The sequence below is a fragment of the Chenopodium album genome, chromosome 11 (assembly GCF_948465745.1).
Source record: "Chenopodium album chromosome 11, dcCheAlbu1.1, whole genome shotgun sequence".
In the NCBI taxonomy this organism is placed as follows: domain Eukaryota; kingdom Viridiplantae; phylum Streptophyta; class Magnoliopsida; order Caryophyllales; family Amaranthaceae; genus Chenopodium; species Chenopodium album.
This window is the reverse complement of record NC_137844.1, coordinates 16,214,504-16,348,399: the sequence shown is the minus strand read 5'-3', so window position 1 is coordinate 16,348,399 and position 133,896 is coordinate 16,214,504. Positions and strand designations below refer to the sequence as shown.

Here is a 133,896-nt window from a genome sequence, read left to right as displayed (position 1 = left end):
ACTATTTGTTTATTAGAAATTTTACAAAACGAATCACTAGAAGTAAAAACAACATTAAATAAAAAGGTAAAATATATAACATTGATATACCATAAGACTAATCTCAATGTCTAAATTACAATACAGTTAATATGATATAGACGGTTCAGTAAAAAAAATGATATGGAAGGATTAATAATACATAATATTTAGTATTCGTAATATGAAAACATACTCTTTACTTAAATAAAAAGTACTCACTATTCATGTTGATAACCAAAAAAAAAAAAATTATATCCTAAATATTACTTTGTATTTTATAATTTCACATAGCATTTATTATTCTTTATCACTATGTTTTTTAATTTTATTTAAATTATTATTGTTGGACATTCTCTATATATAAGGCCAAAACTTCTCCCATAGTTTTTTTATTTTATTTGGTGAAGCCGAGGAGCAAGCAAAAACTTCTCCCATAGTAACAAACTTCTTTCAATAAAAAAAAGTAACAAAATCATTTGGTGGGAAATTTTTTTATGAGGGGGTTGACATGTATACCTAGGGAATAACTATAGGGATCATTTTAGTACATAAGTATAGATTTTTCCAGTAATGATCCGCCTTGCTTTCACCAGGGCTAATTGGCAGTTAGATTTGCTGGTGATGGTCGATCTAGCTAGAATAGAGTTAATGGCAGTTATTTTTGCCTTGATTTTTCTAGAGATGGGCATGCTTGCTAATTTTTCCAGGGAAGAGGGGACTGGACCCCGAATTTTTCTACTTAGCTCCGCTAGGGAGGATGTTTGACCTTGAACTCGAATTCTATGGATGGGTGTTAGTTTGCCCCTAATTTTGGTGAACGCTTCAATTATAATGGAGTTTCTAGCTTTTCACCAAGGATAGAACAATCTGAGCTTGATTTTGGCCTAAAAAAGGCTATTAGACCTTAGCCTTGCATTGGGGTTGAGGCCTAAGGTATTAGAAAAGCTAGACCTTATGGCTTGATGTTCAAACTTAATTGTGTGCGTATGTATGTGTGTGCGTGCGCGCTTTGATACATGAACGATTATGATTTGACATGGACAATGCTTTAACTTTAGCACGGCTCGATTGACTCTATTGACTAATTGGGACAACTTTGAAAAGACTCTGATAAGTTTTTATTTCGATTAATTTGATGTGGAAATAGAAAAAAATCAAATCTTGAAATAAATAGTGCTAACTAACTTGAAACTATTTTTCAAATTGGTGTCCATACAGGATTGAATATTGCAAAAATAAAATAAATTTTAGCTTTGATTTAAGTGTAAAACACACACACACACACACACACACACACACACACACACACATATATATATATATAGAAAAACAAAATTAATAATTGATGTTTTTTCTACTAATTAATGCTAGTATTTTTTAATTTTACCACTAAAAAAATATCAAAAAATAGTTTTTTACCAAAACTTTTAAAAGTTTTACTTTAATTACTACCAAAAAAATTTCTAAAACTTGTTTTTTACCACCTATCGTCAAGAAAACCGTTAAAACTAACGGTTTAAAAAAATTTCATTGATTTTCTTGCGCCAAACATGTTCTTCATAGGTTTATGGGGGCATATTGGTCCAATGGAACCATTTTGAGTCAGAATTGACAAAAAATGATTGGAAATGCCTCGTTTTGCGTGTTTCACGCAAATCGAGGTATTTTAAAACACGCAAAACGAGGCATTTTGATCATTTTTTGTCAATTCTAACCTCAAATTGGTCCCAAAGAACCAAAATGTTCCCGAAAACCCCTAAAGACCATGTGTGTTGGCACGGAAATTGAAGAATTTAAAAAATTCCGTTAGATTTTTTACGACGGGTGGTAAAAAACAATTTTTAATTTTTTTTAGTGGTAAAATAGAACTTTTAAAAGTTTTGGTGGCAAAAAAAAATTGTTTGAATTTTTTTTTTTTTGTTTATTGTGGTAAAAGTTAAAAAATCCTTCATGTTAACTAGCAACACCATAAGGGCATCCCATTGATCCAACAAAAGTTCATGAATTTGGATATTTTGAAAAAGTGGTATTTAGTACTCCCTTCATCTCCAAATGATTTTCCCATTTGTGATAAAACATGGGAATTAAGAAATGAAAGGAAAAAAGTAGTACAAATACATGGAAAGCTAAATTGATTATAAATTAGATAGATAAAAACATGGAAAAACTAAATTGATAATAAAGTTGAGAAAAAAAAAAACTTTCTTACTTTTTCCAAAGGCCAATAAGATTAAAATATAAAGGGAAGAATCCATATGTTTTATTGACAACCAATAAAATTAGAGAATACAAATTACCCATAAATGGTAAAAATAAGAAATGGGATGTTCATTTTTGGGTGCTCAAAATAAAAAAAAAATGGAAAAATAATTTGTGGACAGAAGTATTATTCATTACATAATTATCAGAAAAATAGGAGCAGTGTTAACATTAGTCTCTTTGTTAATTCAATAGTTGCAAAATGTGTTTGAAGAGCATAATCACTTATGTGAAAACAATAACTTTATAAATGGTATGCTATGATACTTATTATCATTCATTAATAGTTTATTGAACACAATACATGAACTACAAAGAAAATTAATGTATCATTATTTCCTAAACATAGATGATCCCTAAAAAACGATGCGATTGAAATTTTGAGCGACGTACTATTCTTAATTAAATCTAGAATTGATCAAGAAAAAAAATTTGTACAAGCCAGCTTGTATTATGGTATCCCTTATAGCGTTGGAGTTAAGATCGTCAATGATGCGCCAAATAAATATAATACACAACTGTAACGTAAAAAAAATTTAAAAATAAAAAAGATAACCATTTGTATTAAGATAGGAAGAGAAGTTTTTAAAAAAATGAAAAAAATAAAAAATTTGATAAATTTAATGGAATTTGAAGCACCCACCCAATTGCAAAACCAAGATCAATATTTCTTGGGTTTGCAAATTAACAACTATATTATTCAAGGTAATGTAGCACATGTACAATGTCTTAGTTTAATATAATATTAGACAAATTAATTCATAATAACATTTGAAAATGATGAATGATGTGACAATAGAAACATACATAATAGGGAGTGAGTGCAAATGCAATTCCTTGTAAAATGCTAAGAAGAGAACTAAAAAAATAAGAATTCTATACCCACAAACATAGTAATACCTGCAAAAAAATCATATAATTTATTATTATTATTATTATTATTATTATTATTATTATTATTATTATTATTATTGTACTCCAATAATTTATTATGTAAACATATTACATATTAAAATTGACAATTAGCATAAAAGTTGATTTTTTCTTAAAATGCATATGATTTATAATTATTTTAATTTGTATATTTTTTTTACAAAGATTACCAACTTGATAAAATGAATATATGAAAAGAAAATAACACATTTAAGAATTTTAATTTGTATACAAAGCAATTGAATTTTATTCTCTTCAATCATTCTTTTTTGTTCTACTTGCTTGTATTTCACAAATTCATTATTATTCTAATAAGCATACCGATAATCAATACGATAAACAATTATGACGCTATATAGTAATAGTAATAGTAATAGTAATAGTAATAGTAATAGTAATAGTAATAGTAATAGTAATAGTAATAATAATAATACTAATAATAATAATAATAATAATAATAATAATAATAATAATAATAATAATAATAATAATAATAATAATAATAATAATAATATCAGCATTGTGAAAATCGTAGCAGGGAGATCACACCCTCTTGGCTTTGGGCGGTTCTTATTTCAGGGTTGGGTCAGATGATGAACACAAAGACTTACCAATGTGTCTTGTGCTATCTATTGGATATTCCATTATTCATTGTCTCGATGCCGTGCTCTACTTGTTTAAGGGTTTTTACTAGGGATATTTTCGGTGATCACGCGGTGTCGTGTGCTGGAATTGTGGGTATTAAACATCGGTATAATGTTGTTTGAGATACCCTTGTTAATGTTTGCTATAGGTTTGGGGATTTCAGTTAGAAAAGAGGTTGGCATTGGGTTATCTGGAGGGAACGACAGGGACCTCCTACCTACATATTTGTGACTTTATTCCTAGGATCGTGGTCGTGAGGTTTGTATTGATTTGACAGAGATTTCTCCTTTAAAACAGTCTGGGCTATCTGACTTTGTTCATGGACGGGTTGTGGCTAATGTGGCTTATTAGAAGCGGGTAGAATATGAATCTATTTGTCGAGCAATTAGATATGGATTCCTTCCCTTCTCTTTTTCTTCACTTGGGGAACTAGACAAGGAGGTTGTTGCGTTGCTGAAGCGAGTTCAGAAGTTCTCGACGATTCAGGATATTGGGGCACAAGTTGCTGCTCATATTTTCACTAGAATAGGATTTACTATAGCTAGAGTAGCGGGGGACCAAAGTGTATCGCAGCTTCCCACTAATTTATTGTAGGTTACATGACTTTTCCTGTTGGGTAGGTTAGGCTTCCATGTCATTATTCCGACGACATCTCTGGTGCAAAGGGTCAAGCAAAGTTTAGGCAGTTTCAGGGGAATTCAGGGGCAGTTCTAGGTGAAATTCAAACAAGTTCCACGTCGATATTCAGGCAGGTTCCACGTACATATCCCAACCATTTTCTAGGCGCTAATAGGTCCGGCGAGCGCTTCCATTTTTCGGCAATTTCAGTTGCATTTAAGGGCATATTTTCAGGTGTAATTTAAGGCGATCATCTTGGTTTTTTTTTTGTGCAGTTTCAGGGCGTGTTTTGGTGCAATTTCAGGGAGTGTTTTGGTGGTTTTCCGACGAAAGTTTTCTAGGGAAGATTGGCTTCGTTTTCAGGTTTTTTATAGGTGTTCTGTGGTCGTGTTTGGGGCTGTTTTAGGCGAGTTTCGGGTTGTTTTCAGCGCATGTTTCAAGTAGTATTCTGTTTGATTTTTAGGAAATTTTTTGTTTGGGTTTTCAAGTTGTTTTCTTGTTGATTTTCTACTGGCAGTTTGTTTAATTACTCGAGGATCGGAGCGTTGTTTCAAGCAGCAGTGAGGTAAAGTATCTGGTCATGTTTGTGTTCGTTTTCAGCCGCATTCTTCTGGTGTTTTTGGCGACGTTGTTTGTCAATTTTAGACGTATATTAGGGGTGTTTTTTAGGCGTATATTTCTGCCATTTATCAAGGATTTTGGGTGTATTTTTGGTGCAAGTTTGGGTGTATGTTTAGTCCGGTTGGGTGTTGTTTTAAGGGTGTAGTAGTGCTTTTCTGGTGTGTTAGCCTTTGGGCGATTTGCTATAGGGGTGAGCATGGGACGGGTACCCGTACCGTTAGTACTAATGGTTCGGGTACCCGATAACCAATATCACTAAAAATGATATCCATAAACCGAACCGATAAGTTCGGGTACCCGGACTTTGTGTACCCGGATTTTCGGATCGGGTATCGGGTACCCAATAAGGTATCCAATAGTGATAATTAAATTTAATAAATTAGTTATTATGCTATTTTTTAACACTAATTAACAACAATACCACATGATCTTGACCAAATTATTAATAATATTACTAATCATTGCTATTATATAGTGATTATGAAGTAAAGTAAGAGTTTAAATATTGAAAAATAGATTTAAGTAAGAAAACAAAAAACAAAAAATTGTTTATCGGATCGGAACGAGTAACCGTTAATTTTAAAATGATACCCAAAAACCATACCCGATAACAAATTATCGAAACGGATACCCGAACCGTTATGGTTATCGGATCGGATACCCTAATTTTCGAAACGGTAACGGAACGGGTTTTCGGTTTTTCGGGTAGTTTTGCTCAGCCCTAGTTTGCTGGTTGTTGTGCCTTGGTTTTATTGGTGTTTCATGCGGCTAGATTTTGCTATAGTTTGGTGGTGTTTGTGTGTAGCTATGTCGACAGCCAATGTAAAGTTTCATTATCCCTTTGTGGGTCTTAGTGGTTTTCAAGATGGAAGTGGTAACGGCCTTACTAAAAGTTCTCTTATTAAGCATCTTTGTGATCGTCATTGTTGTATTGGTGCGCAGGAAATCGCACGACATTCTCTTACTTCTAATTTGGCAGTTTCTACTGAGACTGAAGTTACTTTTTCACGTATGGGGATTTGGTTATGTGGCCTTTGATACTGTAGGGAATATTTCAAGCATCCCACACTTGAGCCCCACTTTGATCATACACTTAAGCATGGTGGCGTCCAAAGGGAAGGAAGCTAGAGTAAAAGAGTCGCCAACAAGTTTTAGGAACTTGTAAACCGTTCACAGGGTGAAGGTTACACCCTTTAACGATCCAGGAGATCGTTAACTCCAATAGGTCTGGAACCATGACTGGAAGTTCGGGGATGAAGGTACAAATCCAACCTAAAAGAGATTGAACTTGCCCTACAAATAGGCCCCTACTTTATTCTTCTCGTATTCATGTGCGTTTTCTGACTAACATACAATCAATAGATTAACCCTAAACCTGTTTAATCTATGTTGGTTGAATATTAATGCACAAGCAAACCTATTATTGGCGATCACTTGAATTATAATTATGTTAGCCTAAACAAAATTATTAATTATCTTATTAAGCGTGATTACAAGTACAAATTCCCTTTAAACCTGCAAGAGAGGGCGTGATCAAGCAATAACAATAAATATCAAGCAACATAATAATCACAATCATCAATCATAATAATCTCAATCTCAAAGCATAATAATATTAGCAAGATCCTAGGCATGATACTAACAAGATTAATAACAAACCCTAGCATGTCACTAAACATTAAAAATCAAATCTTTATTCCTAGCAAGATACTAACATAATATTAGGAAAGAATAGGAAGCATCATGGAAACATGCATGATATTAGAAATATTAGTTAACCCTAAACATGATACTAGGAATTAACAAAATAATCTAAGCATGATTTCTATATCAAAATAATAACAATTAAAGCAATTACTTACTTCGATGTCTCATACCTCTTTCTAATAACAAAATACACGCGTTAGTAACTTCAAGGAAAATATTAAACTATACAATAAAATAATTGAAATAGGAATTTGGGACCAAACCCTCATAAATTATCAACCTTTCACGTCTAGGGCGAAAGCAACTTCGAACTTGGCTAGGTGTGTCTAGAACTTGTGTATGAGGAATTTGTGAGAGGGGAGGTTTAGAAAAAGGGAGAAAGAAGGAAAGCTTCTAGCTTTTAGAGGGAAAGAATTAGATGATTTTTTATTGTGAATAATTGATGATTCTTGATTGTTGATGAATGAAAACGGAGGAGATACGACCCCTATTTATAGGAAAAATAGCAAGGAATCAAATCAAGTCCTATTCGGAATAAAACTAGCATATGTCGCCAGGCGACAGACATCAGCGCCAGACAACAAGCTTAGCGCCAGGCGAGAGATGTCAGCGCCAGGCGACAAACTTTGTCATTTGGCGCTAATTAAAAATTAAAACGCGCTTTGTACGCGAAAACATCTTCTTAATACGATTAAGCAGCTAATTCCGCGTTAAGCAGATTAAAATCATATTTGTGCCAAATCACATATTTTATTCAAAATAAAACTCTTTAAAATATAATTATCAATCCTAATCTCATTAGAATTAAAAAATAACCTTCTAGATATTCTAGAAGATTAAAATCAATCCTAACAACCTTAGAAATAATAATTAATAGGCCCTCCTCTAGATCATTGGACCGCATATAAAAATCATTTCGAGCCCAATTTAATTTAATCCATAACTTCCTCATTATTCATCGGAATTGGGCTTATAATATATCATTGGAAAGCTCTTTTCAAGCCCAATCCAACTACACTATTATTGGACCCTTACCATGGACCAAACAAAATTGGACCAACTATTTTTCATAAATAGAGTGAGAGAAGAAATATTTTCAAAAACAGAAAGAGAGATATTTTAATAAAAACAACCACATCACTAGACTTTTCACACTTTCACCACGTTCGATAATCAAATGACGTGAATGGTATTCATCACTAGGTTTGGTTTTGGGGAGACACATTAGGGTGTCTACAGATACAAAATGCATACGCATCATACTAAGTGCTGTCATAGTCCGAGTGAGAAGGTGTCACCCCCGGATAAAAGAGATGTGCTTTATGGTTTCTCCAAGTTGCAAGCTCTCTGTTCTCCAACTCGAATTGGACACATGAGTGGTTTGGTGCAAGATTAACAATGTGGCTTTGATGCGACTTCTTAATTGTTTGTTCTCTAAGGGGTTTCGTACTGGTGAAGTCTATCCCTCCCAAGTGTTGTTTAGGGTTTTCTCGGGTTTTAAAAGGTTCTCTTGATAAGGTGATCTCTAATCTTGATGACATTTCTAGTTGGGTCTCTTTGTTGGTGTTACCTCTTTGCACCCTTAAAACCTTTCGTCCGCGGAGCAGCTCCGAGTCTATGTCTTTGGCAAAACGTCGGCTTCAAGAAGAGAGTATTTCCTGTGCTATTTGTTCTTGGAGTGCACCAAGTGGTAATTTGCAACTTGTGAGGGATATTATGGAATAGGATTCTCCTACTTTCTTTATGGTTGATGATGAGGACCTTGATTTGGAGGAGCGTAATATCAAGCAGTGTCATAGGAAGATTTGTGATGGCCATTACACTACCGCAGTCCGGGTGCTTTCTTCTTCAAGAGTTGCTCCTTATAATGAGGCCACTCTCGCGGATTTACAGACTAAAAACCCTACTTCTCTAACTCCTTCCTTGCCTAATAAACTTGTTGATCACCTTTATCTCGTTACTACTTCTGATGTTGTTTTGGATAGGATTAAGAGTTTTCCACGTGGCACATCATGTGGTAGGGACAATTTATGTGCTCAGCACCTTATGGCTTTCTTAAGTGGTGCTGCTATAGTTGTATCAGATGAGTTAGTTAACTCTATTTCCGGGGTGGTTAATCTCTTTCTAGCTGGAAGATGTCCTATGCAACTAGGAGAGTATAATGCTAGTGCTCCTCTTACACCACTTACCAAGCCTGGTGGTGGTATTCATCCTATTGTTGTGGGTATTGTTTGGCAGTGCCTTGTTTTGAAGGTGAGTGTTGTTATGGTTGGCCAGTCTTTAGGAAGTTACTTTGATGGTCTTCAATTCGGTATTAGGGTTTCTTCCGGTGGCGAGGCAATTCTTCATGCCGTGAATCAGTTGATTGAGGACCGTGGTTCTGATGTTGGTATTTCTATGTTGTTAGTGGATTTTCAAAATGCCTTCAATCTAGTTGATCGGTCAGTCATGTTACGTAAGGTTCGTCGCCGTTGTTCGGGCATTTCACGATGGGGTTGAATTCTACAATTCTAACCCAGCCAGATTGTATTATGGGGACCAAACCTTATGGTCATCTCCAGGGGGTGTAACAGGGTGATCCCCTTGGTCCTCTGCTTTTTTCTTTGGTTTTACAACCCCTGGTGTGTAAAAACAGAGACACTTTTGATGAATGTCTTCAGGCTTGGTATTTGGATGACGACACTGTTATTGGTGAGACGTTGGTGGTGGGGAAGGTTCTACAGCTGATTATGGAGGAAGGGCCTCGTTCTGGATTACATCTAACGTGGAAAAAACTGAAGTTTTCTGGCCTACAAAAGACTCTCAAAGCTGGCTTGTGGGTGTCTTTCTACTTAATATTGCTCAACATTTGCGTGGTGTTAAGTTGTTTGGTGGTCCCGCTAGTTCCGATTCTAGTTTTAGTGGTAAGCTGGTGATGCAAAGGGTGACCAAGACCATTTTGCTTATAGAAAAGGTTGTTATGCTGGATGATCCTCAGTGTGAGCTATTGTTACCTAGGGCATGTACCGGAGTTTCTAAACTCTAGTTTTCATTGCGTACTAGCTTGTCCTCCTAGTACTTTTGAGGCGGCTTAACACACATTCGACAGGGCTCTTCGATCTTCCTTGGAGCGTATTGTTACCGCTTCGGGGCCTGGGTTTGGCGATTGGCATTGGCGGCTTGCCACCTTACGATTTGCATTTGGAGGGCTTGGTGTTTATTCCGCAGGTGATGTTCGTCATTATGCTTTTCTTGCTTCTCGTTTACAGTCTGCTAGGTTGCAGACACAGCTTCTACGGCATGCTGGTATTGTTGGTCTTGGACGAGCCTTTGAGGATGCGTTGAGTTTGCTTAATGTAATGGTGGAGTTTGACATCTTGAGTAATCTTAGTGAGGTCGCTGCCGCTAAACTCATGAAGAAATTGGCAGATATATATTTCATAAAGGTTACCGCTTCTGTAGAATCCACTTATTCTTTAACTCCTCGACAATCAGCATTGTGGAAATCACAGCAGGGAGATCACACCTCTGCTTGGCTTCGAGAGGTCCCTATTTCAGGGTTAGTTAAAATGGTGAACGCCAAGACTTACCGATGTGTGTTATGCTACCGGTTGGGTGTTCCATTGTTTTCTATCATGACGTTAAGCTTTGCTTGTTTAAGGGTTTTTTCTGGAGATATTTTCGTTGATCACGCGGTGTCATGTTGATGGGCATTAGAAGGGTCGCACATTCCACACTCAATCAAACACATTTATTAGCAAACACCCTACAAACCAAGCATAATGATAAGTAAGAGTTCGGTCCACAAGGAACAGGATATGGTTGCTAAAGATCTTAACACTTAAGCTAATTCGAAGTCTATGGTCAACTGGGGTTCGTCAAGTAGATAAACAAACTATGATTCTAAATCGATGGGTTAAAGACACTAGGGAATGGGATCCACTCAACCAAGGCAATTAGGCAAACGAGGAGTAAAATAGACAAGGTATAGCAAGGACAATATGTAAAATCGACCTCATGCAATTAGAAAACAACTCACACTACTAAACTTAGATTCCTAATCAAATTGCAATAAGTAATGACATACTCAAATTCCCATGTCAAACTAAGCATATCATGATATCAAGCTCCTAAGTCAACGGTAGCTAATCCTATCATGAAGAACTAACAAGCAATCTCATATAATCAATTTAATTGCAATACAAACATCAATGCTTCTCCCACATTTTCATAGTTAACCCAAAAGGTTGAGCTTCACCCAACCCCTAGCAAGAAGACTACTCACAACTCATGTTTATCAACATGCAAACAAGTATTAGGGTTCTAACTTCTTCAATAATTGGGGAAAAGTGATTAACAATTGAAATAACTATCATCCAATAACAAATTATCAAAAACTAAGAAGATTTAAATATCATGCAAGCACAAAAAAAATCAGAAATTGAATGGAGGAAAGTAGAAGGAAATTACTAATTGAAGCTTGGAAATGTTGAATACAAAGTGCCAATTCTTGAGGATGAATCTTGAAACCAACTATTACAATGATTAATTTGGTGAAAACTAAGCTAAATTAATGTTTCAAAGTAAGAGGAGTTTCTAAAAACTAGGCTATTTATGTCTCTCCTACAAATGAACTAAAGGGGAAGTATTTATACTCCCCGAAACACATAGGGAAATTCGTCAAAAGAAAACGGATTCCCAGCGAATGAGCGCCCGCTCCACTTGAACTAACGGCTAGGAGCGCCCGCTCCAGATTGTTGTACGCCCTCTCCAGCTGTCTTCAGAATACAAGCAGTTTTGAAAGTTTGGGGAGGAGCGCCCGCACCTCACAGGTGCACGCCCGCTCCTCACAGGGTGCACTTGGCAGTAAGTTTGCAGGAAATTTGGAGCGCCCGCTCCTGACAGGTGCACGCCCGCTCCTCACAGGGTGCACTTGGCAGTAAGTTTGCAGGAAGTTTGGAGTGCCCGCTCTTGAGAGGTGCACGCCCGCTCTAGCAGGAGCGGGCTCTCCTTTCTCTAATTTTCTTGCCTTAGACAAAATCCATGCATCGAATGCTTGCCAAACTGAATCAATAAACCTGCAAAACATGGACAAACACAAACTAAGGAGGGGCAAGGCCGAGATAAAACATTTTCACTCAAAACGGGTTTGAAAGAGGGGAAATGAATGCAAAATCGGGTTTAAATTAACACAATAAGTGGTCAAATAAACCACTTATCAAATCCCCCCAAGCTAGCCAAATGGTTATCCTCAAGCAATTTACATTGCCCAAAAACAAACCCAAAGATCAATTTGCTCAAAGAAAAGCACATGCATAAATACAAGAATTCGTAAGCAATAAGACTCGAGCATGAGGTATATGCCTAAGATCAACCACGGTCATGACTAGCCAAGGCCTAGCTAACCTTTCCGAAAATACTCAACTCAAGCCTATGCAACACATCTTACCGCGTCCCTATCAAAAAGTTCAAATCCCCCCTAATGGTAGTGTCTCATAACTCCTCGAAGGAGCCGGAAAAACATAGATAAAGCGGGTTTCGAAACACTAGACATCTCAATGAACAAGTACCCTCTCCATAAGCTTGTGAATCAACTCCCTCCTCCGACAAAGGCTTCCACTACTCTCCTAATCATTACAAAACTCAAGGATTTCGACATAAAGTTCAGCCATAAATAGAACTAGAAGTGCATTGCAATTTGAGCCAAACTGAGATGTATATCTTTGAGAGAGAACTTTAAGAGGTTCCTAACCTTGACCCAAGTTACAACCATGAATGAACCTCTTTTTTTTTTCTTTCACTTCCTTTCTTTTCTTTTATTTTCTTTTTTTTTTCCTTCCTTTTTTTTTCTTTTTTTTTTATTTTTACAAAACTTGGGCATTTACATCACTAACTACTAATTACAATGAATTAAAATTTAAACTATGGAGATGGTAATAATAGAAATAAGGAAAAATAATATGCCTTGACTTTTTGTGAATAAACAATACATGACGCCTTTTATCAACACTTAGAGTAGTTTAGGCCACGGTCTTGGGAGTTGAGACTCAAGTTCTCGATCTAGGTACTAAATCAAAGAGGATCCTTGCCATTCATGTAAAATGTAGTAGGCTTGAAAAATATTAAAACCTCACTTTTTGGAACAATGTGGGATCAAATACTACCTTTCGGGGATCAAATTCCTTTTAGATAGGCGACATCATCTTACCACAAACCTAGACTTTAAGTCTCATACATTCGGGAAAGTTATTCTCACACTAACCTAAACTAGCCAATTCTATGTTCAACCAAGGGCATCTAAACCATGCTCGAAATTTTATTACAAAAAGAAAACAAGCATCCACCGCATACAATCCAATATCATCGTTGCAAACTGATCAAAGGCAAACAAACTATATTTTTTTTTGAACTAATTAAAGAATTTGGATATTAGGGTTTTGGATGTTAGGGAATTTGGATGTTAGAGGAGTTAGAGGATAAGAAAAAGAAATTTAAATATTAGGGAAAACCATCATCATTAATCCACACAAATCATCATCAATGATCATTATCAAGAAAAACCGAGAGCAATACCAATAAACCCATGATACCAACCCTCATACAAACCAACCAAAGCATAAACATATCAAAGCCATAGATAAGATGCTCCAATAGCACGCATATAAGGAGAAGTGAGACAAAAAATCAACATGCAATTGTTCTAACCTAGGCATGCGATAAAATCGAGAAAAGAGCACAACCAACCTAAAATAGGCATGCAATCTAGAACATAATGACACATGAATCCTACCACAATTCCCAAGGGCTAAGCTAAGACTTTCATGCCAAACATTCCACATACAAACTCAAACTTCTCCTTATATAGCACAAGATCATCACATGAAAGCACAAATCCTACCAAAACCGAAACTACCCTATATACAAAGATTCCAAAACTTCCCCCAAGCTAGACATTTGAATACCGTTCCCACGATAGATGGACACAATGAGAAACCTCTCCCCCTAAGCTAGAACTCGACACCGGCCTCGGTGTTATAAATGATGGGAAAGAAGAGAAGGGAACGGTAAAACAAATGTCTAAAGGATACTCCCGATCATCCTCCCTAGGCGGCGATGGCATGTAGTTATAGTTGAGGTCTACATTGTCGGAAAAGGAGGGTTGATCCACATATGGAGGAAGATCATAGTTGGGGCTACTACGATAGTGCCCGTAGTCCGGTGCACTACTAGTACCCCAACCACCATCATACCCGGGTGGAAACCCGAAGTATCCCCTCAAGGGGTGGTTATCGATCTCCTCGGGAGACATATTACCACATGTCTCGGGCACGTGGTAATAAGAAGGGTTTCCTCTAAAATCACAACCTCCGGGTTGTGTATAATCGTAGGGAGGGAAGGATTGTAGCTTCGAAATGGAGCTACGGGGTCCTTGCCAATAGGAGTAGGTGGGTTGGTTGTTGTTCCAACCCGGAACCGGCCCCTCTTGCACGGGGCGGTGAGGATAGTTGACATAGGGGAGCAAATCTCCCCTCTCAACTTGGTTTTGGTAGGACATTTGGGACACAAAACTTTGATATTCATTCTCTTGAAGAATTCTTTGGTTAGTTAGGTTGAGATGGTGAAAGGCCGACTTAAGGTTGAAGGAGGAAGAAGAGGAGGAGGATTGGCCGCCCATAAAACTAGGAATGGTAGATATGCTATGGCGGCGGGGTTGAGATGGTTGATCAAGGTCGGGAACATTCCCGGGGAGTGGCTCATTCGGCACTTGCCAAGTGGTTTCCACGGTGTTCATTACCGCCGCATTAGGGAGAATGCAACAGCGTTTCCCCTTGACCAACCAAGAGTAGGTGGTTACATTTCCCCGGATTTCCACAATCATATTCATTGTGGAAAAACCAGAAAGGTCAAGAGCATTTGAGCCTTCCACCAGGGTTAATTGGTTGACCCAACCGGTGAAACCCAATGCCTTGGCGATGATAGTGATCATCCCACCACACTTAATCTCACCCGTCAACTCCGTACTCATCTTGATATCGTAGCACCGCTTAATGAACATGTACCCCATATTCACGTTCCCCTCAAGATCCCCCTCAAATCGGGAAGCTATAAAGAGGCATTTAATCTCCTCTTTAGATAGCTTTTCGAGGTCTTGCTTTGTGAAGCAAGCGTACCCCATAATTCTCATGAATATACGGAGTACGGGGTGGATGATGTGGCTAGCGTGGCTAGACCGGGACGTGAATGCGGGGTACCCCGCGATAGTATTCCACCAATTACACTCTTCGTAACTGGTGAGGCTGTAACTATCGGGTTTGGTTATTTGGTTGTTCACGGGCCACCCGAATATCTGATTGAGGTGAGTTAAGCTTATGTTTTGAGGTCGATTGAACATGTTAAATTTAATCTCGCACTCAATAGGCTCTCCCTCACCATTAGTTTTTCTCACGGTTAGGGTGGATAGGAATTCGAGAGTGAGCGATTCAAATGTTTCCTCCCTCTTTCGAAGGAAGTCTAACCATCCGAAATTTGCAGCCACTGGACGAATTCCGTCGTCTATTCTTAGAAATTGGCACGACTCTTGGTCATAGAATCGGGTTGGAAGCATTTTTCGTGCGGATAGCTTTTTGTGGTAACCTTTGGATTTTTCGGGTATTTTTATTAAAGGGGGGGATTTGATTGATATATTGTTTGGTTTGGGGTTTCAGTTGGGCTTTCGAAATGACGATTTTCATTTATTTGGATGCCGGAAGTAGTCTTCCTCTTCTTCCCTCCCGCATCTCCAAATAAACGAAGAACCATTTTGGAATTTAAGATTGGATAGGAAAGGTAACTTAAAACACCACAAACACACTCACGACACAACACAAACAATCTCCGAAACTTCAAACCCCCGATAAAATCCAAGTACCTGCTTACAATTCAATAATATTCCAACACCAAACAACCAACAATTCCAACACAATAATTCAAACACAACAAATTCACAATTCCAACAGAATTTAACCAATTTTCATGCACAAGTTCATCAAACTTAAGCAAGAAACAAATCACAATTCTCTTACTCCATAACTAATCACAAAATTCTACAATTTAATTATCAATGGCAAGTAAATTTGTTTAATTCACCTAATCATGCAATTAATCACACAACAATCATGAAATAAACAAATTAGAAAAGATAAGGTTTAAGAGGGAAAGTGAAGTGGGGAAGAAGATTTTACCAATTAGAGTATGAAAATACTCTAAAATCCTCCAATTTACCCAAATTTCCTCCTCCTCTAGCAATCTTTACCCCTTTTCCTTGCTTGTTCTTCAATTTGATTTCGTGGGTCTTCAAAATTTTCGCCCAAATTTGTGAAAAATTATGATTTTTGGAGAGAGAATTTGATGGAGAATAAGAATTTGTGAATTTTGAGTGAAAAAAGTTGGGATTTGATGATGAAATTGAAGAGAGAAGTTGGAGAAAATGAGGGTTTTAGAGTGAGAAGTAGGTGGGGAATGAGGAGAGAGAATAAGAAGGTATGAATGATTGGTAAAAAATGGGTGAAGGAGATTGAAAGGAAGGGTAAGATTCTCTCCCTTTTTTTTACCCGGACAGGTCGGAGCGGGCATGCAGTAAGGAGGAGCGCCCGCTCCAGACCTGGGCAAAACGTTCTGTTTTTTTTTATTTCCTGTGAGGAGTGGGCATGCAAATTCAAGGAGCGCCCGCTCCAGATGGAGGAGCGGGCGTGCAGGCTGAGGAGCGCCCGTTCCTAGTCGTGGGAGAACCTACTGTTTTTTTCCTTCAAAAATTCACCCTGTGAGGAGCGGGCATGCAAGTATTGGAGCGCCCGCTCCATATGGAGGAGCGGGCGTGCAAGCTGAGGAGCACCCGCTCCTAACCGTCTGCCAACCTTCTGACTTTGGTTTTAATTAGATCCCCTGTGAGGAGCAGGCGTGCAATGTTCGCGCCCGCTCCTCGCTGCTTATGGCTAGATTAATTTCCTTCTTTGCTTCCTTTTTGCTTCTTTTTCCTACATCAAAATCGTAAGGACATAATTCAACCAAATGTTAGCCAAAATCAGATATTACCAACACTCTTCTTTCTTTTCTCACTCACTCATTGTCTTATTTCTTATTTTCTTCCTCTTGTCAAATTCTTTTTTTTCCTTTTTTTTTACTCGGGTTGCCTCCCGAAAGCGCTTCTTTAACGTCAATAGCTTGACGACCTCCACACTCATGAGGTAAGATTACATTGAATTGATTCTACTACACCGACATGAGCACCCTCGTAGTAAAGCTTGAGGCGATGCCCATTCACCTTAAAGGATCTCTTTCCGTCCAAATCCCAAACTTCAACGGCTCCATGAGGAAATACTTCTTTGACAACAAAAGGACCACTCCACCTTGATAAAAGTTTCCCGAGAAACAATTTTATCCTAGAGTTGTAGAGGAGTACCTTATCGCCTTTAAGAAATTCTTTCTTTTCAATATTGTGGTCGTGGCAATCCTTAGTGCGATTCTTGTAGTTGCTAGCACACTCATAGGCCTCCAATCTTAGCTCTTCAAGTTCATGTAAATCAAGCCATCTTTTCTCTCCCGCGCTAGCCAAGTCGAAGTTAATCTTCTTAATTGCCCATTGAGTTCGGTGTTCAAGCTCCACCGGTAGATGACAAGATTTTCCATACACTAGCCGATATGGAGTTGTGCCTATTGGGGTTTTGTATGCCGTTCTATATGCCCATAGAGCGTCATCAAGCTTTTCCGACCAATCCTTCCTATTCCTTGCAACCGTCTTCTTAAGTATTAATTTAATTTGACGGTTGCACACTTCCGCTTGCCCACTAGTTTGTGGATGATAGGTAAGGACGAATCTTTGGTGAACCCCGTGCTTTCTTAGCATCTTTTGAAAAGCACTATGAACGAAATGTGAACCGTTGTCACTTACCACTGCTCTAGGAATTCCGAATCTTGGAAATATGACTTTCTTGAACATCTTCATGACTACCTTGTGGTCATTAGTTGGGGAGGCAATGGCTTCAACCCATTTTGATACATAATCGACCGCCACAAGGATGTATTGATTTCCATAAGAAGTAGGGAATGGCCCCATGAAATCAATACCCCGTACATCAAATAACTCTAGCTCAAAAATCGGTTGTTGAGGCATCTCATTATGCTTGGATATGTTGCCGGTTCGTTGACACCGGTCACAAGTCTTCACAAACCCCCAAGCATCTTTGAAAATGTGAGGCCACCACAAACCGCTATGCAAGACCTTCAACGCTGTTTTGTTGGCTCCCATATGCCCTCCACATGGATCGGAATGGCACATCTTGAGCATACTTTGCACTTGTTCATCCGGAACACACCTATGGAGTAAACCATCTACTCCTCTTTTGTAGAGAATAGGGTCATCCCATACATAGTATCTTGCTTCCCTCTTTAGCTTCTTTCTTTGGTTCTTGGAGAAATCGAGAGGGAATTCTCCACAAGCTAAATAGTTCACCAAGTCGGCGAACCAAGGAAGCTCCTTTTCATTCAAGATATAGAGCACATCATCTCTCAATTCATCACATATGGGGATTTCATCATCACTGGCTTTCACATTCTCTAATCGGGAAAGATGGTCCGCAACCACATTCTCGGCCCCTTTCTTGTCACGGATTTCAATATGAAATTGTTGGAGAAATAGGACCCATCAAAGAAGACGAGGTTTGGACTCTTTCTTTGCCACAAGGTACCTAATAGCCGCATGATCGGTGTAAACAATAGTTTTGGAACCAATGAGGTAGTTCCAAAACTTCTCAAAAGCATGTACCACGGCAAGAAACTCTTTCTCCGTTGTGGTGTAGTTCCGTTGAGCTTCATTCAAGGTCTTGGATATGTAGTAAATGACGTGAAGCTTCTTCTCAATTCTTTGTCCTAACACCCCTCCAATTGCAACATCACTAGCATCGCACATAAGTTCAAACGGCAAATCCCATCTTGGCCCTTGCACGATTGGAGTAGAGATCAAGGCCTCCTTTAATTTGTTGAAAGCTTGAAGACGCTTTTCATCAAAATTAAAGATGGCATCCTTTTGAAGAAGAGCATTTAGGGGTCTAGCAATTTGTGAGAAATTCTTGATAATTCTCCTATAGAACCCGACATGCCCCAAAAAGGATCTTACTCCTCTCACATTAATTGGAGGTGGCAATTTTTCAATCACTTCAACTTTGGCCTTGTCAACCTCAATCCCCTTGCTTGATATCTTGTGACCAAGGACGATTCCCTCTTCAACCATGAAGTGGCATTTTTCCCAATTTAGGACCAAGTTGACCTTCTCACATCTTGCTAAGCATTTGCCCAAATTGGACAAACAATCTTCAAATGAAAGGCCCCCTGCCGAGAAATCATCCATGAACACTTCCATTTCGGCCTCAAGCATGTCTCCAAAGATACTCATCATGCACCTTTGAAAGGTTGCCGGGGCATTGCAAAGTCCAAACGGCATCCTCCTATATGCAAAAGTACCATATGGACAAGTAAAAGTTGTCTTCTCTTAATCATCCGGGTTTATGGGGATTTGAAAGAAACCCGAATAACCATCAAGAAAGCAATAATACTTGTGCTTGGTTAGTCTTTCAAGCATTTGGTCTATAAAAGGAAGAGGAAAATGATCCTTATTAGTGGATGCAATTAGACGTCTATAGTTTATGCACATCCTCCAACCGGTCACCGTTCTAGTTGAAATGAGATCACCATTCTCATTTTCAACTACGGTCATTCCCCCCTTTTTAGGGACCACATGAACAGGGGAAACCCATCTAACTCGAAATGGGGAAGATGATGCCAGCATCAAGGAGTTTGGTGATTTCTTTCTTCACCACCTCCCCAATTTGAGGATTGAGTTTCCTTTGCCTCTCAATGGAAGGCTTAGCACTCTCCTTAAGTGTTATGTGGTGCATACATAAAGCGGGACTAATACCTTTGAGTTTATCAATGGTATAGCCTAAAGCACCTTGGTGATTTCTTAAAATACCACATAACATTTGAGTTTGGCACTCGTTCAAAGAAGAATTCACAATTACTGGAAAAGTTGAATTAGGACCCAAAAACTCATACCTTAGGTGTGATGGTAGAGGTTTCAACTCTACCATTGGAACACCCTTACCTTCTCTTGAGGTAGCTATTTCCAAAGCATCATCACTTGTGATTCCCATGCATACTTGTTCAATGCTTCCTTCCGTACTTCCTTCAAGCATTCTTTCATACAATGTCATCTCCTTGCCTTGCTCACCTATCTTTTCCTTATTCAAAAGGACATTCTCAAGGGCATCATTAGTAGTGAGAAAGTGCTCATGCATAGAAGTCACAATAGAATCAATAGTATCAATCATCATACAATTGTAAAGACTAGAGCTTGGATATTCCATGCTCTCATTCAAATCAAATTCTATCACCTCATCTCCTACTTTTAGTGAAATCTTAGTACTTTTAACATCTATTAAAGCGCCCGAAGTAGCAAGAAAAGGTCTTCCTAAAATTATTGGAATGTTTACATCTTCATCCATCTCTAACACAACAAAATCCATCGGGATAACAAACTTTCCCACCCTTAGAGGAACATCCTCTACCTTACCTTTTGGAAATTTGATGGAACGATCGGCCAATTGTAAGGTAATGTTGGTGGGTAGAAGTTCCCCTATCTCAAGTCTTTGATATACCGAATATGGCATAAGGCTAACACTAGCCCCAAGATCACATAAAGCATTATCAATTTGCATATTATATATAGCACAAGGGATAGAAAAGTTACCGGGGTCTTTTAATTTCGGTGGCATTTTATTCATGATGATTGCACTACAATTCTCGGTGAGATTCACCGTTTCCACCAATTCACACTTTCTCCTTCCACTCAAAATATCTTTTAAAAACTTAGCATAGTTAGGCAGTTGCTTGATAGCATCGGTAAAAGGAATTGAAAGGTGAATTTGTTTCAATGTTTCAAGAAACTTTCCAAATTGCACATCTAATTTGTTTCTAACAAATTTGTGAGGATATGGTAGCTTTTGCAATTGTTTTGTTTCTCTCTCTTTTTCTCTTTTCTCTTCACTCTCTTTTTCAAAATCTTTTTCTTTCTCACATTCTTTCTTTTTTTCATTCTCATGGTTTTGCTCTCTCTCTTGTTCAAAATCACTCTCAAGGGGAGGCTCACTCATGTTCATTCTCTCATTTCTTCTTTTGGGAACACTCTCTTTCAACACTTTACCACTCCTAGTTGATATAACATTTACGGGTCTCTTAGGATCTAGTCCTTGGGGTGGAAGTTTAGAAGTGCTAGTCCCTTCCTTCAAAGCATTGGCCAATTGAGAAATTTGTGTTTCAAGCATTTTATTATGGATCATGACTTCACTAAATTTCTTATCACTAGAGGCCATGAAAGTGTTGAACATTTTGGTTTGACTTTCCATCATTTCCTCCAAGCTAGACCTACTAGGTGGTGCTTGTGCATAGTAGTTATCTTGGGGAGCTCTATTACCTCTAACATTCGAATTGGAAGCAGTTTGATTAGAAGAACCTCTATTATTATTGTTGTTCCAATTGTTCCGGTTATTAGAGTTTCCCCCTTGGTGATATTGCCCTTGATTCCCATGGTTTCCTTGGTTATTATGGTTATGGTTACCATAACCACCTTGTTGGTTGTAGTTACCTTGGGGATTTTGGTCCCTTTGGTTCCTATTTCCCCATTGATTTTGGTTATGGTAATCATAATCATTTCCTCTTTGGTTATAGGAACTTCCCCCTTGTTCTCTTCGATTAGGTGGTAAGTATCTTTGATTGTCATTCCTAGGTCTATTATCATAAGACAAGGCATTGACTTGTTCATTTTCATTATCATTACCATCTTCATATTGGGGTTGAGGTTGGGAATCATAATTACAAGAAGAGGTATCACGGTCATATGACCCACAATTTTCACAAAACAGACACCCATGTGGCATGTTATTAGAAGTAGAAGGAGAAGAGTTATAATTAATACCTCTCCCCTTAGATTGGGAGGGATGCTCTTGTGTTGAACTAGAGGTCTCTAGTTTTGCCTTGATGGACGTCATCTCCTTGCTAAGGTTGGCGATTTGGGACATCAAGTTGTTGCTGGCGTTGAGGTGATCAACGGAGTAAACCGCATTTCCTCCCTTGTTTAGAGATTCTCTCTCTCCTTCTTGCCAATCCATGTGGTGCCTCACCATATCCTCAATTATCTCTATGACTTGCTCCTCCGTCTTGTTCATAATCGGGCCACCCGTTCCCTCATCTAGGCTAGTCTTTCCCTGTGGGCTCAAGCCTCCATAGAAAATTTAAAGCACTTGGTATGTCAGAATGCCATGATGGGGACACTCCCTTTGATATTCTTTATACCTCTCCCAAGCCTCATAAATGGTTTCACTAGCCCGTTGACGAAAACCTTGGATCAAAGCCCTTGCCTCGGCCGTCTTCTTTTGAGAGTAGAATCTTCCTAAGAAAGCCGTGGTGACCTCGTCTCAAGTTCTCAAGGAGTTCGGCCTTACTTCTTTCTCAAGCCATTCAAGAGCCCTTCCTATCAAGGATAAAGGAAATAGCTTTAGTCTCACAAACTCTTGAGTTACCCCATTTACCTTGATCGTATTGCAATATATTTCAAATTCATTCAAATGTGCAAGAGGGCTCTCATGTTGTGCTCCACTAAATTGCCTCCTTTCTATCAAATTTATCATTGCGGGGCGTATTTCGAAATCATTGGCTTGAGTAACGGGCGGAGAAATGCCACTTGAAGTTCTATAAGCTCCCGGAGTTCCCAACTCCTTCAAAGGTCTTTGGACCGGTTGTTCCCGTCAGCTATTTGCTCTTGTCTTTCCTCGAAATTGACCTCCCTAGTTGGGAAGTAGTTAATGGCCTAAAACCGGCTCTCCTTCTTTTATAGGTTTGCTCAATCTCGGGATCGTAAAGCACCAAAATCCTGTTATGGTTTATGCGCATACACTCTCAACAATTGCAATTAGTAACAAGGCTACAAGTGTAGCCGAAAAGAAAAACACTCTTTTTGAATTTTTGTTGTTTTATGGTGAACTAGACTCAAGTAATCAATTAGCAATCAACAACACCGTTCCCCGGCAACGGCGCCATTTTGATGGGCGTTAGAACGGTCGCACATTCCACACTCAATCAAACACATTTATTAGCAAACACCCTACAAATCAAGCATAATGATAAGTAAGAGTTCGGTCCACAAGGAACGGGATATGGTTGCTAAAGATCTTAACACTTAAGCTAATTCGAAGTCTATGGTCAATTGGGGTTCGTCAAGTAGACAAACAAACTATGATTCTAAATCGATGGGTTAAAGACACTAGGGAATGGGATCCACTCAACCAAGGCAATTAGGCAAACGAGGAGTAAAATAGACAAGGTATAGCAAGGACAATATGTAAAATCGACCTCATGCAATTAGAAATCAACTCGCACTACTAAACTTAGATTCCTCATTAGTCTAGCAATAGATGATACATAATCAAATTGCAATAAGTAATGACATACTCAATTTACATTCCCATGTCAAACTAAGCATATCATGCTATCAAGCTCCTAAGTCAAGGGTAGCTAATCCTATCATGAAGAACCAACAAGCAATCTCATATAATCAATTTAATTGCAATAAAAACATCAATGTTTCTCCCACATTTGCATAGTTAACCCAAAAGGTTGAGCTTCACCCAACCCCTAGCAAGAAGACTACTCACAACTCATGTTTATCAACATGCAAACAAGTATTAGGGTTCTAAGTAAATATCTGTGTTTTCTTCTTCTGCAGGTGGGCCTCGGGCCGGACGGAGATTGGCCCTCGAGTGCAAAGGCAGAAGGGAGCTTGACTGCAAGACCCACCCGTCGAGCAGGGACGAAAGTCGGCCCTTCTTCAATAATTGGGGAAAAGTGATTAACAATTGAAATAACTATCATCCAATAACAAATTATCAAAAACTAAGAAGATTTAAATATCATGCAAGCACAAATAAAATCAGAAATTGAATGGAGGAAAGTAGAAGGAAATTACTAATTGAAGCTTGGAAATGTTGAATACAAAGTGCCAATTCTTGAGGATGAATCTTGAAACCAACTATTACAATGATTAATTTGGTGAAAACTAAGCTAAATTAATGTTTTAAACTAAGAGGAGTTTCTGAAAACTAGGCTATTTTTGTCTCTCCTACAAATGAACTAAAGGGGAAGTATTTATACTCCCCGAAACACATAGGGAAATCCGTCAAAAGAAAACGGATTTCCAGCGAAGGAGCGCCCGCTCCACTTGAGGAGTGCCCGCTCCACGGATAGGAGCGCCCGCTCCAGATTGCTGCACGCCCTCTCCAGCTGTCTTCAGAATACAAGCAGTTTTGAAAGTTTGGGGAGGAGCGCCCGCACCTCACAGGTGCACGCCCGCTCCTCACAGGGTGCACTTGGCAGTAAGTTTGCAGGAAATTTGGAGCGCCCGCTCCTGACAGGTGCACGCCCGCTCATCACAGGGTGCACTTGGCAATAAGTTTGCAGGAAGTTTGGAGCGCCCGCTCTTGAGAGGTGCACGTCCGCTCTAGCAGGAGCGGGCTCTCCTTTCTCTAATTTTCTTGCCTTAGACAAAATCCATGCATCGAATGCTTGCCAAACTGAATCAATAAACCTGCAAAACATGGACAAACACAAACCAAGGAAGGGCAAGGCCGAGATAAAACATTTTCATTCAAAACGGGTTTGAAAGAGGGGAAATGAATGTAAAACCGGGTTTAAATTAACACAATAAGTGGTCAAATAAACCACTTATCACATGTGCTGGTATGGTGGGTATTAAACATCGACACAATGTTGTTCGGGATACTCTTGTTGATGTTTGTTATCGATGTGGGATTTCAGCTAGAAAGGAGGTTTCCATTGGGTTGTCTGGAGGGAACGACGAGGCCCTCAGACCTATAGATGTCTTACTTTTTTCCTAGGATCGTGCCCTTGATGTCTGTGTTGACTTGACAGGGTATTCTCATTGACACAATCTGGGATATCTAACTTCGTTCCTAGACGAGTTGTGGCTGATGTGGCTCATCAGAATCGAGTTAAGTACGAATCTAGTTGTCGGGCAATTGGATATGGCTTCCTCCCTTTCTCTTTCTCTTCACTTGGGGAATTAGAAAAAGGGGCGGTTTCATTGCTGAAGCGGATCCAGATGTTCTCGAAGACATAAGACATTGGGGCACGTGCTGCTGCTCATATCTTCACTAGGATAAGATTTGCTATAACTCGAGGAGTGGGGGCCCGGATTGTATCTTGGCTTCAACTAATTTTTTGTAGGTTGTATGACATTATCTGTTTTTGAGATATAATAATAATGACAATAAAATAAAAATAATAATAACAATAATAATAATAATAATAATAATAATAATAAAAATAAATAATAATAATAATAACAATAATAATAATAATGACAATAAAAATAATAATAATAACAATAATAATAATATAATAAATATAATAATAATAATAATAACAAATATAATAGTAACAAATATAACATCCACTTTCTCCTTATCTCCGCGTCAGGTTGCCTTATGGAAGTCCTAGCAGAGGGATCACACTTCGGCCTGGTTGCGAGCCGTCCCAATATCGGGGTTGGTTCAGACTATGAATGGTAAGGATTACCGTTCTGTTCTTTGCTATAGATTGGGCGTTCCATTGTTCTCCGTTTCGGCACCGTGTTCTTCTTACTCAAGGGTTTTTGAGGGGGATATTTTTGGGGATCATGCAATGTCCTGTGCTGGGATGGTAGGTATTAAACATCGGCATAATGTTGTTCATGATACCCTTGTTGATATTTGTTTTCGCTCTGGGAATTCTGCGAGAAAGGAGGTTAACGACTTGACATTGGGTTAACTGAAGGAAACGACGTGGCTCTTCGACCAGCAGATGTGTTGCTTTATTCTTGGGACAGAGGCCTTAATGTATGTGTAGACTTGATGGGGTATTCTTCATTGACATAATCTGGGTTGTCCAACTTCGTTCCTAGTCGTGTTGTGTCGGTTGCGGCTTAGCGAAAGCGGGATAATTATGGCACGCGTTGCAGGGTGATTGGCTATGGGTTTCTTCCTTTCTCCTTTTCTTCATTGGGGGAATTAGATAAGGATGATGTTGCATTGCTGTAGGGAATATTTCAAGCATCCCACACTTGAGCCCCACTGTGATCATACACTTAAGCATGGTGGCGTCCAAAGGGAAGGAAGTTAGAGCAAAAGAGTCGCCAACAAGTTTTAGGAGCTTGTAAACCGTTCACGAGGGTGAAGGTTACACCCCTTCACGATCCAAGAGATCGATAACTCCATAGTGGTCCTGAACCATGACTGGATATTCGGGGATGATGGTGCAAATCCAACCTAAAAGAGATTGAACCTGCCCTAAATAGGCCTCTACTTTGTTCTCCTCATATTCATGTGCGCTTTCCGATCAACATACAATCAATATATTAACCCTAAACCTGTTTAACCTATGTTGGTTGATATTAATGCACAAATAAAACAATTAATAATTTTATTAGCATAAATAAAATTATTAATTATCTTATTAAACGTGATTTCAGGTACAAATTCTGTTTAAACCTGCAAGAGAGGGTGTGATCAAGCAATAACAATAATATCAAGCAACATAATAATAACAATCATCATCAAAATAACCTTATAGAACTCAATATTATTTTTATCAATCCTAACTCTATTAGAACTCAAAATAACCTTATAGATTATTCTAGAAACCTAGAATTAATTTTAATAATTTTATGAATAATAATTAATGCGCCCTCCACTAGATCATTGGGCCATAAAACTATTTCAGACCCAATTTAGTATTTTGGTCATAACTTCCTCATTATTCATCGGATTTGGGCTTATAACATATCATTGGAAAGCTCTTTGCAAGCCCGATCCAACTACACCGTCATTAGACCCTTGTTATGGACCAAGCTAAATTGGACTAGCTATTTTCATAAATAGGGTAGATTTTCGAAAACAGAAGGAAATATTTTTATTCAAACGACCACATCACAAGACTTTCCACACTTTCACTTTGTTCGATAATCAAGTGACGTGAAAAGTATTCATCACTGGGTTTGGTTTTTGGGGAGACATATTTGGGTGTCTACAGAAGCCCCCACTTTGACTGAGTTTGGAGAAACGCAAGTTTCGAAAACGAAAGTCAAAGTAGCGATAGGAACGGAGAATGATTCAAAACGTTCTACGATCCCAAATCATTCTTGTAACGTCGATACCTCCAAACTAGTGTTAGTTAAACGGATAAAAGAGTTAAGAAACGTGTATCTTGCATCGTCGAGTACACGTCTCTAAGGTAACTGATTTTGTTGCTGCATTTTGCTGTGACGACCTCCACAGTGCCTCGTGAACGCCATCGTCGAAGACCGCTGCCTGTAGCCATCCTTGATTGTTTGTGACAATCCTCCACATCCTAGGGAACATCGTCGAAGGTGACTGCTTTTAGTCATCTTTAGTTTTTGACAATTTTCCACATCCTAGGGAACATCGTCGAAGACCACTGCTTGTAGTTGTCTTCTGGGTTGTGGCAATACCTTGCCACGGCAGTACCTCGCCGCTGTAGACAATGTCCTCCTATCTTTGGGTCATCGTCGGAGATTGCTGCTTGTAGCTACCTCCAATTTCTTGTCTGTGCCTTGACTTGATCATTTAATTGACAACTTTCTCATCCTAGTGAAAGTCGTCGAAGACTTCGTTGCCTTGTGATCCTCCATCTGTTGATGCTTCGCTTGAATGCTTATTGTGTTGATGTGTTGTCGTAATTGATCGCTGCGATTGCTTGTTGTGCCAGTACCTCGGCGCATTTTATAAATGGGCCGGTGCCTTGGCGCTTGTGCTTGCTTGTGAACCATTACCTTGGTGCTTGTGATGAGCCAGTACTTAGGTGCTTAAGCTAAGTGAGACGATCGTTGCCAGGTTGATCACTTACTGCAATTGTAATCGAGCCGACTACTAATCATGTCGACTTGCTTATAGGGGGTAATTGGCGTACCAAGGAACCCAAAATACTGAATTAGGTTCGCATAAATCATTATGGAGGCCACAGGCTTGTGTCACTGAGCCAGCGCCCGCTGAAACATGATGTCGCCGCGCATCGACGCTGTTGCGATGCGACAAGAATCACGTTGTGCGTTATTTATGTCATTTTGCGCTAGAGTCGGGTTTTTCGAATAAAACCCCTTCTACTTCCTCATTTCGCTGCTGTTGTTCTTCATTCGAAATTTCGCAACACTTCGAATCACTCATTCTTGCTCATTTGTTAACCAAATTCGCTCAAAATTTTTGCACATTAAAGCTCTTCATCTCTAATTTCGCGATCCATGTACATTTTACTCAAACTCACCTCGATTTTTTTGTTGAATTTCGCGTGTTTTGTTCGCAGGTTTTCGAAAATTCGAACCCAATTATGCTTATTTCGCTTTATTCATTGAATCTTATGCCACGAATTTGATTTTTTATGCTTTTACATTGTCTTGGGAGTCTTTTGAGACTTGTTTGACTCGATTTGGCGAAAAAATGAACATTTTGCCATTGTTGAACCCTTTGAGTTCGTGAGAACAATATGGCTTGTTCTTGATGTTTTTGCTAGCTATTCATGCTTAACTTGACACGATATTCGTTTTAGTATTGCAAGAAATTGTTTGATTTCTTGAAAATGCTATTTCTGCTCGAATCAAAATTATGCTCTGTTTTAGTACTACGTACTTTGTTTTTGTTCAAACATAGCATCATGCGGCTATGCGAACCCTAGATACTATAGAACCTTTGATTTACTGTTTCTTTGCATAATTTAGCATACCTCAACGTCGTGGCTCTGGCTCTCGTTCTCGAGAGGCTCACCAGGAGGAAGACCCTATTGACGCAGGCGAGGGAGCTTCCACTAGTCTAGGGGAGTTCCTCGAGTGAGATGAGCGTACTCTTTATTTTGCGCCCGAGTTTCACATCTCGGAGCGGGTGCGGCTCGGGATGACCGGTGATCGGGTTCGTTGCCATGGCTTTGGCAACGAGGCAATTGGTCAGTTGTACGACCTTTACTTTCGCGACAACAATGAGTTGCGTGAGTTATGGGAGTCTTGTGGTCTGACTCCTCTGCTCCAAGCTACTCGGGCCATGTACTCTTTTGTGTCGAGCCGTTCTCTGGTTCGAGCTTTGGTGAAGTTCTTTTAGGACACCACCAACACCTTTCACTTTCCTTGGGGTGAGATGACTATCACTCCTCTCGACTTTTCTCTCATCACTGGACTGGAGTTCCGGCCAGCTGCGGTCCCATTTGGCAACGACATTACAATTTTCTCTCCGGAAGTAGAGGAGTTAATCGGCCCCATTGCTGTTCAAGCTCGCAGCGAGGATCGGCCGACGCAGATTAGCGCCCGGTGTATTCGTCGGACCATGCTGGCGGAGGCCTTTCAAGATGGTGCGACTACCCTGGAGCAGCAAGTGCGCATCTTCGCTCTGATTCTTTTGTCGTGGACCTTCTCCCCTAACAGGGGTAGTCGAGTGCTACTCTACTATCTGCGTGCTCTTCGCGACCTTCGTATGGTCGGATCATATGATTGGGCCAGCTTGGCCTATGCTGACTTCCTGCTTGGATTGCGACTCTTTTGTCGCCATCGCAGGTACGATGAGGAAGTCACACTTTCCAGCTTCTGGAGACTCGTAGAGGTATACTCTATTTCTTTTGACCGAAGCTTGTCTTAGGTTTTGTGGTAGCACCCGCTGACGCTTCCCTGTTCATAGGTTTGGTTCTACGAGTATTTTCCATCTTTTTCACCAGCAAGGCCATCGCCTCGAGGGCTCTCCATTGCTGCCAGTTGGGGAGGCCGTTATAGTGACCAGACTACTACTGCTCGTGTTCGAGAGCTGATTCTCTCGGTATGTCTTCTTAACATTCTTGCTCGTATTATCCTTTTGGTAGGATTTGTTCTCATGGATGTTCGTTTTGTAAGAGCCTGATGTTCAGTTTCGGCCGTAGGATGATTTTGTTTTTCCTACACTAGCCGTCCAGTACACTGCCCAGCGTCGGTATTTTCAGGGAACATATGACGCCGTGGTATACCTAGGTGAGAGAGTTGTGATTCAGCACTCTTCAAAGTCACTTATTGTTCCTTCTCTCCCTCCACGACATATGTTCGATCAGATGAGGCTGAGGGCTCGGGCGACTAGGACACCAGCGGGTACGGATTGGCGGAGTCATACCCATCCGAACCAGAGTTATGGGGATAAGATTTTGTCACGTTTGGCCCCACCACCTTGCTTGCCAGAGAGGGCAGAAGTATCTTTTGTATTCTCTTATTTATTCCTTTGGTAGCCCCCTAGCAAATTCTAACCACTTTTATTTTGGCAGGATTCGACTAGAGAGTTCGTGCCTCCACCGATATCCATCGTCTACCAGGGCACTTTTAGTCTTGTTCAGGAGATGATCCCCCTGGCTCTTGAGCCATGGCGCTTCATAGAGGAGTCGATACCTCGTCACCAGAATTCGGTAAGTCACTTTACTTATCATTTTATTTTCATACATACTTTGTTTACCTCTGAATTTATGACTTTAACAGTTTTCTCGTGAGGTGTTGACGAAGATGGCGAGAGGCATGGACGTCTTCCGTTACCAGCTCGTGAGGTTGAGCCACCGAGCTATGTATCGTCGCGGTGATGACGGCGTGGAGGTATTTCTCTTAAACTCCTCTTATGTTTGTTTATATTTATATTTCTGTACTTGACTCAGTTTGCTTTTTCTATTTCAGCCTATTCCTCTGACGTGCACTAGTATGAGACCCGAGGCTAGGAAGGAGAGATCGGAGTCTGACTCGAGGTGTCGTCGTACTTCAGTTGGGAGTCCGGGCGGTCGAGCAGAGTCAAACCGTACTGCCAGACCAGAGGGTTTTGGCTCTTCGTCTGAGGGTGCATCAGGGAGGCCGACCGGCCAAGGAGGCATGACATCAGCTCCTTTAGCGGGTGGTGGGACGTACAAGGTTGGCTCGTCGTCGCAGCAGCCGGAGCAGTCTCAGCATTTGGGAGCGCAACAACAGGGTGAGCCTGGATGGGCTGGCCCCACTTTCTCGATCCCGGCTACTACCGATCAGGTTGTAGGCGAGGGTTATACTCCACGGACTGCACAGTTTTTTGATACTTTCGGAGTTCCTCTTCATCTGCGTCCTCCTCTGTCATAGATGTACCTGTACTTTCATTTATTTTGACTTTGTAGGACCTTACTCATTTGACTCGTCACTTGTGTTAGACACTTTGTATATATATCTGTGATTACTATGTCTATTCATTTTTTATTTTTTATTTTGTGTGAGCGTGTGAAAATTATGTCTAATTTTTGCGCAAAAAACTTTCCGTCATTTTTATTATCAATGGAGGGTATCCAACTTTCTCCCCTAAAAAGAAAAATGAAAAATGAAAGTCGAATTTGCCTAAAGTGGGTCATTCCTTGGTGGAAATTTGAGAAGATGGTTGGTGTCAACAGTCAACCTTTTTACCATCTTCCTAGCTTCTCAAAGTTGACTTTTTACTACCACTCTAGGGTAAGAAGACAATATGGTCTTGCTCAAACTGTTCCGTCTGGTGATCTTCGTCGTCCCTATGAATTTCCCGTTTTACGGGTTATAGAGAGATTTGATGACAATTGGTGTGCTAGACCTTTATGGGAAGTTGTTACCCAAAAGGTCCCACCTTCTTTGTCTAGGGATGTGAAACAATGGCTACTTGTTAGATCTCAAAAGGACAAGAACAAGGCTCGGAAGCTGAGTAAGACCAATGTGAAAGATCGCCTAAGGGATAAGAAAATTCCTCCTAAGGAGCGTTTGGGTGAAAGAGTTGAATTTAAGACTCATGTTATGCCTAAGAAGAAAGTTCTACCAAAGGTAAAGAGAAAAGAAAAGCTGACTCTACAGAAAAGAAAGTATGGGTTGAAAAGAAGCACGGTGTAATGGCTATTGGAGAGACCATCAACACCAAAATCAAATGTAGATCTTCTAAAGGATGCCTACTAGCAAAGGTGATGGATGATGAAGAAGAGGTAGACAAGAACTGGAAAAGGATTTGAAAAGAGAAGACAGATTAGAGCATTGCTTTACTTTCAACTTATTAGACAGTTTTAATTTTAAGTCAGCTTTATTTAAAATTCCATCAATAATGTAATTTTTACTTTATTTTATGAATGCAATTTTCAGCTTTTTAAATTAGACTAACTTTTACATTAAAGCAATGAAAACGCCTTGAATCTTTTCCGAAAATTATTCAAGTACGAAAGTCGAAAATTTTCGAAAAAACACCGAAATTTGCCTAGATTGATGGGAAACTTCTAGCGTTGCGAATTTGACTTTGTCGCCGTACGAAGTGCTTGTCGCGATGCGCTGCTTTCTCTCGCTGTGCGACAGATGCGGCGTGTTGCGCTGGAATCGATTCTTGATCGCCAGCTGTTCTATTGTTGGGGAATTGATTCTTGTGAAGATTAAAGTGGTCGCATCCTGTGAAGGGTTGCCTATGTATCCTTTCCTAAGGAATCAGGCCAAACGTAGATCTCTTGAGTATTCTACTTAAGTAATTATGAGTAGTACTTCTTAAGTTGGTCAAGATTTGTCTTACTTGAGAATTCATTGCCATCCATATCAGTTAGCTTTAGCGGCACCTCCTGATAGGATAGTTTTGACAATGTAGGGGCCGGACCAATTAGGCCTAAATTTTCCTCTTGGGTCTAGAACGTTTTTCCTTAATGATTTTAACACCAAGTCTCCTACTTTGATGTTTCTTGTCTTGACTTTCTTGTTAAAGTGTATAGCCATACGAGTTTGGTAGCATTGAGTATGATCTAGAGCTTCTAGTCGTTTTCATCAAGTAGAATTAGCTCCTCATATCTCGCCCTAGTCCATTCGACTTCATCGAGTTTACTTTCCAGCGCAATGAGTAGGGAAGGTATTTACAGCTCTATAGGCTGTATGGCATCCATTCCATAGACTAAGGAGAATGGCGTATTTCCTGTTGATGAGTGAATTGATGTACGATAACCCCAAAGAGAAAAATGGAGTTTGTCAGGCCAATCCTTGTAATTTTCTGTCATTTTCTCGATGATGGTCTTAAATTCTTATTGGATGCCTCTACTGTACCATTTTCTTGAGGCCTATATGGGGAAGAGTGATGATGTTGAATGTCATACTTTTGTAGCAATTCTTCACATTCTGCTTGAAAGTGAGTTCCATTATCACTTATCATTTCATATGGAACTCCATATCTACATAGGATGTTCTTTTTGATAAAGAGTGTTACATGTTTTGCAGTGAGTTTTGTATATGAGGCTGCTTCGACCCACTTCGTGAAGTAATCGATTGCTACTAGGATGTATTGATGACCTCCTATCCCAGGAGGAGTAATCTTTCCAATGATATCTATTTCCCATGTTGAGAATGGCCATGGTGATGTGTAGGTGTAAAGGAGTGACGGAGGAACATGATGCAAGTTAGCGTATATTTGGCATTTAGGGCATCTTTTTATGTAGTGATAACAGTCCCTATTCATGGTAGTCCAATAATATCCTTAGCGCATTAGCTTTTGGACTAGTATTTTGCCATTTACATGAGTTCCACATACTCCTTCATGAACTATTCTTATTGCCTTTTGGGCTTCCTTTTTGCCTACACACAAAAGAGCTCAACCTTTAAGTACCCTTTTGTGTAGCTCACTGTCTATGAGTACATATTGAGAAGCCAAAAATTTTAAGGCTCGTTTTGCTCTTCTGTCAGCGTGGAGTGGATATTCTCCTTTAGTGACATAGTTGAGGATGTCTGTATACCAAGGTTCTTCTTCTTCTTCTTCTTCTTCTTCTTCTTCTTCTTCTTCTTCTTCTTCTTCTTCTTCTCCTTGGACTATTTCATTGTCTTTTATAGCTTGAATGTAAGCAGGTTTATGCCTCTTTTCTATTGTCAAAGGCATTTGCTCGATTTCCGTGGGAATTCTAACCATTGAGGCTAGTCTTGCTAAGGCATCGGCAAATTGATTTTCCTCTCTTGGTAGATATGTGTATTCTACCTTTTCAAATTGATTAGTGAGAGTTTCCAGATATGTTTGGTAAGGGGCCAAGATTTCGCTCCTTACTTTCCACCTCTTGGAAATTTGGTTGATCATTAAAGAAGAATCTCCGAATATTTGAAGTTTCTTTACTCCCAATGCCAAACCTGTTTCGAGGCTGACCACGCATGCTTCATATTCTGCATCGTTGTTGGTAACATCAAAATCTAACTTTATGGAGATTGGGACATGTTCCTCTTTTGGTGACACTAATAATACCCCTACACCACAACCCTTTTGGTTTGATGCTCCATCGAAGTATAAGGTCCAAGTATCATCTTCTGTAAGCATTAAGTCTTCGTTTGGAAACTTATTTTCATGTATAGGTGTCGAATCTTCTATTGGGAAATCCGCTAAGAAATCCGAGATCATTGATCCTTTGATAGCCTTTTGAGGCATAGACCTTACATCAAATTGGGCTAAGTTAACTATCCATCTTGATATTCGCCCAATAAGTGTAGATTTCTCAAAGAGATATTTTAGTGGATCCATCCGAGATACCACATAGATTGTATGAACGAGCATGTAGTGTCTTAACTTGGTTGTGGCCCACACTAATGCGAGGCACAACTTCTCAAGTGGTGTGAAGCGTATTTCATACTCGAGCATCTTTTTGCTTAAGTAGTAGATGGCGTTTTCTTTTCCTTCTACTTCTTGTGCGAGCATTACCCCCATTGTCTCTTTGCTGACTGCTAAATACAACCTAAGAGAGATTCTCGGGAGCGCTGGTGCTAATACGGGAGGATTAGCGAGGTAGGCTTTGATCTTCTCAAAGGCTTTTTGACACTCATCGTTCCATATTATTGGCACATTCTTTTTTAGTTTTTTGAATATCGGTTCACATATCGTGGTTAACTTGTGTTAGTTTAGATGAACTACTACAAGAGGGGGGGTGAATAGTAGTAGGTTCCAATCGCGGAACTTAAGCGGAAATTAAAAACAAAACGCAAAAGGAACTTAAAGCACACATCAATTTTACGAGGAAACCATCCAGTGCCTAGCTGGAAGTAAAACCTCGGCCCTATAGGGACTTATAAACAAATTCCACTATAATAGGCAACTCTCCTAGTACAACCTATTACACAGACCTTTGCTTCACAAGTTCCTCCACGGACACTTGCTAATTGATAAGAACCTATCCTATCAGACCTAAGACACACTCAGGCACCTTTTTCGACCCAAGACACACTCAGGTTCCTTTCTCGACCTAAGACACACTCAGGTTCCTTTTTCTCACTGTGCACCCCAAGACACACTCGAAGTGACTCACTACTACTCGAATTTTAGAGAATTCAAACTCTTACACTCAAACGTGAATTTAAGAGAATTCACAATCTCACCCCAAAACCCAAAACACTCAAACCCTTTTTCCCATTACAAGATCTCATTGAATAACTCTAAATACATATATATGAATAAAGAGATAAAACTAATATGTTGGACACTCGAGATCTGTCTGGAACTCACTGGACGAACTGTAACCAAAACCTGATAGGAACTTTGACCAGGAGGACTGACTTAGCTTCGTGGTGAAGGATAAAACCATTAAGCACGACCACTCCACTTCATCAGCCTCAACTTTGAATGAATACATATGAGCATATTTATAGTACACTCGAATTATTCATTTCACCTTGAAAAAGATAGGTTTTATGAAAAGATAAGTTTAAAAGATATTTTCTAAAAATAAGTTTTCCCAAAATATATCTTTTTGTTAAGAATAAAATCTGTCATTAATAATAAAGATACAATTAACATAAAATCAGATTTTATTCAAAACTTATCTTTTTGTTTAAAAATACTTTTTAAACTAACTTATCTTTTTCCAAAAGGGATTTATTAGAAAATAAATATCTTTATTCAGTAAAACCAAATCCCTAAAAGATATGCACGTATTAGATAAATATCTATCATTAAAACTGACTTTTAAAGACGTGCATACTTAAGTTCCTATTAGGTTCGGAACTTCTGACAGTCTCTGAGTTCCTGACAAGTCTTGAGTTCACCTTGGTTCTATTTAAACTTGTTCCAGACCGACTTTTATGTCCAACATACTTACATGAATCCTAGAGCAATATACTTCTATTTCTCCGTCTTCATGTTGCTTCTCTGAGATTCTTGTTCTGGAATTCTGTAGTCTTGATGTATTTTGGATCTCGGGATTTTCCCCAGCATTACACCGGAACCAGGTCATTACACCCGTTTTGAAGTTCCTGTTAGGAAACATCGGGAAGTTCCTTTACTAGAACTCTTCTTCTGTATTTACTTGTCCTCATGGATCTTCTAAAGTTCCTTTGTCTCAGTTCCTACTTCAGCTCCCAACGCTTACTGAACCTGCAAACATCACAACACTAGAAAATCCTTATTAGATGGAAGTTTGCTCAATCATAACTATCATCATCAAAACCTCATAAGGTTCAACAAGTTGCCCCCTTTTTTATGATGACAAACTGAGCAAAATTCTGAGGATAACAAAGTAAAACAGAAGGTTAGTTTTTTCATTTATAAAAACAATAAAGAAAACTAAACTAAATTAAAAGACTCCTACACATACATGACCTATATATGCATAGGATACTTACCTCGTGAAGCTAACATATGCAAACACTTATTTACATAGTACCTTCATGGTTCCTTAGCCATCATCATACTTATCAACCATAACACTCATCATTGGCCTTGTTCCCTTATTGCTTATCCTATATTGCTTAAGTTTCTGATATATACCTGCCGTTACTCAGGTTCCTTATACCCTGTTCCAAGCATGACTTGTTCTTTCTATGCACAACTAGACAAACATGTTAGATAGATAATCATCATTAGTTTATAATCATCAAAACCTAATTACTCAACAACTTGGATATGAACCTACTTATATATTGCAACCGGCCAATGAATCCTCGAATCTATTTCTCGGTCTTGGGCGACGGCATTGACATGATTGTTTTAATCTTGGTTGGGTCTATCTCTATTCCTCTAGAGCTAATGACATATCCCAGGAGTTTTCCTGAGGTGACTCCAAAGGCACACTTAGATGGATTTAACCTCATGTTGTATTTCCTCAGCCTTTCGAATAACTTTCTTAAGGCTACTAGATTTCCCGGATGATCTTTGATTTTACAATCATATCATCCACGTAGACTTCAACTTCTTTGTGCATCATGTCATGTAGTAAGGCAGTCGTTGTTCTTTGGTAAGTGGCACCCGCGTTTTTCAACCCGAGTGGCATTACCGTGTAACAGTAAGTGCCCCATGGCGTTATGAATGTAGTCTTTTCCATATCTTCCCCGGCCATGAGAATCTGGTTGTACCCTGCGTATCCATCCATAAATGAGAGAAGCGCGTGATTCACAATGTTATCTACCAAAATGTCGATGTGTGGTAAAGGGAAGTCGTCCTTTGGACTTGCCTTATTTAGATCTCTATAATCGACACACATTCTTACCCTTCCATCTTTCTTTGGAACTGGCACCATGTTTGCAACCCATTTGGGGTATTTAGATTAATTAAACCGATTCTTTCTTCTTTAGTAAGAGTTAGTCCGATTTTAACTTTTCTTTTAATGTTTGAATCTTTTGAGATATCCACTATTTCAGTTTTTTCTATTACTGGTGTTTTATTCTCAAGTGTTTCCATTGCTTTAATTATTTCTTTGTCACTTTCATTGTTACTTAAGCAATACTCGTCATCTTGGGTTAAGGAATGACACGAGGAGCATGCGAAAGAAGACATGTTATTGAATTTAGAAACCATTACATCAAATAAAGAAATGTCTGTTGGGACTTGACTACTAACTATCCTAGGAGTAGATGCTAAAGTAGAAGAAATAGGGAGAGGTACTATAGCTAAAGACTTTAAAGACTCGATAGGGGAAGACTCAGATTCAGACTCCGACTCAGATGACTCTTCGAACATGGGTCCTTGTCCTGTTGTTATGGAGATCTTCCGTCCACTTGGTGTAGTCACCTTCACAATCTTTCGCCATCCTTGGACTAATCCCTTTGCCGGAGTGATAATCTTCGAGGGGTCAAAGCTCTCACTTTGTAGTGCTGTTTGAATGAGCGCGGAGTTATATTTAACATATTTTGGCTCATTCTTCTCGTGCCCGAAAAGGAGTCCCATGACATTAAAGTCAAAGCATGGAGGTGCTTTCTCCTTAAAGATAGGAGTTGGGATGTCATCTATGAAGTTGCAATCCAAGAAGATTTCGAACCCAGGTTGTCTTATTCCATCTTTGACAAAGGGCTCGGGAAATTCATAACATGGATAACCTTCACCCTCTCTTATGAATTGCCTATTTAGGGTGAGAGAATATTGATCCATTAGGATTACTTTCTTTTGGGTACGAGCGTTTCTCCGCACGTTAGCCTTTTCCCGAGCTTGCTTATAGTCTTTCGGAGTTAGTTCAAAACCAAGTCCAAAAGTATCTACTTTAGGAAGGCCAGGCGATCTTATTTGCATTGCGACTCTTTCTTCTTTCCTAGGGTCATTCCAGGAAAGTGTCCCTGTTTTTAGAGCATACCATTAACTATCATATTTGAATAGAAGTCGTAGCAAAGAGGGGTCCTTTCATCTTCCTTGATTAAGGAGACCTCTTCTGCGTTAAAGCCCCATAAGTCTTCATCGTTATCATCATGTTCCACATTTATGATAGGGTTATTGATTGTCTTGATTCTCAATGGGGAAGCATCGATTGTAACAGGAATTCCTCCAACTATGGCCTTCACTTGTTGATGAAAGGATGAAGGGACGACCTTAAGGTCGTGAAGCCAAGGGCGCCCTAACAACAAGTAAAAAGAAGCTTTAATATCTACTAGTTGGAAAGTAGTAGCATGTTCTATTACTTTTGCGGTAGCATTCATAGTAATAGTCCCAAGAGCTTGGCAACGAGTGTTTTCATAAGCTCTTATTCCTTGTGTGGATGGAGACAAGTCTTCATCCCTTATTCCTAGCATCCTCGTAGTTCGTAATGGGCAAACATTGATTGCTGACCCATTGTCTACAAGAGTCATTGGGACATTCATTCTCTTGCAGATTACTGTGAGGTTTAAGGCCTTATTGTGTTTATCGCCTTTTGAAGGTAGGTCCTTGTCAGAAAAGGTGATTAGATTAATAGGACTCAGAAGATCGCTTGTAAGAAAATTAGCTAATCCCTCAGGAATGGTTTCGGAATCTATTCCTACTTTAGACAAAACATCCATTACTGCCATTCTATGCTCACAAGATGTAGCTAGTAGTTTCCATACGTTCATTTCGACCTTAGGCTTTTTAAGTTGTTTGACAATATCGCTGTCTTCTATGATTGGTATGGGAACTTTTTGGGTAGTAGGAATGGGTTGTGTAGTGATGGGAGGTTGTACTCTCCCTGATCTTATGAGAACATCTATGGGTGAATCTTCTTCATCCCAAATGTCATCTACTGGTTATATTGTAGAAAGTGGGGTTTCTTCCACATCTTTGAGGTAGATATCCTCATCATCACTTTCCCAAACTCTGTTGATGCAAACATCCTTTTCTGGTGGAATTTGGACCAACTTTTTATTGTCAATCAGCCCCTGGATTAAATCCTTGATTTGAAACAGTGTTCTATGGTATGACCTCTTGATTGATGGTATAGACAATAGAACCTATATGTCCTTTTCAATGATTCAAATGGTCTTGGTTCGAGAGGTTTGATCTTCCCACTCTCGAAGAGCATTTTGAATATGTTTGCGTAAGAGGTCCCAATTGGAGTGTAAGGCTTGTCATTCCTTTTGGGTGTTTCTACTACTTGGAGAGAAAATGGCTTTCTCTTAGTAGTCTCTGTAGGTGTTGCCTCTTTAATGTGACGTTTATGTTGAACCATTTTTGCGTGATCGAGGGCCTCGCGACGTATGTCTATTGCTTCCCTTACTGTTTGTATAAGGACCCATACTTCTTCTTTTGTGGCAGGTTGTTGACCTGTAGGAAAATCACTCATGGTATCGAAGAAGGTTTCCTCCTCTTCCTCGATAGCATGGGCTTCTTTGACTGGTATAATGAGGGATGTGGGTCAACATTACTTTCCTCATCAGAAATAGCCAAAGCATCTGAAAGTGGGGCGCGATTGATGCTTGGTTTCTTGCTTTCAAGAGGTAATGGAAGTTTTTTGCTATCAATCAGATTTTAATTGGCTTCCTTTATATTCTAGCAGTTTTCAGTAAGATGGCCCCTGCCTTGATGGTACTTACAATGTGCATTGAGGTTCTAGCTAGCCGTCCTCCTTTCGACTGGTGGATCTCCAAATGGTCCAATGGGATTTATAAGACTTTTTGCATGAAGGCGATCAAATGCGGTGTCATAACTCATGCCAATAGGAGAAAACTTCTTCTTAAATGGCTTCTTTTGTCCTTGATTATTCATGGTGAGGACTTCATTCAGATTAAAGTTACTAACGTTGTTTGAGTGGGTGGTTTTGGAAGAAGAAGGATTGTCGTTCTTCTTTCCTTTCCAGCCACTGTTAGAGTTGTTAGCAGTTTTTTGCTTCGCAAGGTCGTCCTCAATGTTAATTCCTATGTCACAGATGGCCTTGAAAGTGTTCAAATTGCTTTGATATTTGAGATGCTTAGAGTACTTTTCTTGGAGATTCTTAATGAACATCCTTACAGATTCCTTCTCTCTAGGCACCTCAACCATCTTAGCAGCAGTTTCCCTCCATTTATTAAAGAAGGAAGTAAAACCCTCATTCTCCTTTTGCTTTAACATTTCAAGTTCTCTATGGTCGGTTTCAACTTGAATGTTACATTTGTATCTATCAATGAAAGCATTTACTATTCCATCCCAAGTAGAGATCTTTTCTTTGTCAAGGGAAAAGAACCATTGTTGGCAAACGGTTTCAAGAGATAGAGATAACAAAGAGTGAAAGACTATCCTATCAATCCCCTTAATATTCATTATGGTTTCAAAAGCTCTTACGTGGAAATAAGGATTGTCAGTAGTCTTAAACCTAGGGATGTCATTGGCATTGAACTTCTGTGGAAGAAGCTCCTTGTCAACTAAGACACCTTGTGAGCTAATGCCCTGGAACTTGTAGTCGTTGGAGAGCTTGTTCAAGCTTTCCTCCATTTGCTGCATTTGTTGCTGTTTCGCAGGGTCATTAACTTGAAGAGCCATAGCCTTCATCATTTCAGTTACATTGGCCAAGTTTTGCCTAAATTCATTGACTTCTTCTTGAGTTGCCATTATCCTCTTAGCTTTTCTCTTTTGACGAATCGGTTTATCAAAAAGTAAGACTTGAACAAAAGCGTTATCCTTGATTAGCCGCCCTTCACTTCTTGACCAAGCGCTGTAAATTAAACCATTTATTTTAATGACTTGACTCAAATTGACTTTGACATTATTGGTTTTAAAAGGCGAATGGCAAAAATAGGGTGTATATTTTTGGGAATTAAGTATAGGGTTTAAATGGGAATCAAGTATAGGGTTTAAACAAGTATGGTTTAATTGGAGGATTAATATCCGACTTACCCCCCTAAAAAATATGACGGAAAACACGCGCACACAAGACTCTCTAGATATGGTCAAGGTGAAACGTACATGTAAAGTGTGTGCTTTAATAGTGAGTGAAGGTGACATGTTTTGACACTTGTGTAAGACTATAGGACTATGTGTTTAGACTCGATTAAGGACTAAATATAGCTTCTGACGTTTAATAAACTGATTAATTAGACTCAACGTGAGGAGTCGAGCAAAAAAACTGGACCGTCGCTTAAGCAACAAGACTGTCATCAAACGCCAGGACCAGCGCGATGCGACACTGCTGTCGCATAACGCTGGACACTAGCGTGTCGCGCTACAGGCCAAACTCATGCGCCATTACTGAAGAAGTAGTCTGGGTCTGTTTCCAGTGTTTTATTCTAAAAGGACAAGCCTATAGTCGTACTAAGTCAAGTTTGATCAATTTATTTAGACTTTAATTACTCGTATTAATTTATTAATTAATTAAGAAAAGTCCTTTAGCCATTAATTAGTTTATTTAAACTCATTCACAAGTCAAACAAACGGTTAGTGTAAACACACATAGGCTATGCACAAGCAAAGAATGCACAAGTAGTCAAGTAAGCACAATATGATGCAATGAGTTTGCAACCTAACCATGGCTCTAGTTCTCTAAAGTTCAAGGATAAGGGTTGGTTAAAGAGGGTCCATGGTTATTAGTCCGGATGCACCGCGTGGAAGCCTTACCTTTGGAAGGGTTGGCGCGTGTGGATGGGACCCCGCGAGTTAAACTCACTTCCACGGTTTGGTGAATTCACAAACACGGATGTACCCTTCGTTGCCATGAGCGTTCGATTAGGTAGATAGAGCGTGAATTCCCAGAGGGTTATGGCCATATGTAGAACACATATGGGTTCAGAAAAGTGAGAAAAACTCAATTAGGAAGTAGAATCGAGCGAACAGTACTAGAATCGGTCGAAACAAAGAAGGTAGATTTCTGGCTCGGTATTGGAAGAATATGGCGCGAGACAACAGGACTTGTCGCCAGAAGATAACACTGTCTCCAAACGACATTGTTGTCGCACGGCGACAGAGCCATCGCATGGTGCTAGCACTGCTTTCTCGGCGCCGGTTCCTACATGCCTCAGCAGCTTTCTGTTCTTTGAATTTTCCGATTTTTCGTAGCGTTTTTTCGATCCTAGTTGTGAAAGATATTTCTCAAATTTCCTACGTGTAAAAATCCTATGTTTTTGACGCATTACGGATGGTCTATCCAATGCAGACCTTTTTTATACTTATGCCAATAATGTCAATCAAAATTACGCACATGAATATTTAGAACTTTTCGAGTCTCATCCACTCATTCTAAATCATTGCCAAAAATAAATTTTAGGAATTAAAATAGAAATCCTCCCCAGTGGAGTAGCCAAAAAACTGTAGGGAATATTTCAAGCATCCCACACTTGATCCCCACTGTGATCATACACTTAAGTGTGGTGGCGTCCAAAGGGAAGGAAGCTAGAGTAAAAGAGTCGCCAACAAGTTTTAGGAACTTGCAAACCGTTCGCATGGTGAAGGTTACACCCCTTCAGGATCCATGAAATCGCTAACTCCATAGTGGTCTGGAACCATGACTGGATATGGGGATGAAGGTATAAATCCAACCTAAAATAGATTGAACCTGCCCTAAAAATAGGCCTATACTTTATTCTTTTCACATTCATGTGCGCTTTCTGACTAACATTCAATCAATAGATTAACCCTAAACCTTTTTATCTATGTTGGTTGAATATTAATTTACAAACAAAACTATTAATGGCGATCACTTGAATTATAATCACATTAGCCTAAACAAGATTATTAATTATCTTGTTAAGCGTGATTACAAATACAAATTCCCTTTAAACCTGCAAGAGAGGGCGTGATCAAGCAATAACAATAAATATCAAGCAACATAATATATTGATACAACAAATCATCATCATCATAATATTCAATCTCATCAAAGCATAATAATATTATTAGCAAGATCCTGGGCATGATACTAACAAGATTAATAACAAATCCTAACATGTCACTAAACAATAAAGATCAAAGCTTTAGCCCTAACATGATACTAGCATGATATAAGAAATAGTAAGCAACCTAAACATGATACTAGAAAGCAATAAAAGCATCCTAACATTATACTAGGAATTAATATAATTTAAACATGCTTCCTAAAGAAATACAGCAATAAAACAACTTACTTTGTTGCCGCGTACCTCTTTCTAATAACAAAATACACGCGTTAGTAACTTCAAGGAAAATATTAAATCAAACAATTAATTAATTGAAATAGGGATTTGGGACCAAACTCTCATAAATTATCAACCTTTCACGTCGAGGGCGAAGGCAACTTTGAGCTTGGATAGGTGTGTCTAGAACTCGTGAATGCGGTATATTGTATTGTGTAAAAAGGGAAGGCTTAGAAAGAGGGAGAAAGAAAAACTATTAGCTTGAGAGAGAGAAGAGAATAAAATTGATGATGATTATTGAATGATTGTTGATACGACCTATTTATAGAGAAAATAGTCCGGAAACAATAGAAAAAAGCTAGAATTTGACTCGGAATAAAACTGGCTCCTATCGCGAACGACAGGACCCAGCGCGAAACGACAGAGATCACGCATAGCGACAGAGTCTGTCGTCGTGCGAAAGGTTTGTCGTTTGGCGTTGGTTTAAAAGATAAAACGTCTTTTGTACGGAATCCTTTTCCTAATATAGTTAAGCAATTAAACTCCGTGTTTATCAATTTTAAAATCAGATTTTATCATAATAAAACACTTGTTTTATTTCAAATCAAATTCATTATTCTCAAAAGATAATTATCAATCCTAACTCTATTAGAACTCAAAATAACCTTATAGATTATTCTAGAAGACTAGAATTAATTTTAATAATTTTAGGAATAATAATTAATGCGCCCTCCACTAGATCATTGGGCCATAAAACTATTTCAGACCCAATTTAGTATTTTGGCCATAACTTCCTCATTATTCATCGGAATTGGGCTTATAACATATCATTAGAAAGCTCTTTGCGAGCCCGATCCAACTACACTATTATTGGACCCTTTTTATGGACCAAGCTAAATTGGACTAGCTATTTTCATAAATAGGGTAGATTTTCGAAAACAGAAGGAAAGATTTTTATTAAAACGACAACATCACAAGACTTTCCACACTTTCACTTCGTTCAATAATCAAGTGACGTGAAAAGTATTCATCACTGGGTTCGGTTTTTGGGGAGACATATTTGGGTGTCTATACCTATGCTAGAGAAAAATTGTTGTTTAATTGATGTGATTGATATAATGAATGATATTTGTGAAGAAAGCTTACCACAGGTTCTTGCAAGGGATCCCTTGGAGGAAGTTTTTTGTGGTGAATAAACTACAGGTGACGCAAGTATTTAGAGCAGAGAGGTGGAGATCATAGAAAAAGCTCTCGCTATTGAAGAACTTGATCCTATAAAGAGCAAGAAGGTAGTAAAATTAGTTCATGAATCAAAACCTGCTGAGGTTAAGAAACCTGAACTAAAACCTCTCCCTTCTTATTTAAAATATGTTTTTTTTTATGAGCATGAATTGTACCCTGTGATCATTATTACTGCACTTGATGACCCACAAACTTCCCAACTTCTAGAGGTTCTTCGAACCCACAAAAGGGCAACAGGGTACAGTATTAATGATCTCAAGGGTATTAGCCCTGATTTTTGTATGCACAGGATACACTTAGAGGACAACTATAAGCCATGCATTCAACCCCAGAGCAGGTTGAACCCCAATATGCAAGAAGTAGTCAAGAAAGAGATTATGAAATTACTTGATGTAGGTATTATCTATCCTATTTCTAACTCAAAGTGGGTAAGTCCTGTTTAGGTGGTTCCTAAAAAGGGTGGTATGACTGTTATAAAAAAATGATAAAAATGAATTGATTCCCACTAGAGCTGTTACAGGATGGCGTATGTGCATTGATTATCGTAGATTAAATATCGCCACTAAGAAAGATCACTTCCCTTTCACCTTTATTGATCAAATGCTTGAGAGGTTAGCTAATCATAAGTTCTTTTGTTATTTGGATGGGTATTCGGGATTTTTTCAAATTCCAATTAACCCTGAAGATTAGGAAAAGACTACATTTACATGCCCTTATGGTACTTTTTCTTATCGTAGAATGCCTTTTGGTTTGTGTAATGCACCTGCTACCTTTCAACGTTGCATGATGAGTATCTTTTCTGATTTCATAGAAGTTTATGGATGATTTTAGTGCGTATGGTTCTATCATAGAAGTTTTTATGGATGATTTTAGTGTGTATGGTTCTTCATTTGATGTATGTCTAGTTAATCTCACTAAAATTTTGAAAAGATGTGAAGAATGCAATTTAGTTTTAAATCGGGAAAAGTGTCACTTTATGGTGACTGAGGGAGTAGTTCTTGGTCATATTGTATCTGATAAGGGTATACAAGTAGATAAAGCTAAAGTTTTTGTGATTGAGCAATTGCCTCCACCAGTTAATGTAAAGGGGGTTAGAAGCTTCTTAGGTCATGCGGGGTTTTATCGTCGTTTTATCAAAGATTTTTCTAAAATTGCTAAACCACTAACTCAACTTTTACTCAAAGATGCCCCATTTAATTTTATTGACGAGTAGCTTGAGGCTTTTACCAGGATCAAGCAGGCTTTGATATCGGCACCTATTATATGTGCTCCCGATTGGGATCTTCCTTTCGAGATCATGTGTGATCCCGGTGATTTTGCATTAGGAGTCGTGCTAGGATAAAGAAAGAACAAAGGTTTGCATGCTATTTACTATACAAGTAAAACTTTGGATGAAGCCCAAGTCAACAATGCCACTACGGAGAAGGAGTTTCTTACTGTGATTTATGATTTAGAAAAATTTAGATCATATCTAGTTGGTTCTAAAGTTATTGTTTTTACTGACCATGCAGCTTTGAAATATTTGATAGTCAAGGCGGAATCAAAGCCTAGGCTCCTCCGTTGGGTTCTCTTGCTCCAAGACTTTGATGTGGAAATAAAGGACAAGAAAAGGTGCACAGAACGTTATGGCAGACCACTTGTCACGAATATGAGGGTAAAGATTCTCTTCCTATAAATGATTCTTTCCCTGATGACCACTTGTATACAGTCATAGAGCAACATTTTTGGTATGCCGATTTTGCAAATTATTTGGTAGGCGGTACTCTATCTCCTGACTTGTCCTACCAACAGCAAAAGAAATTCCTTTCTGATGTTAAACATTATTTTTAAGGGTGAGCAAACCGGGTACTCGGTCAAAATTTTAGGAACCGGACTTGGAATTGGTTGATACCGTGTCCTAAAATCTAGAATTGGAATTGGAACCACTTCAACCGGATCCTAAAATTTAGGAATTGGTATCAGAACCACCAGGTACCCACTAATGTACACAATTGTTACATTTTAATACAATATTTTGATCCATTTTCATTTTTAGCGTTTAATAATTATATTTATATATACATAAAGCTATTTTATTTATGTTTAGTATTAATATAATATTTTTTAATGTTAATAACTAAATACATTCTAACATATGTTTGTTCTTTAAATACATTTAGTTTAATAATAATTGGAATTGGGTAACCGGGTACCCAACCGGTTCCGGGTCCAAATAATTGAGAATTAGAATTGGAACCGGTTGTAACCGGTTCCTTAATTTATTACCCGGAATTGGAACCACCGGGTCCAATTCTGATTCCGGACCCGCCGGTTCCTTACCGATTCCAATTCCAATACCGGTATTCGGAATTTCTGCTCACCCCTAATTATTTTTGGGATGATCCTTTTTTGTTTCGTGAGTGTGCAGATGGATTATTTCGCAAGTGTGTTCCCAAATGGGAAGTTCACGGTGTTCTTACTAGACGCCACAACTCACCTTATGGAGTACATCATAGTCCCACCAAAACGGTGGCTAAGATCAATGAGTCAGGATTCTACTGCCTACCATGTTCAAGGATGCTAACTCTTTTGTGCAGGCTTGTGAATCTTGCCAGAGGACTAGCAACATCTCGCGACGGCATGAGATGCCTCAAACTGGTATATTGGAAGTTGAAATTTTCGATGTTTGGGGTGTTGATTACATGGGACCTTTTCCTTCTTCAAGGGGGAATCGATATATACTTGTCGCCGTTGATTATGTATCCAAGTGGGTTGAAGCCATTGCCACACCTACTAATGATGCCAAGGTGGTCCATAGGTTTTTCAAGTAAACTATCTTTCCCAGATTCGGACTACCTAGAGCAATTATCAGTGATGGAGGATCTCATTTTCATGAGCGGAATGTATACCATAGGACAGGTTTAGCCTACCATCCCCAAACTAGTGGCCAAGTTGAAGTTTTTAACCGTGATATCAAGGTCATTCTAGAGAAGCTGATAGCAAAATCTAGGAAAGATTGGAGTGATAAGTTGGACGACACCCTTTAGGCGTATAGAACCACATTTAAAACCCCAATTGGTACTACTCCATATATACTTGTGTATGGTAAAGCATGTCACCTCCCCGCGGAATTGAAGTACAAGGCATATTGGGCTATTAAAGAGCTCAATTTGGATGCTAAGCTAGCGGGAGAAAAGGTAGTAGAAAAAATGCTATTTGTAACTGGCGAAATTGACTTTTTGTAACTGGCATTGTTGGTTGCGAATGCCACCGTTACAACTAGTGAAAATTATTCGTAACTGACTAATGTTAGTTACAAATAATGTACTGTTCGTAACTGGCTTAACCTAACGCCAGTTACAAAAAGTCTATTTTTCAAGTTAGAAAGCATACTATTCGTAACTAGCATTAAGCTACGCCGGTTACAATTAGGGTATTATTAGTAACTGGAAAATCTTAACGCCGAATATGAATAATTTTTTTTTATATATAAAAAATTCTATTAGTAACTAGATTAGATTACGCCAGTTACTAATAAATAAATATTTTTTTTTTGAACTCATCCACAACAATACAATACAACAAAATTAACGGTGATTTCCAAAAAACAATTAAAACTTGAATAAAAAAAAAATATCATTGATTTATAATTTAGAAATGTAATAACAATAACCAATAGGCTAAATAAAAGTAGATAAATAGAAATGTGTTATATTGTTTTATTAAGCTAAATGCGATTAATCATAACATCGATTAACAAAATAACTAGTCTTTCAACAAAAAAATTAAGTCTAAAAAACTTAGCCCATTGTTCTCGAATCTCATCCAATTCTACATCGTTGTAGGCTGCAAGTCTTGCCAAATACGTACTCCTGCAAATATAACAAAAATACGTGTCTATAACAAAAATACGTGTCTATTATACTTTATAAAAATAAAACATCAACCAAAACTCGTATAAAACATTTTAGCTTGCAAAGAAGAGGTAAACTCATCACTAACGTACTTTCAAGTCTCAAAATACAAACCTAATCTAAACCTATCAACCAAGCTTTAAAAGAGTGCATGCTGATCATTGCAAGTAAAAAGCACATGGGAGTATTTTGGACTTCAAAACAATGTGGAGAAGCAATTAGTAATGAAATTGCTACAATCAAGGGTAGAACACTGCCTAAAGCAAAATTACCAAGGTCAACACAAATTCGATATAAAGTTCTGAGCTTCAGTTCTGAAATTCAGCTTTGAATTCAGTTCTGATTTCCAATTCTGCATTCAGTCATGAAATTCGGCTCAATTGATTATGCATTCCTGTGACAGTTTTTCATGATCTTCAGCTAAGTCTATATGCATTATGCATTCCTTTTCTGTTTACTTTATCACTTGTACAACTCAAAATAAATTACAACAAGTTGGATGAGAAACTGAGAGTAACTAAGAAACTAGATGATGAGAAGAAAGACACTTTGGCTGCACAGTTTGCAGCCGAAGCAGCCCTTAGGAGGCTACCCACAAACCAAAAGGATGATGATTATATACCAATTGACTCGAGCATAGCTCCTCTTGATCTATAAATAATTTTCAGAATCAACAGATTGACTGCTAGATAGTTTATTGAGTTTAAGAAATATATTTATTGGCAGATTGCCTCTTTACTAGAGGATAAGAAAGCTATGGAGCGTCTTACAAAGTCAAAAGAATATTCATAGTGAAACGTACATGAAAACCAGAAAGAAAAATTCAAGGAGTCAAATATGTCATAACATGCTCATTATGATAATTAAGAAAGAAATGCCAAGGGAAAAAGAAAGACATTCACACTGGATTATATTCATTACAATAAGATGTATCGAGTACTTAATAGACAAGTGTTCCAGGAATCACAACAAACACATTTATGAATAAAGGAATTCAGTTCTGAAATTCAGCTCTGAATTCAGTTCTGAAATTCAGCACTGAATTCAGTTCTGAAATTCAGCACTGAATTCAGTTCTGAAATTCAGCACTGAATTCAGTTCTGAAATTCAGCTCTGAATTCAGTTCTGATTTTCAATTCTGCATTAAGTTCTGAAATTCAGCTCATGTGATAATAATTAAGAATTCAATTACTTAGTCAAGTGGAAGATTTACCTCTAACAAACAAGGACTTAGCTCCATTGGATTTGTTGAGGAGATGGGGAAGGTTGAGCATCATTTGCTTGCAATTTATAACCAGTCATGTGTGGTAAAAAAGTAGAAAAATAAGATTTGACAGCTGTTGCAATGCCTTCCTTTATTTTTTCTTCAAATTCTCGGGTTAAGTTCTCTTTCATATGATATAGGTCCCGGCCTGATGGGTTTCCTGGATTCACAACTGTGAATAGTCTGCTCTAACCAGTCTGACAAGAACCACATACATTTGTAGAGGGTCTCCAACAAAACACTGTAGAAATAATGCAACTGTCAAGGACAAAACCCAGGTTATTATAGGATTTTAATTTGCTTCAGTTATGACATTGTTATTATCATGTGAACCAATCGTCTTAAATGAAAAGATGACAATAAATGTGAAGAAAACAGACTTCAACGGGTGGCTGGCCAATCAATAAACTATTAAGATAGTGTTTTCTGTGAGAAATTCCAAAAAAAAAAAAAAAAAGAAAAAAAACATTTAACTCCTTGGCCCTAGACATAACATTCTTCCTACTTTCAATCAGTTGTCCACACACACCGACAAGTTATTACTAATGTTATACTTGGAAAGAAGGGATGAAATCAATGAATTAAAGGGTAATATTATCACAGGGGGTAAGAGCAAACTTGGTTATGGGCTAAAAAAGGGAGTGGTGATGAAGGTGATTGTTAGGACTTGGATTAAGAAAGATCAAGAGGAGAGAACAAAGAAGGATACAAGAGCAAAGGACCTATTATCCCCTGTATTTGATCTGATAAATTATCCCTCCACCCCAAAGGTTTCACAAAATACGAAGTATCTATTATAAAAGTACCAATTTATTCTCATCGTTGTTATAACAGCCTATAAAGTAACTTCTTTCACTTTCAATCCTCCCTGACATCCTCATTTGAAGGAGCTACCCAAGAAATTCCTTTATAGATAATTAGATACATAGCATTAAGATCTTCAGAAAACTATTTTTAATTGTACATGTATATTGATATATTGTCAAAAATCTTTAACAAAATTATACCACAAAGAAAGACCCCTGCATCCAGCTTAGGTAGAAATTACATGATATGATCTTTAACTTGCAAACTGATAACCAGAAATAGGGACATGTTATGATGATACCAGACCAGAATAACTCCTTTTTTCATCAATAGAGCTTAGCAGATCAGTGCAACTTCAAAAAGCTCATTTTACACAAAAAAAAAAAAAAAAAAAAAAAAAAAAAAAAAGGGATACTGCATGTACCAACGATATAGGATAAGCTTGACAAAATAAAGCTTCTCAACTGCATCTGGATATAGAGTTTTTGGATCACCAGGACCAAATAGTATGTTGCTAACGCCAGTCATTTGAAAGGACATGTATGCATTGAAGTAATATGATGCAAACATGACCAGAGAATCCCCAGCATCACATAGTGCAAGGACAAGATTCACGAATGCCTGAAATAAAAGGAATGAACGAATTTATCAAGGTGCAACTTATGTTTAGACCTTTCACTTTAAGGATCTCAATTCGGTGATCTTACTCAGGAACAACTCTTAAACCTGTAGGTGATGACATGTACATTACGAACCAGACCAAACACAGATAAATGTTTGCAGACCTTTAGCAATGTTATTATGAAGTCATATTATACCTGAAGTCATAAGCTCAATTACTGAAAATAATATTATGAAGTCATACATGCAAAAAAGAATTATAAGACTAATTAGGTTATTAAAATGGATCAACCCACAACCCATGAGACTCATAATTTAATTGAGTTGAATAAGCATCTTACCACAAAATATAACGCATAACAAAATTATGAAGTCATAAGTTACAATAAAAGGTTTAAGAGTTAAGACTAATCCATATGATTAACAAGTTAATTCACAGCACACAACATCCAAACTAAATCTTAGTAGGGAAAGAGCCACCAGCACTGGGTATACTCAGTAGAGATGAATATAATCAGCTTGACAGTGAGACCTATTAGCTAAAGAGCATTTCAATTTTAGCAAAAAACATCAAATGGTGAAATGTTGTTCAACACTTATAAAGGGATAATTCTGCTCAACTTGATACCAACAACAGCCAAACATGAAACATGAGATAAAATAATATGATTGATAAAAAAAACCCAATGGCGCTAGATTGTTCCGAAAACAATGTTATGGGGAATACATTACCATGAGAAGAACATACAAGTATAGAATATGCAAAAATTAGAAAAATGCAACAACCTTAAAATCAAATTCTGAAAATGAAGAGTTTACCTTAACATATATGGCCATTGTATATATGAGGTGAATTGGAGCCAGGGCCGGGGTGAATAGATCACCTGTCAAAACACAAGAAGAACAACTTTTTCTTATATTAAAAAAACATATAAATGTAAAAAAGTGTTGTACAAAAGCAAATTTAATATGAAAATCAACAAATTTAACAGAATAGAAAAAGGCCTTCCATCAGGTAATGCTTAGGACAATCAACTTGAATTTGGTGTATTTCATTTGCATACATTGTTCCAGAAAAACAAATTTTGATCGAACCCATATTTGCTTCTAATGAATCTTGAGGTTCTAGATTCGTTCAAAAGGCAGAAAGGAATAGGCTCAGGCCTGTCCCATTCCGTTGTTGGTCAACAGCCAACCACCTAATTCTGTAGGAGCAATTTTTCACTATAAATGTGAAAAAGCAACCTCCAAGTTCAAGACTAGAAAAGGACCTGGACGATTATCCCTACCCTCGGTAGCTTACGCCGGCCCAATAGGGGCAGCACACCCCCCACTTCAAGCGCACCTCTGGGCTTGATGGATCGGAGGATATCGCCACTTTTCGTTTACAGCCTATAATGCGGATTAAGCAGGCACTTTTCTCTTTTCACTTGAGAATGTTTACCCCACCTACTTACTTTTCAAGCCAAAAAGAGGACTAGTCTCTTAGTTAGCCCATTTTAGCTATTCTCATATATTCTTTTGTTACCAAAGCTTCGAAGTTCTATTCCTTCTTTCGACAAAAGAACTCGTTCTTCCATTTTGAGATCTTTAAATTCGTAAGATCATGATAGCGTTTTGTCTTTCTCGTGTCGTATGATGAATAAGAATGGGCGGTCTCGAAAGATATCTGGTCAGACCCGAGCCAAGTCAGTGGGGGGCCCTGTCGGGCTCCTCCCCCCCCCCCCCCCCCCCCCCCACGAGCAAGAAAAGAAGAAGACTTTCTCATTGCATTTGCTGGCCGCAACGAAGAGAGACGGGGTCGTCGAACAAGTGTCCCTGATCTTAGTCCTTTGACTCACGGGATTCACCACTATAAGGGAAGTGAGCCGAGGAAAGGCAGTGAAGGCTCGACTCCGCTCGGGTGGGTGAAAGCCCCGGGTTGCGCGCATTTTCGAGTATATATACAATGGCAATCCAAGTCCTGGTGCTTCATTTACTGCAATTATCCCATTTTTTTTTCTCTTTTCATAATCCAATCAATTTAGAGAAAATAAATGAAGACCCAGGTCATGAAATCATTAAATGAATAGTACCCAGAATTAATCAAAAACCCTTGAAAATAAAATTGAAAAAAGAACTTCGTATTACCTTTAATTAGAAGATTATCAATGACTTTGTGCTTGAGAAAGGTAGGAGGAACATCAAGATAATCCCCTTTATAGTCCAGTGAAAGGAAGCCAACTTTGAGTTATAACCCCCATAACGATTCTAGATGTTCAGCCTCGTTGTCCGTGAGAGTGGCGTCAAATTGAGGCTTGGAATCGTTGAATTGGACTCGCCGGCTATTTTATCTATTGCTATGCCACTCCATCTTCTCTGACTCGCTAGCAATTGAACGGTTTGAATGGTAAGATGAAGGGTTGCAGGGAATCGAGATTAGAGAGAATCAATAACATAATAATAAAACAGACAACAGGAATGATAGTGTCACTTCCTAGTGTTGTTCTTTTCCCTCCAAAACTTTTTTTTTTTTTTATTCATGCTCTTCTTAATAAAATATTCATTATTTTATATAATTGTGATTCACTTTTTTTAAAAAAAATATTCACCAACTCATGATCTCATGTAATTCAGATTGTATAAAATTAATGTTTACATATTTTCCATATCTTTTATTGTCGTGTATAAAATATTATTTTATTATCTTTTACTTTTTTTTGGTGTTACACTTGGTTCACCCTTTAGGCTAATTCAGATTCGGGGTTCAATTCTAGGTATAAATCAAGATTCAAACTTTTTTAATTTCATTCAAAAATATGAGGATTTTTTTGATAGATTTTAAACTAATATTATAATTCATTGTAAAATTTTGTGAAAATCGTGTGTTGCACGGGGCTTATTCTAGTGAAAGATGATAATTAGGTGGCGATGATAAAAAGGGTCCAGTCAAAAAAAAAGTAAAAAATAAAAAAGGGGTAATTATGTAAATACATATATTCAGGGTCATAAAGGTCACAACACTATTCCTAAGAGTCAAGTTGAACTTTAAGGTAGGGATTTCAACGAGAAATTCCCTCAAAAAAAAATTAAATAAAAAATAAAAAATTCCAACTAGAAATTGTTTCCTTTCTTAAAAAAAATAACTTAATATTTGTAACTGACGTTTGTAAGTTAATTACAAACTTTTTGGTTAAAGTTTCTTTGACTTAATATTTGTAACTGGCATTTGTAAGCTAGTTACAAACGCTCTGGTCAAAGTTTCTTTAACCTAATATTTGTAACTAGCGTTTGTAAGCTAGTTATAAACTTTTTAGTCATAGTTTCTTTGACTTAATATTTGTAACTGGCATTTATTTAGTCAGTTACTAATAAAACTTCAAACAATGATAAACACATATTAGTAATTGACATTTACTACGCCGGTTACTAATGTCATGAAATTTGTAACTAGCATTATCTTAGTCGGTTACTATTGATGCTTTCGTAACTAGCATAACATACGCCAGTTACTAAAAAGGCGTTACAAATAGCATTTTTTCTACTAGTAGAGGCTCCTACAACTTAATCAATTATATGAGTTTAGGTTGATGGCCTATGATAGTGCACGCATCTACAAGGAGAAGACCAAGAGATGGCACGACAAGTTAATCCTTCCAAGAGAGTTCAAAAAGGGTGACAAAGTTTTGTTGTTTAACTCTAGACTTAAACTCTTCCCATGGAAGTTGAAATCAAGGTAGTCGGGTCCTTTTACTGTGAAAAGGGCAAATAAATTCGGTTCTGTGGAATTATACGATGATCATGGTAGTGAATTCAAGGTAAATGGTCAAAGACTTAAGTTATACCACGAAGGGGCTACGATTGGTGCGGTTGAATTACTTCACCTAATCAATTCTGTTCCATCCTGATTGACATATGGTGATAAGGTCGTGTAGGACCTAGATAAACCAGCGCTTTGCGGGAGGCAACCCGTGTTTTCTTGCTTTTTAGAATAGTTTTCTTTCTTTGTCTATCTTATGTGAGAGGAGAGAGGAGGGAATTTAATGGGTTTTAGAGCATTTTTGTACAGGTTGGAGAAAAAGAGTTAGCCAAATGTGGAGAAAAGAAAAGAAAAAATCAGACTCAAGAGCTGTAGTGCGCCCAACCGGGCGCGAGAAGAAGAGAAAAGTTTGAAAAGAATTCTCCCGATTGGGCGAAAGCTCGCCCGACCGGATGTGAGTACAACCAATCCAAAAGAAAAAAAATCTCGCCCGATCAGGTGAAACAGCGCCGGGCGCGACAGCAACAACAATTTCAAGGGTAGATCGCCAGACCGGGCGAACGGGCTCCCGACCGGGCGCGATCCTTACCAGACGCCCAAACCTCTCTTTCATTAGCTAAAATTCTTTCTTAAGCTTAGACTTTTCTCTTGTTTTTCTCTCTACAACTCTTGGTTTTAATTCAATTCATTATTTCCGTTAACTTTGTTAACGATTTCTTCCCTTTTAATTTCAATAATTTATTTGCTTTTGTTCATCATGTTTTGTTTAATGACTTTGATTAGTTTAGGTTTAATTATGTGTGAGTAGATTATTTTCTAGGGTTGTGGGGATCCATAAATAATATGAAGGGGTAATTTATTATTGTTGATTGTCAATGCTTGAATAATTTCCTATTGATTGATTTAATGCTATGCAATTAGATTAGGCTTGGTTTAATTGTATGAGTTTTGCAATATTGATTCGAGATTTGAAATATGAGAATTGATGTTTAGGCTTAGTTTTAATAGGCAGGTTAATTTATAAATGGTTAAGTCAAGATTCGAGAGATGAGATTTAATACCAATAGATTAATTCTGTGATTGTAATACATAGCAAAAACCCTTTATGATCTGATTAATTGATGCATTGATGATTGATTATTGTGTTTTACCCTGCAATATTATTTATTTGTGAACCTATACCACTAGTGGAAAAAATCTTATTTGTAACAAGCTATTCGTAACAGGCATATGAATTCCTATTACAATTACATCATTTGTAACAGGTAAATTCAATGTCTGTTACAAAAAAGTTGTGACTTGTGCAGGAAAAGAGATATTTGTAACGGACAGATTGGTGCCCGTTGCGAATAAGTTGTTATTCGTAACGGGCGTTATTCTGCCCGTTACGAATAACCGACTAATCGTAACCAACAAGTCTTGCCCGTTACAAATAGAAAAGTCAAGAAAATTTTGACCTAGTTATTTGTAACCAACAAGGAGTGTCCGTTACGAATAAGGTTTCAAAGTAAACCCTAAATTTTTAATTTTCCCTTTCTCACTCTCTCTCTCTCAAAATATTTCCCCTTTCTCTATCCAATATTAAACCAGCTCCTGCATCGTCCTCACCTCCCTCAACTCCATTGAAGCAGCTCCAAGATCAGTTCGGTCTTTTCGGGTCGCCTATTTCTCTCTCCTACTTTTAATTTGCTCCTTTCATCCTTACTCTTCTCCTAAGCATCCTCCATTGAAGCGCAATTTGAGTTCTCCATTAAAGCGCACTCTGAGTTCTCCATTGAAGCGCACTCTGAGCTCTCCATTAAAGCGCACTTTGAGTTCTCAGTCTTCTCCAAACTCCGGTGGTCCCTCTCGTCGCGACTCCCTCTCTCATTCCCAAGCTCTCTCCATTGAAGCAGCTCAAGCTCTCAAGTTCTCGGTCCTGTAAGCTCGGTCCTGCTCAAGAAATTCCCATCAATAGCTTCCTGTAAGCTCAATTTGATGCTATCCTTCTCTCTCCTCTCCCAATTTCGTAACCCTTGTTTCAATTTGCTTAATTGCAATTACTTAATTATAGGTTTTTTTTCCCCAAATTAATTGATTGATTTTACATGTTTAATTTGATTATTTGATTTTGCTGGGAAATCAAAATTAGTAATTAAAATTAAACGTTTAATAGTCTTATAATTTTGTTGTTTAATTTGTTTATTGATTGATTGATTGTAATAATTTTGATTACGAAGAATGTGATTGATTTGATGTCGTTTTTCAGTAGTGAATAATTTCTGGAAAATGTGGAAAGTAATTTGTCTTGTTGATGTAAAAATTCGAGTGGAATACATGTATTACTTGTGAGTTGCCTTAAACTTGTACCAATCTTCGTATAATAGTGCACTAGAATGGCCTATGTGTATGAGGGCAAGGATATTCAATGGCTACAATGGAAGGTGATTAGCTCTTTGGCTTTGATCACCATTATAAAATTATAGCTTAATTAATTTTGTAGCTTTTGTCATCTACCTTGCCATGATTTTTTTTTTAAACCTATTGATCCTGGTACTTAATATGCTACAAGAGAAACTTTAAATTTAGTTGTTTGCATTTTTCAAATATTTTTTGAGCAGGATACTGTATTCCTTTTGACAGAAAGAGATCGACTTGGACTCCGTGGTCTCCTGCCACCCTGTATTATATCATTTGAACAACAGTATGCCTGTTTCAGTAAGTCCCATTCCTCTTTTAACTATGTCTACTATATCTTGAGGTTTTTTATTTAATAACTTTTTCGGTGCAATCTCTGTTTGTACATCTAGAATGTGGTTGAAAAATGAAAATTCCACTAGTGGTGTACTATATGATTTTATCAAAATTACATAGAATTGTGACTTGAATCAACCACACCAATTGTCTGATGTACTATCCTAACTTTCATACTATCTGTCTCTATGTAAAGACTAGTTGATGAAGAATAGCAGAAGTAGCTATATTCCCTGGGGGTTTTAGGTGTAACTTGGTATAAAAATAAAATATGGATTAAGAGGATTTTTATGACCATTCTCAAGTTATTCTCTACACAAATAACTTATTTTTTATGCCTATCCTTTTGACATTAATTGATTAAATATGAAAGTGAAATCTGCATGTGCTACGCATCATCAGCTATACCAAATAACCTTAATTATAAGACTACACTCTGCTCACAAATCTGCAAAGGCTCACCTTATAGTTGTATATGATGTGTTTACTAAACTCCTTTCATTGGAAATGCATGGTAGTTGAGTCATAACTTTAGCTACAATATGCAATTTGACTTTAAGTAAGAGTATCTTGTGTTGGTTTTTGCAGCTGGAAAGAATAGTTCGATAACTTGCTTATTAGTCAAATTATAAATGAGAAACAGTTTGGCATGAAGTCTTTGCTAGTCAGAGAGGATGATATGCTATCATTGTAACATTGGTTCATTAGAGCACCTGAGTAATGAATTTTTTGTGAAAAGTTCTGCAATTTACATTCCCTATATCTCTTCGAAGGTCAGTCCCATTAAGGCTTCATTCTTTTCACCTGAAGATCCTTTATCAAGACTTATCTAGCCCTCTTTAGAACTAATCTAAACTTATATCTAGTTGTGAATGAAATTGATAGCCCTAATTACTCATGCAATTGCAAGTTGATATGATAGTCGTCACAGATGGCAGCCGAATTCTCGGTTTAGGAGATCTTGGAGTTCAGGGAATTGGCATACCTATCGGTAAACTTGATGTATATGTTGTTGCTGCTGCAGGAATGAACCCACAGAGGGTATGACTATGATACTTCTGTTCAATTATATCTTCTCCATATCCTGTTTTATACCATATCTTGATTTGTGTATAAGTCAATTTTACACTTTTAACTTTCATTTTTAATAGGTACTAACAACCAAAAGCTTCTGGGAGACCCTCTCTGTAAGTAATAACCAATAGACTCTGTTCTCTATGATCTTCTTTATATAGATATCATGTTGCATGCAGTGTCTACTTTATTCTCAGTTATTTTCTGCTGGAAGGTTCAGTGGTGTAGTGTTCTGTTGTGTTTTTGCAATGTTACACAAAATTTTTCTCAATATTATATTTTGGAATAGTGATGTATTACTTCTTTGGTAAAGTTTACAGAGTACATGACAACACATATGCAGCTAATAGTCACTTACCTAGTGAATACCTGGGACTTTTGGTCTTGTAAAATTGCCCTACTTACTGAATGATGTGTTCTATCTCTTTAATAAATATCATTGTACATTTGAAATTTTTTATTGTTTGAAATCTGTGTCAGACCACTGTTTATTATTGTTTTTTCCTGTATTCTAACAATTGATCTCTTTGTATGGTAGACTTAGGACTCAGACAACCTAGGCTAGAAGGGGAAGAATATCTCTCAATAGTAATTAAAATTAAACATTTAAAATCAAAATAGTATCAAAATCACATTCTTCGTAATCAAAATTAGTCTTTTAGGCAATTTTGAAGCCTTTTTGGCTCTATATGCTCCCAAAAGTAAGTAAATGGTCCTATTTCATTGATTTCAATTCATAGAAATCAAAATATAAGTTAATTATGGATGTTATGTGTTTTATTGCTATAATTTGGACTAATACATGAAAGATGGGAAAGATAGAAGTCCGTTAGGCAATTTTAAAACCTTTTTGGCTCTATATACTCCCAAAAGTGAGTAAATGGTTCTATTTCATTGATTTCAATTCATAGAAACCAAAATATAAGTTAATTATGGATGTTATGTGTTTTATTTCTATAATTTGGACCAATACATGAAAGATGGAAAAAGATAGCAGTCCCTTAGGCAATTTTGAAGCCTTTTTGGCTTTATATGCTCCCAAAAGTGAGTAAATGGTCCTATTTCATTGATTTCAATTCATAGAAACCAAAATATAAGTTAATTATGGATGTTATGTGTTTTATCTCTATAATTTGGACCAAAACATGAAAGATGGGAAAGATAGAAGTCCTTTAGGCAATTTTGAAACCTTTTTGGATTCATATGCTCCTAAAAGTGAGTAAATGGTCCTATTTCATTGATTTCAATTCATAGAATCCAAAATATAAGTTAATTATGGATGTTATGTGTTTAATTTCTATATTTTGAGTTTTATTTCTATAATTTGGACCATCACATTTATTCTAATGATTGTTTTTATTATGGATTGTTTTTATTTTCTAACCTCATTCATATGTTTTTTTAAAGGATTTTGTCCAAGGAAAGCGCCGTATGATGTTGACGAGTTGAATGTTGTTCGAGAACAGTGGGCGCAATACTTTCGAACTAAATATTTATTGAATGCATAAGTATTAGTTTAGGTGGAACAAAGTAATATTATTAGTGTTGTTGTATGTGTTGGATAAATATATACAAGTTTTTTTTTGTAATATTTTACTACTTAAATTTTTATATTATGTCGTATTAATTTTTACGAAAGTTTGTTCGGTATAATTGTTTATTACAGGAAAAGGTTTATTATAACAGGTTTTAATTAATATATATTAATTATATATAAATACATGCTGCCGAAATTTAATCAAAAAAAATTTAATTTAATGACTATTTGTAACGGGCAGGAGATTTGTCAGTTACAAATAAGCACTTATTCGTAACGGGCATTTTTGTTGCCCGTTACAAATAAGTACTTAATTATTACTATAAAACCTTATTTGTAATGGGCATTTAAGGTATCCGTTACGAATAATGGGTTATTCGTAATGGGCGTTTTAGGTGCCCGTTACGAATAATGGGTTATTCGTAATGGGCGTTTTAGATGCCCGTTACGAATAAGGACTTATTTTAGTTCAAAAAAGGCCTTATTCGTAACGGGCACCTAAAACGCCCGTTACGAATAACTCATTATTCGTAACGGACATTATACATAACGGACGCCGCCCGTTACGGATGGGCCCTTTTTGCCCGTTACGGATGGCCTTTTTTCCACTAGTGATACCCTAGGCTTTTATTATTTGATTTCTCTCTAGTTTAATCTCCTTAGTTTAACTCTTTTTACAACAATAAATTGGTTACTTAATAATTTTGATTATTTTAATTAATTAGAAATAAATTGACTTGTTTCCCTGTAGTTCGACCCTACTTCCCTATCTGGTTTAGTTAAAGAACTTAGGTAATTTTTTTTTATTAGGAAATACGACTTTATTGTAACACCCCAATAATTCTCTCTTTAAACCTGTAAGTACCCTGAACAAAATTCAAGAGAATTACTGACGTGCTACCGCCACGTGTTTAAACGTTAAGGCTATTTCAGAAATTAGCAGCGGAAAAACTAATTCAATTATAAATAAGTTTCAAAACCAATAAACAAAACCAAACTAAATCTTACAACTTGGAACCATTAAGGCCCTTATTCAAAACCCAAATTAATAAAAGTAGTATAAAATGAAACTGAGTTTAATGAATTCAAAAGTAAGTAGCAAAATAAGTTGTGAAAAGCAACCAACACTCCACTCAAAATCCTACCACATAGATGCAAGTCCCACTTTATGCAAATACATGTGATTAATCTGCTCCCCAATATTTCAAGTGTAAAAATTGGATCATAATAGGGTCATTGAAAGGCGAAGGCCATGATCAAAGAAAAGTACGCAATCAGCAAAGCTGAGTACATACAAGCTGAGAAATATAATAAGAAATCCCTAACATGCTACTAATAATCAATCATGACATACAATTTAATTAACGACTCAAATACTACGTACTAAGACTCCTCTATTTAATGACAATTTATTAATTTCATTCTAATCATTGGATTAAGAAATAGACAAAATTGTCCATCCCATGCTCAATTTGGAACATCAATAAAAGAAAAACCCCATGCCTCCTTTCGGAAACATCAATAAAAACATCCAACGACCACAGGCGCGACTCTGTGACCGTAGCTAGTATGAGATCTCATCTAACTCCTAGTTTTTGAAAAGTATTTGAAATAAGAGACTTGTAGATCAAACGGCCTCAAGAAAAGTGCACGGCTAATACCCCGTGTACCCCAACCCCTGATTGTCATTACTCCAGATGTGCATAAATCCAGAGTTTTATTACTCATCCATGTTGCACTTTACGTGATTTACAAGTTTAAACTTGGTGATGACTCATTTGCAAAATAATACAATCAATCCAATATCAATTCAATCAAGTAAAGCAAACTTCTAATTTCAATTCTTGATTTATTAGTGACAAGCAACATTTATTATTGATTCCTTTAACTACCTCGGTGTATAAACACATTGAGTGCATAAAGCACCCCAAAACCTTAACCTCGTTTTATAAGACTTTAATAAACTCCCTCTACTCAAATCATAATTAATTCATGAAAGAGTATTAAAAATTAACCTCATGGAACCATTATCAAAAGTAATTCCACATATAAACAACCAAGAATTCATAACCTTTAATTAATCATAACATTCCAATTGATAAGAAAATCACTTATACATCACCCACAACCGTAGTCATATACTTATACCTCAAACATGTCTCATACACAATATACGGAAATCACAATGTATGACCAAACAATTAAGCTCAGTCTTCTCTATACATGATACTAAATTCTCGATACATCCCTAAACATGCATCTAAAGGCAAGGTTTCGTATCTCGTACGTACCTTGAGAAATGAATTGGTATGCCACTTTACTAACTAGAAATCACCTTCAATAAACTCCTCTCCTAAATCAAACAATAAAACTTCAATCAATACTCAAACAATCAAATTTACAGCAATATTAACTTACTTTAAGACCTTTAAAATCCAATTTATAAACAACATTAAACCTTCCCTTTAATTAAAATCAAAAGTTTATATATAGTTCTTTAAATTTCCTTCATGAAAACCTTAAAATACACCTTTATTCATGGAATTACAGCAAGTTTAGAACTTTATAAAAATCTGAAAATTATTTTAAAAACCCTTAATTAATCTCTCTTTTAATGGGTAATCAAACCCCTTTCATTAAAATCACAACACTACTTCTTTAAATAAAATTCCAGCAATACAAATTTGATTAAAACTCCTTAAAACTTCCTTTAAAACATGTTTTTATGCTTAATTAATCAATAGAAATCCAATAGGAACAAAAGCCCCAAATTAATTGATCATAAGAACCCTAAAATCCCAATTTAGATAAATTGAAACCCTAGGTTTTAAAATTATAAAATCTGAAAATATATAACACAATTATAATCTGAAACTATAACTTTAAACTATCAAAAACATGAATTTGATACTAAAAATATAATTTTTATACTATAAAATCAAAACCCAAAACTAATACATTTATAATTAAACAAGTAGTAAAAACAAAGGAGGAATAAAGGGAAGGATGGCCACGGCAGGTGGCCGGCGGTGGCTGGGCAAACCGCCGGTGGTCGGCGCCGGTTTCCGGCAGGTAGGGGCAAGAAAGAAAAAGAAAAGGAAAAAAAAGAAAAGAAAAAAATAAAGGAAAAATAAAATAAAGAAAATAAAGGGGAAAGAAAATAAGACTAACCTTTTGTGAGGGAAAATTTTGGGGATTAATGGGGTATTTATAGGAGAGAATGTTGCAGGGTAAGTAAGAAGATTGGGCCTCATAAAATAAATGGGCCAATTAGGTAAATGAAATGGACTAGGCTTTGTTTGTATGATCATGAATTGTAGAATATAGGTTCATAAAATAGTTTGTGCTAAAATAATTTTCGACCTATATTAATAATTTGAAACTTTTGAAATTAAATTTCGGAAAAGTACAAATAAATATTATAAATAAAATAAAATTTCATTTATAAAATATTTAAAAATACGGGGGATTACATTTATCCTGTCATATATTTTTGAATCCAGTGTCACAGCGGAGTAGATTCATCAAGTTCAGAGAAGATATGCAGTGGACAATTTTGCCAGGCATACCTTGCAAAAGAGCACATCTTCCATCTCCATACCACAAGAATCGCAAAGTACCCGGACCTTCACCCCTCTATGAGCCAAGTTTGACTTAACTGCCAAACCATTCATCACAAGCTTCCAGAGAAAATAAGCTCCATTTTGGCGATATGTTTAGCTTTCAAATGAGCTATGAAAAACTAAGTCACGGAAAACACCTTGTTGTAAAGAAAAATCACGCATTAGAAAAGCATACCCTGACTTCACCGTGTATAAACCTGAGGAATGCCCCCCCCCCCCAATATAGAAAATCCTGCTTCGTAGAAGATGGTAATTCCATTGCCAAAATCTTCTGTGTCTCGAATATGTCCCTAATGATTGTTGCATTCCAAAATCTAGACCCCTGTAAAATCAGATCTGAAACTCTGCTCGTACCAACCCCACTGAGGAGATGGGTTGACTTAAATTCTAGAACCGTAACCTGCACCCACTTCATATTAGCAATCCTAAATATATCCCAAGTCCCTATTTCCAATGGTAACCCTTTACCATCTTGTTTTCCACATTAAACAAACCTCGCCTTCCCCAAGAAGGATTACCACGAACCCTTGTCATAATCTCTTCTACACACAAAGAACAAGAATGGTTTGGCTCTAAAGCACGAGCCACCAACAATTGTGGGTTACAATGCATCCTTGTCACCTGTTTAAACATTAAGACATCATTCAAACAAGCCATTGATCTAATACTTAGACCACCCATGACTTTTGGCATTTGGATAATCTCCCTTTTCACCCAGTGCATACCCTTTTCCCCTTCGTTTCCCCACCAAAACCGAGTAATCAGCGAATCTATCTTGTTAGTAATCAAAATAGGCAAATTAAAACATTTCATCACATGAGAAGAAATACTAATCAATGCAGTATTAATCAAAACCAGTTTTGCCGCCTAAGACAAGTTTAAAGATGCCCAAGATAAGATCCGTTTAGAGATCTTATCAACTAAGAACTAAAAGACAACCTTTTTCCCCGCATCAAAATCAATTGACGCCCCCAAGGGTCTATCCAAAGTAGGGACCTAGCCAATATTAAGGATCTCTATCAGTTCCTCTACATCTTCCAGCTAAGACCATTTGCTAAACTTGACATAAGATTTATTCAAATTTAGTTGCTACCCCGATATTTCACCGAATCTATTCAAAATATCCACCACATTTTTACATGAGGTTTGATCGCTTGGAAGAAAATTATAGCGCCGACCGCAAAAAATAAGTGTGAAATTGGGGGTGACCTCTTCGTCACTAGAAGTCCCTTAATCTGATTGACGTTTTCTGCCATTGAGAACATACGAGACAAAATGTCCATATAGAACAAGAAAAGATAAGGGGATAGAGGATTCCCCTGGCGTATGTAAAATGCATTCCGCTTTAAAAGCCTCCGAAACTTGCCCATTAATTAGTGTCTTGTAGGACACAGTTAAGATACATTGGGAAATCCACTGTATCCAAATTACCAGGAAGCCATACGCTTTAAGGACTCGTAGAAGAAAACCCCAATTCACACGATCATAAGCCTTTGACATATCCAATTTTATCACAGCTTTTGTAGAAGTCCCATTACTCGTATTAATCAAGTGCAAAAGCTCTTGACTTAGCAGACATTTAGCTATGCATTTATAGATTGTATTGTGTTTTGGGTAATTTTACCCATGTCACGTGGGCCAATCAAGTCCTGACACGTGTCATACTCTGGTTGGTTCGAATTGGACCAGTCTCCATTTGACATGTGTCCCTCCTAGAGCTTGGGAAAAAAAGCGGCCTTCAAGGCCCAAATCCCGAGAAAACCGTAATACGGCGCTGCCCAGCAGAATTAGGTCAGAGTGACCTAATCAGGGGCATGTTTCCCCATGACCCTATAAATAGGGAGATTCCCCCATTTTCGGGACAGGAATTAATTATTACAGCAAACCCTACATTCTCTTACATCAGAGAAGCACCTGATCTCGGAATCCGAGAAGATCTCACTTTTTATTTTCCGCACCTTCTCCTACCCACATTCAAGTACTAACTTGATCGTCGGAGGCGGAGCTCCTACCACCCGGAGTCTCCGTTGTTTTGCAGGTACAGGCGCAGTCGGATCAGTCCTCGAGCTGTAACTCTCCCGAAGGACAAAAACACCCAAAACATATTGCATAGGCTAATAGGCCTAAACAACATTGCCAATTCAGGAATATCCACTTTTGGAATCATTACTAAAAGCGAAGCATTAAGTTCTTTCAATAAATAGCCTATAGAGAAAAAAGATTGTACCGACTCAACCACTAAGGTGCCCACCTTCTCCCAATGCTGATGGAAAAATTCTGCAATAAAGTCGTCCGGACCTAGAGCCTTAAGATTATGAATAGAGAACATCGCCTTTCTAATCTCTTGATGTGAAAAAGGCTGGATCAAAAACTCCGCATACAAGGCTGCTACTATAGGCAAATCTAATTCCCGTAGAACTAAATCAATTCTTTCAATTCCAACATTCATAGAAACTAAAGGCGGATTATACACTTTTAGGCCATGCTCTTTAGAACTGCTCTACTCTGCTCTGCTATTCTGAAATCTGCTCTGCTGTGCTTCAATCTGCTCTGCTCTATTTGGCTTAAAAATAATACTTAGTATTGAACTATTATAATAATAATTAATATTTAATAATAACAATAAATAATTAATATTTAATAATAATAATAATTAATATTGAATTATTATAATAATAATTAATATTTCATAATAATAATAATAAATATTTAATAATTATAATAATAATAATTAATATTTAATAATAATAATTATAGTAATAATAATAATAATAGTAATAATAATAATGATAATAATAGTAACAATAATAATAATAAATGAATAATATTTAATAATAATAATAATAATAATATTTAATATTTAATAATAATATTTAATACCTATAATAATAATGCGATATTAATAATAGTGATAATAATAGTAATATTAGTAGTAGTAGTAGTAGTAGTAATAATAATAATAATAATAATAATAATAATAATAATAATAATAATAATAATAATAATAATAATAATAATAATAATAATAATAATAATAATAATAATAATAATAATAAAATCTGCTCTGCTTGGCTCGGCTCGGCTCTACTAAAATCTACTTTGCTGATGTACTCTGCTCTGTCCAGAAGCTCAAAAGAACAGGGACAGAGTGTCTCGAATTAAAACCTCCAAATTTTGTTGACCCGTAACCCAAGTATCCTCATCACTCCTAAATCTCTCTTTGCTTTTGGCGTTGTTTGACTCTATTGCACATCATTGTTAAAGAAACATCCTCCAGGGGTTACAATGGTATGCACGATGGACATGCATAATTATATTTCATAGCACTTTTCCTTCAACATCTATTATTAAAGATTGTGTCTCGTTAAAATCATACTAGGAAAATCCATGTGGGATAGTCGCTCAAGTTTTTGCTCCGTGAGTCCGTGTGGAAGAGAAGCACCTCATGATAAATTTGTAGACATGATCTATTATCGATCATGGCCATGTAAAAAAAAAAAAAAAAAAAAAAAAAAAAAAAAAAAAAGCATATTTAGAGCTCATGATAAATGTAGAATATGCAAATTTTTTGAAAATTTATATTCTCATGTAATTGGAATTACTAGGAAATACCAAATTGTGTTTGGATTAACGAGTGATTTCCCTCAATATAGTTGGATCAAAAATTAATTCCCATTATACATTGGTTTAAAAATAAATTCTCAAGGTACCGTCCAAGTAGGATCGGTGCTTGGTTCAGCTTAGAACCGCTAATGACGGTTTTTTATTTTTTTAAAAAAAAATACAAAGAGACCAGTTGTTACAAAAAACAGGTCTCTTTGTTCTTATGAAAAAGACAACTACACCCAAGTAAAGCGGGTTTGTCGGCTGGTGTTTGTTTTTTCTCAGAAGAATATAAACCTGTTATTTCAGAATGTGGTCTCTTTTTGCACATATAAAGTGTTCAATGCATTTAAGGAGGGAAAGAGACCAGTTACTAATAAAAGGCGGTCTCTTTTTAAAACCGCTAATACAAATAGCGGTTCTAAAACAAAAACCGCTATTGCTATTAGCGGTTTATGGTGAACCAAAATAAAACCCCACACCAATCCTACGGGGACGGTGTTTGGAGAATTTATTTTCAAAATGATGTATAAAGGGAATTTGTTTTCTTTTTTACATTATTGTGGAAAATCACTCTTGGATTAACCATAGGAAGTCATGCATGGCATGGGATTTGAAGAAGTCTTAAAGAATGTTGTGGAATTTAACAATCTTATTTGGTTAAAGCTTTTGGCAGGTTATCTAAGACCAAAATTAAATATATAGTCTACATCATTTGATTTTGTGATTAGGAGCTTTTTATTTTCTTAGACAATATTAACTTCACCTTAAAACAGGTTGATTGATAATTTACAAGTAATTTGCACACGAATATCGAACACTTGAACACCAGATTGGCCTGAATGAGACTCGATCTTTACTCTTGTTTGATTGTATCGCATCTATTATTCTATTAAAGAACAATTGAGAAACCAACATGTTGTGCCTGGGTTTTGAGTTTTGACTAACGAAGCCTATAAAAGAATAAAGATCATTGGCAAAAGGAAAAAAAAAAATTATCAATGTCATGCTGTGCTTCAGTGTATGCATCATTACATTTGTGATAGAGTGACGTCTAGATGGTTCATTTCAAAATTTCTATATTTGAACACTACAATTGTTCAGCCTGATTATCTTTAATACTTTGTATACATTATTCTTTATCTAGTTTAAGTCTAATTCTAATGTTATAAATATATAAACTTTACATCAAAACCAGGAGCAACAACAAGACCAAGGCGCGCATGGCATGTTGTGTGTGTTCCAAAACCTCAATTGCTTTGGCTGTGTATTATAACATAGAAAAGTTCTTAGTTCATACTTATATTGCTTTATCCCAAAAACCATCACTCTTCGCAGAGGAGGGGTGGAATCACATCCCTCACCCTTTGTGATTCATTTCCAGGGATAGCATTCCAAATTATCAACATAGCAATGCTCCATATTGGAACAAACCAAGAAACCAGGAACACTGAAAATGACCCAGCCAAAAGAAGCTAATACGCTGCAGTAATCCTGTCAAAAATGGATCGATTTCACCTTGTTCTAAATTCCTGTACAAAATTAAGGCACTAATAAACAGATAAGAATTAAGCTGCTCCATCCCTCTGTGTCAGGCCATCAGCCATCATGTTTGCATTGTGCAGTATATGTGCTCCTCAGAACTCAGAAGCCACCATGGCAATGGTCGAATCTTTGTAACTAGTAATTGGAGGCTCATCAAAAAGCAATCTTGTTATTAGATAATATTTTGACGAGTTCACGAGCTCACCACTTCTTCCAAATTGGATAGAATTTTGTCCATCTTATGATAGTAAGGCCAACTTTTCTGGCTCTTCTCGTCATTTTTGCTTTCCTGCAACAGAAAAATCAGTGACCAAAATCAAACTGATAACTTCATCCTGATGCTGAAGAAGTAGCATATATATATACACTTGCATATATTTTGTCTACAGCTATAAGTTGAGCCTAATCCATGGCCAAGAACTCAAAGAGATGTTTCAGAAAAGAAAGGGTCCTTAAACTCTAGTTTTTACATCAACACACATACAGGAAGGAAAGCCTCCCCCCTCCTACCCAACTAAAAAAGGAAAAAAAGTCTACTAAGATCCAAAATTCTAAAGTAGACATGACAATGTGCCACACCAGGCGATTTTGCCAAACTCTGTCTCTGACTGGCACAGCATGAGGTTCATGAGCTGTGCCTTGCTGAGCTGGGCATTTCATGGGTCAAACCAACGACATGGAACAACCCATATGCTGGTTCATAGGAAAGTAGAGGCAATAGAGGCCATCCTTGTTTCAAGATGTCTGCTTATAATATAAGGTTGTGTTCTCCGCACCTATATTCCACTTATTTTAGCTTATATATCCGAATTCCAAAGCTTTATTTGTCAGATCAATATCATATTTTTCTGAACTTAAAAAATTAGTATCCTCAACTTATAACAAAATGTACTCCCTTTATCCCTAAAATAAGTCCCCATTTTATTTGGGCTTATAGATTATGAAAATGTCTTGTGAAGGGCCATTGTTCAGTGAAGATTTTATAGATTTTCACAGAAATGTATTTGTTTTCTTCTTTTTTCTTATACATGGGAGAGAAATGGGATTGAAAAAAAAAAAAAAAAAAAAAAAAAAAAAAAAAAAAGCATAAGAGATAGGCTTATACTATTATTTTATTTAGAGGACCCAATTCAAAAAAAAAAAAAAAAAAGGGGGGCTACTCTATTTGGGGAAAAGGAGTATTTGGGTAGCTACTATATTTTCTATATATATCTGGACTTCTTATTTCCTAAATAAAATTACTATATTTCCAAATTTAACTTATCTGGGCTTATAAAAGGTATAGATAAGATGGGAAGACAAGGCCTAAGTAATAAGTAAAGTTATACCCCGCAACACATAAGAGAAGACTTTTAACAGAATGGTTATCCCAAGCAGTGAATAAAAAAGGCGTGCCTTAGCTGCTCTTAATCAATGAGGCGCTAGGTGCGGGGTAAAGCAACTTTTTTTTTTTTACCCTAAGCAAGGCGCACCAGAGGCCCATAGGTTTCTTTTTTACAACAATTTTTTAAAATATTTGCTGAATGATCCGCACCAAGGCACACCTTAAGCACAACAGGACCCCTATCTTGTGCCATGAATTATTTTATACATTGATGATTGATCCCAATAAGGTCCATCTTTCCATACGAACTATGGTTTATGTTTATAAGCACTCAAATAATTATAAAATAGTTTTATTTAAAAAAAACCTTGTAAAGTACTTAAAGTAGCCAATTTGACTATATCTAATCATCTGAAAGGCAAAGTTTTCAATAAGATCTCACCATAACTCATGGCGAGACTAGGTCATAAGGGTCAATTTTTAAATTATCCGGGATAACTTTTAGTGTCTCACAATACATTAGTGTAACAGTTTTACCCAAGACATACTTTTCTTCAATGTGTGTGCCCAAGTGAAAAGATAAGAGGGTGTAACTATACTGAAAGGAGATCCAAGAACAAACCTCATATTTTTGGACCAGAGAAGTCCACAAGGATTTGCATTGTCCAGGTGTTCTATTGTAGCCATCAGCTAAAAGGCTTGAAGATATCTCTTCCCAAAGTGCCATACGTCCTTTTACAACCTGGAACCTGTCATGTAACTCTCCACGCAACATTATCAACTTTTTTACCTCTTCAGGCTTCCATTTATTGCGTGTTGTTGACTTTGAGCACTTTGACAAACGAGTTGATGTCTCATCAGATTCCCCTTCACTAACTTCCACAACTTCACTTATGTCTGTAGATTTCTCCAGCAAACTAGAAGCTTCACCACTTTTTTCTAGCAAACCATCAGAATCCTCAGATTCTGCAGTAGAGTCTGCTTCTATATCAGAAGTAGAAGCAGCAACATCAACCTTTTTAAGGAGTCTATCAAATTCACTATCATCTGCATCCAACAAAATTAAGAACAAGAAAATTATTAGAGAATTTGACTAAAGGCCTTAATCCATGTCATCTCAGTTCTGAAATTTTGAAGGTTGAATGGTGCAAACAGCTTATTACTTGCATAACATCCCTCTGCTTCAAATTAAAAGACAACATTAACTAGCCAACTTTGACCATTATCTAGGGTAATACCAAGTAGTAACAAGATACTTTTGATCACGAATGAGTATATTTTTCAGTCCAATTCATGCAAGTATTGACTCAACATACAGGCATAGACAAGTTCAAAATGAAGGTGTAAAATTTGCTACACTAGCAAAAGTGATTTTTTTATTATAATGCAGAAGCATGTCATATTAACTTTGAAAGGGACAAGGAAAAGCCCAATGAAAAGAGCTATTTTGATGCAGAAAACCAGCTTGATAAGTTCCTGTTATATACAACATCCAGATAATAATTCAGGACTTCAGGCGTGCACATAAAGAGTGATACAAAAGGGAAGAGGACAACCTTCAGACTCCAGCTGTGAGGAGCTACTGCTAGCTACAGAAACAGAACCATCGTCTTCCTCATCTTGTACTCTTCCAGAATTTTTCTTTTGCTGCTGTCCGTCAAATGCCTTGCGTAACCCTGATAGATTCAAGCCAGGATGTGACTTTCCAGATAGCCGTCCATTGACTTCTTCAGAAAGAACTGCTACTGGATTTTCAGTGGCGACCGCAATTACTTCAGGCCTTTTCCCACTGTACTTCCTCACCACTTTTCTTAATACCTCAGAAACTGTCCGCTCTATATGTGAAAGAGGACAATTTACAGGACAGCTAGACAGCGCAGCATGTGCAGCTTTGTACAGTGCATCTAAAAGCTTTCCTTTATCTAGCCATAAGCACCGTGTGGTGATTCTTATTTTCCCTTTCAAGCACTTCTCTGTAAAACCCTCTCCAGCCTGAGGGCGTAAAATCTCCATGCTTCACCACAAGATAAATAATATAGTTAGGCAGTGCTAATGCATTAACTTATAGAATCATAATACAGTAATCAATTTTATCTAATCTCAATCCTACCTGATCACTAATATACCATCTGTAGCAATTTTCATTCTTTCATCAATACAAAGTTCAGCAGATGTGCCAAAAGCTTTGTCACCATCATTATACATCAACTGTGATTACGAAACACCCATAAGTTACAGCAACAAAAAGTAGCACAAAGGCAAGTTGGTTCCCAGGAGAACCAAATCAACATACTCCCTCACCAACATATGACAGCTGGCACAAGAAATCCAACCTTAATCATAAATTAGACACTTCACGGTCAATACGTGAGGTAGATGGTTGGTGTCCTTGGTGAGGGAAAACAACATACTAATCCACTAAATGGATCTCAGGCCACAAATCTATTACCTGTAAATTTTCTTTGCCCAGAGAAACAAACCCATTCGATAACACTCTTCGATTCCTTAGGTGAGACACTCCAAGCATCTCTCCATTCTTTATCACCTGAAAAAAGTATATAGAGTATAATCTATGATCTAGACAATTGATGAATTGACAGTCTGACTCAAACTATTAAAGCTCAGTATTATAGTAATAATTATGCCAAAGTGAGATACAAAACTTACAGTAGTGTGATTAACACCAGTTGATTTTCCAAGCAGTTCATGCTCTTTAAGGAACAACAGCTCACCATGAATGGGAAGAAAATGCTGTGGCTTGACAATCTTGAGTGCTTCCGCCTTAAAAAGCAATATTTAACTTTTTAAAACATAGTGCACTCCGAATCAGAATATGACATACATAGGAAACTAGTATCTAATTGCAAAATTGCCTTTAAATTTTTAATTAGATCACACAATGCATTGCAGTAATGTTATTATGATTTGACAGCCAATTATAGGCCACTTAAAAACAATCTATAAATTGTCAAATTCAATTATCCTTACAACAGTACCCCAAAATTGGAAGTTTCAATAGTTCATGCATAGACTGAAAATTTTCTATATATGGAGTAGAAGAGAGAAACTACATCAATAATAATGCCCTTCATGTGTTCCCATTTGTTAATCATCAAAATCTCAAGTTTTTTGTAGATGTGTAAAAATTCTGATGGAAGTTCAAAACCATATAGGGAGATCTAAGAACATTACAATGGATTCCAAATAATAAAATTTACCAATTCCTCCCGATATGCGTGACCAGAAGTGTGCAGCATTTCATTTTTACCCATGACTAATGTTGATCCAAGTTCTGATATACGATTGAACATTTTCATCACCCTACTTTCATTTCCTGGTATGACCTGTAAGTCATAGGAATAGAATAAGCACACAAACACATACTAGTAATACGTAACTTATTTCAAATAAAATGATTACCCCATCTCAGGTTAATTTTGACACTGATGCACATAATTTTAGGTGATAAGTTGTTTAATAATCAAATGTCAAATTAATGGAAAAGTAGATGCAAAAGAAGGTAATGGGGTATTATTTTATTATAAAGTGGAAGTAACAAGTAATATTGATAGATGAAAGTGGGATGATTTTTGTTGAACGTGAGAGTGGAACCCTAACCTTTTGGCACTGGAAAGAAAGATTTATCAAAATAATAATATGACACTAGGACCTATCCTTAATATTAGTGCTAAAACTAATTTGGAACAGAAGATAAAGGAAAGGGCAGAAACAAATCTTAGATAGAGTACAGTTTAGAAAACTCAAATTAAACAATAATGAAGATGAATACTGATTAAAATAAAAAACCCATTACAAGATTCTCCTGAAGTATAATGTATAATGTCACCCCCACCAAATGTTTTCCAATATTTACCTTCGCAGAGTATAATATAACATCTTCTTTACTCAACTTTAGGGAATGACTACTCCCAAACGATGCGAGATTTAGAGCAGCACGTGGCTCTGCCTGACACAGCAATATACTTTGTCATAACCCAAAAAGAAGCCAAACGAAAGAACGATGAATTACAATGGAGCCAAAGTGACAACATTCAACAATGACAGAAGCTGGAAATCATTTTATTACTCACTTGAGAGCCAGTTGTAACAATCAACAAATCTTTTGGGGCATAAGCATCAATATCTTCCACCTTAACCTGAGAAGAATTAGAGCACAAGGCATAAAGTGCATGTAGACATTATCTCTTAGAAGAATAGTGATAGAAGGTGAGTCTGACTAAAGTTATCTACCAGATATAATAGATGACCACTGAGGAAAAATTCCAGACCTACCAGTGACGCAACCAGAAAATGTATACAAGGGGGCCACATTTACATATTTCATGTATCATACAAAGTATTTAAAAGTTGAAACCATTTTTTTAAAATATAGAAAGCTATAATACAAAAATAAGGTAATAGATCTTTAAAAAAATGAATATACAAAGAATAAGAACTTGAAGATGCACAGTGGAAAACTTTATGGTCTGGTTTAAAGACAGAAAAAAGAAAGAGAGCATAAAATTGCCATTACAAACATCAAGCACAGCTCATCAAATGGTTTCAAGACTTAAATTCCCAAAATGAACCAACTTTCCCAAGATTTCCAACTGCAACATGTCTCAACAACTAATAGATATTGTAATATATAAGGGTGGCTATGGCTATCCCCCATCCATCTCTAGTTCTGCCAATGAACCCTGAATTCAATGGAATGATTGATCCACTATAAATTATGCATAGATCAGCAGCATAATACCATTCACTTTCTGTGTGTCTGTGTGTGGTGTTAGATTTGGTTGGGTACGAGCATTGAAAAGCACTGAACTTCTCAGTTATTATAATATCTAGTAAACACCATTTTTAAAGAATTGCACAAAAAAAATTAAAAATAAAATAAAATCTCCAATAAGTTTACCAGAGTAGATGGATCAATAGGTGCCTTCCCATCCTTCCAAGCAGCATCCAAATATGTTCTCAAGGACATTCCAACAAAGACCTATTAGGACAAAACACATTAAAATATGTTAAGCCTGCTTATTACAATAAAACACTACCAAAGTACCAAGTGTATCCAAAGAACTTTAAAAGATGCATACCAGCTTTCGACCCGTGGCATCTGCTGCTGCTTTTACACTTCCGAGGCGATGTATGTTAGATGCAAACTGAGTAGTAATCACTCTTCCTTTGGCTGATGAGATATGCCTTAGCAGTGCATCTGCCACGACACTTTCACTAATAGTCCTCCCAGGTGACATGATGTTTGTTGAATCACTCATCATCTACAATTAAAAAGTAGTTGGTTGATACTTCCAGTTCGAATAAAATACTGACTATTAATGCAACAAAATTATCATTATTTCCATCTATTGAAATAAAAATAATAATAAAGAGAAGCAGCCATTACTCATCACACATAAACTACACAAATAAGAAAAAGGGTCAGGGTCCCCTGTGCAACACATTTGAAGTAACTGCCATCATGTGTTAATTTATACACTTTATACAGACTGACGAGCAGAGTAACTACCACAATATCAAAAAAAAAAAAAAAAACATTATTTGGATTCATATTTACTCTAGAAGCTGCACTAGATGTGGTGGCTCACTCTCTAAAATTAAACATTATCCAGCCAACTTAAGCATACAAGTAGAGTAACCAACAAGCAATAAATTAGATGGTCATCCACAGGTTTCTCGTCAATCTTCACAGTAAGCTGACTAGCAGAGTAACTTAAGCAAACTTACTAATGTAACTCCTTCCTTTGCAAGCTCCTCCAATGCCAGGCGATCAAACACTTTTCCATCTACAGGTTTCTCATCAATCTACACAGTAAACAGTTCAGATAATGCTTAGTGTACACATCCGTGCCCTTTTGAAGAACTTAATATAGTAGACATCAGTAGAATATAATACCTTCCAATCACCAGTGTGGAAAATTGTACCATCACTACAGCGCATAACTAATCCACAGCAATCAGGTATTGAATGGGTAACCCTGATGGGTTCTATTTCAAATGGCCCCGCAGTGAACCTTCTCCTAGTTTTAAACATCTTTAATCTAGATGGGACGAAGATTCCAAACTCTTTCAGACGCTTCTTTATAAGCTGCTCAAGAACAGAAATGGCAGTGAATATTCGAGATATTTGAATTTTATCATAGAGCAGCACAAATCACAATATCTATAAGTAAAGCTCTCCTCACAGAAAATATTCACCAAAGACAGGGTAAATCTGAAACAATTAGATATGTTTATTGGAAAAAGGGGGGAGGGGGTGCTTCTTGGAAAAAGCAAAAGTTTGTAACAAATACCTCCATGGTAAAAGAGGATGCAAATATTGGTGTGCTTGGATCCAAGGCAGGGATAACCTGTGATTAAAAATAAAAAAAATAAAAAAAAAAAAATCTGGTCAGTAAATTGTAAATTAATGTTGTCCTGAAAATGTGAAGGTTGACCTTTTTTTTAACTAAATTTGACTATAATTTGACCATTGGTTCACAATAATTGTACTTCGTTATCTTTAGGTATGTTTCAAATAGGTAAATTTGATCATAAACTTTCCCAATGTATGATATGCATTTCTCTACTTAGGCTATATACTCTGCAAATTGCTTTTGGAACTACTACATAAAGAGCTACTATGTATTCAACTATTCTTGTAACCACATATTTTAATTATGTGATAGTAAAAGCTATGACAGTTTTGTTTGAAATATATAGCATTTTGTCGTATCTATGATAATCCAGCATAATACTTTCATTTCTTATACTCTAGTGTCAAAAATGGTCAAAGTTTAATCAAACCAGATAAATTCAAAATGAAACACCTTATTTTCGGAAAAGAGAACAAAGCATTGTACTTTTCTCATCCCCCCCTCCCCTCCTGATGAATCAAACCAGATCAAACCAATTTAGACCAAAATACCTTATTTTATGAGAAGAAAACGAAGCCTTGCACTACTTTCATCTGCCCAAACCACCCCCCCCCCCCCACCCCCACACCCCCACACCAAACTTCCCTTTCCCCCTCTCTAATATAACAGTGAAAAATTGTTCATTACAAATGGTTGGAGCCTTCATATTAATAGTGAACAGAGCTGTTCACATCCGAAAAATCCTCACAATTACCTTGCCATGGGAAGGGAGAACGGGGAAAGAGCCTCTTTAGGGACATTGAGGTAAGTTGAAATTGTTAATCTTTTGGGTTCAAAATTGTGAAATGAAAAAGGCATTTATAATAGATTATAGCATCAATACTTAAAAATGATTTTTTTCATAGTCTTACCAATATACATAACTTAAAGTTACAATCAAAGATTTAATTAGAAAGATTCAAACTTGCAAATTCTTGTGCAACTAGCATTTCACAAGTAATCGAATAAATGAAACAATAAAGCATTAACATAAGCAATTGCAACTCTTTCGGTCAAGACTAGATGATCCTAGCTTCCAAAAAGTCAATTAATTACTGTGACAACGAGGTCTATTAAAAACCAACTTCAAGTAACAGAAAGAAACTTTACCCAAGGCAACGCACCAATGTGATCTTCATGCCCATGTGTAATAATAACAGCTTCAATTTTGTGGCTCCATCTTTTTATAAAAGTGGTATCAGGTATAATTTTTTGAACACCAAACTCATCAAAGCTGCATTAAGAAAATTAGATCAAGGAGACTAGATTAGCAATTCAACTAATACCCTTGTTACAAGTGTAGAAGGTGGTGGACTGTAACAGTGGTGCATAAACACTTACTCTGGAAACATAATTCCTGCATCAATTAGAATATAACGATCGTAATTGCCGACAAGCATACAATTCATCCCAATTTCACCCAAACCACCAATTGGTAGAACACGTAGAGGCGGGCCAGTGGGGCCTTCAAAGAACTGCTCCATTTTTCGCTTTACAGAATCTTCCATACTTTTCCTAGCACCTTCAAGCCTTACATGTCTTTTACGTGGTACTTTTGTCACATCTGTGCCTGAAATTAGACCAACAAATATAAGAATTACACTAACAGGAATGATATTGGCACATGACCAATGGTCTAAGTTTAGACTAAACTTTTCAAGAGCCTCACAGGTACAGTAAAACTTAGTAGATGTCATTTCCAAATATTAATTTAACATAAATACAGTAAAACACAAATATACATATACTATGCTTCTAGATACAATAGAGCAACATGACAATAACAAAGAACTAATCCTCTTATATTATAACTGCATTAAATGGGTTCTTTGTGAGCAGTAAGAAAACTCCACCTCCTTTGTACATAGCTCTATCAATCAGACACTCAAATGAAAACCTGCATCCAGGAAGTGAGACTGCAAAATTTTCAGTGTTTTTCTGTTAACTTGTTCTTTCTATAAAAAAAAATCCAATTAGTCTTAAAAAGGAAAAGCAACAAATTTTCGAGGGAATACTCGTGATAGTATATAAATCATTTCATGAATCCTGAGAGAAGATAAGTGAAATCCGTCTTTCATTATCTCTAGTCTATAAATTCAAAATCAAACTTCCAAACACATATAACTTAGTAACATGCACAAATCTTGCATCAATGATTTGGTCCAGAAAAAACTTGTTCAAGGAAACAACTTTCATTAATCACCCCTTGGAACAAAGCCTATCTTACATCCTCGCTCTACCATATCCTCTAGAGAAAATTACTCCTCACTTACAAGTTACAGCCCATTAAGACAATATTAAATAGATGTCAATGTCTATGATAACACAAATTCATCCCTAAACTTATGTTTTCTTCACAAATTTACATCACCACTCTAAGGTGGGAATCGAGCGATAATGAAAATTTGTGAAGAAAACGACTATATAATCAAGAACATTACCATTACCGTCATTACCAAACAGGCCCGCAAAGTCATTAGCAACCTAAAACACGACCGAATGAGAAAATTCAACACAAAATGACGGTAATGGTAATGATAATGGTAATGACTTTGCGGGCCTATTTGGTAGCTAGTCTAGTGTGTAATGGTAATCAAAGGCGTTGCCATTACCGTCATTACCTAACTTAGTAGCTTATCTCGTGGATAAAGGATTAGACAAATAAATTCAAAATCCTTTACAAGCTACTAAACAAGTTCCTCCAAATGCAACACAAACTACCACTAAACAAGAAACCAGATTCAACCCACTTACACTAATTCCTATACAAAAAATCCCAAATTAATTTTGAAGCAAATTAAACAATAACAAATAAAAAAATTATGAATTAAAGAAAACTTACTTAAGTTGGCACGAGTAGAACCAAAAGAACAGGAAATGTAACGGTTTTTGAAATGGTTTGGACGATAGGAGAAGGAACAAGGACAAATTGAAACGGCAGTAAAAGCCGCCATTGTTAAACCTTGCCCTTCTACAGTAAGAAGCAGGGCTAAGAGGAGAGAGAAGAGAAGGGGTTGAAGAATGAAGGAAAGAAGGAGGCGTTTGAGAGAGAATGGATAGATAATTATACAAGTAGAAAGAAAGAGAGAAAAAGAGGGTGAAAATTGAAAATATCTCTCTTATCGTTTAGAAGCTCTTGTTTCATTTCAAGTTTTAGACAGTGATGGCGGACTTGCCTCCTCACGTGCTTTACTTGGATTTTCTCTCTTTTGTCACGTGATCATCTCATTTTTTACTTGTAACAACATGAATAAATGATAAATTGATATAAGCCTTAAACAAAAGATCTTATGGAAATTGATTACGTAATAGACATTTATCAAAAAAAAAAAAAAAAGTGTAATAGGTTGGTTTGATAAATCAATGGAGTTAAATTATTCGCTCATATTATGTAAGTTAGTATGTAAACTACGCAGGATAAAAGATGCGTTATGAAATCTATTTTGACAATCAGGCTGGGCTAGGCTAAGCTATGATTGGCTCATGTATTCCGAAAATATTGTGTAGAGCGAACTCGTCATGAGTCTGTCCACACAATATCTTCCTCGGCCTCTTCATCCTCCACCTCTTAAATTCTTAATTATTGCTTCCCAAATTTCTTTTTGTTTCTTTTCTCTCTCCTCTATATAAAGAGAAAGTAAGCCTTTCAATCCAACAAAACCTCCAATTTGATTTCCCCTCTCCTCTATAGAAAGAGAAAGTAAATCCTCCATGGTTTCCAATCCTATCAAACCCCCAAATTTATTTGATTCTAATTTTAGTAGAAGAAATGCTTTGTCTTATCTCGTCTCTAATCTTCAGCAAGTTTTGTCATCCAAAAAAATGATGAACAAATTCAATCACGAACACCTTCCAAGTCAAGCTAATGAGTTGACTCAAGCCCTAGTCTTTTGAACTTCTCTGCAGAACTTTTCAATTCTATTCAATTAAGGTCGTCTGTGCTTGTGCTTTAAAGCTTCTTGATTATTTTGTTGTTGTGCGGTTTTGTTCTTTTGTGTTAGAGTTTGATTCCTGCCATATTAAGGCTCTTTATATGAGGGCTTCTCCGTATCAAGAATTGGGCAAGCTTCATTTTCGCTAGAAAGGATTTGGTTAAGGCTGCTAAAAGTGATCCAAATAATATAGAAGTGTTATCAAAATTACACCATGTTGAGGATTTGTTATAGGATAAATCTTTGGTCAATCAGAAACTGAAGGGTAAGATATTCCAGTCTGTTACCCAAGTTGAGTCGACTTCCCAAGTTCCCAATGATTGTGTAACTAGTTGTGTAACTTCCCAAGTGGCTGCTTTGATTGCTAACTTTCAGTGTAGTGTTTTAAGTTCAACCGTTGTTTTAGAGCAAGGTTAATTGCCTAATTCAGTTGGTGGTGATAAAGAATGTATTCTCCTACCACTGGTATGAGAATACATTTCCATATCATTAATAAAGAATGTATTCTCCATATCAGTGAGTGCCGGTATGGAGTGTGATTTCCAATCGGACTTAGTTAGTAAAGACAGGCAGTTTCGGTGAGTGCTGAAATGGAGTGTGATTTCAAATTAGACTCAGTTAGTAAAGACAGAGGTTGTAAGGTCTCTCCACTAGATTCAGTGAGTACTGATATGGAGTGTGATTTCCATTCGGACTCGGTTAGTAAAGGCGGTGTAATACCCTGTATTTTTATACGTATTTTAATTTAAATTGGTATTTCATAAATTATTTAAATAATTCGAAATGATTTTTTTATGGTATTTCATTAATTTAAAAAGAATTATTTAATTAAAAGCTTATTTTTAATTATTTAATTTAACAATCTTGAAAATATTTTATTTCATGATTTGGAAACTTCGGGGCATATATTTTATTATTAAAAAAAAAAAAGAGAGAGAGAGAGAGAGAGAGATAGATGAAGCCCCAGTTAATCTATGAGATAAATAAAATTTGTTTATCACATGTCATTTTGGTAAATAAATCAACAACTTTATCCAATCATCATCATTGTGGAACCCGCTTTTATTGAAAAAGTTGTTGATTTATTTACAAAAATGCCATGTGATAAACAAATTTTGTATATCTTAGAGATTAACTTGTATTTACCCTAAAAAAAAAAAAGAAGTTTTAAAGTCAATAAGATTTTAAAAAGAAAGTCAAAATACTAGAGTGGATAGGAGTAGGAATCATTAAGGGTAGTAAAGGAATTATAAGTTAGGAGGGTTATAGAGAGATGGTATAAATACCCATCACATGAGCAAAATCAAACTTTGCTCAAGGTGGAGAATACCCAAAGGTAAACTCTTTCTCTCTCCTCTTATTTTCTTTCCCATTAATTTTTCCCCCTCCTCTTCTTTATTCACACGCACGGTGGTCGCCCACCACCGCAACCACCACCGCAACCACCACCAGCCGACCATTGTAGCCACCAACGAGCGTCGGCAGCAGTAGCACCGACCGGGAGGCGCGCGGTAGCAGCCTTGCCGTGGTGGTGCTGTGCGGCTATTGAAATAAATAAATTCTCTTTTTGTTTTAATCCTAATCTAGCCTTGATTTAATTATTGATTTTGGGTGTAATGATTTTTATGATGTTTGATCTTAAGTATTATGTATATAATTTTCAAATTAAGTTTTTGATTTAAAAAGCCCCAAATTGAAAACCCTAGGTTTCTATATTAATGTATATTGATGGAATTTGATTGTAGCACTAGTAGAAAAATTGTCATTTGTAACACCCTATTTGTAACAGGCATAACAAAATTCGTTACAAAAAGTGTAATTGTAACGGGCAAAATATATGACCGTTACAGAAAAAACTCATTTGTAACAGGCAAACAATTGCCCGTTACGAATAGTTAATAATTGTAACGGGCAAATAAATGCCCGTTACGAATAGTTAATATTTGTATCGGGCAAATAAAAAGCCCGTTACACCTAAATCAAGCACTAGGGTTTAAAACCTCATTTTTTTCCCAGCCGCTTTGTTCCTCAAATGGGTTCTCTCTCTCCTCATTTCTCTTACTCTTATCTTTTCCCTCAAGCTCTCTCTCTCTCTCTACTCCTTTCTCGCTTTCCTCTATCAACGGCGGCAGTGGAGAAAATTGTTGCTCGATCTTAACAATGCGATAGTGAGAACTGCGTGGGAAGTTTCGGATCGAAACGTTTTGATTGCGCTGTTGAATCATTCGAAGAAGTTTTTGTTCGAAACAGCGGGGGTTACAGGATTCTTGCGGAACTGTTAGGGCAGTTGGTGTGGCTGGGGTTGAGACGGTGAAGAGTATTTATCTAGGGTTGTTTAGGGCGGTGCTATCTTTCATCATTTTCTCTCTCCTAGGATATTTTTCCAAGTTTTTTTTCTTTAATTTCCCCAATTTAATTTCCCAATTTTCATATCTAACTTTAGCTCAGATCTAGTTCATCTATAATTTAACAAAAAACCCTATTATTTTAATTTCGAAATTTTGTTAGATCAAACTGGAATTTTTCTAAATTAACCAGTAATTATTCTGGGTTAAATCTAGCTGGAATTTTCAAAATCAACCAATGAAAAATTTGGAATTAATTCTATCTATGAGCTGGGTTGATGATCTTTAAGACAAATTTGCTGAATTGAATTCCTTTTTTTCAGGCATTAATTTTTTAGCAACGAATCTTACCTTGTCTTTGAGATGGCAGAGAAGGTCATTTTGAATTTTACTCTTAATTTTAATTTTTTTTTTCTTTGATTTTAATTTCTAGGTGTTTTTTTTGGATTTTTATTGCTGAATTTGGTTGGTTTGATTTTCATTACAGCCAACAGAATGATGTTTGTGATTCAAAAGATGGTGCTAATCTTATTGACATGATTCTTCGCAAGGTAATTTCCTGTTTAATTTTCATTTAATTGATTTTTATTTATAATTAAATACTTTCTAATTTTGGTGATGTATATGGCATGATTTATCTTATGTGATGAGATTTACATAGTTTTGTATGAAGAAATGGTTGATTTTAGTTGATTATGTTAAATCTTGAAGGTTGATTTGTTGAGGTTGCATGGTTGTCGAAAACATTATCCTTTGCTTTGATTTGATATAAAGGGAATTAGGGATCTTCAAGGAAAGTTGTATTTCTCCTGTACCATCCTTCTGCATATTTCTTTCAATTTGGGGTTTGACTAAATTGGCGGTGTTGTTCTATAGATGAAATGTTGAATTGGATGAATTTACGGAAGTATGAGTCTTTGAGATGTGATGAATGATGTATAATGACTCGTTTCTTGATGGTCATCTCATCCACTGATGCACTAGACTATGCTCTATTAAAAGACTTAGCTTTCCTATTAAACCTTTCACTCTCATTGTCCATTGCAACCCCTTCTAACAGAAGAACTATGAAACTATGAATTACAGAGGCTTGTTTTTTCTTTTTTCTCCTTATTATTCCATGAGTTCTTGCCATGAATTATATGGTTGATAAAGTCCAGATTATGTCGAAGCTCTAATATCAATACTTTAAATTATTTCATGATTTTTGAGTTTGAGATTTCAAATTATATGTTTGTTGATAATTTTTTTGTATTTTCAAGATAATCTGACCCTAATTTGATGAGCAGATTTTGTTTATATTTGATAAGTTTTTTGCTGATCAATTTTGAGCTTGGTTCTTGCTTTTCTTTTTAAATTTTTTTAGCATTTTTCAAGGATTGTATTTCAAAATTTTGAATATTCTTTATTTATTTGAATTTTTTTAGATCCCCATTTCTTGGATCTTGATTATTGTTGATGAAAAATTTGAATTTGAGTTGGTCTTATTAATATAGTGTTGGGATTCAACTGGTTCATGATCTGCTGCTTTGTTATACTCTCTTTTCTTAATCTTTGTTTGATCAACAATATCTATGTTGCATTTGATTCTTCTTGCCATTTATGAATTGGGTTTTGATGAATATTTTCATTTTCGTAATTTTAATGATGTTATTTTAATTTACAAGTTTGATGAATTGGGTTCATCTGATCAAAATTGTGGAAGAGTGATTAAAAAAGATTAATTTTTATAGAAATGTAGAGGGTTGTTTGATTAATAATTACATAATTTAATCTGTATATTCTGGGTCATCTTAACTGCTGGTAATTGTTGCATTTATTAATGATTATTGCAGGTTTTCAATTGGAGATTATGCTGATACACATAGAAAGTATGGTGATGTAGTTGATATGGTTGGTTGATCACTATTATGGAATACAAGACTCGTACTAAACTTCAAGACTACGGAATGTTTCCTATTATGTAAATCTTAGATTTTCAGGAAAATAATTTGTTCTCAGTTTTGTAGGAATTTTTTTTACGCTGTATTAGCTTTTTGGCCAAATGTACTATGGAGTAATAAAATTTTTGGAATAAATAAAAAGTTATATTGAATGAAAGATACAGTAGAAGGCTGATAGCCCAGCTAAACATGCTGGGATGTTTTTTTTAATTTCGACAAAATGTATTCGTAATGGACAGCCGAAATGCCCGTTACAAATAACAGGCTATTTGTAACGGGCAGTGCATATGTCCGTTATAAATAGACCGTTATTTGTAACGGGCATTTCGGCTGCCCGTTACGAATAACCTGTTATTTGTAACGGGCATGTTAGCTACCCGTTACAAATAACATCTTTAATCGTAACGGTCGTATACGTAACGGCCATTGCCCGTTACGAAAAGCCCGTTTTTGCCCGTTACGAATAGCTCTTTTTCCACTAGTGTAGGAGATTGAAACTATTAAATTTGATGATAAAACATAATTACAGCAATTTTACATGTTTTAACAAAGTTGGAATTTCTGTATGTAAGCTATAACTATGTTTCTTGAAAGGATATTTACTTACCCATTAGTTAGGAATAAAAGTAAGAGTTTTAAATTAAATTTCAGCTTATTTCAAAGGGTTCATGAGTGATTTAAAGAGTGTATATATTGCTGGAAATTTATATTGAATAGATATTAACGTCTCTTTGTAATTTTGGATTGTAGGAGAATTCCAAGTGAGTGATTTCATTTTGTCGTGGCGATTTTGAGATCATATTCAAGGTACATTCACGTACTTGGTAATTACTTGAGTATGTAGAAGCATGCTAGACTTTGATTAATTAATTCCAAGGTAGTAACATATATGATAGGTATTGATTGGATTGATGTTGATGATTTATTAGTGAAGTATGGATTATTTGTGGTGAATTGATTATTGGAATTAATTATAATGGCATGATGGTTATGAACCACACTTTTATTTTTGGAATGATTGAAGGCATGTTTAATTGAGTTTGGAATATTTAAAGGGAATTTTATTACGGTTCATATAATTTTTATTGATGTTATAAGTATGAGGAAGGAGCTATTTAAGTGTCCATGTGCACGGGGATTAAATTATATTTTGGTGCCTTAGTGCACTTAAGGTGTTTCCAACGCCGAGGGATAGGATTTGTGGCACATTATGCGTTTAAGGTGTCTTTGACACCAAGATAGATTGAAAAGAGTTCAACATTAAAGATCATGTGATCACTAATTATTCAGGAATTAAATTGGTATGTTTGATTGCTTAAATGATTATAATGATTGATTGTGTTATGGTTTGAGAGTCATCACCAAGTCTAATAATATGTAAATCAACATAAAGTGAAAGAGATTACACACCAAAACTCTTGGAACATATATACTCCGTACCTTGAGTATGAACATATGAGTTATGCGACTTTATATTGGACCATAACTTCTACTGGGAATACAGGCTAGGACGCTGTGTATTCCTTTTTATTATGCATGGGAATTCTGCCACTTACGAGTGGTTCTTTTATAATGGCACGATTAACTCCCGTGTTAGTACCCCTTTATTGGGGAAGGTTAGGGGGAAACCCGTTCGATGCGTAATCAAGCTAAATAAATAATTTAGTCTTTTGATGATTGGTCATAGTGTATGTTGTATGCTTGTAAATAGGTGCAACAAGGTAAGTTGCGTGATGATCGGATGAAAGCATGCTAGTGTGTTTTGTTTACGCTTATGTACTTAGCATTGTTGATTGTGTGTTTGTATGTTTGTTTGGCCCTGTCTTTATCTTGGCCCTACGACGATCCATTTCTAATGGCGAGTAGTGGGGACAAGTAAAGAGAAGCTTTTCAGGTGATGAAATATATTCATGATGGGTATGAGTGAAGAGCGAATTATGCCTAGTTTCCATAAGTTTACTATGTGGTTTATTGCTTTAATTAATATATTTTATTATGCTTGTGAGACTAACGCAAGGGTTTTTAGTATTGTTCGGTTTTAATGAGGGCCTACAAGGGTTCCAAGTTGTAGATTGACTTCAATTGACTTTGGTTTGACTTTACTTTCGTTTGATTTGATTTTAAAGTTGGCTTGTTTTGAATGGTTTTAAACATAGTTTTCCGCTGTGTGTCTTTGATAATGGCCTTAGTCGTTTTCACGGTGCGTAGTAATGTCTTAGATTTTCCTATTTCATATTTTAAAAAGGGCAAAACAGGTATTTAAAAGAAAAGGAATTTCAAGGGTGTTACAAGCGGGGATTGTAAATTTTCAGCACCTTTTCGTTAGAAGACTCTCGTATGCATAAGTTTGTTTCTCGACATGGCTCGAGTTCATTCCTTTGGCTTTCCTCCTCAAATTTGCAGCGGGTTATGCAAGGCAAGGTCATTTAGTTCTATCATTCTAAGTCTATGTCGTTAATGTCAGTTTGGGTTCGTCCGAGTAAAACTTCTATCTAGATAGAGGTCCCCCAAGATGTAACTTCTAGGGAAGTAGAGACCTCTATTTCTAATTCATCTAAGTTCCTTTGTGGATTAGATCGACATGCAGTGTCCACTTTAGAGTTCTAGTCTGCTCCCATTTCCCAGTCCATGCATGTATGCTCCAGTTTTGCAATCTTTTTCGGAGGAGGTGAGCACCTCTATTAAGATGGAAGTCTCCCACGATGTGAAGCCAAGTGTAGAAGGGTCTTCTACCTTTACTTCACTAAATGTATCCTATGACGAGGAGTGGCAGACGGTTCCCATTTTGTAGTAGTCCTTAGGTGCTCCAGTGGCGAACAACAATTCGCAGTGCATGACTGCCGCCTTTCTGATGATGATAATTATATGGGAAGGATAAGTTCACAAGGGTTTGTGGGAAAAGTTTGTGATTTCACTTTTCAGTTGTCCACTTTACATTCCTGTGTTAGGTCTTCGAGTCAACCAATTTGCCGTCACAAGTCTATTTTTCATCCTCGGTTTAGGAAAAAAGGTTCTTTGGTGGATCGACCTAGTTCAGTTGCAGGTTGCCAGGAGGTTTGTGTGGGTGCAAAGAGTGATCATGGGCCTAGTGTGGACTTCAACTCTTCAAGTACTCCAACTTTCTTATTGGCTTGAATAAATTTTGCTCGCAAGTATCTCTTTGGTGTTTTTGTGTAGTGTTGTTGGTTGTCTTTGTTTTTTGTATTTCTTTATTAGTACTCTTTGTCAAAAAAAAAAATGACATGGCACCCTAAATATTAGTTCAACTCTTTTACCCTTTCGTTTCCAAATTGCCAGCTAATTATTAACTATATGGTTGAAATTAATCTGTTAGGTACTCGATTTGATGCAACTATTCAAGTTAATTTTTTTTAGCTTTTATACATATATTTAATGCAACGATTTCAAATTAATTTAAAAAATTGTAAGAAGAAGCTAAGGCAAATGGCACGCGATTTGATATTGTATACTTATTATATGGATGGCTTTCGTTATTATTGGAGATGATGACGAAATTCCAATGCATAGATTTGATTTTATACAATTTTTTGATCAATTTCGCAACAATATTTCATTTGTTGGTAAATATATTGATTTATTTTATATAAATGTAAAGATTTAATTTGTGAACGAAGTTGGTGATTTAGGATTTAAATTATTTAAAAAATTAAAATTTATCTTTTCACATTAAAGATTTTATGTAATGGATGAAATATCATATTTATAATTTATTTATATTTATTAAATTCAATTACAATGAATAAAGTCGTATTATAAGTAGTAAAAAAATTAAAATTAAACTTTTGTAATTTTGTCTGAAATTATTAAATACAATAAATCAAATAATAAAAATACCTTAAATGAAAAAACCGTGCATCACACGGGCTTTCATCTAGTATCATATCACAAATAAATAAAACTGGTCTCACAGCTAGGCCACGAGACATCGATACTTGATATTCCAATTTTTTGCCAAGTGTCGCGCCACGTAGGCGAAAAATTAAAATTATTGCAACACATATGATACTAAGTAAGTGAATTTTATATAGTTTTTTTAAGATAAAAATGCTGTATAGAGTTTTATGATCAATATATTTCTAATATTTATATATACCAAATTAATCAGAACTTTTAATAAATATCCTATAACTCTGTTCTATTTCCATCATAAAATTCGTTTGAAAAAGTTTTTTTTTAAAATAAGATCTATTTATAATATATTTAATTTATCTTAAAAAATAGAGAATTAGTAAAAAAAAAAAAATTAAGTTCAATAAAAATAATTTCAAGTCAATAATAACATAGATATATATTTATTCACAAACAAAACTACAAAAAGTACACTATTATTTAATTAAATAAGTGATATGGCATCTTATGTCTAAATATCCTACATTATCAAAATAAATTGTAGGACCATACTTAACGTTTAAGAAAAAAGTTTATACTGAAATTTTATTAACAATCAGGGCATCACCCGCGCACAATACTAGTATATAAAAAACGTATGCATTTTTCGGGAGCATTTGACGCGTCACATAAGTAAAGGTATTAATTTGACCTAGAGATGGGCAAGCGCCGTGTTGACCTGTGTGCGGCAAGAGCCTAGCATGAGATTGGCCCGACACGGCACGAGCCCGCACGACACAACACGGTGACCAAGGATTGGGCCGTGAACACGATTTCAAGAATTTGGCACGAGCATGGCATGATTCCGCGGGCGGCATGGTAGTTTGGCCCATTAGGCACAGCCACAAAATAACATAAATAGTAATAAAGAACTATAATAATAAAAATAAAAATAATAAATAGAACAATAATAATATAATAATAAAAAAAACATAAATATAAATTAATAAAATTGTTTAAATAGTATATCCATTTTGAAAGTTGTTTAAATTTTTTTTTTAAAAAATTAAAAAAATTATAGGCGTCTCGGTGCCCAGCACGACATGGCACGCCAAGCACGTGGGTCATGCCGTGGGCTGGGGTGTGCTAAATAGTGGCCCGGTACGGAACGACACGCCAAGATGCAGGCACGACACGAGCCGCCACCAGGCACGGTCCGCAGCGGCCCGGCACGGCACGTTGCCCACCTCTAGACTCTTTGACCAATTATAAATTAGATTTGCATTTTATTTTAGAATTAAAAAATTCGCTCGCCACCTAAGCAAAAGTGATTAATGAAATTTAAGAATTTTGCCACGTAGGTAAAAGCAACGAATAATGATTTATTAGGATTTAAATTATTTAAAAAACCAAAAATTATATATTTTTTTTAAAAAAATCATCTTTAGATAGTAATATTTAAATTATTTAAAAACTACTCTATGAATTATATTTTAATATAAGGCTTTAAATTATTAAGAAAATAATTACCTTTTGATATTAATGGTTTTATCTAAGCCTCCAATGAATGACGATGTGATATTTTGATAAAGAAATTAAAACTTGTAATACAAGAAAAACTTTACATTCTTTAAACATTTATGTGAAACTTATGCCAAAAAATTTAAATAAAAAAAAACTTTACATTCTTTAAACATTTATTTTTTGTATATAAATTTAACAGTTTTGGTGCACCATATAAGCATAGGTGTTATTTTGACTAATTAAAGATTAGATTGGTATTTTTAAAATAAAAAATTCACTCTCCATCCCAACAAAAGTAATGAATGAGAATTAATAATTTTGCCACGTAGGTAAAAACAACGAATAGTGATTTGTTAAGATTTAAATTATTTTAAAAACTATTTTTTTTAAAAAAAAAAAAAAACTAAAAATCATTTTCAGATATTAGGATTTAAATTATTTGAAAAACTATGGTACAAATTATATTTTGAAATTAGGATTTAAATTATTAAAAAAATTAAAAATTATCTTTTGATATTAATGGTTTTATTTAAACATCCGATGAATGAGATGATATTTTCATTAAAAAAAATTTAAATTAGAAAGAAAAAATTTTACAATCTATAAACATTTATGTGGAATTTATGTCAAAAAATTTAAATAGAAAAAAATATTTACAATTTATTCATATTTAATAAATTCTATTGTCATATAACTAACAACAACAAATAAAATACAAAACAACAATCAATGAAGTTGTATTATAAATACATTAAAAAAAATAAACTTATACTTTTGTAATAAGCTACATTAGTTTAATTAAATTATTATATATTTTTTGTCTGAAATTATTGTAAAATAAACCAAATAATTAAAAATCACTTATAGTTTATCAAACTAAGAAAATATTTTTTTTCTTATGTATAAAAAATCGTGCATTACATGGGCTTTCATCTAGTCTAGAAAAATCTAGAGAGATAATTCCCGAAAAGTCCTACAAAAAGAATAATATAAATTGTATGATATCAAGTTATTATAGGTAAAATGTAGAGTAATGTAGATTAAGCTAGGTAGCTCTTATAAATATGTGGTAAAATCATGATTTGTAATGTGAAGTCATACATGTATTTCCCACCCTATTCATAAGCATGCAAGAGTTCTTCATGTTATGTGTATCTCCCCTAAGGGCCTGTTCTCATACGTTTATTTTCAGTTCAGTTCAGCTCAGTTCAGTTCAGCTCTAATAAGTTCAGTTCAGTTCAGTTTATGTCTAATGATATTGCTAATTGTATAAAGCCAAATTTCATTCTTTTAAGCTCTTATTACAACAACTACAATAATAATAATAATAATAATAATAATAATAATAATAATAATAATAATAATAATAATAATTAAATAATAATAATAATAATAATAATTAAATAATAATAATAATAATAATAATATTGATACAATTCATTGTTCAAATGGTTATATTTTTTTGAAACACATTTCCATAATCGGTTAGTTCTTAAATATTTTAATATGTATATTTGTATATACACATATGTATAACAATAAATAATCAAAGAACACTAATCCATAGTTAAAAATCACTAATTATAAGTTCAGTTCAGTTCAGTTTAGCTCAGTTCAGTCAATGAGAACAGACCCTAAGTTTGTTACAAAATCATTGTCCAATGAAACTTAATATTTTGTAAAATTGGATCCATCAAACTTTGCACACGATCCCAAAATTTTTATCAATAATTTTAGAAAAATACAAAAGTCATAATAATGGATTACAATTAAACAAAACAAAATCTAAACCTAGACTTATCAAAGAGGCGCACAAAATAAAGTCAAATTGAAGATATCATGTAGCTTTATTTTTTTTATTTTTATTTTTTAACAGTGGGTTTGTCAATTATGGTGGTAATCTCCAATTTAGGTGTATGCTTCCGCATTTTTATAGAAAAGTTGTTAATTTTTCCTTTAATGCATATTTATTATTAGTTAGTAAATCGAGAGTGTTACACATAATAATTCCGTACGACATGAGACTCAACCTGTGATACAAGACATAACCTAGAATGTCAATTGCCAAGCGAACACAAGCAAAAAATCCTCTAGTGGGTAGGCTATTAAAACGCATTACTTTGATTCCGCCACCAAATTTTGTTCCAATTCACTTTGCTTTGTTACTCTTATGGGCGAAACCCTTGAAGAAGTAGCTGATAAATCATATTTATATAGTTTTATTTACGCACGTTTTTGCTAGTTTTAGAGCTTTTTCACAGTCTTCTTAGTCGTTTTTAGAGTCATGTCTGCATAAGTTATTATATGTCACTCTATTACGCTCCGTTTGTGTTTTTCTTAATGTTTAAGGTGATTTCATAGTCATTTGGAAGCTTTCGAAGTGTTTAGAGATGATTCGGATGATATTTGAATGAAAATCGATGGATCGAGTTCATTGATCGAGGGATTTATGCTCGTGGATGTTGGCTCTAAGGATCCTATGCATGGAAAATGAAAATAGCATCCACGAGAGTCGCTATGGACCTTATGGAAGCGAATTTGAGTTAGAAACGGAGAAAAACGAAGGCTTGCAAGGTATCAAAAATGACCTTTTCTCACTCTTTTGATCATAACTCGAGTTCTACAGATCGGATTGAAGTGATTCAAGTTGCATTAGAAACTAGACTTGAAGAGCTTTCCAATGATAGGTCACACGCCCCGAGAAGCTTCATAGAACATAAGTTATGAGCATTTGAATCCAGGCATTGCAGTCAGCCAACCGCAGGGCTGGCTGCGCCTCTGTCCCGTGCCCCCTCGAAGGTTGCTGCCGCCGCTGCCAGGGCGCGGGAACCACCCTGCGGCCGCGGGTCTGGTTGAGTGTTGATGAGCCACGCAGCCTTGCTTCTCTCGTGCCACGTCATCAATTGTCATCCAATAGCATTATAACTTATGTATTTATTTATTTATTTATTTTATTTAGGATGAGGCAAAAATATAAATACTTGAGAAGATTTTATTTTGCCTCTTCATGCTTTATATTTTTAGAGAGAACGTTCGTTTGAGTTTTTCTTTTCTCCATTGTTGAACCCTAGTTTTATTCTCCATTAATTCAATCATCGAGGTATTTCAATTATTCTTTTCGTTCTTTATTTATTTTATTAATTATGAATTCAAGTTTATTTATCTCTTTTGTTTTGTTTATTTCAATTATGAGTGAGTAGTCGCTTTCTAGGGCTAAGTGAGGGAAGCCATGTTTATACCTTGATTAATAATGCTTAATTATTTATAAATTTAAGAATTAGGGTTTGAATAATTCCAATTGATTTGTGCTTTATTGTTTGATTCACGTAATTGGCCAATATCATGAGTTGATTATATAGCTAATAAAAATTAGAATTGAAAGATCATATTTTTAGAGGCTTAATTACAATTGGCGAATTTGATTATGTTAGCGACCGAACTACATATGTTAATTCGTAAGTGTTAATTCCCGACCGTAGGATTAACAAGTACTTTAATTATTCGACCTAGTTTGTTTATTAATGGATTGTTTGCATTTCTTGGTTTGGTATAAGCATGGTGGACCGAACGTATGCCCTAGATTTTAATTTATCTGAGAGCAACCTTAATTTTTATTATTGTCATACTTTAGTTAATTAATCATCAAACCACTCTTCGTTTATTGAAATAGTTTATAATAATTGGGCAAAAACTAATAGAACCTGTCTCCCTGTGGGATTCGACCCGTATGTGCTAAGTCTCTGCTAACAACAGATACCGTGCACTTTCGGTATAACTTTTTATTCATCAAGTTTTTGGCGCCGTTGCCGGGGAGACGGCTAGATTCTATTAGTTTTAGTTTGATTGTTTGAACTGTTTCTATTGTCCCATTGGAACTTTTAGATTCAATTAGGACATTCTCATTGCTTTCTTTTCTTTTGTTTATGCCCAGGTCAAAACGAACAGGTGATTTGATCCCTACGGATCCGGACTTGGACAAGACCCTTAGGCAACTCAAAAAACAAGGGAAAGGGAAGCAGAAAAAGACCCACTCACAGAAGAGCTCTACAACACAGTCTGACACACGCAAAGAGATGACTGATAATAGGTCTCTTAATTCTTATGGAGTACTATCCCAAGATGGCATTCTGACGGGTCTTAAAATGCCAGCAATCACTGCAGAGAACTTTGAAATTAAACCCGCATTGCTTAGTATGGTCCGACAAAATCAGTTTAGCGGCCATCCTACTGACGAGCCAATTAATCACTTGCAGCGATTTCAACAATTGTGGTCCACTGTTCATCACAAAGGAGTCACTCAAGATCAATTGAGAGTGATGTTGTTCGGATTTTCCCTTCGCGATAGAGCCCAAAAATGGTTGAATACCGTTAAGGAGATGGAGTGGAGCAAAATTTCTCAAGCATTCCTCAAAGAGTATTTCCCTCCTGAAAAAACTGAAAAGATTCGACTTCAAATATCAACATTTTCTCAAGAGTCGGGGGAATCTCTTAGGGAAGCATGGGATAGATTCTTAGATCTTCAACGATCATGCCCGCATCACAATTTTGAGAAGTGGAATCTTGTTCGTATTTTCTATAACAGACTAGAACCCGAGACTAAATGTATTGTTGATTCTGCCGCAGGTGGTGTTTTCCGAGGTGGTGTTTTCCTTGACAAGACAATTGAGGAAAGGTATGATTTTCTTGCAAATCTTGCAGCCAATCATTTCTCTTCTCCAAGAACGCGAGCGAAGAAAAGGAAGATAGAAGTTGAAGCCTATTCAATCTTGACTTCTCAGATGGCTCAATTAATTGCAAAGATTGATGCATTACAGGCCACTCAGGACTCCTCTCTTGTATTTGTTAATGCTATGTCTTCTCAACCTCTGCAAACTAACTTTTTTTGTGAATTGTGTGGTATACAGGGTCACTTTGGATATCAATGTGCTCAGAATTCTCAAGATACCAATCAGATGGAGCAGGTGAATGCCTTTCAACAAAGGCAACCAAATGACCCATATTCTAACACATTCAATCTAGGTTGGAGGAATCATCCCTACTTCTCATATAAAAGCAACAATGTTCAAAATCCTCAACCTCAGCAACAGTGATCACAGCCTCAGAACCCTCAACCTCAACAATATACTGCAAGGCCTCCACCCAATCAATAAGGGGCCTCTCATCATGCTCCTCCGGGTTTCAATAGACCACCTCAACAACCTACTCATGGAAATGCTAGCACTCAAGAGCCGACTATGTCTGACCTCATGAGAATGATGACATCCATGAAGCAAAACACTGAAGATAGCATCAAGGAGCTGAAAAATACGACAAAGCATTTGGAGAACCAAATCGCACAAGTCGCAGGTACCAATATCCAAAGGCAACCTGGCCACTTACCAGGACAGCCTATCCCTAAGGAGACCGCCAATGCTATCACTACTCGTAGTGGTGTTAGCTATGAAGGGCCCCAAATGCCTATTGATGATGCAAATCTTGAGAAGGATAAGAGTGAGGTTGCAGAGAAGGCCTTGGATGATGTTCCCACCTCAAAAGATGGGAAAGCTAAAGCAAGTGATGCTGAGAAAGAGAAAAAGAAAGGTTCCGAGCCTCCACCTGTCGAGCCAAAGCTACCATTCCCACATCGGATGTAAAAGAACAAGGTAGATCAACAATTTGGTAAGTATGGTCAAGAATCTTGAGGTAACTGTTCCTTTTACTAATTTGGTCTCTCAAGTTCCAATGTATGCAAAGTTTTTAAAGGAAATGATTACTAAGAAGAAAGACTTTGGTGGTGTAGAAACAATTACTCTAACTGCAGAGTGTAGTGCTATATTGCAAAATAAATCCCCACCTAAGCTTAAGGACCCTGGTAGTTTTTCCATCCCATGTCATGTAGGTGCATTATTCATTGATAAAGCTTTATGTGACTTAGGTGCTAGTGTATCTGTTATGCCTCTTTCTGTTTGTAACAGGTTGAATATGGGAGCTTTAAAATGCACACAGATCACTTTGCAAATGGCAGATCGTTCTATAAAATACCCTTTAGGTGTTTTGGAGGATATCCCCGTTCGGGTTGGGAAATTTTTCATTCCTGTTGACTTTGTAGTTTTGGATATGGAGGAGGATAGTAATATCCCGATCATTTTAGGTAGACCTTTTTTGTGTACTGCAAGTGCTGTTATTGATGTCAAGTCTGGGTCCCTTACTTTGTCTGTTGGTGATGATGCAGTGACTTTTAATCTAACCAATGCGATGAAGTCGTCTATGCTTGAGAATACTTGTTGCAGGATTGATGTGCTTGATGAGATTGTGAGAGATGATACGCCTCGTGAGTTAGCTAATGATCCATTAGAAGCCGTTCTCATCCTGGAGGTCTCTAAAGGAGAAGGAGATGCAGAGATTGACTCCTTGATTCGTGACTTGGATGCCCCTAACACTAAGGGGTTCGAGGTAATGGAAACTATTTGTTCTACTTCTGAGTCACAAGTAAAAAAGGTAGAGTTAAAACCTTTGCCTTCTCATCTTAAATATGCATTTCTTGATGATAATGAGGAATGCCCTGTAATTGTTAGTGCTAAACTCGATGATAGCCAAGTTTCTAAGCTTTTGACTATGCTTCGCATGCATAAAAAGGCAATCGGGTATAACATTGATGATCTTACAGGGATAAGTCCTAATTTTTGTATGCATATAATTAATTTGGAAGAGAATCATCGCCCTTGCATCCAACCACAACATCGATTGAATCCTAATATGCAAGAGGTGGTGAAGAAAGAGGTAATGAAACTTCTTGATGCGGGCATCATCTACCCCATTTCAGATTCTAAGTGGGTGAGCCCGGTACAAGTCGTTCCTAAGAAAGGGGGGACAACTGTTGTTAAAAATGATAAGAATGAACTAATTCCTACTCGTGTTGTCACAGGTTGGCGTATGTATATCGATTATCGCAGGTTGAATACGACCACCTTGAAAGATCACTTCCCCTTACCTTTTATAGATCAAATGCTTGAAAGATTAGCAAAACATAGTTTTTTCTGTTATTTGGATGGATATTCAGGTTTCTTTCAAATTCCCATTCATCCAGAAGATCAAGAGAAGACAACGTTCACATGCCCCTATGGTACATTTGCTTATCGCAGAATGCCATTTGTGTTGTGTAACGCCCCTACGACGTTTCAAAGGTGTATGATGGCCATTTTCTCTGATTTCATTGAGAACATCATGGAGGTATTTATGGATGATTTCAGTGTTTATGGTTCTGACTTTGATATGTGCTTGCATAATCTTTCTAAGGTGCTTAAACATTGTATTGATGTCAATTTGGTCTTGAATTGGGAAAAGTGCCACTTCATGGTCAATGAAGGAGTGGTACTTGGTCATCTTATTTCTGATCACGGCATCCAAGTTGACAAAGCAAAAATTGAGGTGATTGAGAAACTTCCCCCTCCCGTGAATATCAAGGGAGTGAGAAGTTTTCTTGGTCATGCAGGGTTTTATCGCCGATTTATAAAAGATTTTTCGAAAACAGCGAAACCCCTCACTCAATTATTGCTTAAGGATGCCACATTTGAGTTTACTGATGCTTGTATGGAGTCTTTTAACAGGATTAAGGAGGCATTGATAACTGCTCCTATCATACAACCTTCGGATTGGGATTTACCATTCGAGATCATGTGTGATACGAGTGACTATGCTGTGGGAGCCGTGCTTGGACAACGAAAGAACAAGGTTTTGCATGCCATTTTATATGCTAGTAAAACCTTGGATGAGGCTCAGATGAATTATGCCACCACTGAGAAAGAGCTCCTAGCTATTGTGTATGCTCTTGACAAGTTTCGAACTTGCCTTATTGGTTCGAAAGTAATTGTCCACACTGACCATGCCGCTCTGAAGTATCTCCTAGCAAAGAAAGAGGCTAAACCGAGGCTCATTCGATGGATTTTGCTCCTTCAAGAGTTCGATTTAGAGATTCGAGATAAAAAGGGTGCCAAGAACGTTGTTGCGGATCACCTCTCTCGATTGAGATTTCAGATTAATTCAGATAGCCCTATAAATGACTCTTTCCTCGATGATCATTTATTCTCTGTTTCTTCTGTATCTCCATGGTATGCTGACTATGCTAATTTTTGTGTAGGTGGTTCACATCCTCCGGATTTGACTTACCAACAACGCAAGAAGTTCTACCATGATGCCAGGCAGTACTTTTGGATGACCCTCACTTGTATCGTAAGTGTTCTGATGGGATGTTTCGGAGATGTGTAGCAGATTGGGATACTCATGGTGTCCTTCATCATTTCCATAATCTACCTTCTAGTGGGCATCTTGGTTCTACTGCAACTGCCTACCGAGTGCTTTAGTGTGGTTTCTATTGGCCCTTAATATTCAAGGATGCTCGTGCCTTTTGCAATGCATGTGACGAGTGTCAGAGAACAGGAAATATATCGAAGAGGCAAGAGATGCCACAAAATGGGATTCTTGAGGTCGAGCCTTTTGATGTCTGGGGCATTGATTTTATGGGACCATTTCCCTCTTCTTGTGGGAATCGGTACATTTTGGTTGCCGTCGACTATGTCACCAAGTGGGTCGAAGCTATTGCGTCGCCTACTAATGATTCGAAGGTCGTTATGAAGCTATTTAAAAAGATCATCTTTCCGCGCTACGAAGTCCCAAGAGTTGTTATTAGTGACGGTGGTTCTCATTTCCATCAACGAACTTTCAAGGCTCTTCTTAAGAAACATGGAGTTACTCACAAGGTTGGCTTGGCCTATCATCCTCAAACGAGCGGCCAAGTTGAGGTATCTAATCGACAAATCAAAAGAATCCTTGAAAAGGTTGTCAACAAGTCTCGGACAGATTGGTCATTGAAGTTGGATGATACATTGTGGGCATTGCGAACGGCTTACAAGACTCCGTTAGGGACAACTCCATATCGGTTGGTGTATGGCAAAGCTTGTCATTTACCGGTCGAAATGGAATATCTTTCACAATGGGCCGTCAAGGAGATTAATTTAGATCTAGAAAAGGCCGGTGAAGCGAGACTTCTTCAATTGAACGAGCTAGATGAGATACGGCTTGATGCTTATGAGAACCATAGGCTCTACAAAGAGCAAACAAAGAAGTTTCATGATAAGATGATCCAAAAACGAGAGTTCAAGGTTGGCGACAAGGTCTTGCTTTATAACTCGAGACTTCGGCTCTTTCCTGGAATGCTTAAGTCTAGATGGTCCGGGCCTTTCACAGTTACTGATGTCAAAGCACATGGAGCCATTGAGGTTGCTAGCGAAAACGGCACGAAATTCAAGGTAAATGGACAACGTTTGAAGCTCTATACTGAGGGTGCTTTTATGGCAAATTGGAGACGATTTATCTCTCCGATCCACCAATTGATGCTTAAAATAGAGGTAAGAAGTCAAGCTCACGACTTTAAAAGAGCACTTATCGGAAGGTAACCCGATTTCTTATTTCCTTTATTTATTTTTAGTTTTCTTATAATTTTAGTTTATTTTATTTATTTATTTTCTTTTCACTAACATTTTAGTTTATTATTATTTTATAGTTTTCGTTTTCTTATTTATTTATTTTTAGTTTTCTTTGATTCAATAACATTTTTTTCTTTGTTTTCTTTTTAGTGAAGGCTTTCAATTTTTTTTTTTTTTTTAAAAAAAAAACCTGCAGCAGCAAAAAAATCGAAGCCCCACCCGCAGCCCACCCCGCGCCCCTGTCCCGCGCCCTCCCCCCCCCTCCGCAGCCACTGCCAGCCTGCGGCCGCGAGTTTTGGCGAATCCACCCAGCAACAACAAAAAAAAAATCAGAAAACCAAAACCGAAAAAAACAAAAAAAAAAACAAAAAAAAAGAAGAGAAAAGAGAAGAACGTACAATTACCCCACCCTCCCTCTCTCTCTCCTCTCCCTCGCCACCTCCACCCCAACTGCACCCACCACCGTCGCCCCACCCCACCGGCGACCACCACCCACCGAACCTCCTCCCTCTTATCACCATCTATCCCCATAATCCTTCTCTTCCTTTTGAATTTCATAAACCCTAACTTTTCAAATTGATTTAGGGCTTTTGAAATTACAAGTTGTGTGATATCAAATTGGGAATTTTGGAGGTATCCTTGGACTATTATAAGAGGTTTGACATATTTTTGATGCACAATTCTCATTGTAGAGGTATAAATTTCCAATTTTTCATCTCTTACTATTCTACAATTGTGCTTATTCTTGAGTTTTAACCTTTTTATCATCTATTTTCCCAAGTTGGTGTGGTAGTATTGATATTGTGTATAATTTTTGTGTGGATTGGTTGTGAATTATTTTGGGTGACACATATTTGGCTTTGGATTATTCTTGTTCATTGGTTTGTGTTTCTTTGTTGATTAAATTTCTCATCACTTTCACCATGAGGACAAGAACACGAACCTCTTCGGCACCTAAGCCACTCTATGACCCCAACGCATATTCTCGAAAAATCACAAAAAAACCACCGACCAAACCCACAAAACGACCTACACAATCTAAGCCAACCTCTAAAACCTCCACACCTAAAGCACCATCTAGAGTCCAACCTCTCCCCCATCACCATCAACTCCACTTTCTTGGTTAACCGGGTCTCAAAAACAATGTCCAAAGAAGCTCAAAGATCAAACCATGGGACACACTCTTTACTTTTCTCTCTCAGATGCTAAAAACCTTGGGTTTGAATGGTTCTTTGATAGCATTGCAATAACACATGGATGGAGTAAGGTCCTTTGTATTGATCATGATATATGTCCATCACTTGTCATTGAATTTCTTTCCTCACTTGATGTCCAATCAAATAAGGGAGATGTGGTATTTCCTTTGGATGGAGACGAGCGGATTATGTCGTGGGACGATGTGAACATGGCTTTTGGATGGCTGAATAAAGGTGTCATGGGTCCGAAAGAGTATATGAAATTCAAGGGAAGTCCAAGCTACTCTCTCTTCGACTCGAGCACTTTTTGGAAACAAATAACAGGTCGAATAGATTGGGAGTCCGGTGTTAGCAAATCTAGTTCTATTGGTTGTCCAGCTCTTTGCATGCTACATCGATTTATACTTCAGTTATTTCGACCCAAGAGTGAGGTCGGCCAGGTGACTACATTGGACTTAAAACTTCTATGGTGGCTCACTAGATCTCATGGAGATGCAAGCCTTAATCTCGCCAAATTCCTCATTGAAGCATTTTTATGGGAGCGAGATCTGAAGAAGGGTGATATATCCATGGGTGGATTTGTTTCTGTGTTGTGTGCGGAATTATATGTTGAGTTGAAAAATAAAGAGACATTTGAATCCACCAACGACATCAATCAGGCTGCAATGGACAGATTCGGTTGGCTTTTTCACCAGTCCAAGGGTCGATATATTTGGTTTGTTAAGGGTTGCCGAAGTTCTGATGCAAGGTTGGTGTACGACATTTTCCCGAATGATGCACCCCATGATGCAAGTAGTCTAAGTTGGAAACCACGTGAGATCACCGAACGAATAGAGGTACACGGTGAAGTGCAACGTACTTTCCCTTGTTCACATTGTCAATCGGCGGCCGCTAGACCAAATAGCCCAGTGGTTGAAGATACCTCTCATTCTCGCCCTCCACCATCCTTTAGTAACCCAACTTCAAGTACTACGATAGCTCCACTCACTCTTGATGAGCAACTGAAAATTTTTATGGATTCTTGTCTTTGTTTTCAGGATTCAGTTCTCACACGACTCACCACCATTGAAGGACAGGTACAGGATCTATATGCTGAGATTCGTGATTTGTGTCGCCATGTTGGAGTTCCTAGGGCCACTGTTTCTGCTGTTGTCACTGCTACCATACCTAATGATAGTAGTGAGTCCCTTTGAGTGAGCCATACCTTTCCTTTCTCCTTTGTATGCTTGTACACAGTGAGGACACTGTGCTTCATTCTAGCTTGGGGGAGGGATTCTTATCTTTAATTGCTTTCATAGTGTAGTTTTTATTGCTTTCTTAGGACTATTGTACGGTTTGTACCATTCATTAGGAGTGGGAGTTTACGTGCAACGAAAAAAAATGTATTGCTTTCTTAGTTTAGTTGTGCTTTTGATTAATGTATTCTTGTGCCTATCTTACATTTGTTTGACTTCGAACCGTGTGCGGATTAGATTAGACTCTCTTGAGCTTCTTCTCATCATAGTTATGATTTGAAATTCGGTCGGTGTGCTTTATACGTTGATAACTGCGTAGCAATGTAGCTTGCGATTAATGGGTTTGTGGTAAGATGTTTTGCTCTTTTTGAGTCTAGCTAGTCGAGATTTTGTAGACCCCAAGCCATGTGAGTTTTTGAAACCTGATTGATTGACTGTCACATTTATAACAGTCTATATTTTTGTATGTGTGATAGTTCCTGGTGCAACATTGATCTTGATTTTGCCTTAAGACTCGTAGTAATTCGGTTGTGATGAGTGTACGATTGAAATGATAAAGGTCTTTCTTTTTTCTTAATTTGAGCCTCCACAAGTTATTTTTGTACATTTGCTCCTTAATTGTTACCCATGTTGAGCTTTATCCTTCATTGAATTAGCCATATTACAAGCCTTCGGCCTCAATTGGTTACTATTCCCAAGTCTAGCTTGGGAGAGTGGTCTATCTTGTGATTTGTGATTTTTATTTGGCTAAATATTTGGTTCATGGTGCAATAAAGGAGATTTTGAATGAAAAAAAAGTATGAAAAAAAAGAGAGAAAAAACAAAAAACAGAAAAAGAAGAGAAACAGTAGAATAAATGGAGTATAAAAAAAAATAAGAGAATGATGAAAAAAAAAATCTATAAAATAAAAAAAAGAAGGTTGAAGAAAGAAGGGAAGAAGAGGATATTAAATCACTTTGGTGTATAGTGATTTTTGTTTTGATCTTTATGGTGTATGGGGAGGCGAGATGCTAAACAAGATTATCTTTGACATGCATTCAATTGTGTTGTTATTGTGGACTATCATTATCACTCTCCTAGCTAGCTTACCTCTCACATTTCCCAAATTGTTTATCCTACCTCTCACCCTAGCCCTATTACAACCCTCATAAAGACCTTTTGATTTTCGTGCATAAGTTATGATTGAGTGAAATGAGTTTTGAGTCAAAGTTAAAGAGTATTTGTTGCATTCCGAGTCGACATGATATAGGTTGAGTGTTTGTTATAACCCTAGCTGGTAGGGCACCTCTTGTGCTCAACTTCAGCATATCTACAGGAAATCGGCGGAGACTAGCTTGGAAAGAGACTGTTTGTGGCCTCTAGATTGGAGAGTTAATTGCAAGACTATGAGTGCTACGTGGTTCTATATGTATCCGAGCCAGATTTCAGTTTCACTAACTTTGGTTTGATAGTTTGCTCGAGAGTCGAGTCGGTCTTATTCTGGTTCCCTGGAAGTCCTGTTTGTCTTATTTCTCCGTCTTGAGTCTAGTGTTGCTTAGGGACAAGCAATGGTTTAGCTTGGGGAATTTGATAAATCATATTTATATAGTTTTATTTAGGCACGTTTTTGCTAGTTTTAGAGCTTTTTCACAGTCTTCTTAGTCGTTTTTAGAGTCATGTCTGCATAAGTTATTATATGTCGCTCTATTACGCTCCGTTTGTGTTTTTCTTAATGTTTAAGGTGATTTCATAGTCATTTGGAAGCTTTCGAAGTGTTTAGAGATGATTCGGATGATATTTGAATGGAAATCGATGGATCGAGTTCATTGATCGAGGGATTTATGCTCGTGGATGTTGGCTCTAAGGATCCTATGCATGGAAAATGAAAATAGCATCCACGAGAGTCGCTATGGACCTTATGGAAGCGAATTTGAGTTAGAAACGGAGAAAAACGAAGGCTTGCAAGGTATCAAAAATAACCTTTTCTCACTCTTTTGATCATAACTTGAGTTCTACAGATCGGATTGAAGTGATTCAAGTTGCATTAGAAACTAGACTTGAAGAGCTTTCCAATGATAGGTCACACGCCCTGAGAATCTTCCTAGAACAGAAGTTATGAGCATTTGAATCCAGGCATTGCAGTCAGCCAACCGCAGGGCTGGCTGCGCCTCTGTCCAGTGCCCCCTTGAAGGTTGCTGCCGCCGCTGCTAGGGCGCGGGAACCACCCTGCGGCCGCGGGTCTGGTTGAGTGTTGATGAGCCACGCAGCCTTGCTTCTCTCGTGCCACGTCATCAATTGTCATCCAATAGCATTATAACTTATGTATTTATTTATTTATTTATTTTATTTAGGATGAGGCAAAAAATATAAATACTTGAGAAGATTTTATTTTGCCTCTTCATGCTTTATATTTTTAGAGAGAACGTTCGTTTGAGTTTTGCTTTTCTCCATTGTTGAACCCTAGTTTTATTCTCCATTAATTTAATCACCGAGGTATTTCAATTATTCTTTTCGTTCTTTATTTATTTTATTAATTATGAATTCAAGTTTATTTATCTCTTTTGTTTTGTTTATTTCAATTATGAGTGAGTAGTCTCTTTCTAGGGCTAAGTGAGGGAAGCCATGTTTATACCTTGATTAATTATGCTTAATTATTTATAAATTTAAGAATTAGGGTTTGAATAATTCTAATTGATTTGTGCTTTATTGTTTGATTCACGTAATTGGCCAATATCATGAGTTGATTATATAGCTAATAAAAATTAGAATTGAAAGATCATATTTTTAGAGGCTTAATTACAATTGGCGAATTTGATTATGTTAGCGACCGAACTATATATGTTAATTCGTAAGTGTTAATTCCCGACCGTAGGATTAACAAGTGCTTTAATTATTCGACCTAGTTTGTTTATTAATGGATTATTTGCATTTCTTGGTTTGGTATAAGCATGGTGGACCGAACGTATGCCCTAGATTTTAATTTATCTGAGAGCAACCTTAATTTTTTATTATTGTCATACTTTAGTTAATTAATCATCAAACCACTCTTCGTTTATTGAAATAGTTTATAATAATTGGGCAAAAACTAATAGAACCTGTCTCCCTGTGGGATTCGACCCGTATGTGCTAAGTCTCTGCTAACAACAGATACCGTGCACTTACGGTATAACTTTTTATTCATCAGTAGCAGAAACTCCCGCCCAAGGTGCCAACAAGGACCCTGTGCTGACACTTTCAGTAAAGTATTCAAAGGTATACTCTAGTCTTTTTACTATAAACTCCAAGTAGTAGATCGGAAGTTGGCTATCATCCATAGCTTTTTAACCTGTCACTAGATCACACAGTGCAAGTTTTAGTAGCTAAATAAATTATATATGCATGTCACAGATTTTGAAGATATCACTTAAGAAAAACATATCATAATCCAACCATCGATAAGGAAATCCAAAACCTAAGTAAAAAAAAAAAAAAATTAAGACGGAAAACCACTAAGTTGAGCGGTAAAAACATGGTAGCTAAAAACCGAATTTACTCTCATAATTGAGCTAAATCCTTAAAGCAATGGTATTTTTAAGGCACTAATAATAATTAATATGAGCGATTTTGCTAAATAAGGCTAAATTGCAAACTAATTCCTTATATATATTAGTCGGTTTAAGAACTTTTTTCTCACATCGCTCAATAATATTTTTTCAACTTTTGTCAAAAATGGATGCTTCACATTATTTGCAACTAATGTTCAGGTTGCCAATTCTCTCTATCTCTCCTTATCACATGCATTTCTATTTTTCTCTATCTACTATCTTACACTGACAAACAAATTTGCCTAAAAATCTGTGTATCCTTCAAAGTTGTAAAAAATGTAAAACAAAAGTAAAATTATTAAAATTAAAAAATGACGTGGCACCCTAAATATCAGTTCAACTCCTTCACCCTCCTGTTGCCAAATTGCCAGCCACAAAAACACACCCTCCACTCTCATCCTTCACTGATCAACCTTCAACAATGGCTGTCCTCAGCCGCATCTCCCCTTCCCTCCACCACATCTCTCCACCTCTCCTCCACACTCACTCCTACCACATCTCCGCCGTCGCCTCCGCCGCAGCTCAGCTACAATTCGATTACGACGACGACTTCAACCCAACTCCTTCGTCTCCTACACCTGCTACTGCGCTCGATTCCGATTCTTCTAGACCTTTCAGAGGCGTACATTGGGTCTTCATCGGTAATCCATCCGCTAAGAAGCATATCTATGCCGACATGATCTCGAAGCTTCTTCATGTTCCTCGTATTTCCATTTCTACTCTTCTTCGTCAAGATCTTAACCCTCATTCTCCCCTCTATAAACAGGTTCACTCTTCTCATATAGTATTTTCGGAATTGAATTTATGTGATTACGTAAATGAATGTTGGTGTTGTTATTTTTGCAGAAGATTGTTGTTAATTATACATGTTAATCATTTTATTTGGAGTAATCAACGGTTAGGAATCTCGCTTAATGACCTAATTACTTAGATTATACTTGTATTTTAGTTTATCTACACATTCTCAAATTTTTGTCTGCGGAATGTGAAATGATGTTAGATTGGTTTGAATAATGAACTCTATATTTGAGGGTGATATACAGAATTTAGGGAGGCATATAAACGTTATAAAACTAAATTAGTGAATGCGCGACAAAATTTTGTGTCGATTGGAATCGATGGTGTTTGATTTAGAATCCTTTTATGTAATCATTTTCATGTATTAAATTGAAGAGACCAAAATTTTGTTTTATGGCATGATGTAATTGTTATGCATAATACACTAAAGCTTATAAAATTCAAGGTGTAGTTTGTCATATGAAAATTTTCCCTGGCTTAGAATTTGGGTGATATTGGGATAGTAATAGAGTAATACTGTACTATGTATATTTTGTATGAGAGAACTTGATTGTTGAAATGTTAATAGGTGTAAATATAACAGAAGTCAGAAGTACAAGCTAATCAATTTTCCCTAGATTGGTTTTATTAAATGAGGTTCTTCAGACTATATAGATGATGTTTTTTTGAGTCATTGCAACCATGGAATGCCAAAATCTTAGCTTACTCTGTAAAGTCTCTAAAATCTTTGGGTTTTAAACGAAACTCGAAGATCTATGATTAGCATTGGGAAAAAGGTTTAGAAGTGAACTAAAAGATTAATTAGTTTGGTTATAATGCTTGTTATTGAACAAAGTTATAAATTAGAATGTATTACCTGCAAGGAGAATAATACATTTTGCTGATTTTAGTATTATTGCAATGATAAAAAGGTAGGAAAAATGAAGTAAAAAAGTTTATGCCTAAAATTTAAGGATATTGGAGGTTCCACACTTCCACTTTGTTTTTAAACAATGAACATACTCCCTTCACCTCTAATTAGTAATAGACCTATTTTGGATTGTTTTAAAATAATGATCCACTTTCTAAGTTTAGATTGCAAAGCTTACTACTTGCCCATATCACCCTTAATGATAACCTTTAAATAAGACACCTTGTAGCATGTCAAAGCTGCAAATTTTACAAAAAGGAAAATTATGATATTTCTACTCAATTTCTTAAAATTGAGCTTCAGGCATATAGTCCTATTATATTAAGAGTTTAAGACTGATGGAGTATTTATAAAATAAAAAATATTGCCAACCAAATGTGCCTTCTATATGATAGTGTGTTTATGGGATTCTTCTTTGTTTGATTGCATGAAGATGATTGCCATGGAATTCTATAGATAATAAAAAATTCTGATGGATGGTTATCATATTATGTTGATAGATTGGTGGACAAATGTATTATTTCTCTTTTTTTTTTTTTTTTTTTTTTAACATGATACAGTTTCACTTGCAATGAAGGCGAGAATGGACATACATAGAAAATGAATAGCCCTCCTTTCCTCCCTTTCTCATTTAATTTTACGTAATCCCTTAGATTACCACCTAAACTCATCATCTATCTTTGTTATGTGTTCACTGCTCCCAGTCAAAGTGTGCCTTTAGGAAATTATTTCCCAACCTTACACAAAAAAAAAAGTCTCTTAGCTCTTTTGTCTCTAGATAAAGCCCCATTGTTCTGAGCACACACTTTTAAGAGATAAATTGTAGTGGGATATTATTGATTAAAGTTGAATATAAAAGGTAGTGGAAATAGTTTATTGTTTTCAGGCCAGTAATGACAATAAGAGAATAGATATTTAGTTTTGAGAGGTTTTGTTGAATGAAATTGAATCAGAAGAAGAAATTAGTGGATGGAGAAACCCACCCAAATGAGAAGTGGGGCTTTATTTATAGAATTCTAGGCTTTAGTTTAGGGACTGAGGGAGTATTTCGGTAATTTGAGGACTCGAATAGCAATATAACCAGAATAGAAATCTCTTTATACCTTACCAATATTCAACCACGGCCTTTTAAAGTGATGCAATATCTTTCCAGGTCATGAGATCATGGAGAAAATTCATTCTTTCCTGATAGTTCTTTAAACAGAACTTCACTTCTTTGATATTTTAAAGTAAATTCAACTCAAATAATATTATAATCATTCCAGAATTATTGTTAATATATTATGACCAGAATATTTTGATGTTCTTACAATTATAAGCTGTTGCACTCGTAAGTGTCGTAGCTAAGCCATAGGGAGCCACTTGTTCTATAGACCTGTTAATAATTTACTTTCTCTAATCAAGAATCAAGATTGTTCTGAATCCTTCAATGCTGGCTTCGCAGCCGGATGAAGCACTTGCATGATTATGATGAAAATGGTACTGTAGTCAGTAGATTTCCTCTAGCTGCAGGGCCTATTTTATGTGATTTATTGCAGGGGTTTCTCAGATTTTGTATTTGTTGTCTGTTACAATAGATTGCTGAGGCAGTTAACTGTGGGAAACTTGTTCCTGAGAGCATAATTTTTGGCTTGCTGTTAAAAAGACTCGAAGATGGACATTACAGAGGTGAAAATGGGTTTATTTTGGATGGCATTCCTCGAACACGCCTTCAGGCTGTAAGATTGTTTACCATCTGCAAACTTCAATTTAAATTTGCCTAATATTGGACCGATATCGTATGATCACATGCATAAACTAGTTAAATCCTTTTGGAAGTATGTACTTAGCATAATGTGAGGTTTTATTTTTGTTTTGAGGGTAGTATAACATAGTAGTTTTGGGCGGAATGCTCCCTAAATTCATCCCCCCTTCTTCTTCAAGGATATGATGTTGTAATTTTTTTGTAAAGGCTCTAGTTTGATGTGGAGTGCCATATTGGTACTCTCAATTTCAAAGTTGGGAGGAGTAATAATTACCAATCGATTTTTGATAGTGTTTGATCCTTGTATTGTAGGAGATCCTTGACCAACTAGTTGATATCGACCTAGTTGTGAATTTTAAATGCTCTGAAGACCATACTCAGGCAGCTGGTTCTCCTGCTGATCCTACTGCACCTCGTGACAGAACCAAATCCAGTTTCTCAAATATTAACAAGGATACTGAAGATTCTCACCCAAAGGTCTCTGCATTCTACAGAGAGCAGGTGATTAAGTTTGATTGGTATTACATGTCTGAAAATTAGCCTTAAATTATTTTTTGTGGTTTTGTATAGACTGCTGGAGAGTGCTTTGTGCATGTTTTAGGATGATGTGCTTGGTTTTACCTACAAAATCCAGACTATCATTTTTTATTTGTCTGGAGCTGTGAGAAGCTCACGGTTTCTGAAGACATGTACTCACAAATGTTTCCTTATGCCAGATGCAGTATCTGGAGGACTACTACCAGAGCCAGAAGAAGCTTATTGACTTTCAAGTGGGAAAGGCACCAGCAGAAACTTGGAAAGGACTCCTAGCTGCACTGCATCTGCCGCATACCAATGCTGTTCATTCTTCAAGAACACTGACTATGGGTTTCAGAGTACCTTGAATATTTGAGACTCTAAGCTCTGCTGCAAATTTTGTAAATATGATGATTAAAGCCTTTCTGGAGCCTCTATTTCGAAGCTAAGAAAGTAAGAAACAGTATAGAATCTAACTATGTTTCTCATTTTGACTAGATACTGGTTGCGAATAGTCATTAATTTTGATAGTAAATAGGCATTGTTTAAAAAAAAAACCCAAAGGGAAAAATTATGTGCGTAGATGTCTAAATGTACATGCTTTAAAGCAGTTCCAGTTTCTCTCTTATATTACATAATTGAGATCATATAACATGTGCATAGCTAAACTGTAAAATAAGTCTGGACTCTGGACTACTGTTGCAGGCTTACAATGGTAAACATTTACAGGGAATTGATGATGTCAATAATATTTGCTTTGTTCTGCTCTAGTTTATGTTCGTCGATGCCTAAACATGACATATTGAAGTTTACACCAGTATCCAATACAGGACGAAAATCACGGTTGTGCCATGGAACCAATTTTTTGGTCACCATCTGCTGTTGCTTGAACCTGAGCTGCATACTGTAGATTCCAAAGCACATCCTCAAAAGAAGGACGTGTTGATGATTCGGAAGAAACACATTTGTTGGTTATTGAGATGACTGTCGCCAATGATTCTTTCGAGGAAGTTGACAATACAATAGGGTCTATGACTCTTCTCTGACCTTCCTCACTACCAAACGATGCCTGTGAAGTTAAAAGACTCATGTTAGTAAAGTACTGCAAATAAGAATACAATAATTTTCCTCCATAAAATGTTCCCTACATAATTCAGAAACACAAAACACCCAAAATATACTGGTAGTTAGTTAAAACTGAAATTGTCACTTAGAATGGACTTAAGTCCAATCTCTGAGATCTGCTGTCATGTCTACATTGTGGTTTATATACCATCGGCAACAGGATTAAGGGTTTACCATTTCAGTTAACAGAACTGCCTTCTTCTTAGCAGCCACCGACGGACCAATGAGGGATTCTAGTAGTATAAATCCGAAGCAATAAATGTCATCCTCAATAATTTTCATTTGCCTGCAGTACAAAGAGGAGAAGCAACTAAAGACTTGTACATGAATTGAGTAGGCAATCAAGATGGACTAACGGTGGGATAGTGTCTTTCTTACCATGACTTAGCAGCAGCTTTTCCCTGTGAATTAAAGGACAAAGTCTATATTATAATCAACCACTCAAATTTGGAAAAACTATTGAGAGATTCACACGAATTGTCAAAATAATCTCACCCCAAATTCATCATCGTCATAGATGATTGACAGTCCATAATCACTTAATTTTGCCCTTCGATGCTCATCAATCAAGATGTTATTGGTTCTCAGTCGATTGTTGAAGAAACCGGGAATGATTCCTGTGTGAAGGAACTGCACAGCCTTGGCAATATCAATAAGAATTACCAATCTCTCGGGCCATTTGAGTGCTCTTACTTGACCAAGATCTGAAATTATGGCATTTGCTACATATGTTAATTGCAACAAAAGCCTAGGGTCTCAAAGCTATAGGACATCAATGAAGTTGCTTTTGCTTTGAGACTAACCAGAAAGATGGGAGCGTAAATTTCCATTTGGCACATATTCATATATAAGATAGACCTTGTTGCCACTAGAATCAGCCTTTGCTCCAGTGTCAATGCAGTGACCGAGAAGGCAAACCAAATGTGGGTGGCGAAGCTTTGCCAAAAGGTCCAGCCGAAGCTTGAGATTACGAGTGGTGTATTTATTCGACAGAGATAAGCACCTTACAGCTACTAAGGTTTTATTCTGTAATGTTCCTTGATACATCTGAGAAACAAAGCAGAGCATGTTAGGCAGATTCAAAAATTGTGATGTTATATGCAAATGGAAGAACGTGTACTTCTTTCTGGAAATGCCAACCTCCATCTATTTCAAAGAAAATAACAAAAAAAGAGCAAGGAAAAGTAAATAGAGTCACAACTTGACCAACATGACTATCTCAAATGGTGAGACTTAAAAAGAGTTTTTTTAGGAGAGAAGAAGTATTTTTTGCAAAGAATACCAATTGGCTGTTGGTGTAGTGGTGATTGGGACTACACTTGGTAGGGAGGACCCGTGTTCGATCCTCCACAACAACAATTGGGAGGGGACTGGAACCTAACCACCCAGAACTGATCTCCGAATCTGGATTAGCCCAAAGGGCGAACTGGGTGGAACACCCAAAAAAAAAAAAAAAAAAAAAAAAAAAAAAAAAAAATGGTAGGTAAACTTAACAATTCCAAAAAGTTGCTAAGTTTACTCAACTTTGAGTCTCATTGGGCAAAAACTGTGGGCCCTTTATCAATATTATAATATATTTGTAATTTATTTAAGTTTTATTTTTATTTTTATTTTTTGAAAAACTTAATATAGATTTGGTGGGTCATAAATTGAAAGTGACATTAGTGTAATTAAGAGAGTCTCACCAATGGAAAATTAGACTTTACATGAGTTGATAAATTGAGAAGTGGATTTGGTATCACCATTGAAGGTAAAAAAATAACTCATTTTGTATTTCAAGATTCAAAGTTGAGTCTCACCAATGGAGATGTCTTAACCTGCTTTCTTTTTTTCTTTTCAACAAAACACCGCCCAAAACACAGATTGACAAGAGAGTTTCTTTCTTTAAGCTATATCCAACGAAAAATCTAGTTCCATATAGTTCTGATGTGAGCATGGGACATTGGAATTTGAGTGAATGAAAAAACGCATGAAGTTATGACAGTACACTATACCTTGCCTCTAGCACCTTCCCCCATCAGGGCAGATTTATCAAAGTTCATGGTAGCTTCTTTCAGCTCTTCCATGGAAAATGTTCGACACGCTGGAATTCCTTGTGTGCCAGATTTAGAAACTTCAGATATATATCCTGAACAATGGGGAGGCAAAAATGAACACTAGAAACATTTGAATATTCCAAAAGGAACACAAGACTCAAAAACGAACGTACTTGCATTTGCTAGTATCTCAGAGGTCACCCCAGTTACACTGTTTTCCTGAACTTGCTTCTGCAACAAACTCTGTTCTTGACAGCCTCTTGGGCAGTATCTTCTATAAATCACCAGAATTCCAAATGCCAGAAGTCCCACCATTGCAACAATTCCTCCAATCACACCAACTAAAGCTAATGCACTTTTGGCTGAGTAATTGTTTTTCTTTTGCTGCATCTTGGCACAATATGACTCCGGATGTTGGTTTACTCCACCGGCTGTCAAACAATTCCCATAAAATTGAGCAGTAATTTTATTTAAACACCTGGGAATCTCGCCGATTAATCTGTTGTTCGACAAGTCAGCAAACTCGAGTTTCTTGCCACATGCCAAATGAATGGGGAGTGATCCACTCAACTCATTTGATGCTAAATTCAGGTAAGTAATATTAGGCAAGGAGAAAAGAATGTTGGGTAGTCTTCCTTGAAGATGGTTCAGTGACAAATCAAGGTGCTGCAAGTGGTTCAGTTTCTTGAATTCCTGCGGTATCTCACCAGTAAAGGAGTTGTTATTCAGCAATGCCATAAATAAAGCTCCAGGCAATTTGGGTAGTTCCGAGTCCAGTTCATTCCAACTCAAATCCAACATTTTCAAGCCACTTAAACTACTCAAATCAGGCAATCCCCCAGAAATCTTGTTATTTGACAATGCAAGAGTACTGAGAGTCCTGATTTTCCCAATTGAAGCAGGAAATGGACCCTTCAAGTGATTATCTGACAAGCTTAGGATCGAAAGATTGGATAGAGAATGCAACCAATCCGGAACACTCTCATTGAAGAAGTTACCATCAAGTCTTAGTGTTCGAAGCTTCACCATTGTGGCAATCCTTGGTGGAACAGAACCATACAAATAATTTGAACTAAGATCAAGAAACTCCAAAGAAGATAGCCTGTTAATTTTATCTGGAAGCGGCCCCCAAATGCCCAAAGACACCAAACTAAGAGCTCTCAAGCTGGTGAGCCTTGCCAAAGTTGCAACAAAGGAATCCATTGAAAATCTATCTGATAAGGTCAGATTTGGAATTGCATACCCAACAAATTTGCCTACTTTGAAAGGCTTACTACCCATAATCCTAAGCTCAGTAACAACATCTACTTCACAAGTGACATTAATTTTTGTTGACGGAGACATGTAACATACATTAGCATTATTATCATTCCACAATGCCAATTCATCTGGGTACTCTAAATGCTTTCTTAATTGCATAAGCACCTGAATTTGCGAGGATTGCAATTGAGAAGTACCAACTATGCAGAAACTCAATAAGACTGAGATAATTAAATACAAGCTCCAATAATTCATTCTCATTTCATTAAATAAACCCATAAAAACTAACCAATTTCTTGTTGACTTAAGATGCAATCATCAAAAAAAACCTGCCCATGAACACAAAAAAAAAAAAAAAAAAAAAAAATCCAAAAAAAAAAATTTGACAAGATAATGCTTATTTAATTCCAACCATAAACACCCTATTGCTAAACAAACAATTCCAACAGTCCGTCAAACAAGCCAACTGAAACAGCCAACGACTAACAGCTGATTTTTGTAATATCAAGCAAAAGGGAAAACAAAAGCAAAAGAGATAAATATCTTGGAATTTATGGGGTTTACCTCAAATCATTGTAGTGCTTGAGCATGGAAGTTTCTTTTACCGGTTTAACAGAGTGCAAACTTGAAAAGTCAAGCAGAATTTATTGAGTGGGGTATTTTCTTCTTTATCTCTCTGATTGAGCAAGTTGAAGAAGTGGCAGGGCATTAGATAGAAACAACAGTTTGAAAGAGAGTGACAGTGCAAGTATACTGTAAACCAAGCATGGTAGTGAAAAGATGAAATTTTTAACAATAAAATTAACGGGGAATCCTTTCTTGTCATTTTCCATTGTTTTGTTTTCTGGGATTGTTTTGGGCTTTATTTAAGAGGTTTTGTGATATAAAAAGAATATAAAGTTTAATTTGGCTTTAATGAAGTTTGCTAATTGTGTGATTCCAAAAGATAGATTGCATTTCTTTAATTGTTTGTGGGGTTACATGTTTAATTCTCTTGGAACTTGATAATAATGAAGAATCAGATACTCTTCCAGGCTGTTTTGAATTCACAAAATAAGAAAATTAGCCCTCTTGCTGTTAAAAATAAGTAGGTAAGGAAATGACTAACCCCTGAATCAGTGACGTTTTTCTGCCCATGCATTTGTGCTCCTACTTTTTTACTACTCTCTCCGACCTCCGTCCTATAATATAGTTTTTATTTTCCTATTTTGGAAATCTAAAATGTTGTTCCTATTTGTTTTTTGAATAGTATGTTAAGATCATTATACCTTCACTTTTTTAACTTTATTTATTGTACTACATAGCACTAAATGTTTCTCAAATGGCAAAAAATGTAAATAAAAGCAACTTTATCAATATTTTATTTATTTTTTAGGTGCTGACTCACCCCTCTCTCTCCTTCCCTTCTTTCTCCTACCTCCTTCTTCTAGCTTCCCATGGCTTCTCAACGTGACAATGGTGGAATATTTACCAAGATTTTAGACAACAACCCAACACCACGGATAGACCAACCCCAACCCACTTTTTCCGACAGTCATTTCCAGCGGTTTCCGGCGGCAAAGCCGCCGAATTCTTCAAAAACCCTAAGAAAAAAGTGGAGAAATAAAGGGCATTGTTAACCATAAATGGCAGGTGTTTTTTGTTTTTTAATTTAACCTCAAAAGCTGCTTCAATGGTGGAGTGAAAGGTGCTTCAATGGAGGAGAGAAGCTGCTTCAATTGTACAACCAGAAAGTACAATAAATTGTGCATAAGAAAAAGAAAAATAGAAAATTACATTTTTATCGTAGTTTTATTAGTTAAAAAGACAAATTTAACCCTACGAAATACATTCTATGTTTATCAAGAAGAGAAATAGGGAATTACCTCTACCTAACTTACCCTTGAATTTTGCACATACATAGTACTTTTTTTCCACTTTCTCTCTTTAACTTTTATTTTAATTGTACTTTTCACTCTTATTAATGTACTTCATCTACTTTTTCCTTTTATTTTTTAAATACCGTGCAAAAACACAAACCAGAACCAAATTATGGGACGCACATAGTAGTACATTTGTTTGTTTTGAAATGTGGGATGTGACGGAATTGGGATAATTTGACCCGATCTAAAACAACACGAAACTACCCACGAAATTAGATCTTTAAACTCAAATACTTCGTATGACCTAGCTTGGAAAGCTACAAAATGAGAAAATTTTTAACAGAATCGTTACTTGTCTGGCCATTTGAGTGCTTGAATCTATAACCTTTAATAATATGTATAGATTGTTTTACTACTCCCTCTATCCCATAATACATGATATAGTCAAATATTGAACACATGCCAATGAACTGGTTTGACTTTATTTTTATATAATAAGTATTAATGAAAATTACTTTTAAAGTTATATTATGAAACTTATATTAAAACCTACTATATAACAACATATTTTGTGATAAAATATATTTTTATTATATTAGTAAAAAATTATGGTCAAACCTAATGTATGAATAGTGAGAAAAAGTTCAACATCTCATGTATTGTGGGACGGAGAGAAAAGTATTTTTATGCACGCAATGCATGTTGAGATTTTCATAAACTTAATTACTTTAATCAATAAGGGGCAGATTTAAATAAATCCAAAATCAATTAAAAAAATTATTTAAACTCGAGTGCAAGATACACCCAAAGGCTTAATCTGCTCATTTAATACAGAAAGACTTTTCAATTGCTACAATAAAAATGTAACCATTGTAACTATTTTCAATGTTGACCGTTTAAATTTTAGGGATCAATCTAGTCCTTCCATGTAGCTATTTGATATAAAAAATATAATTGAAAAAAAAAAAAACTATTATTGTATTTCTTACTAAAATAAAATTGGTTTTTACTCAAAAAAAAAAAAAAAGTCATTAATGGTTGTTTCTGCCGTTACCGGATCTTAGCAATAATTTTTGTTTCTTGGAAAATCTTGAACAATAAGGAGAAGGGAGGAAAGCAAAGTATACAATAAGATTAAAAGATACTCCTTATAAACTAAAAAAGAACGTGTAGTTTTTTAATTTTTTATTTCTTTTTGGAAAATTTGTGTAAAACTATTCAGAAGATAGGGTGTTTTGTGAAGAACTACCTTTTTTTTTATTGTTTATAACTACCCGGAAGATGGAAAAAGTTTGGGTAGCACTACCCAATAACGTTTTCCGTCCATTTTACACGTTAGTGGGGCCCACTTTTAACCTTTCCCACCCAATTTACTCCACCCCCCCCAACTACCTTTTCTCTCTCCTCTTTTATTTCCCTCCATTATTACTCCATCCTCTTATTTCACTCTCTTCAATTGACCTTCAACAATTCTGACCTAAGCAACGAATCTTCACCATCATCTTCTACCAGATGTAGCATCATAGAATTTGCAAGCCAAAAATCTTCTGCCAGGGTTTTTTGTAGTCCACGAAGTCTCCAGCTTAGGTGGAATGCCACAATTGCATTTGTTTGGATGAAATTGCATAGCTGAATGGTATGAAGAATTGAACATCCTACGATTAAATATGTCAATTTAGTTATTAAAATGCTTCAAAATTCTATCTCCAAGCCAACATTACCAATTCCCATAACTCAATTTACTCCCCAAACCCTAGAAATAAAAAACCCCCAAATATTATTGAACGCATAAACCCTAAACTGAAACAACAATTTAAACCATAATTCTTGCAATTCCAATCAATTAAAACTTGTAAACAAATGCGACAATCAGTGAATTAGACAATTAGTGTGAGAGATTACCTGAAGTTGTCTTCAATTGCTTGAATTCTTCAATTGGAGCTTTTGACTGTTAATGGAGGGAAAAGAAATTAAAGAGGAAAGAGGAGAGAGAAAAGGTAGTTGGGGGGAGTAAATTGGGTGGGAAAAGTTAAAAGTGGGCCCCACTAATGTGTAAAATGGACGGAAAACATTATTGAGTAGTGCTACTCAAACGTTTTCCATCTTCCGGGTAGTTGTAAATAACAATAATAATAAAAAATGGGTAATTCTTCACAAAACACCTTATCTTCCGGGTAGTTCTACACAAATTTTCCTTTCTTTTTCTATTTTATCAAAATATTTTTTTAGGAAAAATTGAAAACAATAATTTTACTTTTGGCACATCTGCTCAAGATAATCCCACCTTTACGTATTTTAGAAATAATTCCAAAATGGTTCTTTTACCGGTTTATGAAATTAGTAACCTGTTTTAGAAGATGACTTGACACTTGTTACCTTCTAATTGATCCTATTTTTAAATAATTAAATAAATACAAAACAATTAAAAAAAAAAAAAATCTCCCAGCCCCAGCCCCTGTACAACCACCCCCTTCATCGCCGGACTGAAACAGCCCGCAACCGCTGAAACAACCTGGTAGACATCATGGCAGCCACCTCCCTCCTTCTTTCTTTCCCGATTTCTTCTCCCTCCCCGATTCCTTCTCCTTCCCCCTTCCCTCTTCACAAAGTGATTCAAGTAAATGCTATTCAAAAAAAAAAAAAGAAAAAAAAAGTGATTCAAGTAAATTACTATTATGAGTATTTTTATTTTGATCGGCTACACCATAAACACTATACACCTACCTCTCAAATGGTTTTTGGCTCACAGAATCACAGTTGCAATTTTACAAATTCTGTGGTCTAATAGTCAACCTCTCAATAAATATACTCCTACCCAGAAAACTCCAACCCATTTCATCAATTCATCCCCAACTTCCTCTGAATCAACCACCTCCCACCGATCAATCCCCATTATCACAACATTCATCAAACATCAACAATGTCTTCCTCTTCAATTCTACGAACATCAAAACTATCAACTCATCTTCTATCTTCCGCTCAATGTCTCCCTGTTCGCCACCTCTCTTCCGCCGCAGCAAGTGGCGCAATCAAGGGGGACCCACAATCATCTCCCTCCCAAGCCAACAACAAATCATGGGTTCTAAAATTGATTTTTGGAATTGTAGTTGGATCAAGTTTAGGGGCTTTGTTTTACCCAATTTCGCCTAATCATAATGATGTTAATGATAATAAAAATGTTAATTCTTCATTGCGTTTGGGGGTAAGCTTTTGAAGGTGGTGCTGGTGTGTGGTGGTGGTGCTGTCGAATTAAGATTGTGGGTGGTTGTGTGGAGGTGGTTGACAGTGATGGAAGGGGTGAGGTGAGAGAGGAGGGATTAAAAGAATTTTTTTTTTAAAAAAAATAGATAAATCTAATCGGTTTTACAGGTTGAAGGTAAAAAGGGACCATTTTGAAAAGATGGGGGTATAAGGTGGGATTATTTTTAAAATACGTAAAGGTGGGATTATTTTGAGCAGATATGTCAAAGGTGAGATTATTTTGAGCAGATGTGCCAAAGGTGGGATTATTTTTTTTTTTTCAAATTTTCCTATCTTTTAAAACCACAAAGCCATCCCACAAACGGTTTAGATTAGTATAATGGCTATATTTTTTTTTTGACAAAATAATGGCTATAATTTAATTGTAGCCATTAGAAAACTTTCCAAAATAAATCCAAAATCAATTAAAAAAATATTATTTAACCTCGAGTGCAAGATATGCCCAAGGGCTTAATCTGCTCATTTTATACAAATACATTTTTTCTCATATTAAAATCTTAAAAAGAATTAAAAAAAAAAAAAAACAAAAAATCTTTGGATGCACCCATCTCTATATGCAACCGAGTGGCCGTGTATATGAAAACAAAAAAATTACAAGAAAAACAATAACATGTACTTAAAGGCATTATATATAGATATTTCAATAAAAAAAATTACCGAGCACTCTGAATTTTATATACATATGTGTTTATGAGTATTAATTAGTAAAAATTGTACGTTATTCTATTATCCTACTTATTTTATAAAACATTAATTATACTCGTTGGCAAGCAAAAATATTTTATCAATTGAGCTTGAGCGAAATCAAATGTGTTTAATGACATTTTATATATATATAGAAGAGAAGTTAATGACAATTACTGAGTACTTTATGTGTTTTAAAATATTTAAATGCATATAGTTTTTTTTCACATAGAGTGAAATAGTATTAGAAAAATTAACATAAATAATCCGAACTTTTCGTGATCTTCCAATAATAAGTCGAACTTTTATTTATTAAAAAAAAATCCCAACTTTACTACTACCATTCTATTATTGGGTAAATGAAAATTTTAACCGGATGATGGAGGTTAACTTGCTTATGTGGCATGGGCAGTTGATGAGTTGTTTTTTTTTTTTTTTTTTTTTTTTTTAAATATGTTCCTTTAGTTGAACCTTTTTTTTTTCCATTTCAACGGTCCATTTCTTTCTTTTTTTCATCCATTTCTTTACATTCTTCTACATTCTTAACCTCAACTTTCAAGGTCATTTTTTTTAAAGGACATGGCTGGACATGGAACAACCTCAAATGTGTCTGGCTCATCCCACAAATTCTTCAAAGGCTAATTACCCATCATTGAAATGTAGGTGTGGGAATGATATGGTGGTCAGGACGGTTAAGTCAGGGCCAAATTCACTAATTATGTGGAATGTAGTATTGTGTACTTGCTTTATTGAAGAAAATTCTCTTAATTTCATAATTAAAATGGAGCAAGGAATTGTAGTATGTTGCTGTGAATTTTGGGTGTTTGTGTGCTGCTAAGTGCACGTGAGCCAATATACGACAATATTTTACTTCTGACTAATAAGTACGGGGACACAACATTTTATGAACCAACATATGACAATAGCATAAACAAACATAAATTTTCCTGCCATGTATTACAAAGAACCATGCCTGGCATAGATGACATAAATTAGCCACATTAAACAAGTTTATAATGGCTTAAGTGATAAAGGTCCTGTCATAAAAGTTCAACATTTTGTTTAAAAAAAATTACATAAATTCAAAATAAGTTTGTAGGGGTTATCATTACATTACAATCATTAAGTTCATAAACATAGTTGTGACATTAAACATTTCCTAAGATTCGTGAATGGATGAAGCTTGGCTTGATTGTGGCCTAAATGTTGATATATCAATCACAAAAGAAAGAAATGGACCGTTGAAATGGAAAAAAAATAAAAAAATAAAAGAGTTTCAACTAAAAGAAAATTTTTAAAAAATAATAAAACCTCCGACTCATCAACTGCCCATGCCACATCAGCATGTTAACCTCTATCATCCGGTTAAAATTTTCATTTACCCAATAATAGAATGGTAGTAGTAAAGTTGGTTTTTTTTTTTTTTAATAAATCAAAGTTCGACCTATTATTGGAAGATCACGAAAAGTTCGGATTATTCATGTTAATTTTTCCAAAAATATTTACGTGAATGTGATAATTCATCAACAACCCATGTAACAGAGTAGTTCATATCCTTTATACAAGTTCACTTTCTTTATGTTCTCCTGTTATTTGAGTAAGATTTTTAAGTTCTATCAAATATCAATAACTAAATTCTTTAATTGCCCAAACTTTTTCCTTTTTTTTTTTTTTTAATAAAATGTTGGGTAATTAAAAAATTTTCCTATGTATGGGTATGGGTAAGGTATGGCTCTAGGTGGCATCGGGTAGGGTAAGGGTCTAAGTATAATGTTTTCTGATCCAAACCCTACCCATACCCATGGGCCACAGACCCTAAAGACCCATACCCTATTTAGACGGAGGGAGTATAAAATTTGTGAAAAAAACAATCTCAAGCGACATTCAAACTAAAAATCTATTTATCCGACAAATTCTACAAAATGTCTAATTTAAATCGTTTTCATGCACGTATTTTAAATCTATTTTTCACATTACAATCTATAATTAATGCTAAATTATTACCGCTGACATCACCACTGTACATGTATCACCTTCTTATAAAAAAATTTCCCTCATAAACTATTTGTGACATCATTCTCTTTTTTTTTCCCTTTCTTTTTTCTTTTCAAAATAAAGATAATGTTTGAAAATTATTGATTAATTGTACATTTTTCTAAAAGCTTTTATGGCTAATTACACAATTTATTAGTGATAGTAGAGTTTGGATTGTTTTTCCCTCTTTATTAATTCTTCAAATTTTCTATAATGAATCAAAAACGAAAGCTAACATTTTAAAAATTTTATTATAACTATGAAGTTAATTAAAATATTTTTTAGCTTAATTAATCTAACTAATTAAAGGGATCGATCACGATTTATTATGTTTTGCTTAAATATTTATATTACACACATACAAGTTAGTTTTTAATTATTTAAACAGTGCAACGCACAGGATTAACCTAGTTTTCTATTATTGTTTCTTCCCCTTTTTCACTTGCTAAATCTCGAATTACTAATTGTTTTCTAACCATTTTATTATATTTTATTTGCTTATAAGGGGTTGGAAAAGAAAGCGAAAATTAATATTTAATCTTTTTGTGTTCTTTTTATTACCCTAGAAAGTAATGGAAAATAAAGTTGGAAAATAAATAGGAGATAAATAAATTTAAATTTAAAAAATCCACAAAAAACGATAAAAATTTGGTATTTGCCAGTAGTACAGTTTATCAGATTTTTTTCCTTTAACTTTTTGGCCGCCTGAATTTTTTTTTTTTTTTACTAAATTGTCACTTAGGGTTAACTTTTTTTGCCAATTCGTCACCATATTTGGTTTTTTTTTTTATTTTTTTTTACCAAATTGTTCCTAGAGGTTTTTAATTAATAATTTGGCCAATTGCTAGTCTGTAGCCTAGACAATTGAATACATAATTATAATAAGCGTATACAATCCCCTAAAAAGATAATAATTATAACATATAAAGCTTCACAATTTTCTTTCATTAGTCTATGTTTTGTTTCACTACTCAGTCTGTCCGTAATTTTTTGTTTGCCTAATTTTACTTTTCACCCTAGCTGGCAATCCCTGTCCTGATCCATGCAACAACCGGACCCTAACCCGATTTGAAGTTACTGAGAGAAACTTGAACACAACATGAATTAAACCCAAGCTAAACAACCCGAATTCAACCTTGATTTGATCCAAACATCATAGTTATTAATATTATTTAGTTTTACACTATTTCTAATACTACCTCTGTTTTTTTTTAGTTGACATGTATTCCTTTTTAGAAAGTTTATTTTTAGTTGACATGTTTCCTTTTTGGATAAGTTGTATACTTTGTATTTTCTAGTAAGAGTGAAAGTTCGGTTAGTGGTTTGGATAAAAGGAAAAATTCACTCCTATCCGAATTAAATTGGGTTGGAATTTCTCAAACCGAATCAAATCGAGTTAATATTCGGTCCAATGCAAATCAAACCCATTAATTTGTTTTTTCTAATTAGAATCCAATCCAAACGATTTTTGTTCCCTTCTTTCACAACATTCAAACCCGAAACCCGAACTTCACCCAAAAAACTCCTGCAATCATCATTCAACGCTTTCTTGTTAAATACATTCATTGTGAGATAGTAAGATATTGAGAAAGTAGAATTGAAAAGTATTAGAGTCTTTTTGTTTTGTTTTACATATGAAAAGGGAAAAGGGTTGGGTTACTTTGATAAAGAAATGGGATCAATGTGACGGGTCAAAATCTCGTTTGTAATTCGATTTTTCGGTTTTTTTTAACCCCAAACTAGATCCAAACCATAATCCATATTTCTTAACTTTTCCATACCCCGATTCAATCCTAATTTTTTTAAAAAATCTAACCAAATTACTAATTCGGTTTGATTTTCGGTTCAATTTGATTTTAATCAAAATTACTTTCATCTCTATTTACTAATCTACCCTGCTATCATTCTCTTTCATCACCTTAATATGTGTGCCTAAATTGAACGCGTTAACTATATAGAAATGGAGGAAGTAATTTTTATGCATAATTGGATATCGACATGAAATTTGACCAAAACCCAACCTGTTGACCCAAATTGCAACCCTACTTTTCATCACGATACCCAAGACGCTTCTTAAAGTGTATACTCCTTTTGTGTTCTAATATGTGTTACAAGAACTTACCAAATACAGTCGTGTTTTAATAAATGTTAAACTTCCTTTTTTGGCAAAAAACTACATTTTAATATTATATCTCTCTCTTATGGCCCTCACCTAAACCCACTACTAGTTTTTTTTTATTATTTCTTTCCTCTCAAATTCATTACTTTTCAATAAATTATTAACCCCACTATCTTTCATTAACAATTTTTTTAATACACCAACTACCCCAGCCCACTTACCTTTTATTTTATTTAAGTCAATTAAATTTCCTAACTATGTGACGGTCATATTGTAACACTTATTAAAACGCAGGGTGTATATCTACATTTTTCGTATGCGTAAATTATTAAAACTTGATATTAATAAAATATAACATTAGATGAATTTAACTAGCTAAGTTAAAACTCACATGATTATATTATCTCTAGTGATGAGAATAATGGTCAAAGTTTTCAAATTTTAACCCAAATATTAGCAATAATGGGAAAAAAGGGACGGAGGGAATACTTTAGCCTTGTTCTTTTGATCTTATGAGCATAGCAGAGCAAATTGCAAAAGAGCAGAGCAATTATTATTATTATTATTATTATTATTATTATTATTATTATTATTATTATTATAAACAAAACCTACAAAATCAATCAAATTACAAGAAATTAGTGGGGAGCCGAGATACAATCTGAGCCCTTGCCCCTCTAGCTATAGCGAAACCGATCCTGTTGAAGATGTGAGCAGTTGCACGAGCACCAATATCTTGAGTCTTTGCGAACACCTGAACCCTCTTCAGCAACTTTAGACACCAAATTGTGTCTCCCCAAAAACCAAACCCGGTGATGAGTATCTTTCACCTCATTGAATATCGAGAAAGGTGAAATTTTGAAGAGTCTCGTGAATTTTCATTTTTCTAACCTTTCTTTAAATGTTTAAAATCATTCATTTCGTGCCTTTAAGCCCAAAATAATTCATTTCGTGTCCCTTAAAATCATCCATTTCGTGTCCTTTTTATAAAAACGTCCAAACCAGTTTATTTTGGTCCATAATTTGGGTTCAATGATTTTATAGTTGGATGGGGTTTGAAAAGATCTTTTCGACGATATAGTATAAGCCTAAACCCGAGTTATAACGAGGAAGTTATGGCCAAAATACTAAACTGGGCTTAAGTCCACCTTACCTACGATCCAATGATCATGTGGAGGGTCCATTAATATTAATTATATTCCTAAAACAATTAGGATTAATTAGAATCTTTTATAAGTTTCTAAAGATCTTAATTATCTTTTTTGAAAAGATAAGATTAAAGAATTTGAAATTGAATAAAATTTCACTTTTTGAAAGTCCTAATTCTATTCGAATTGAAAGACGTTCAAAGACAGTCAGATATTATTTTCGTGCCTCATAATTTTTATCCAAATCTTAGATGGTTGGATAACTATTGAAATTACTTTCCAATGATATATTATAATATTAATTCCGAGCTATAACGAAAAAGATATGAAAGAAATACGAAACTCTATCCAAAACTGACACCCTTCCACTATTTCGGCCATATATTTTATTCTACAAAATATTTTAATCTGATTCTAATTGGTTAGAAATTAGACTTCAAGGGCTTTCCAATGACACATTATTTGTCTTATTTCGATTTTTGGATCAAAAGATATGATAAAAACAAAAATTGCAAAAACTGCTGTCAATCGAAAGAGTTTTATTCCGATTCGAATTCGGATTCTTTTCTATTCCTTCGACCCTCTTTTTTCCCTGTAAATAGCGGTCATATCACCCTTTTTTCAATCATTAACAAGCTTAATCAGCAACAATCATCAACCTATTCTCTTCTCACTCTAAAAGCTAAAACTTATTCTTTCTTTCTCTCCCTTTCTAAGCCTAGCCTTTTCAAAAGCACCATACGTCTATCACGAGACTTAGACACACCTAGCCAAGCTCAAATTTGCCTTCGCTCTAGACGTGAAAGGTTGATAATTTCTGAAGGTTTGGTCCCAAATCCCTATTTCAATTATTTAAATTAATTGTTTGATTTAATATTTTTATTGAAGGTACTAACGTGTGTATTGTTTTGATAGAAAGAGAAACGAGGCTTCAAAGTAAGTAATTAGATTACTTAATTATTCTTTTGATATAGGAATCATGCTTAGATTATTTTATTGCTTTCTAGTATCATGTTAGGACTAAAGCTTTAATTTTTACAACATAATGTTTAGTGACATGCTAGGATTTGTTATTAAGCATGTTAGTATCATGCCTAGGATCTTACTAATTGTAGACACCCATTTGTGTCTCCCCAAAACCAAACCCAGTGATGAATGCCTTGTGCGTCGAAACATAATCGAATTAGGTGAAAGTGATTCGAAAGTCAAGTGTCGCGGTTTAGTTTTAATTAATTTCTTTTCTCTCTGTTTTTGAAAATGGCTTTATTTATTTGAAAATATCCATTTCAGTTTATTTTGGTCCTTGATAAGGGTCCAATAATAGTGTAGTTGGATGGGGCTTGAAAAGACCTTTCCAACGATATATTATAAGCCCGATTCCGATGAATATTGAGGAAGTTATGGCCAAAATACTAAACTGGGCCCGGTGCTTTATTTTAATACGGCCCAATGATCTAGAGGAGGGCCCAATATTAATTGTTATTCCTAAAATTATTAGGATTAATTATAGTTTTCTAGAAGTTTCTAGAAAGTTCTTTTTAATTCTAATATTGATAGGATTAATAATTAATTATCTTTAAAGGTTTTTTTATTTGGAATAAAATATTGTTTTATTATCTTAAATACGTATTTTATCTTCTGTACGGATTCCGTAGATCAAGTTGATTAAAGATCGAATTCCGTGTAAAGATAAAAACGCGCTTATACAGGCTGTCGCCAGACGACAAGTCTGTCGCCACGCGACAGACTCTGTCGCCGCGCGACAGACATTGTCGCGTCGCGACAGACATTGTCGCGTCGCGACAGAGTCTATTCCTGGCGACAGCGTGGAGTTTTATTCCTTATCAAATTCCGTGTTTTTCCGGATTATTTTCATTATAAATAGCGTCCGGATTCCTGTTTTCAGAATCATCAATTATCATCAATCAACTATCAATTCTCTCAATCAACTTTCATCATCAATTATCAATCATCAACAATTAATTCTCTTTTCTCTCTTGAGCACTTTATGCTTTCTTTCTCTCTTTTCTAGTTTTACAATATTCCGCATTCACAAGATCTTGAATCTCCTAGCCAAGTTCGAAGTTGCCTTCGCCCTAGACGTGCAAGGTTGATAATTTCTGAGGGTTTGGTCCAAAACTAGTCAAAACTTTATTTAATTTGATTTTAATTTAATTCTTTAATTGTTCTTTATTATTTTCATTGAAGTTTACTAACTTGTGTATTTTGTTATTAGAAAGAGGTACGAGGCTTCAAAGTAAGTAGATTAGCTTACTCCCTATTTCTTTCACAATGTAGATTGCATGCTTATTATTGTTTATGATTCCTAGTATCATGTTAGGATGTATTTAATTCTTAGTATCATGTTATGATGTTATTTTATGCTTTCTAGTGTCATGTTTAGGATGCCTCTTATTAATTCTAATATCATGTTAGTACCATGTTAGGTTTAAAGCTTTGATCTTTATTGCTTAGTGACATGCTAGGATTCGTTATTAATCTTATTAGTATCATGCCTAGGATCTTGCTATTATTATCAAGCTTTATTATGCCTTATCATGCTATTATCATCATCGTTATTATTTAATATTGTTTATTCTTATGTTGCTTGTTATATTGTTATTGCTTGATCACGCCTTTTATGCAGGTTTAAAGGGAATTTGTACTTGAAATCACGCTTAATAAGATAATTAATAATTTGGTTTAGGCTAATGTGATTTTAATTCAAGTGATCGCCAATAATAGTATTATTTGTGCATTAATATTCAACCAACATAGATTAAACAGGGTAGGTTCAATATAATGTTTGTATGTTATTCGAAAAGCGCGCATGAATACGAGCAGAACAAAGTAGAGGCCTATTTTATAGGGCGGGTCCTTTCTTTTGTAGATTGGATTCGTACCCTCATCCCCGGACCCTATTTGGTTCAAGACCTTATGGAGTAGTTGATGGTCCTTTTGGATTGTCTTTTGGGTTTACAAGTTCCTTAAAACTTGTTGGCGACTCTTTTTGCTCTTTGTCTTTCCCTTTGGAACGCCACCGTACTTTAGTGTATGATCACAGTGGGGTTCAAGTTTGGGGTTATCATAATGCTTGAAATATTCCCTACAGTTTTTGGCGACTCCACTGGGGAGGATTTCTATTTATATTCCTGAAATTTATTAAATTTTGGCAATTATTTAGAATGAGCGGATGAGACTCGAAAAATTCTAAGTATTTCATGTGCGTGATTTGATTAACATTATTGTCATATGCATTAAAAGGTCCTCATGGGAGCACCCCATGAGTCAATCCATAGGAATTTTACACGTAGGAAATTTGGGAAATATCTTTCATGACTAGAATCGAAAAGATAATACGAAATCTGGAAAATTCGAAGAACACAGAAACTTGCCAAGGCATGTAGGAACTAGCGTCTAGAAAACAGGGCTTGTTGCCCGTAAAAAGTTTCTGTCGCCTGGCGACAGTTCTGTCGCTTGGCGACAGGGACTTTTTTGCGGCGACAGTCCCTGTAGTCTGGCGCCAAGTTCTTCCAATACCGAGCCAGGGTTCTGTCTTCTTGCTTTGACCTTTTCTAGTGTTGTTGGCTCGATTTTGCTTATTGATTGAGTCGTTTTCTCACTTTTCTGAAACCCATATGTGTTCTACATATGGATATAACCCTCTGGGGGTTCCTGCTTCGCCTGCCCAATGGAGTATTCCACTATCTTGTGCAAAGCTCAGATTTGGGGACGTGTAAGTTTTGTGAATCCATCCAACCATGGCGTCGAGTCCGATCTCCTATCGCACTCGCGGAATCTTGTCCATTCGCTCCAACCCTCTTGGCAGGCTTGTGTGCAATGCATGTGGATTCTTAACCATGGACCTTTTTGACTTAACCCATATCCTCGAACTTTAGAGAACTAGAGCCATGGTTAGGTTGCAAACTCATCTTGTGACTATGTGAACTACGTGTACCTTTTGCTTGTATATATTATATGTGCGTTAACCGTTTGTTTGACTTGTGTTTTAAAGACTAAATAAATTGACTAATGACTAAAAGGACTTTGTCTAATTAATTAATTAATTAATCTTGAATTAATTAAAGGCTAATAATTTAATCAATTCGACTTAGTACGACTTTAGGTATGTCCATTTAGAGTAAAATTACTGGAAACAGTCCAGATTAATGTTCCAGCAATGGCGCAGGAGTTTGGACCGTGGCGCTGCAGTTTAGTGTCTGTCGCCTGGCGACAATTTTGTCGTCTGGCGACAGGCTCTAAACAGTGGCGACAGTTCTGTTGTTTTGGCGACAGTCCAGTTTTCTTACTCGAGTCATCACGACGAGTCTAATTCACAGTCTACTAATCGGTTTATCAATTTATTAATGGCTCAAACCATGTTCAAGTCTTTAATTGAGTTTAGGCACCTAAAAGTCCAATGGTCATACACCAAGAGTCAAAGACTTTGTTTAATTAATTAATTAATTAATTTGAACTAATAAATAAGCCTAAAGTCGAGTCATAGTTCCTTTAAGTCAACCCGGATTTTTATTCCCGTATACTGCACATGCGTCAACTTGTTTTGGTCATAGCCGAAGTTCTAGGAAGAACCACGAGTCGTATAACCTATGGATCTGTAGCCCCGAGTTTTATCTTTAATTTGGCGTTGGTTTCGTCCCAATCAGAGTCACAGATTAAAAGTTATGACTAAAATACCACAGCCTGTCCAGTTTAATGCACATACGTGAAGTCTTAACTTAGTCTTTGCTTGAGTCTAGTCACATAGTCTAGCCACATGGTCATGACACAAGTCTTAACATGTCACCTAAACTCACTAGCACACACTTTGTATATGTCACCATGACCATGTTTTAGGTTCATGCATGAGTCGTTTTTCCGTCATTTGAGTTGGGGGTCCATTCTATTTCTAATTTCCTTTATATTTCTTCATCTACATCTTCTTCCTACTCTCCACATACTTTCTTCCATATTTCTCCATCTACATCATCTTCCCACTCTCCACATACTTTCTCCACACATATCATTCCCTTCATTCTTTCACGATCTTTTCCCATCTATGCATGTTGAATCGAGTTTGAGTCATGTGATTGACAATAATAATAATAATAAAAAAAAGTAATGATGAGACAAAATACAAGGCAAGCTTCTCACTAAGATTTCATGCTTTCTTCTTCTTTTTTTTCAAACCTTTCCCCCATAAGTCTAGTATAGGAACCTTGCATTTTCCTTAGATTTACTTTGTAGGTTTTTCTTTTTCCCTTTTAATAAAATGAGCATTTTATTCCTTGCATATGATCATTGCATTGTCAAAAAAAAATAACAAATAAAAAAAATCGCCGAATTAAGCACAAGATATACCAATGATTTGAGGCACCCCTTGTAGCCATATCATATCTCTCACCCTTTAAATATATAATCCTTTTCTTGATAAACCACTTTGAGCCTCGTCTAACGATAGACCTCTTTTTTCTTCAACCCACATCTACTTAACCTTGGGATGGGATGGTGTGTAACTTATGCAAGTTCCAAATATGAAAAGCTTGAGTGATCTCAAAATAAAAAGATGATACAAAAATATATGAATAAAAGTGTACAAAAGGGCAAGTGTTCCAATGTCTTGGATATAATAATATCTTTGATAAGAACATGTCTCAGATTGCGTTTCTTATCGAGTGCTCGGTACCGTGCCTGAGAAACATGAATGCCAAGTGAGTGATAGACCGCATGATCGGGATTGCCCACACTTATAAAAATAAAAATGCAAAAGCAAAATAAAAAGAAGAGCAAATAAAAAAAAAATAAAAATAAAAGAGAGCTCAAAAATGAGAAACCTCAAGCATAAAAATATAAAGATTCAAAAGCAAGGTTGCACACCTTGGGGACTTATTTAGGGTCTTGAGCCTATCCCCTTCTTCTCTAACCTTTAGCCTAACCACGTTACAACCCTTAAAAGACCTTTTTGAGGTATACATACACTTGTGCGAGGTTCGGCTAGAGCTACGTTTGGCCTGATTCCTAACGGATACGTAGGCAACCTCACATCGAGGTGCGGCCATAATAAAAATGCATTCATTTTCACATTCACACACTTACACCATGATCATATCAAGGGATTTTCAATGCTCATCCCTATTTACTTAGAGCTAGACTTGGGGGCTTGATCCTTACATCATTAGCCTACCTAGCCTAAGAGTCATCATTATTTGACTCTTATCAAATAATACTTTTTCCACACCATTAGCCTTTGCAGCTTAACTTTAGTGTCACTTTCACACACATCACAGATACATGACCAAATAGACTTCCAATTAGGAACCCTTTTGTCATGAAATCTTAACATAACATTGAAGCAGCTTTGTCATATCACACATCACTCATCATTTATAATCATCATTGTATCAAAGTATGAAGTACTTAGGCTCCGTGCCTAAGTTACCTAAATACTTTCATAATCGAGTCAACTAAGATAGTTTAGGAGGAATTAATCCTTGCACCTTGAGGGACAATATTGAATGCATATACTTGATTAAGCTCATTCAACATGCACCATCAAACACTTCGATTCTTTTTCACGTCTTTCTTTTTCGGGAGAAAGTCGGTACCCTCCACAAAAATGACGGAAATTTTTTGCTTTTTTGCATTTTCAAGTCGCACTTCACACACGAGTCATTGAGTCATGTCGTGTCATATCACATCGAGTGGAGTCTAACACACGTGTCAAACGATTTGAGTCGAGTCATGTCAAATCAATGAGTCAAGCAACACTAAGCCTTAGGTCAACCCTAAGATAATAAAAGATAAGCAAAGTCCTATAGTCTAAAATATAGATGCAGGTACATTCCAGCGAGCAAGAATGTTTCCGGATTTTTTCGAAAAACCGCGAGTATAGATATATGAGATTCTTCCAAGATGAGAGAAGTTTGAGCAAAATTATATGGAGATGAAGAGCCTTAATTTGCAAAAGATTTGAGCAGATTTGGTTGTAAGGAAACGACCAAATTGAAAGTTCGGAGCGATATCGCGGCGACAGGAACTTTTGGCTTGCGCTGGTGCAGCGACAGGTCACGTGGCTTCATGATGTGGTCATATAGACCTGGCTCAGCAATTTTGGGTTCCTTGGTAAGCCAGTTAGCCCCTATAAGCAATTTGACATGATTTAGTAGTCGGCTCGATTACAATCACAATGAGTGATCGACCTGACAAAAGATCGTCTCACTTAACTTAAAGCGCCTAAGTATTGGCTCATCGCAAGCACCAAAATAACGGTTCACAACGATTTCGATTCCTAGGATGGAAGAAGATTTGAAGATTCGAGATCACGGAGCCTTCAACAGGGGGCTTTAAGATTGAAAAGAGTCTATTGCTTGGATTTAAGAAGGACGGTTTGAGATGAAGCGACCTTCAATAGCTTTCACTATGATTGGGGAGGTTATTATTAGATTTGAGAAGAACGATTTAAGATGAAGCGTTCTTTGATAGCTTTCGCTAAGATTGTGAAGGTTATCACTTGATTTGAGAAGATAGCACGAGATGGGCAATCTTCGACAACGCCCGCTAAGATTGTGGAAGTTGTCATCAAGATTTGAGAAGATAGCACGAGATGGGCAATCTTCGACAACGCCCGCTAAGATTGTGGAAGTTGTCATCAAGATTTGAGAAGAGCGGCTCGTAATAAGGCACCGAAATAATGGTTCAAGGCACCGGAATAATGGTTCAACAAATAAGGCACCGAAATATTGGTTCAATAAACGCACCAAAGTAATGGTTTACAAAGGCAAAAGCACCAAAGTACCGGCACAAATATAAAAGCAATGATAAATAATGATATTAAGGGTCAATAGGTAGAGTGATTCTTTGGCGATGTCTCAACATAAAGGGAGATTGTTTAGCGGCGAAGTACGGTCGAGACGAGGTAGTGTCACAAATGATGGAGATGGCGAAGCAAGGTCACCTTCGGCGGTCCCTCAAGGTAAAGAAGAGATTGTCTATGGCGGCGACATACTGCTGTGGCGACGTATGGCCACATCCAGGAGATGACGACATACAGTTATTTTCGATGATGTTCCCGAAATACTGTGGAGGATCAAGAGTATTGAAGACGGCGACATATAGTTATCTTCAAGGATGGCGTTCACGAGGCACAGTGGAGGTTGTCACAAACAACAAATGCAGCAAAATGGTTACGTTCAGAGACGTGTGCTCGGCGGTGCAAGATACGCGTTTCTTAACTCTTTTATCTGTTTTAACTAATGATTAGTTTGCAGGTATCGGCGTTATAAGAATGATTTAGAATCGCAGAACATTTTGAATC

At 36.2% G+C, this 133,896-nt stretch overlaps 5 protein-coding genes, 1 long non-coding RNA gene and 2 other non-coding genes across 14 annotated transcripts; 4 read left to right on the top strand and 4 right to left on the bottom strand.

Annotated features, from left to right (window-relative positions):
- The first annotated feature begins 22,125 nt into the window (after positions 1-22,125).
- LOC145569639 (small nucleolar RNA R71) lies at positions 22,126-22,231 on the top strand. Its single transcript, XR_014096212.1, has one exon. It is a non-coding gene; the product is annotated as a small nucleolar RNA R71 (small nucleolar RNA).
- Positions 22,232-48,459: 26,228 nt separating this feature from the next.
- On the bottom strand, positions 48,460-53,856 carry LOC145568668 (aromatic aminotransferase ISS1-like). 2 transcript variants are annotated; one of them, XM_081628094.1, is made up of 5 exons: positions 53,573-53,856; positions 52,262-52,326; positions 51,246-51,442; positions 49,964-50,272; positions 48,460-48,708 (listed from the first exon to the last, which is right to left on the bottom strand). In XM_081628094.1, exons 2-4 carry the CDS (start codon positions 52,277-52,279, stop codon positions 50,203-50,205), a joined length of 285 nt encoding a protein of 94 aa, XP_081484220.1. In that variant the 5' UTR covers positions 52,280-52,326; positions 53,573-53,856; the 3' UTR covers positions 48,460-48,708; positions 49,964-50,202. The 2 variants fall into 2 exon arrangements, with proteins under 2 accessions (XP_081484220.1, XP_081484219.1); XM_081628093.1 differs by having other exon boundaries at positions 49,964-50,255.
- Positions 53,857-69,208: 15,352 nt separating this feature from the next.
- On the bottom strand, positions 69,209-80,104 carry LOC145567450 (ribonuclease J-like). Of its 3 annotated transcripts, XM_081626723.1 has the most exons (18): positions 79,879-80,104; positions 78,890-78,952; positions 78,378-78,606; positions 78,147-78,270; positions 76,935-76,991; positions 76,538-76,729; positions 76,369-76,446; positions 75,720-75,902; positions 75,539-75,619; positions 74,712-74,777; positions 74,495-74,587; positions 73,839-73,964; positions 73,288-73,401; positions 73,070-73,165; positions 72,731-72,828; positions 72,177-72,634; positions 71,243-71,667; positions 69,209-69,585 (listed from the first exon to the last, which is right to left on the bottom strand). In XM_081626723.1, exons 1-18 carry the CDS (start codon positions 79,988-79,990, stop codon positions 69,490-69,492), a joined length of 2,691 nt encoding a protein of 896 aa, XP_081482849.1. In that variant the 5' UTR covers positions 79,991-80,104; the 3' UTR covers positions 69,209-69,489. The 3 variants fall into 3 exon arrangements, with proteins under 3 accessions (XP_081482849.1, XP_081482850.1, XP_081482851.1); XM_081626724.1 differs by lacking the exon at positions 78,890-78,952; XM_081626725.1 differs by lacking the exons at positions 78,890-78,952; positions 79,879-80,104 and having other exon boundaries at positions 78,161-78,270; positions 78,378-78,513.
- Positions 80,105-83,007: 2,903 nt separating this feature from the next.
- Positions 83,008-85,420, top strand: LOC145568667 (uncharacterized). The gene is made up of 3 exons (XR_014095881.1): positions 83,008-83,688; positions 83,801-83,864; positions 85,149-85,420. It is a non-coding gene; the product is annotated as an uncharacterized LOC145568667 (long non-coding RNA).
- Positions 85,421-94,702: 9,282 nt separating this feature from the next.
- LOC145566377 (uncharacterized) lies at positions 94,703-95,719 on the top strand. The gene has a single exon (XM_081625815.1). It carries the CDS (start codon positions 94,703-94,705, stop codon positions 95,717-95,719), a length of 1,017 nt encoding a protein of 338 aa, XP_081481941.1.
- Positions 95,070-95,175, bottom strand: LOC145569716 (small nucleolar RNA R71). Its single transcript, XR_014096262.1, has one exon. It is a non-coding gene; the product is annotated as a small nucleolar RNA R71 (small nucleolar RNA).
- A 10,652-nt stretch (positions 95,720-106,371) lies between the features above and the next one.
- LOC145567449 (putative adenylate kinase 7, mitochondrial) lies at positions 106,372-110,823 on the top strand. Of its 2 annotated transcripts, none has more exons than XM_081626722.1 (4): positions 106,372-106,851; positions 109,371-109,511; positions 109,850-110,038; positions 110,260-110,823. In XM_081626722.1, exons 1-4 carry the CDS (start codon positions 106,507-106,509, stop codon positions 110,419-110,421), a joined length of 837 nt encoding a protein of 278 aa, XP_081482848.1. In that variant the 5' UTR covers positions 106,372-106,506; the 3' UTR covers positions 110,422-110,823. The 2 variants fall into 2 exon arrangements, with proteins under 2 accessions (XP_081482848.1, XP_081482847.1); XM_081626721.1 differs by having other exon boundaries at positions 106,379-106,851; positions 110,254-110,823.
- On the bottom strand, positions 110,620-115,357 carry LOC145567448 (putative inactive leucine-rich repeat receptor-like protein kinase At3g03770). Of its 3 annotated transcripts, none has more exons than XM_081626719.1 (8): positions 115,039-115,357; positions 113,388-114,803; positions 113,173-113,306; positions 111,982-112,225; positions 111,674-111,882; positions 111,557-111,579; positions 111,353-111,464; positions 110,620-111,122 (listed from the first exon to the last, which is right to left on the bottom strand). In XM_081626719.1, exons 2-8 carry the CDS (start codon positions 114,751-114,753, stop codon positions 110,892-110,894), a joined length of 2,319 nt encoding a protein of 772 aa, XP_081482845.1. In that variant the 5' UTR covers positions 114,754-114,803; positions 115,039-115,357; the 3' UTR covers positions 110,620-110,891. The 3 variants fall into 3 exon arrangements, with proteins under 3 accessions (XP_081482845.1, XP_081482846.1, XP_081482844.1); XM_081626720.1 differs by having other exon boundaries at positions 113,388-114,639; positions 115,039-115,355; XM_081626718.1 differs by having other exon boundaries at positions 113,388-115,357.
- Between the last annotated feature and the right edge of the window lie 18,539 nt (positions 115,358-133,896).

Bases quoted from the DNA above. Each gene is read 5' to 3' on its own strand.
- LOC145568668 (XM_081628093.1), bottom strand. The intron at 50,256-51,245 runs GTACATGCAGTA...TTATTTCTACAG, and splicing joins AAGCTTATCCTATATCGTTG to TGTTTTGTTGGAGACCCTCT.
- LOC145567450 (XM_081626723.1), bottom strand. From the start codon at position 79,990: ATGGCGGCTTTTACTGCCGTTTCAATTTGTCCTTGTTCCTTCTCCTAT. The intron at 76,992-78,146 runs GTAAAGTTTCTT...TTTTAATCACAG, and splicing joins ACATTGGTGCGTTGCCTTGG to GTTATCCCTGCCTTGGATCC. The intron at 71,668-72,176 runs GTTGTCCTCTTC...TGTTGGATGCAG, and splicing joins CTCACAGCTGGAGTCTGAAG to ATGATAGTGAATTTGATAGA.
- LOC145566377 (XM_081625815.1), top strand. From the start codon at position 94,703: ATGACTGATAATAGGTCTCTTAATTCTTATGGAGTACTATCCCAAGAT.
- LOC145567449 (XM_081626721.1), top strand. From the start codon at position 106,507: ATGGCTGTCCTCAGCCGCATCTCCCCTTCCCTCCACCACATCTCTCCA. The intron at 106,852-109,370 runs GTTCACTCTTCT...CTGTTACAATAG, and splicing joins ATTCTCCCCTCTATAAACAG to ATTGCTGAGGCAGTTAACTG. The intron at 110,039-110,253 runs GTGATTAAGTTT...TCCTTATGCCAG, and splicing joins CTGCATTCTACAGAGAGCAG to ATGCAGTATCTGGAGGACTA.
- LOC145567448 (XM_081626718.1), bottom strand. From the start codon at position 114,753: ATGGGTTTATTTAATGAAATGAGAATGAATTATTGGAGCTTGTATTTA. The intron at 111,580-111,673 runs GTGAGATTATTT...TTTAATTCACAG, and splicing joins ATGACGATGATGAATTTGGG to GGAAAAGCTGCTGCTAAGTC. The intron at 111,123-111,352 runs GTAAACCCTTAA...TTAACTTCACAG, and splicing joins CAGTTCTGTTAACTGAAATG to GCATCGTTTGGTAGTGAGGA.